This window comes from Oenanthe melanoleuca, chromosome 7 (genome assembly GCF_029582105.1).
Source record: "Oenanthe melanoleuca isolate GR-GAL-2019-014 chromosome 7, OMel1.0, whole genome shotgun sequence".
NCBI lineage: Eukaryota > Metazoa > Chordata > Aves > Passeriformes > Muscicapidae > Oenanthe > Oenanthe melanoleuca.
The window spans coordinates 9440887-9585065 of NC_079341.1; the positions used below are offsets into that span (position 1 = coordinate 9440887).

The 144179-nt window shown below is 39.4% G+C and overlaps 4 protein-coding genes and 1 long non-coding RNA gene across 14 annotated transcripts; 3 read left to right on the forward strand and 2 right to left on the reverse strand.

Annotated features, from left to right (window-relative positions):
• Positions 1 to 27763: 27763 nt before the first annotated feature.
• Positions 27764 to 60800, reverse strand: LOC130255611 (sterile alpha motif domain-containing protein 1-like). The gene is made up of 2 exons (XM_056496511.1): positions 60329 to 60800; positions 27764 to 28021 (listed from the first exon to the last, which is right to left on the reverse strand). The coding sequence occupies exons 1-2, from the start codon at positions 60798 to 60800 to the stop codon at positions 27864 to 27866; spliced, it is 630 nt and encodes a 209-aa protein (XP_056352486.1). The 3' UTR covers positions 27764 to 27863.
• On the forward strand, positions 49737 to 56338 carry LOC130255505 (uncharacterized). Its single transcript, XR_008840939.1, has 2 exons — positions 49737 to 52730; positions 55577 to 56338. It is a non-coding gene; the product is annotated as an uncharacterized LOC130255505 (long non-coding RNA).
• Positions 60652 to 91654, forward strand: SLC39A10 (solute carrier family 39 member 10). 6 transcript variants are annotated; one of them, XM_056496302.1, is made up of 12 exons: positions 60652 to 60782; positions 61954 to 62108; positions 74045 to 75118; positions 76131 to 76332; positions 80322 to 80491; positions 81453 to 81668; positions 82583 to 82703; positions 84005 to 84373; positions 86193 to 86273; positions 87905 to 88095; positions 88471 to 88639; positions 89512 to 91654. In XM_056496302.1, exons 2-11 carry the CDS (start codon positions 62097 to 62099, stop codon positions 88627 to 88629), a joined length of 2595 nt encoding a protein of 864 aa, XP_056352277.1. In that variant the 5' UTR covers positions 60652 to 60782; positions 61954 to 62096; the 3' UTR covers positions 88630 to 88639; positions 89512 to 91654. The 6 variants fall into 6 exon arrangements, with proteins under 6 accessions (XP_056352277.1, XP_056352280.1, XP_056352279.1 ...); XM_056496304.1 differs by lacking the exon at positions 61954 to 62108 and having other exon boundaries at positions 60712 to 60782; XM_056496301.1 differs by having other exon boundaries at positions 60717 to 60782; positions 88471 to 91654.
• A 5902-nt stretch (positions 91655 to 97556) lies between these two features.
• Positions 97557 to 100650, forward strand: LOC130255644 (baculoviral IAP repeat-containing protein 5.1-like). Its single transcript, XM_056496568.1, has 4 exons — positions 97557 to 98030; positions 98663 to 98772; positions 99088 to 99202; positions 100255 to 100650. Exons 1-4 carry the CDS (start codon positions 97893 to 97895, stop codon positions 100441 to 100443), a joined length of 552 nt encoding a protein of 183 aa, XP_056352543.1. The 5' UTR covers positions 97557 to 97892; the 3' UTR covers positions 100444 to 100650.
• Positions 100651 to 123143: 22493 nt separating this feature from the next.
• STK17B (serine/threonine kinase 17b) lies at positions 123144 to 136029 on the reverse strand. Of its 5 annotated transcripts, none has more exons than XM_056496632.1 (8): positions 135941 to 136029; positions 133742 to 133900; positions 129880 to 130092; positions 128103 to 128247; positions 127728 to 127854; positions 126799 to 126847; positions 125264 to 125443; positions 123144 to 124824 (listed from the first exon to the last, which is right to left on the reverse strand). In XM_056496632.1, exons 2-8 carry the CDS (start codon positions 133861 to 133863, stop codon positions 124542 to 124544), a joined length of 1119 nt encoding a protein of 372 aa, XP_056352607.1. In that variant the 5' UTR covers positions 133864 to 133900; positions 135941 to 136029; the 3' UTR covers positions 123144 to 124541. The 5 variants fall into 5 exon arrangements, with proteins under 5 accessions (XP_056352607.1, XP_056352606.1, XP_056352608.1 ...); XM_056496631.1 differs by having other exon boundaries at positions 133742 to 133897; positions 135941 to 136028; XM_056496633.1 differs by lacking the exon at positions 135941 to 136029 and adding an exon at positions 135179 to 135368 and having other exon boundaries at positions 133742 to 133897.
• Positions 136030 to 144179: the final 8150 nt, after the last annotated feature.

A 144179-nucleotide genomic window follows, 5' to 3' on the forward strand; every position in this document is an offset into this window, starting at 1 on the left:
CGGGGTAAAAATAGGATGCAGTCATTTAAATGCATTTTGTGACAGACATTTTAATCCCTAGTGCATTATTTATTGAACAGAAGAGTAAAACAGTATCTGAGATTTCTGAAGGTGCTACAGAAATAAAAAAAAAAAAACCTTAAGAAAATATAAAAATAAGCAATATTTTGTAATTCTGATTCCCTAATATTTGGAAATATGGTGCTGTGGTCCCTAAGTGGATCCTTAACATTTCCTGAGTAAACCAATGATAAATTCCATGGACAACTCAAGACTACAAGATTCTTTCTAAGCAAGTGAACTGAGGCAACTTGCAAATATTTTGGGAAGTATGTTGCATATAGACATAAATCTAAGTTTATTCATGTCCTTTAGTCCTGAAATATTTATGCCATGAAGAAACTCGTCTGACAAAAAAATGTCATCAAAATCTGGTACATTCAAATCACAGCTTCTCCACTGAGTTATTTCTGTAAAGAACTACATCAAAACTCAGGTCTAAACACATCTAATCTTAGTTTAGACCCAGATCTAAATTTCACATTCCTATTCATAGTATATTCTGTCCTAAGTGGATCAAGCTCAAATCTAAAAAAATATGGATGCTATTTTAAAGTAAATATCAATCACATGTAGTACCCAGTGCTGTTGTTTTGAGAGCCTTTCTTTAAATACGAATTTAAAAGTCCAATTTTGAAATTCTGTCCTGTGGTCAAATTTCTTCTCTGAGCAATTGTATTGAAATAATTAATTATTTTGAGTTTCGAATCATGGCTTTCAAAAGTAAATTTTCCTCAAAAATTATGTAAATCCTTATAGAGTAAATCCAAATCAACAGGGATTTGTTAAGATTTGCTTTTCCAATATCTCTTCTTTGTTCTTTGCAGCTAAAATGAGAAATATTTACATTTTCTAGTCCGCCAGAATAATCTGGATTTTGTGTCTTGTAAGAAGGAGCCTGTTTCCAGCACAGGAATCTCTCTCTGACCATGCAAGACTCACACAGAAAATAGAGCCAAGCTGCCCCAACCCTTTTCTGAAGGTCAAACAAGTTGCTTTTATAGTTATCCTGGAAAAATTCTTGGGTCAGTTCTGAATTTCACCACCACAAAAAAGACATGGCCTCCTAGGAAATGCAGCTCAGGATTGGAATACAGCTCAGGATTGGAAATGCAGCTCGGGATTGGAATACAGCTCCTTGGCATTCTGTTGTTGTGACTGTGGAATTCTGCCAGACAGCTATGAAAAGAAATAGTAGGTTTCTCTTCTAAAGCAAGCTATGAAAAGTAGAGAAGATTATTCCAGCTATACAGCAGAGCCTGGATTTAAATTAAACAGTGACAAGCTGCATATATTTCTTAAACTCATTACAATTATTTAACAACATTTGGGTCTGGTTGGATAAATCATGGGAAGCAAAGCCCTGTCACAAAGGTACTCCATGATTAACATTGAATAACTGCTTTACCAAGCACCTCTTGCTACTCCTGATAACAGAAGTAGCTGCTTACTCCCCATTATACAATTATCAGCCTCTAATCCTTTTATAGACTATAATCTAGCTTGAGGCTTTTCCCCATTCATAGTTATGCCTTTAATTGAGTTTACTTAGGAGCTGAATTATGCAGTTGTCAGTAACAAAACTGACAGCCTCATTTTTCTACTTCTCAAACAGCTAGCCATGCAAACAGACATAATATCTGGCAGGATCTTGCTATTTGTCTGTCAGCTTCACATTTTATCTTCATTGTTTGTCTAAAATACTTTCTCTCTCTGAAATGATTTACAGATTCCTGTAGATGCCTGGAAGCTGGGAGAGTCTGTAAAAATGCTGCCAGTATGGTGTCCAATCACACAAACTGATCAGGTTGTTGTATTAGTCTAATTTTTTTTAAAAAAGGAAATTTATTACCTAAAGCAATTTATCCAGAGTCTAAGAGAGTTGCTGTTCTGTCTCAGTTCCATCCAGAAAAGTGGTGTAGGCCAGAGGAAGCCCATGTTGAACCTGAAAATGGAGACACAAAATATGATGTTGTCACTGCCTCGGGCTGAAGTGATGCAGAGCTAAAAGGTAGTTCCTGATCTCAAGGAATTTTCAAAAGAAATATTAAGAGGGAACTTTTGTTGTTGTGCAAAGAGGGGAACTGGGCAAACTCAACCTGCAGTCCTGCACAGGCTAGCAGAGATTGCTGTGTTTAGTCTGCAGCACAGGGGGACATGTTCAAAATGTGACCATTACAAGAAATTGGGGGGATATTGAAAAAATATATTAAATAAATAAATAAATAAATAAATAAATAAATAAATAAATAAATAAAAGAATATCAGACATGGTATAAGTCACCTTTCAGATGCAGATAGCCCAGTGCATCAATGGCACCAGCCAGAGCTAAGGATGATTCCCCAGTGAAGAAAATCTGTAACAATTCAGAAGGTGGCACACAGAATAGAAGCAGAGGTGATCATTGCTCCATCTCTCTGAACAAGGCTGCACCCCTGCAGATGTGTTTGTCACTATGAAAGGCATTGCTCTTCAGAGTGGGAAGGTCTTTCAATTTTCCAGCATTATCATTTTGGCTTGGTACTGCCCAGGTTAAATCACTGGTGTGCCTCAGATGAAAGTCTACAAAAAAAGCCCAGTGAAAGCAGGAGCAGGCACACATTTCCTAGAAATACATATAAAATAGACAGGAAGTCAGTGTCTGATGTTTCCAAATGCTGAAATGCTGTAAATGGCTGTGATCAGGGAGCAGACAAGGTTTCAGAACCAGCACTTCATGCACTGAGGCTGAATAAAGAGTTTCACCCTCATGCTCATGAAAGAGGAATCATCCTGTTCATCATCCTGTTGATGAAAACTTACTTATTGCACTACAGGCTCTGCTCTGCAAAAATCATGTTTCAGTCTGCATCATCTTCCAGCAGATGTTTATATTTTTTACTTGTATATTTTGCAAAAATACAAAGACAATATTAATTCTGATACTTTCCTGAACAGCACCATAATGCCATTAAATAAACCCCTTTTTACCAGTGTTTTATCTTCTCTGAAATTAGTTACACAATATTTTAGTATTTTCTTATAGTATGTGTGTGCATTTCTGAGTGCCAGGGGCAGTTTATCTGGCTAGCCATTAATGGTAATTAATCACACCAATATGATTCTCACAATGTCACCTGCTTTCCCTTTTAATTCCAAGCAGCTCTCCTGAGCAAGGAAAATTTACAAATATAAAAATCCCAGGAAGTTCAAAGCATAATTGCACCAGATACTGATTTTCACAAATCTACTTATTCCTATGCCTGTAAATAATAATAATAGTAATAGATATAGTGCACTTGCCACTGAAGTATATTATTTCATAAGTAAAGGTCAGTGTATCTGAAATATTTTTTCAGAATCAGTACAGGAAATGCTGCTTTAATGAGTCAGAGTGGCAAAATATTGTGGTTCATTTTACTCAAACAATGCCTCAGCTTGTAATTAGCAAGCACTTGGCTTAGACAGCTAAATGGGATTGCCTTCATATGGCTAAAAACAAAATTTAGGCCTATACAAAACCACAAAAAATTAAAATTTTGTCACCTAGGGTATTCCTTTTATTAGCTTCATGCCACTGAACTCTGCAGGCATCCAAGACCACTCAAGTGTGATCATTTAGTAGTATTGAATGTCAGTAACTTGGGAGAATCAGAGAAATATGACCTCAGAGATACAGGAAATTTGCATAAACCAATAGTTTGTACAAGACTTTTTTGTGTTACAGAACACCAGCAAGCTGCAGATCTAGATATATTTTTATTATGTAATGATCAACATTAAAAATTCCATTATCAGAGCTAATAGCTTTGTGGTGGCTAAGGCATGATCAGAATATACTGTCTTTATTGCCTATATTAATGCCATCTTTCCATTTGCTGATAAGACTAAAACCTTCTTTCATTATGAGATTAGGCAGATTTGACTTGGAAGATACACACACACACTGGTACATATGACATTGTTGAAGGTGCTTTTTCCTCCTCAAGTTTAAAATGAGTTTTTCCCCAGTAAATTGCCTGTGGTATATACATTTTTGTTTAAAGCATGTCACTCCTTTTCTTCTCAGAGGCAAAATTGCTGGGCTTTTTGTTTTAATTTCCTTTTGGATAAAACTTTGTATCTCCTAGAGGCACAAGAAGCTCTGAAGTGGGATTACTGGTGAAAATTCTTCTGGAATGACCTTCTTTCCAGAATAAAATTAAAGTTTGAGGATTTTATACAAGAGGAGGCATCCTTCTGCAGCATATCTTCTTCTTGTTGCTTTACACAAGCACATCAAAGTAATATTCCTTTAAATTTGTTTTTCTGTTTATATAGACTTTCAAGACATGCAAAAAGTCAACATCATTTTAAACTCAGTTTTTCAGCTGGAAGAAGTACTGCATCATTTCTATTTTGATGTGTCTTGTATCCAACTGCTCACCAGCAGATGAACCACAGACTTTTACAAGCCAGAGGTAAGAATAAATAGCCCAAATCTTTCATCTTTGAGCAGAAATCACTGGGAAATCCCAGTGTTGCCCCCAGCCCTTCACAAAGGAGGTCCAGAGAGTTTCAGTGCTTTTCCTTTCTCTAATTCACCTGCATGAAGCTGTTGTTGGAAATGATGCTCTGTAAATGGCAGCAGTGCAGGAGCAACAAAGCACAAGGAAAGAGCATCATTTTAAAATGCTACTGGCAATTTGAAATTTGTTAGAACCCCATTGAAGAATATCACTGAATGTGAAAAAGTCTCACACAGATTAGCTTTCTGAAGGAGTGGAAGCTCTCTGACAGTTCTGACATTCTTTCCTAGGAAAGGACAGCAGGGAATATATTGACCCTGGTTACACACACAGCTCAGCCAGGCTGAAAGACAGAGCAAGAGCCAGGTAAGCACAGACACCCCAAACCCCCAAATCTTAGTTAGTAACTAAGCAAGAATTTCCATCATAGTTCTATTATTTGTCTTTACTTTGCCCATACACAAATACCATCTCTCAAAGTGTTGCTTCAAGCAGGAATGCAGCACAGCTGTACTGGATCACACCAAAGGGGATTTCTCTTCCATCTGTGATGCCAGGGGAAGAGCACAGGAATAGGCAGAGTTTATGTGTATGTACAACTACTATTTCCCAGCCTGCAGTCATCTGCACTCCTGGGGCATTGTTTTGGCAAATATTTCCCACTTTTAGAGTCCTCTGTTTTGAGATGCAGGCTCTAGAAGGATGCTTCATTCCTTTGCCTTTCTGACTCTCACTGAGCACCAAGCTGTCTTTTTCACACAACTGTCACAACAACAAGATTTCTGAGTCATAATGTTCAGCTTGGAACTCATCATTCTATGCATAATTGCTGTGCAGCGTTTATTTAATTAATTTCTGTTCCATTTCACCTGCCATTTTATTTTCCCAGTCACTCCATCATGTAAGTTTTTGCAATTCTGGCTGTGGTTTTGCAAACCATGCATCTCAGGACAGATACAAAGTGTTGTATGGAAAGAGAAAACAGGTGGGGAAAGCCATACTAGAAATGCAATACAAGAAAAGCAAAGTGTGTTTCATGTAATGAAATAAATGGAGATCATGATCATGTGAGAACACAAAAAAAAAAAAATCAACAGATGCTGACTGGTTTATTGATAAACAGAGAAGCCAGTTTATTTAGCATTACAAGAGGAGTAGGTGTAAATCCCTATTTGATTCAACTTTTAAGCATTAACACAAATAGTTAAGCAATAATCTGGTAAGAAAAAACATATTCCAATCACATTATAGGAAGAAACACTGGAAATTTGGTGAATGTCCTGTCCCATTTTACCCACTTCAGAGCTACTGAGCCTTAGATTGTTTACCCCAAGCCTTTGGAAATTCTTCTAATTGTTATACTGGTTGTAGAAGAAATAAGCTTTAATATTTTGAACTCAAGCTTTAATATTGTTAGCAATTGTGTAAAACTAACAAAGGGCATAAAATGGGATCTTTTAAAAATGTATGACTGAATTTTTGCAGGTAGTAAGCACACTGTAAATAACTCCTTGGAATTGCAGCCATTAAAGGCAGCTCCCTACCACAAAGCTTGGACAAACACAGTTCTAGGAATATTGTCTGCTTTTCACTGTGCAGCTGGCATTTCTTGGAGCAAAGATTTTGAGTTACTAATCCAGTAGAAACGTTGCTGTGACCCCCAACCTCCCCAGCTACTTAAATGTAAGTACAGATGCTCAAGTGAAACATGAGCCATCTATCCTCTTCAGTTGGACAGGAATTATCACACACAAGTAGGTTAAAAGTCTCTGCTGTTTGGCCCAATTCTAGGAAGTGCTGGGCCAGATCTACTGCAGCATCCTGGCAAAGTCTTGTGCAGTTTATTCCCAAACCATGCTGCATTGAGGCAATAATCACACAAGCTAGGCTAGACTTCAGCTTGAAGGATGAGACTGCAGCTGTGGAGAAACAGCTGTTTCATCAATGTCTTCCTCAGAGGCTGACACCAAAGGGAACAGGGTGTGTGATGCTGAATGCAGTGACAACAGTCACTTGAAAAGAAAGCTGAGAAGTGTCAAGTGTTACCTCAAGCCACTGGAGAAAATCAAAGTGTATTTTAAAACATGCAGACTTATCTGGTTGGCTGGATTTCCTGCTGAGAGCCCTCTAGAGATTCTTGACCACAAAATTTCCTGGTTCATCATAATACCTGGGGTAATTCGTTAGGTTTATTAACCACCTATGTTGTTAATGTGAAAGCAGTGTTCCTTTAAATCCATAAAAGAAATCAATATCCAGAAGGCTTTTCAAGGCTAGAATATGATGTAGTTGTAAAGCAAACAGAGGAGCAGCAGCATGAATGACAGACAGCTTTACTAAAACATTAGGCTTCACCTAAGGCCAAAATCCTGTGTAAGTGGAATAAAATTGCCACTAATGATCTTGGTCATTAATGTTTAATTATGCATTTCATTATGTAAAGTTATTATTGTAAAGGATTTCATTAGCAACAATTAGAGTGCCTCACTTCTAATTTATATGCACCTGCTCTTAATTACCATGGTATTGAAATCAATACTGAAAAATGCTTAGGTACTTTGCATTCAACATAATGTGCTGTATATAACTAGGATTGCAACACCTTCCATGTTATTAGCTGACAATCAAGTTAACATCTGCTGAAAGATGTTCTCTTTGTTCTAAAATGAGGTCAAATCACTGCCTGTAAAATCTGAGTTCTTTAGCAAAGGCAAAGTTACCAGAATGTGCATGTAATTGATATTTGTAAGGTATTTTTTAAAAATCCTTTTTGGTTTCTCTTGTTTTTAACCTCTTCATGCTAGAGTCTCTGTACTATTATATACCACAGCTATATATAGTATACATAATATAACTGCAAAGTCAGCTTTCTCAGCATGCATTACCATAAGATATCCTGACAAGAAGAGCTGCTAGGGATAATAACTGTGCCAACAGGAGGATTGCAAACCCCAGATGTTTCAGGTGAGGCAACACACTAGAAGCCCATCATCGGTTCACTTCTCACACATACTGATTCAGCCTCCAAATCAATTCTTATTCTTGTAATTTTCCATACATAGCTAGACATTACATATGGAAAGCCCAGTTTCTCTAATACTGAAATGTGTAATGGTGTTTTCTCATGCAATTAATGAAAATGTTTCTTGATATGTATCAGTGATTATATTTACAAGCAATCCTTCAACAAGTAAATAATCCTTTGGCAAAGCATTAGTGAGGTTTTAGAGCTGAGATCCAAAATTGCTCAGACACAGCAACAAGCACAGGGGTGGAAGGAGAACCCTCCCAGTTCCTCTCTCTCCTCTGGCATTTTGGTTTTTAAACCCTACAGCCCAGTGAGATTTCAAACAAGTTATTTAAAGCCATTAAAACTAAAACCAGTTTGTGGTAAATGGAGCCCCAAGCATGCTGGACACCAGTAGGAATCCTGGCTTGTTTAACCTTAGGTGTTCTTGAGTCAGGTCAACCACAGTGCCTTTATTTTCCTCTCTTCCCTGGCCATCCTCCCACTTACTCCAGCTGCAGCAGCATCAGACAACAGCTCTAAGAGAAGAATGGTCTTTAAACCACCTCAGTCTGATCAGATCTGTGTGGTCACTCGTGCTCCAAGCCAAAGCATTCTGACATATCCTGTCTTGCACCTCTCCCATAATTCACAGTATGCTCTTCCCCTCTAAAGGGAAAACAGGGAAAGTGAGGAAACATCATAGCACCAGTGTGGTTCAGGAAATAGTCTACACAGCCTTTTCAGCACCTACCAGACAACTGACCCTTGTACAGTAATACACAGAATTAACAGAATCAACCTTTTTTTCACAGGAACAAAAACAAAAGTTTATTACCAGTTATGACTTACAGGTATGGTACATCTATAATAAACCATGGCATCTTTTTGGAGTTCTCCAGCACATTCTCTCACCCAAAGATTTTCTTCCATGCCTTAAACATTGCTGACTTTTCAAGACGATGCCAAAAAAATTTTGCCTGTGAGATTCACAAGGTGATAGAGGGTGAAACTGTCTTCACAGAATGATTTTAGCAGGAGGAAACTTCAAAGAAAAACCGACTGATGTGGCAAATACATGAAAAGCACAAGAACAAAGCAATACGCTCAATTGTGGGGAAATTAGAATTTGGATCTGAACACATCAGACAAGTAAACACCAACAAACCAAATTAGCACAGGCAAACAGCTAAGGCTTGCTTCTATTGCAAATTAAAGGCTCTTCTTTATGTTTTTTTTTTCTGAAATGTGACTTATAGATGCTCCATTTGCAAGCCATATCTTAATTGCATTACTCTGATGTTCTGGTTCTAATGCATATTTTTAAACACAAAGATGACAACTCACTGGCATTCCTGTAAAATGTTTATTTAAATTATTGTTTTGCATCCATTTATTTAATTATTTTATTTAAAATAGACATTCAAATGAACAATCCTGAAAGATCACTTTGTTCAGAAGGGCAATATCAACACTTCAGAAATATCTCCAATATAATTGCATTGTCAATGTATTTTAAATTTTGCAGGTAATTGCAGCTTATCTTCACAGAAAAATAGTCTAGATAAAAATAATTGTCAGATATAATCAGAGAATCTATTTAAATATCTTGCTCAAATGTGGTAAATGTTTGTTTAGGGCTTAGTTTAGTGCTTGTGAAGGGCTAAGGAAGCAAAGCAAGTAAGATCCTTGCACTGGATAAGCATTCCAGCTTTTATCCTCCAGTTCACCAGAGACTGGTTGTTTCTATTTCTGGGACTTTCCTGCATAAGCTGCTGACTTATATTGGATGTGTAGCACTTCTGTGACATGCACAAATTACGTAACCTTCTCCCTTTCCCTTTGCACAGAATCCCAGCTTGGTGATGCAGGACAAGGCTTTTGTCTGGTTTGGGCTCAATCACTGAGACTCTTTTGCTATAAAGTGATTGGAATTATTCCTTAATCTTCCAGACCAGTAGTTCTGTCTTTCATGAAGTAAAATTGATTTTCTTATCTGAGCTTGTAAAGAAGTGGGATGTGCACCTTTCTAGATTTATAGTTCAGGATAGACAGTGATAGAGAAGCCTTGAAAGCAGCAGCTTTTGGGACCCCAGAAATGACAGGTCTTGACTCAACAGCCTGATATTTACTCATGGGTGGGCTGCATATTGCACTGTGAAAAGAGGATATTTAAATTTGGAGAGAATAAATCCTTAGGGAGCACTAGCTTTTCCACAGATTTGCTTTATTCATTCTCTTCTGGAGAGCTTCACACCAGTTTATAGTGCACAACAAATCTCTTTGGCTGCAACATGGGTAGATTTATTCCACCATGTCTGAAATCACCTGGGAGAAATAGCAGCAACTTTGAGTTGAATTACTGAGTAATCAACAGCTTCTTTTTCAAGGACCAGCAGACCCAGGGACAAACAGCATTTCCATCAGAATCTTACCTATTTTCTGGCCAGATGGCAGCAAGGAGCATTGGAAATCTGATTAACATCCTGTGGTGGGTTTTACCAGCTCCCTGGCTGCTGGCCTTTCAAACACTCCACACCTTTTGAGAGTCTTCTCAAATATCATTACAGTTGTACCTCATATCCCTTTGGGCCACTACAAAAAGGGGTCAGATCATGGTTCTCTTTCATTCAACTGAAGATCTGTGGCATTTTCCTGTTTAGAAGCTAATATTTCAGGAAGTATATTGTTTTCCATTCCTTTCCTATGTAGTCTGGGAATGACTGTGCAGTCCTTACACAGCCACAAACACAGGTTCTTAAATCAAAGCCTAAAAAATAGGATCTGTATTACTTTGGATTTAGTCTAGACTTTATCCACAATCTACTTTGCAGTAAAAATGCAAATCATTTAATTCTAGAATATAATTAGAGTTCCAGACCTAGATACCAGTTCCCTATGGCTGCTCTTTGACTAATTCCTTATTTCATCCATTTTTCTTTCCACTGAGAAGATACTAGAAGTACTGCATTAATGTGCTGTGGACAGAAAAGAAACAGAGATAAATTGGCTTTGTACACCACAGTTATTCCCTGGTCTGCAAAATAATTGCCTTGAAGGCCATTCTTCTTACTGTTTGCTCCTGCATTCAGAGCTGTCTGCATTAATAACAAGGCCTTGCATCTTGATATTCCTGTAGCAGGGCATAATCTCTGCTACAGCAAAGTTTACCAGTCCCTGTCTGTGCAAAGATCCTTTTTGCAGGTTTGACCCACATGGTAGGTTAGAAGAAGCCATAGGGAGTGTAACTGCAAGTGTATTGCACCAATAAAGAGAGCAGGGAATATGTGCCACTAACGACAAAGTATCACACCCCCAAAAGAGCAAACACTTAACACACACCTCTGATGGTTCTGTATTCTATTCCTCGTTTAAATTGTGTTGTCCTTCATCCCATATAAACACTTGTGATTACAGTGAGATAAACATTTCACAGAGGTGTCACCCAGCAGGTGGTGTCACAGGCTATGAGTGCTTCCAGCAGCTGGAATAAATATCTGAAATGTAAGTCAGACATTGGAAAATTAAAAGCTTCAAAAGTGGGCTCTAACACCACTTGGAATCACAGCCCTGGGATCTCTGACCCACAGACATTGCAATTTGGGATCTCCTGACACAGTGGCTCTCCTGTAATTTCTGGTAGCATCAGCAGGATTTAGCTAAGCATGCAAGGAATGAGTCTGAAATAAACACCCTTCGTGCTCAACACAGCCAGAATGTGAAGGTCACCTCGGGAAAAAGGAAATCAATGTATGCCAAGGACAAAGGGCCAACACACAATGTAACATACTATTATCCCAACCCACAGTGCTGTACACAGCTTACTGTCAACAAATGCTCACAGAAACAACAGAGATGGAATGAAACCCCTCTTATCACAGCTGTTTGGAAAGAAAAGCAGCTGGAAACAGCTACATTCCACCAGGGAGAAACCTCAATCTCCTACGAAATGGCTGAGAACTGAGTTGTCTTAGACCAGGAGGAGAACCATAAATAGATGAAGCTTTTTACAGTGCGTATTTACCTATTTATTTGATAATTGTTATTTATCTCAATATTCTTTTTATCATGAAATCTACTATGTGTAGTTTTTAAAGTTATAAGATGGTGGTGTGCTAGATGGAGTTGGAAGGATTTGTTAAAACCCCAGTAAATGAAGAAGACCTGAACAGCATGAGGTTATAATCAGTAGTGCTTTTTCCTGGATTATGTTTTATCTTCGTTTACCACACTCTTAACGGACTTTTAAATTGTGGTAGGACTGGTAGGACTTGGTCCCTGCAGGACACACAGGGTACACAGCACATGAGGCACGAACTCATTCAGCTCTGCAGATAGAGGAAGGCTGAAGCAACTGTGCCATTCAAAAGGCATTGCCCAAATTCCTCTTGGGGGAGAATTGCATGGCTAATGAACTACACGAAGATTTCAGAGTGCTAACTGCTTAACCTCAAAAAATCATGACTTGGTCATCAGTTCTGCAGGATGAGTGAGAAGGGTGCTTTTGGCAGTACTTCTGAACAAAAGAACAGACCAGTTGAGAAAATACAACTTTGGTACTTCTCATTTGCTTTGTCAGCCTAAAGAAATCAAGATAAAATGAGGTGTTAAGTATCATTTCTATAGGGCTAAAATGGAAGGCCTTTATTGTCCAAATGGCAGCCTTGAAAGTGAAGGGAAATCCAGCTAAGAGTGCAAGGTAAATTTCTGCATAGAAAAAAAATCAATGAGCTATGGCAGTTGTCTGAAAACTTTATTAGTTCAATGGATCACATTTATATAGACACTAATAATTATAATGTAAATAAGGCAGTCAGAGTAATGTAAAATAGCCCATCCTATAATACTCAGTATGTCAATGTTATTACCACAGTGTTACAATTACTGAAGTTTAATAGAGAAATATAAGACACACACAGAAAGTAATTGAGATAAAAGAGCACAGTAAATTGGTATGGTACTGCAGAGAGTGATGAGCCACACTTATTAATTTCAGCAATTACAAACCTACAGAGCAAGTTCTACTTTTCTTATCCCAATGAACGATTGTGTTAAAGCAAACAGCCCACACTCCTAATGGAATTCCCCTACTTCATAAAACTGGAAGGTTTGTTAAGCATCCCACCTGGATTTTCTGCAATGCTGTGCTGCTTGTATTTGAATGTTTCCTCTGCAGCATTATTTGCAGAGCCAGGACATTCCTTGAAGTGCTGTAGAACATCTCTGCACTTTGAAGTGTCTGTCATGAGTGTGGCAGACATGCCATCAGCCTGCCTCAAAGCTAAGGACCTCTACAGTTTTTTACAATAAATAAACCAGCTCTTTTTTGTGTTCCCCTTACTCTAAAAATACCTCTCCTTTACCATCCCTGAAGTTAGCTCATGTGCTCCTGCCTTTTTTGAGTAGCTTCTTCAAAGGGAGAAGAAAAAAAATTGACTGGCTGTCAAAACAGCATTAAAAAAGAAGGAAAGAAAAATACAGAACATAATCCAGTAAGATACAGTAGTGTTCAAACTTCTACATAGCAAGGAGATAAGGTAGGGTAGAGATTTTGCATAACCAAAATAATTGTCATTATATGGAATTAGTCAAATCCAGAGAAATACTACAATTCTAGCAAGAAATTCAGGCTGGTGGCACCTTGGCATGATTTACATCAGACATTTCCTGGAGAATTCCCATTGGAGAGGGACAGGGAGAGGCTCTGTGTCTAAGGAACCAAGGACTACCTGACCCAGTTGGCTTTGGAAGTCAGCTGGATGAGATTCTATGATTAATTAGAAAATGCACAAAATGAAGTGTTTATATGGTAGGATACCAGCAAAAACCTTGCTGAGCTCCTCCTTGCTGAGCTCACACATCCTGGGAGCTCTCCCACCTGCACAGGTGTCTATGACTTGTCTAACAGCCCCATAAAAACTCTCTGACCTTATTACTCTACTGGTTTGTGATTAGTTACCTGGTCTTAAAATAGTATGAAAAATTAGGGTGACCTAATTTTCCACACAGCCACAACACCCAGCAATTAATTCTTCTGTTCCCAAAACAATATTTCCTCCTGCTAGTTCCCCAGGTGTTCCTTCTGTGGCTTCTTTTTCACTGCAGAGGATTCTCAGTCTGACTGCTTCATGGAGCAGCAAAAAGTCTGAAAAGAAAGCATAAGATTTAGTGTCTCAGCTGGTGGCCAAGGGAAAAAATAAATATGCAGGTATCCTGAGATGCTTCAGTGCTTTTGATGAATGAAATTGTGCTGTGAATGACATGGTTTCAAAGAGAGGAGGAAACCATTTTTTAAATGTTTGCAAGTTCAATTTAGTAATTAATACTTTGCATAGATATTACTAAGGGAACAGTTAAAGCTGAGTGAGGCAAAAAATACCTGTTCTGAATTTGAATTTTCACAAGCAATTGGAATGACAATTAAAAAGGATTATGTGCAAGTGATAACAGCTGGAGAATTCATTAAAGTAGAACCTCAAAATCTTTTGATTTGCAGAACCTCTTCAGTATTGCATTTAATGACTTTTTCAGCATTCTTAGGATTTACAGCTTGAAACCTTCAGACTCTGGGAAAGATCAAAGTCTTGTGCCTGTTTCCCAGTATCACCTATGAGTCTGAATAAAAGGAAAAAATATGTAAAGCTGGGAGAGGGAATTACTGCTGGGACATATGTATGCATTTTCCTGCCACTGTAGGAATGTACAGATTATCAGTCTGGGTCACTTTGTCTCTGGAAGAAATTCAAGAATTCACCTAGACGCCTTGTTTTTCCAGCTGCTTTTCTTCAAAGGTATCCAAGTGAGTTCTGCCACCATAAATCTTTCCATGAAAGAGCAGCATCTGCATCCTGGCCCATAATACTCCCAGGCTTTTACAGGCTGCTCCATGGGAGCTGAGGTGTCCCATCTGACAAGGTGAAGGAGCAGTGTCAGTTGCTGTTCAGCTCCTCTAAAAATTATATATCCAGGATGAGATATTTCAGGAGCACCAGAAGAACTTCTTGCTCTTATGAGAGGTGTCTTTATGTTTCTCTGTGTCAGCTTAACTAGAATGTGATAGCACTAGCTGCTACTGAGAAAGCCAGATCTGTCTTATGAAAAACTATAAAGCCCTACTTCAAATGTATGCTTATCTCTCTTTTGATATAGACCAATTCCTAGGATTTAATAGAGAGTAAAATAAAAAATTGAAATATACTTCATATTAAAGCAGAGTCAAAATAAAAAAAAAGGCATTAAAGTTTCCTAAATGAGCTATTTCAAGCTTGAGAGCATTTTCCAAATTGCATTTCAGACACTGAAAATCCAAATTTTTTCACACTGGTTCATATCTAAAAGGGATGCAGAAACCTTGAAATGTTTCAGATGATGGAAATCCTTTTCCCCCCACTGGTTATACTTTTATCTTTTATTCCTCCCCCTGCCCCACTCCACCCCCAAAAACAATAAAAGGAATCCATGACGTTGGTCATTGAGGCATTCATATAAAAAATTAAAAGGAACCTCAGCTTTTTATAATATAATTATGTATGAATTCCCTTTAAAGTCTAATCCAGTATCTGCTGACTTCAAAGAACAGACCTTTTTTGGATGAGACTAGTCACTGAAGAGTTTGGATGAAATTAGTCACTGAAATGCAGATTCTGTGTTACCAGACTCTCTCCCTGCTTTACAAACCTTAGGTGAAGACACGATTATTAGCCTGAGCACACAACAAGCTGTGCAAATTACCACAGTATTCTGAAGTTACATTGGTATTATCTCTTAAGTGTTCAAATCTCTTCAAAATTCTCTCTGTTACTATGAATTATATATAAAAGTACTGTTAGCTCATAATCAGGCTGCAAAATTTATACATAAAAGAGCATTTCTCTTTTGAGGAACTTTATACTAAGTTAAAAAAAAAAAATATCTGCCTACCCATAAAATTAACACATCAAACCTTCAGATTTAAAAGAAAATGTCATAAATGTAGAAACTTAGATTTGCATAGTTCAGACAAGAAATTTCCTGTAACCTACTGCCAGTTTTATCAGTGTTGTGTAAAATGATCCTTTCCTGCATTTGCTTCATTGAGTCCTAATAACATTTATCTTTCATTCTGAATTGAAATTATGTTAGCATGACAAGCACTAGAAGAGAAATCTGCTGGGAATTATTTATGAGGAATTTGGCAGAGCAGCTTTTAACAATACCTAATCCTAGAACCTTACCCATGACCTTCATTAACCAGAGAAACCTTCCCAATTACTAAAAAAGATGAACTTGAAGTGCCAAATTTTACTAAAAGCATGAAAAACAAAAGAAAACAAATACCAAACCAAAGAAAAGCAGGGGGGGAAATGGAGAGAGGAAATCTATAGGAGATAAAAACACAAGTTTCCAAACCAAAATAATTGCAATTCCCAAGCAGGCACTCTCCTTTTGGAGGAGGCTCAGAACAGATGAGGCTGGGGCTGTGTTTTCCTTGCCTCTGACAGATTTGCACAGTATCATAAGCTTGCTGTGCTTGGTTGTTTTCTTCCTATCAAAAGAAAGATGTTGCAAAACTGTTTAGAGTACAAATGAATCCATACCCCATATGTTGCTATTTATATTTATATCCACTTAGGACACCCAGCAGACCTGGTTATGGAGCAGGTCCTTGTTTCCAGCTCCTCTCCTGCTCATAAACATTTAAGTGCAAACAACTGGATATGGCCACGTCTGCACTTAAATTGCTCATTGTAATTTCACATCAGTTTCTATTCCACATCAATTTTCTATGCAACATATTATAGTATCTGCTCATGTATTTTGTGCAGACTGTGTAGGAAGAAGCTTAATCTAAAACATCTGTGGCAAGATGAGATGATCACATAAACATTATTTCTTGCAGAGGTTCTGTCTATAAACTGCAATGAAGTATGTTTTCACCATACCTGTCAGCACAATCCTACCTTTGCATTTACCTTTTATCATCGAAATGGAGAACAAAGGAAAATAAAATACAAGAGGAAAAGTCAAATTCCCAGGCACATAAACACTATGTTCAGACAGAAGCTGACAAAGCTCTGAAAATTATGTCTCTATTCTGAAACCTGTTCAATAGACTACGTTAATTATAACTGCTGAGTATCTGTTTATGTGCCTAAATTCCCAGTAAGCCATATGGAAAATTACTTTCTAATGTGGGATCGCCAGAGCTCTTTGATAGTGAAAGCTCCACACACACTAAAACTGTTGCAGAGTAAGTCAATAATCAGTGAGCTGCAATTTTCAGAGCCTAATGGATTCAATGGACACCTAAGGGATATCTCAGCTTCAGCAGCAGCATTGTGCTCCATCACATTACCCTGCAATAGAAATGAGTCACAGCACAGTCTCCTAAAAGAGAGTGTAAATTATCTTGTAGTTGAGATTTGCCCTTGAAAGTCAGTATCCATACCCAAGCAATTTCTCTTCCATCCTGCCCTTCAGGCACTTTACCAAAAGATAGGAAAGGTGCTCAGTACCAGGCATGTTTCAGCTCTGAAGGTACCTACATTCAGTTTCATCTGCACATAAAATACAGCACGGAAGCAGCTTGCCATCAACACACAAATAGCTTTTGTCAGCAAACATGTTAATTATGAAAATTTGTGTTCCAAGATTTTCTGTGTTAGTTCCTTAAAAAAAAACTAAGCACATTAGGTGTTTTCTCATTACATCATTTTGAATATGAGAATGAATGCAAGTTCTAACAACAGTTTCAGGCAGTAGAGAAGGGCATGTTATACAGATTCACCTAATGGCTGAAAAATTTCACAAACAAAAGAATCCTCTTTACACAAGAAAGAATGGAATGGAATGGAATGGAATGGAATGGAATGGAATGGAATGGAATGGAATGGAATGGAATGGAATGGAATGGAATATCTGCTGAACACTTAATCATGCCCCTGGAAGTCAGTGGAGCATTCGGATCCCCTCTTAGCTTGTAAGATTTTATAAATAAAAATATAGTAAACTCTTGGGATTGTAGCCTTCTATTTTATCCTTTCAGTCCTGAGTGTTCTTCACCATCCTCACTGGAATATAAGCAGAAGAGTTATATACTTGTATTTCTAAATGCAGAGGAGTATTTTTCCCTTTATTATGATGCACCAAAGTGGAGTAGGATTCAATAAACAAACTACTCTTTACTCCACCTGAACTATAATGTTGTAAGTCAGAGTATCAGAGTATCAGAGACTGGTGTAAATGCCCAGGCAGAGCCTCCCTGGCACAGAGAGGCTCCTGCACACACAGGCACCAACACGTCCCATCACCACAGGCATAATCACTGCCTCTGCACTGGGGGCAGAAACAACTGTGAGAAGAGAACTTGAGGCCAAAAACTGCCTAGAGCCTAAACACTGGCAGAGATTTCGCTTTCCTATTTAGGATAGAAAGGTAGGTAGGAAGTCCTATTATGTGCAGGGAAGGAACAAAGTCCTTGAGGCTCATTGGTGAAGCCTGTGAATTGAAAAGTACTAATTTAACACAAGGTTAGTAACTGGAATGATGGCATCTCTTCAAATGAATTCATAAATTAAAAGGTATTTTACATTTTTAAGGGAACATTTTTGCTGGTTATAAAGAAATTAAGAGAACCGAAAACCTCTGAGTAAGAAGTTGTAATTGGATTCACAGGTTATCACTGAATGCTTGTGTTAAATGGAGAAAATAACAAAGGTTTTGAGCCTAAACTGAAAACTGTCGGTCTCAAAGTCAGTTTAGTTCTTGACAGCTTTTCTAAGGACACGTTGACTGATCTCTGCCCACATGAAAGAAGGACCTATACTTAGTGACCTCAATAAATTGAAGCTTTGGATATTCCAAGAAGGTGCAGAGAACAGGGGGGAAGTGTAGATTCTTTAAAAAGACCAGGTATTTCCTTCTGCACAGTTACTGTGCTCCACACAGTGAATGCTGGATGAGATGCATGCAGTGTATAGAAGAGCAGTCAGACTAGGAGAGCCCTTCTGACCTTAAAATAAGATACAACTGAACTACATTTTAGGAGACTCAGGAGAACAAACATCTGGACAAAGCAAGTTTTGTGAGAGTATTCCTTTGCATTATAGTTGTGTATTTAATAAGACTTCATACTTATTTTTACTGTAAATTAGTATCCTTATCAAAGTACCAGGTTGTTTCCCACCTTCTTGTTACTTTTTGCTTCATATTTCTCTTCCTTCATATTCTTTTCTCCAATTGCTTTTCCTTTTTCACTGCAGTGTCCCCAGTGACATTCTTTCAGTTCATTTTGCTTCCTGTTTCTTTTCACCATCACCATAAAATAGATACTGATAATGTGGCATTCTGCTGCTCTGCCTGCACTACTAAACTTATTTTATAGCTGAGAGACTGGCACAGGCAATAAATAATTTGCTGGTTTACTTGTGCACCTTTAAAGTATGTGTCACTGCTAAAACCAGAAAAGAGATCTCCTGCCTTACTAGACAAAGCCCTAATTTGAAAATTTCTCTTCTCTATTACAAAACTGAGAAAACTTTATAACAATTTTAAATCTAGCATACTCTGGCAGAAATAAACATACCACTTCCCCAGTGAGAGATCTGAAGAATGGCTTTGGGAGACCTTTCTCTCCTTGCCATCAGCAGGCAGAGCTGTCAGATTCTCTGCCAGGGCTCAGGTTAGGCAGTGAGCACACTGGCACCACTGGCCCTAACTGGAAGTTCTTTCACAAAACTGCTCTCCTAAATCCACTCCCACCTTTTTCACGCAGCAGTTGAGTTTCATTTCTGTGGTTTTCTTGTCTGCATTAACTTGTCATGCCATGCCTGAATTAGACATCGACCTGGCTGCCAGTGCACTCTCCACAGAGGATGCAGAAGACACAGGAGTGTCTCACAGAACTCACTGATCACGCTGTGATTTATTAAGAAATAATGAAGAAGCTGATTGGCATTGGTTTCAAAGCTTTGAGTCCAGCCCTTTGAGAATGGATGTAATTGGATTGCATGATATTATAAGCTAGCAGATTTAAAGAAGAATTCTTTAACTTTGGGTAATATTACAAAATATGCTGAAGATACTTATAAAAAAAATAAATCAAGCAGCAATTCCTCTGTTTGTGAAGGCAAGAAGAGCAAGGTAACTACTTTACAAAGCTGAACTATGACACCCATAGTCAGCTTCATCATCTATTTTGTGAACTAAACAATTGTTTATATATGTGGCATTCTCACTACAAGTGTAAAATCATATTTATTCATTGTACAGCAATTCAAAGTAGAACCACTGACTGAAAAAATGGAGGGCCTAATCAAAACTGTAGACAATTATTACTAAAGTAACTTTTCTCGGTCGATAATTTATCACTGGGGAAAGGAAATTATCTGAATTATTTATACCACCACATTTTACCAGTTAATCAAATAATAATGAATTTTTTCACCTGAAACTTTTATTGCTGAGAATTGAAGTGTGTGGGTATTAAACAGGGTGTTGTTTCATAGCAGTCACAGATTTTATAGTGCACAAAGAACTGTCGTGACTTTAAATTAAGCTTTCATGAAATCTAACTTCTCACTTGAGCCTGGGTCATGTGTTTTTTTCTTTGGGTTTGTTTGTTTGTTTGTTTGTTTGTTTGTTTGTTTGTTTGTTTGTTTCTTGTGATGAAATCACAGAAAGAAAGTATTTTTATTTTGTAAATGAGCATTTATTCCTCTCAAAGCAAATGGTTGAGGCTACACTTTGTTCACTAACACAACTACTGACCTAGCCAGAATTAAATGAACTCAGCATTTAAACTAATATTCTGTAAACAGCAATGAATAAGGGCACCTTAACAGCAATTTAAATGCATCCATTTTGGTGGAATGAGTATTATAAAGGAGAGACTTACTTCATATTAGAAATAATTTCCTGCCCAACTCAGCATCTTTGTATTATCTCCTGTGCTTATTTACTTTTCATATCATTACCACTGTGGCTTTGCCAGATCTTATTTTTTTTTTTTTAATGATAAGATCAGTTTCTCTCAGCCAAGAATCTTATTTGACATAATTGCTTCTCATATTAGAACTTTTTGGAAATTAATGTCGATTTGGCACATTTGCTGAGGTGATGCTGAGGACTTTCTGGACAGCCAGAACTAAAATTACACTTCCAGAAGAGGCACTGGTAAGCAGTTCCACCACCAAATGAAGGTTCCTAATTCAGCTGGTGACACTGACCAATACTAAGCCAGCAAATCCATCCAGAGGACTCCTGAATTCAGTGGAGATAGTCAAGTTCTGTTAAACTGGAGGCTGGGAATGCTGAGGGTTTCTGGAATAAAAGATGGGGAAGAAGGTTCAGCAAGACATCTTGATGAGAAGCCCAAAGGTAAAAGCTAATGTTCTTAGGCTTTCTATGAACATGAACAGAGAGTGGGGACAGCTACAGGATATGGTTTAGAAAACAGCTCAATTAGGTTCAAAAGGAGCATGAATATTCCCTCTTCCTTCGTGACTCTCAAAATTTTATTTAGATGGCTCAGTCCAATGCTTAGGAGAGACAGAGGCCTTATGTTATCCCTGAGCTTTCAGAGATGCCCCAGGTACCACAACAGCACTCAAAATACAGTAGCATAGGTCTGGAGCCTTTTATAACTGGCTTATGTTGCTTTTGCACAGGTGGAATCCTGGCCTGGCCCCTTCAATCCTGCCATCTTCCTGAAATTCTTCTGGAGTTGGTGAAGAGTCCTGAAACATTGCAACATCTTCAGAGCAGTCTGCTGCAGGAACCACCAGGAGCACTGCAGAGAACCTGGTAGGGAATTTCCACAGGCCATAAATGATCTTCACTCCCTCAACAAACAAAAATTAAGGTCCAACCAACTCAGCCACAGAACAGGTCTGCTGCTCATAATTCAGGGAGCAGGAAAATGCTCCACTGACAACACTTCATGGCCTTTGAAAAGACAAATATCTATAGTCCCAGGCCTTCTAGTTGCTGTATATGATAGATTGCTCTGGAAATTTGGTGCTTGGAAAGCCAGGGCTGTTAGTTTGGAGAATTCTTTGGGGTATGTCAGTGGCAATGCTTTTGTAAGCCTGCCTCATTTTATCCAGCATTAAGAAAGTGTCTAATATATTTCATGGCACTGTGTGGCATAATTGCTTGTGCCTTTTTTTCCTCTGACTCTTTCAAAGTGAAGAATGTTACTCCCATACATCCTCACAGGCTGAGCATCATTAATGACCATCCAGGCCACAGCTGCATATTTATTTCCATGTGTGGTTTCATGCTGTCTCTCTGAAGGCTTTGCTTTTTAAAGTCATTCACTCTTCTCTTGAAAATGTGAATAAGAGACCAGGTGATGTGTTCCCAAAAATAATCACATTCTGCAAGAAATCTCCGTGCTGGTTTTGTATACATGGCTCTTACCTCTGAGGACAGAAGTCCTTTTTAGATCCAAGTGTTAAAGCAAGTCCAAGACAGGAAGGTGAATCAACCATGCACTCACATTAGGATGAGATAACTCAATGCTTTCATACTGCAGGATAGCTATTTCATTATCTTTTGCCTGCAAAGGGAAGCAGCAGCTCTGATTAAACATTATTTTATCTGGGCTCTTTGTAAGCATAACTCACTGAAGATGACGGTATGATAGGGCTGAGTTTTGAAGGCTTGTGCTTAAAAGCCATATATCTTTAAGGCTTGTACCTTCCCTGGATTCTCTCCTAATTAAGAACACCTGTAGAGGCCTGACCAGACCCTGTGGTTTGCAGCAAAACTGCCCAAGGGCTCTGAAAAGGCAGAAACTTTGTGCTGTCTTTTAACCTAAATTATAACAGGGTTCAAGCCTGTGCCAAGCAGAGTAAAACTATATAATTTATGAGCTATGAGGGCAGCTCTGGGCCCCTCTGAGGTGATTTTTATCAGTGCAGTAGCATAAACAGCTCTCCTTTACTGGAGCATTGGGAGCAGGGAGCAGTGGAAGTCCTGCCGTGTGAAGGGACCAGGCTGTGCCAGCAGCTCTGCAGCCAGGGACAGCCAGGTAAGTGTGTGTGCTCTGCTCTGCTTTGAGCAATGGCTGACACAGGTGAGACTGAGCACGGGCTGTCTGCTGCACTGCAAGGCCAATGGTTTGCTTTTTGCTCTTAAAATCTTAACCTTCTTCCAGAGGATCTACTTTGATTCGCTGTCTGCCCTTTCTTGGAAGGCTGAGTTGTGCCAAACCTCACCAGTGGTGGAACAGAGCTACCCACAGTATTACAAACTGCACCTGGCTGTAATGATGGCTTTGGGCCCTTGCTCTCTCTGGGTTTTGAAGTCATATTCCTATGAACAAGCAGGTGTTACTTAAGGACTGCTCCTTGACTATAAGCAGAACATGTAAAGATTTTTATTTCTTTTTTGCTCTGTATTAATAATGTAATTATATGTAAACCATAAGAGTCACTTTGTAACTCAAAATGACAGTATAGAACAGAACTCAATGCATTCATTTTTCCTGTCAGGGTTTGAGGGGCTTTAGGAGACTCAGATAATAAGATATTACTGCAGCTTCGTGTTCTTTTCAGCAAATAGTACACACGAAGTGGGAATAGCCTAAAAATATCAGCTAACTGGAAACAGAACTAAGGCAATGTCCAGCTGACCCACCTCCAGAAACAACAGACAGGCTCCAGGGACTTCTGGCTTTTGTTTCTGTCTCAGGAGGTTTGGGTTTTGTGGTGTGGAGGTTGGGAGGGAGGAAGGGGGGGCAGGTTTTTGTTTGGTTTAAACTGACATTTTGACTCTAATCTTAATAGGAAAAGGGAGACCTTGAAAATCTTAATGCTATGTTTTCTTATTGCATATCTCCAGTAAGAATAAAGCCTTTGTTGGTATTGGTTTCTGATGATTAAAACAGCTACAATAGTTGGTGTCTTAATTTTTAAAAAAATCCCTTTGAAGTTGCTCTAATTTTTCTTTTCTCTGTAATGTTACATCCAGACTGCTGCAGAGGGAGAGCTGGGGAGGTAAGTTTCAGGCTCAGCTTGCCAGCTGCAGCAGAAGGGGACTGGTTACTTAGAAGTTTTTCTTGATGAAAAGCTAAAGCTCAGCCCCAGTGTCAGTTGGCACAGCTCTCCTGTGCTGCCCAGTTATGCCCCATAAGTCTGGGATAAGAAGTACTTCTTGCTAAAAGATTAAAAGGGAGACTCTTAGAAATGTTTTACAGCATTATATAAGAGCTGAGTTGGGCTGTAGGCTGTCCTTGGACTTGAAACAACCAGGGTCACAGTTCCAGCCTGAACATGAGCTCAGTGCTCTCATCTTGAAGTTGTTCTAAATTTTAAGCCATTATGGTCTATGACTAACTGTAGTTTAGATTGGCACAGTCTCAAAGGAAGGTATTTCCCTGCATCTGGAAAAAGGTGGACGCAGCCAATGGCCTTTTAAAGCATACTGCAAGAAAACTGTACAATAGCTTGAGGCATCATGTGTAGGTTGTTTAATTTCTTCAGCATAATTATCCTTTTAATAGGTGTGTGCAAGTACCATAATCCTCCTTTAAGGATTCCACTAGAGGACTAAATATTGGCTAGTTCAGGTCAATGACTTCTATGGGATCTGCACTGGTTTTTTTGCAAATTTGATTTAATGGGTTTGTTCTGTAAAAAGAAGAATCAAGGTGAGATTTCTCTTGTAGGAGTGAGCATCTAAAAAAGTCATTTTTTATTAAAAACTTGCAATGTATGAAGTATTTTATGTGATGCTGATAGCATTGCTCATAGTGGGATGAATAATACCATAACTTTATACAAACAACATCTTCAAAACCTACATTAGAGACAGAGCCCAGCAGTTTGTGTATAGGGGTTTTGTATAGGTTGCTTTGTATAGGTCTTCATTAACCTGGCAAATCTGCTGGTCAGTTCCCAGGGTAGGTGTGGCTCAGGAATATTTTGTACTCATTCATGTCTAATGTTTGCCTAGACACTGCCTATTTCAGGATTACTGGTTTTTTATTCACATCATTCTTGCCTGACAGCTGTGATGGTCCCAGTGTTGAGAAACACATAGATCCCTCTAAATAACCTCAGCTTATTTTCTGTACTATTTGCATTTAAGACTCAGTGGTGTTCAGAGAACTGATTTGGAGCCGATCATAACTAAGATCACTATCTACTGATCTCTACCAAGATGTTCTGAGCATTTTACACTTCAGTGAAGCCTCTTTAAAAGGCTCTTTGTGCTGTGGAGCAGCTCTTGTCATGGGACTGGACAGTGGAAGTCAGCCAAAACCTTTCACTTCTTCAAAAGCTTCTGTTGGGTGTCCTCTGTCTTGACTTGGTGCTGGGGGCACTGCGTGTATCTTGTTGCTGTGACTGTTCTCCAGATCAAACAGAACTAGCAGCTCATCAGACTGAGCAAACAAGCTCAGAAAGCCCACAGGAGACCTCCCACCCGGGTATGTGCCATAGAGAACATGCATTCATTTGCAATGTGAATGGGCTGCACTCAATGAGAAGATAATGTCTGTCTCAGATAAGTGCAGCGTGTTGCTGAGTGCAGAGATAAATAAACCTGCTCTGGAGCAAAGCAGTGCACGGGGAGGCAGCTGCTGAAAGCCTCCTGGGAGCAGGCATCAGGCATGTACTTTCACACAAGCAAGATCCCTGCAAGCAAAAGCAGTGCCATGACCTAAAAGGCCAAGAAGTCGTGCTGAAAATAGATGGATCTGTGAATCATCAGTCTGAACCAGCCTACACTGAGGCAGGAAAGGCAGCAGGGAACCTGAGAGCAGGGTGCTGTGCACTCCTTGTCTGTAAAGCCTTCAGGGGAGGGGATAACTTTCTGTGCTGGTGGAAGATCACTCAGTAATAATCACACAGGAACTTAACAGGCAGTTTGAACTTGCAGTTGTTGTCCAACCACACTCCAGTTGGTTCCACTGGCATAGCAGGTGGGAGCAGTACAGCAGGGAGCTTGGAGAGGTCCATGAGGAAATGTCTGTTTTACTAGAAGAGAAGCACAGCAAAAATTGTAATCCTTATCTTCACTGTCATCATCACCAGCTGCACTCCAGGGAGCACCTGGAAAAGGATATTTTTTCATCCCATCACTTCTGGTGATGGCAGCATTAGGTTTGTGGTTGAATTCAATCTTAAATGTCTTTCCTGACCTAAATGATTCTAGAAGATGATCTGGATACTTCTATAAAGATGTCATTCTTATCTAGCTATGCAACTGCCTACAATCATAGCAGGTAAGAGTCTGGAACATCAGGAAAAGGCAGCATCCTCAGTGCATCTTCTGCTGGATATTTGTACCCTGTTTAATCCTTTAAAAAAGAAATTAAATACAGCAGTGGTTTTTAGCTAAGAGAATTTCTTGGATGGCAGAAGAAAAGCACCATTAAAAAGGTGCATGAAATCAGGACAGGCTGCTAGAACAAAGCAATCTGCTGTTGATGCTGCTGCTCACTGAGCCTCTGTAAGGCAAAGGAAAATCTGTAAGATATCAGTAGATGACTGGGATTACATATGTTCCTAGCCTTAAAAGCTGAGGAAAGAAGGTAGGAAATATTTGGGGTTATGGAGGGAGGCAAACCTATTCTGTATAGGAATAGCATGTTTGAAGAACAAGCCAAAAATGGGTGTTACCAGGTGTGGAATACACAGGAGGCATAGTTTTGTATAGTTTTGCACAGCTTTGGGTTTTCTTCAAAAGAAAACAATAGATGGCTGTCTCCTGGGTAACAGCAGAGGGGGAAATGGTGCCACAAGGACTAAAACTAATCAAATCTAAAGTATGAATTCTGGCCAAGCCCATTAAATTCTCAATAAACCAGAAATAAAGGTGACAATCTTGTTTAGAGGAGAGGGTTTGCTTACAAATGCAGCTGGGTGATTGCACTGAAAGGCCTAGGAAAACTGAGAAAAACAAATTGTGCTCTCTGTAAGACTTCTGTCATACTCAAGACAAACATTGAAATTTTTAAAAAGTTCCCTCCTTTACTTAGGCCTTCTTGTATAAAGCTGCTCCAACCCTTCCTCTTTATCAAGATAGAAGTTTAACCCTGCAAACTTTCTTTACTCACTTTCCCTTTCAGCTAACCATAAAATTCCACATGTGTGATGCAGCTTGTGTGTTTACTGGGGTCAGAGCCACACCATGCTAGTAACTTTAACCTCTCAAACTCTTTGGAACTGCCTTTGGAACACTGTGGTCTGTGCTCCTTGGATGTTTGCATTGATGAACATTGCTTATTCACACTCAGCTCCAGCACAGTTCAGCTGGAGCTGCTGTAATTTTTATCCATTGTGCAACAGAAATGTCAGTGTTCTTCACTAAATGTTAGTATGGTTTATGATTTCTTTTTAATCTGTGCTAATTTGGAGGCTACTTGGCATTAATACATAGCTTGAAAAAAGAGTATTAGTAACTCAAATATTGTTGCCAGGTTTCTGTGGTTACTTTTACCCCTACCAAGCATCAAGCAATTAATCTCAAGATCTTATGTATGGCAATACAAAACAACCTTTCAGATGTGGCTTACATTTGTTTGAGAAAAACTTTCATTGGAAATGAGGAATTTGAAAGAAAGGACAACAAAATATTTATAAACAATAACTAAATCACAAAATGCTTCTGTAAGAAGAGGCTAAACTTAGCATTTGGAAGACTTTTACCTGTGTTCTGGGTATTCTCAAGCACAGGTGAACCATTTGATAAAGTGAAACTAAATATCTTGTACAAGTTGTCTACAACAGTTGTTTTTTTTTTCATAAAGATATTTTTCTCCATTTGAGAAGGTTTGATAGGTATGCCTCAGGTGAAGTGTTGTCTTTGAAACTGGTGCCAGGCATTGTACAGATGAATTAAATTGCCTCCAGTGAATGCTGAGCAAACAGGGGCTGCACAGTCTATGGCTATCCACACTGAAAGTGACTGTCCCTTTAGTGCTATAGAAAGCCACAGAGCACCTGCAGTGCTGGGGACATTTGATGAGTCATAGCAGCGTGCAGAGCTAAAGCATTGGAATGACTGGGATTTTTTCATACTGCAAAATGGAACAAACTCACTGGAAAAATACAGAGAAAGAAAACAAGTTTTATTTTTTTCCTAAATATGTTGTGTATTTATAATGATGTAAGCCAGAATAAACCAGCTACAGAAAAATGTCCAAAATTTTGGATTACATAGGACAGTAACTATTTGCATACCTGGGCCAGGTACCATACCTCACCATACCATACCATACCTTAGGCTTCCTCCCCTTCTTTGGTGAAATCCCCAAACTTTGCCTGAGACCATGCTGACAGATGAAGTGTGAAGTGATGTGAACCAAATCACATCAGCCTCAAGTGGATTTTTCTAATAGGTCAAGATGACCAAGTGCCATGTCGAAGTGCAGATGGATTGGCCAATGACCAGTGCAAAAAGCCAAGGCTGGGTGGCCACACAGTAATTTTTCCTCTCTGCTTGATGCCATTCCTTGCTGAAAACCAGGATGAATTCCTGTGACAACATATAAAATAACAGATCACCAAATTACTTGAAGCAAACAAATGTTTTGAGGTTGCTTTAAAAATATACCTGTGCCTTCAATGCAAATACAGCTCTCACATACCCTCTTTCCATCTGTCTAGACACATATTCCAACCTCATAAGGGATTGAAGCATTACCCTTTTGGGGGATTGGATTTTTCTTCTAAGAAATCTGTGGGAATTAAGACCAAAAATGTTTGAACAAATGTTTGTTCCTTGTTATTACTGGAACGTTTCGTAATCGTGATACTACAGAGGAATCTTAGCAGAGTGTTATCAGAAGTGTAAAATTAATCCAGGTAAAATAGGTTTTGCAGAGAAGGTAGCAAATATTTTTGGATTTCCTGTCATGAGGCATGCTTGCAAAACTTTGTAGGGGAAATCAAAGAGACTGGGAGAAAAGAACCACCAGCCAAATACTTCTGGTGTTTATAACAGGTGTGCAGAAGGTACATAATTTTGCAGGCTTCATTAGAATGCAAAGACAAGGACCTAAAATAACCCATGTTTTTAGAATTATATTGCCTCATTTTTCACAGCTTTGGAGATGTTGGACACTTTTAACCAATTGGTAGGAGAGCTTTTAAATTTAGTGAAGTTCCCTGAAGTTTTATGAGCAGGGAAGAGTTCCTATAGTGAGTGCTAGAGAAGTTGCCCATGGATACGTTCAGTGCTGCCCAGGCTGGTCCTGATGAGGTTTCAGAAAAGCTGCAGGGGCTTCTCACAACAAGCACAGTGTGCCACAAGAAACATGGGAAAGTAGAGTAGGAGAAGCTAAGGATGTGAGTCTGAGGGCAAGAATATGGCTTCTCTCCTTCCAACAGGATTGCTCTATGCTGCTAATGAAGTAATTTTTAAACCAGCTTTTTGCAACAGCTCACTAAAGAGCTGTTCTCCTCTCCTAATTGTTCCACTACTATTTAACAAAGTGAAAATCTCACTTTTCTTCTTCTGTATGAAGCAGTGCACCTGGCTTTCTGATTGTCTGCACCACAGCTTTCTTCTTTAATACACGTCACCCAAAGCTCATCTGTGTGGTTCCCCAAAACCCCTTGCCTACCTTCATGTTGCCTATTATCATAATCTCATTTATTTGAAATGGTTGGTCTCTGTAGTTAAATCTTATTTTATCCCCTTAGGGATCTTATCTGTCCTACACTTGTGGCCCTATTTCCTCTTCTGGCGAGCCCCTGGAGTGCTTTATGCCTTTCCATGGAACTGTTTACAAGCTGCTTTTGAGGGCACAGCTGTCACTATAAGACTAAAACTGAATCCAAAATCAACTAAATATAGCTGTTCCACAGGGAACCATCTTTACTGATAAGACCAGTAAATTACAGGAAAAAATAGAGATGTAGAACATAAGTCCTGTACAGCCAAGACCTGAACAATGGCTAAAACAAAACAAGGTTCAATACAGCCAGGGAAAAACCCAGCAATGTGGCAAACAAAGCAGCCCAGTTCAGGCAGCCTTGCCTTTCCTCCTACCTGGGTGAGATGCAGTCTGGGCTTTTCCCTGCTGCCCAAAAGGCAGGATTACTGCTATGTGCACACTGGGGGTCACAAGGAAGTCAGGGCTAGAGTGAGTAACATGCCACACCAAATCCACCACTAGTTGTGGATTAATGGGCATAGGAATCCCACAATAATGGGCACAGGAAGCCCACAACTCCTCTTCTTAATTCTTGATTTGAAACTGGGATCCTGTGATGAAGTACACTCTACAGTTTCCCCCTGCTTAATGGGATTTGACAGGGGCAGGAGAGCAGTAAATGAAGAGCCAGCTTTATTTCTACAGCTGCCATTTTCAAACACTATGGAAATGAAAGCCCTGAAATAACTGAGTTGTGGAGGGCCAAAGACCAGAAAAGGACTGTAAAAGAGGTAAGAACAACAAGTTTCAAGATGCCATAAAGCCCACAGTTTATATACTGACTCAGGATAGGATAGATTGAATTACTATGTTTAACTTTAAAAGTGGGAACTCATTTGCATATTGTTGATATTAGTGTAATATTTAGAAGATAAGACTCTGTACAGCCCATTGTGCTGTTCTCTCTTGTTGGCCTGCAGAGTGAGAAGGATGCTGGGGTTGGATATAATTTTACATTCCTCTCAACGAGTGTAGAGGACACCCATTTATTTTTAAGTCATTATCATCATTTTCCACCAAAAAAAAAAAAAATAGCAGCAGGAGAACTTGCAGACTCATTTTCTACACAGTTTTGCATGGGACCTAGCTAGTACAAGGGTTGTTCCCAAAATTATAAGTCAAGCACCTTGACTTTCATTTCACTTAATTCCTCTTCAAAATACTTTCAGACCTTCTGTTTTAAAACAAAAAAACAAAATTTTCCTCCTCTTCCTGAATGTCATAGAATGTTATAGAATTGATAAGGTTGGAAAGAACCTTTAAGATCATCAAGTCCAACTATCATAGAAAAAATAATATTCAAGAATTTAGGAAAAATGGACAGGCATTCAGTGCCTGCCCAGATCCAAAATTAGCTCCACTGGAAATGTCCATCTTTTCCACTTTTTAGTTTGAAGAGCTGTCAATAGAGCCAATAAGTGCTGGGAATTTTAAGGAAGCTGGGCACAATCAACAAGTGTAAACCTGTATCACAGTCAGATACTTAGATGCTGGGGCAGAAGAATCCAAATTGTATTTATGAGCTTCTATCAAAAGCTTTTAACTTGGCCAAACTTGGTTGGGTTTTTTCTTTTTTCTCTTGAAACAGCACAGGATCCCTCCTTGACATGTGTTTCTCTCATTCTCTCATTTTGTTTTGTACATACAGTCTGCTCTGTGAGACACAGAAAATTGTTACCATAACTCTTGGTAAATTTCTAGAGTTGGCAGAGCTTTACACATACTCACACACCCATTTAAAAAGAAAAAAAAGTCCCAACTCAGCCATGCACTGGGCACAGAATGTTTAAGCCCAGATGATAAACAATTATGTGCCTTGTGAGAGAGGAGTGATGAGCAAGCACATTAACACATATTAATATTACAAGCTTTGACATTAACCAATTCACATTATGTTTTATCTGTAATGTTTATGTTTATGTGTTCACTTACCTGTTATGAGACTGGTTGAGTGAGAGAGACAAATGAGATTTTATTCTTGGAGGGTTTACATCTTAACATCTGAAATGCAGGATGCTTTTGAAGAGTGTTTGGTACATACTGGATAATAGTATAGAACACTGCATCTGTTTCTCTGTAACTTCGTATCAAATATTATTAATCTTGTGAAATAGTAATAATAAGATTTTCTTTCCTTCATTTTGGTTCATCATCATTAGTAAAATGTATGTCAGACTAGATTTTCATGGACAATTGCATAACCTTATAGAGTTGTTACTGGCTAAAAATAAGTAATTAAAAATAAGACCTAGGAAAAAGGAAGTTTTCAGTATATTCTTGGCTGGACTTCTAGAGATGAAAAGATAAAACTAGCAAAAACTCCTACATTAGTAAAGGAAGCTATTAATCTACCAGGCCACAGAATTTATCAAATGAGTGAGCTGAATACAAAGGTGAGAGAAAGATGGAGTACCAGATACTCTGAAATGTGGTATTGCTATTGATTGGTGCTGCTGGAAATGGCTGCACCAAGTGGTGCAAAGGTAGTGGAGATGGTGAATAATTAGACATCAGTAAGGTGTAATTTCTTTGTGTTTTAAAAGTGACAGCACAGAGGCAAAGGGCAGGAATCAGCTGGAAGTACTGCACTGGGTATATATTTCTGTGCAGGTTAATCAATAATTGCTTTTCCTAATAAAGTCTCCAGAGGTAATCCTGCTGGTCTGCACAGCACTCTGTGCATAGTAATGCATCTTGTGCCCATTTCCAACCTCCAGGTTTTTGTGTTGCTCAAAGAACATGGCTTCTTATATAGCTGGCCAATCAAGAGATTACAGAAACTCTCTCCATTACTGTTAGGAGGTGAATTTTCTGCAGAAATGAAAACAGGATGTAAACTAGCACATGTTCTGCAGCACAAAATGTGCTTCCACTAAAGATCCCCTGTGGGAGTGTACACAGCTTTGGGCCAGAGGGAAGCTTGATAGATGGAGCAGCTAGTTCCCCTTTCTCTTTCCAGTTTCTTTGTAGGAGGGCAAAGCTTTGAGGGGTTATCTATCATGGCAGATGCAGTGGGGAGGAAAGGAGATGTGGAAGAGATGTTTATTGTAAGAACTGAGTGGAGATACATTAGCAGTACAGTATCCCATTTCCTGTATTCAAATATTTATTAACATTACAACTGAGCCACAGATGTTCAGCTTAAATGTTGGTGTAAGGAAATGAGAAGGCTGGAGTCAATAATCTTCCAGTTTACAAGTTTTAGGGAAATAAATCAAGGATAGTGGAGAATGAATACAAAATTGGGCTAGTACAAAAGAGAGTATGGAAGTCACACACAAGCAACATTCCAGGAATCTCATGCAGAGCAGGAAATTACCTTGAAAGTCTTGGAGCTCCTTCTGCTTCTTACAGTGAAGTAATGGAAATGGACTTGGAGATGTATTTGACCTCCTTGACCTACAGGTGGCTTGAACCTTGCTATTACTTCAGCTAATGGTGATCTACTAACATGAAGCTCACAAAAGGTGTAGTAACATGGTCATGATTCAGAGAGAAAACAGATTTCTGCAGCAGAAAGGGAATCAAGATCTTCAGGGGTGGCACTGATGGTCAAGGGAAGGATAGAGAGCAGCACACGACAGAAAAAGGAGAGAACACAGGTGTGAGTTACCTGATGAAGGTAAAAACAGCACTCTAGGTTCTCATTAGAGTCTACATGAGTAAACAGCAGTGAAAGAAATATTACCAGTGTCCCAGTGAAGGAACAAAAGTCTTAATCAGAGCCTGAAACAAATGCAAAAAATGGAGCAGTTGAAAGTTATGGGTTGGCATGTGTGAAATCTTGAATTGTTCCTTCATTTTCCACCTTCATCAGTCAGATTCCTTTTCTTCTGGTTTTGCTAGCCCTCTTTCCCCTTCCCAGTAGAATTCCTCTGTGGTAACAAATGATTAGTCAAGTTTCCTTAGCATCAATTCTCTCATAATCTGATCTTTGAATCTTGCAGCTGAGAAATGATAAAATGGTAGGATATCCTATGTGTCAGGTTTTTCCTTGTCATTGTTTGGGGGGTTTGGGGTTTTTTATGGACTTGGTTTTTTAGGTGTTTTTTTGTTTTGGTTTGGTTTTCGTTTGTTTTTAATACAAGGCACATGCAGAATATCCTATCTCACATTAGTTCTGCTGGGTCCAAACCAAAATATTCATCACTAGACAGTGCCTGATCTGACCACTGATGCATACAACTGGCTTTTGATTCAGTGTCAGTGTAACTGAGGAGAACAACCTCCTCTCCAGCGATGTATATTTACATCATTAGCATCCAGACAAGCCAGCTGAGATCAGCTCACTGTTTGTCTAAATACTATGCACTATACAAAGCAAGACCATAAAACCTTTGCAATATGAAGATTAAATACAATCAGCCCTTAATTAACAGTGTGTTGGGGAGCAGGCTGCAAGTTGAAAATCTGAAATACGAGAAAGCAAGTCTTTGCTCATAGACTGGCTGAACTGTGGTTTCAGCACACAGTAAAATTACAATCTTTTACAAATAGCTGTCTGCCAAATGAATCACAGTAATATCTACATTGACACTCTTTACCTGGCCCTGTAGTCAGGTAATGCAGCTGAGACAGAATCTGAGTGAAAAAAAGACATACTGTGTCTTGGAAGAAATCTGCTTCCATGTAGAAACACTGATAGCATCAAGGAAACTGGATTGACTCTTCAGTGTAAAACTCAAATGAGAACAGAAAGCCTTAGAGCATTAGGGAAATAAATTCTGTTTTTTTTTTTACTGAAACACAGGACATATTGTGGCAGCACCTCGAGCACAGGCTCTGAAGTTTCCTGATACACAGCATGAATTTTAGGGTCAGAAACGTGTACAGGGAGAACTGAATGTCATCTCTTAAGATGAAAGCTCCTAACTAGATGAAGTCCATTTCACTGCTTCTCTCTCCAGTGAATAAGGCACACACTATTTTACACTCCATGTTACAAATCTGGGGCCTTTAGAGAAGTCAAAATCCAACATGTTTGGTTGGGGAACAGGTGGGCAGAAACTTGAGTCCATAGGCTTTGAAGGTTTCCATGCCTGCTTATTTTATGCAGATAAATAATCTTGTTTAGTCCACTGAGTACCTCATATGTAAAGCTCTATAAATCTGTGTGTGCAAGTGAAATGCCTTCTGCTGATCCTGCAGGGACTGTCTGCCCCTGTTTAGAGCAAAGCTGCCTGCATGCCTGTATCACTGCCTTTAATCCTCTGTGTGTATCTGCATTGTTATGTGGCAGCATTGCATCCCTGGGAGCGTTCCAAATAATTCATCCACTTCTGAGAACACTATTGCTGACCTAATGGTAAGCACACAGAAATGTGGAGAAATGAGCTGCTGATCTACAGGTTAAAAGATTTAATAAATGGGAATTTTCACAGTCAAGTTGCAGTAAATATTGTGGCTCTTCAGTAACAGCAGATTGATCTTACTCTGGTGTGAAACCTAACTGTAGTGTATTTTAAAATATCGTGAGGTACTATCAGCAGTAATTCTTGCTAAAGTTGCACTGGAAGAGGTGAATAAAGTTTAGTCATTGGGCCTTTACTCAAAATGTAAACATATGATTTAACAGATTGCTGGAACAGATCATATACATAAATAAACCTGGATCGTGTCACTTCTTTAGAATAGTAACTGAGGTTAACAAATGCTGCATGGAGAAAAAGAAATTGCCTGGGATTCCACTGTCAGCAGTTTAAAATGCATTCACTGCTAATCTTGTGACAAGCATAAACCAACCCCAGCTGGACCTGGGGCTCTCCATTGTGTTGGCATTGTGATTGTTTGAAACTGAATTCCAGGCCCATCTCCCTGCTGCTGCCATGCCATAAAGGGGCAATTTTTATATCAAACTTATAAAGCATTTGTCATCCTCTAGATGTTAAAGAATTTTAGCAAGAGATGTGTGAGTTTAGAATGTCAGGATGAATAAGGTATGAGTTGGAAAGAAAGAAACTTCAAAATGCCTTCTAGCTTTTTGACTCCAAAGAACATGAAGCAAGGAACAACAACAATCATATCCTTTTTTGTCACTTACTCATGTCAAGTGCCAGTAGCCATTACCATTCCTTCAGCCTTTCTGTCCATATTCCCAGCTGTTCTCATCATTAATTAAGCCACAGATGCTGGCTCTGTTTAGAACCTCCATAGTTATAATTCAACTTTTAATACCAATAATTAGTCATGCCTTCTTAAAATTCATCTCTCCACTGGAAATGGCACTAGTAACCAGACTTTGCTTTTCCTTTTTGTTCTTGTCTCTTTCTGTATCTATTATATATAATTTGTTTTGATTTGTTTTATGACGAGTAATATTTTATGGATATGGGCTGAAAAGTGAAAGTAATTTTAAGTGTCAGGCAGAAAAATTTAATTCAAGGAACTGAATCTTCAGACTTAACTAGTGATGGATTGTAAAGGTTTTGTGGGTTTTTTGTTGTTCTGAATATTAAAATGCTCTATAATATTTGATCCATTTATCTGTTTTACAGTTTTATCAAGAAAAGTTAAGAGATCAAATAGTTTACAAAAGCATAATGACCAACTGCATTTAGAATTGCTCATTATCTGTACAGCAAAGTGGGAAACTCAGAGGGGCTAGTTTTTAAATTAACTACCTGAGCCATGTGATCTAGCAAAGCCTCCAAAAAATGAAAAGTATGTTTAATCTGGCAATGACTTTTTTGATCTCTTACTACCAAAGCAACATAATTAGTATTGATTTCTGGAAAGTTTCTCTCTGAAATCCACTTAACTTTACTCTCAATAACATGCAAAAATTCTCCCTTAAACCTCTATAGCAAAAATTTAAGGCTGAGATTTTTGAATCCAGTAAAGCCCAGGTGCCCAATGCCTACTGAAATCTAATTGCAACAAATGGACTTTCACAAAAGGCCTAGCTCAACATGTTGTCTTCCACTACTTTCAATTAAAGACACATTTTGACTTTACTGTGGCTGTAACTGCAATGACAGGAAGCATCAGAATATCTCCTGTTGTACCACACTTCTATCTAGGCCTGCCAAGGGTTGGGGGTTTTGGGTTGGGATGGGGTTTTTGCACTCAGCTTGCTGGTGGGGTGTGGTACTGGTACAGCAGAGAATGGATAACCATGGTTAGTCAGTGTTTGAACACCTCAGTCATGGCATTAACTCGCTTTCCTAGCTGGTGTGGGGCAAAGGTTTCCTCTCTACTCTTTATCCAGCCTCTGTTTTGGAGTTACTGTGTGATGCTGGTGCTGTGATATTCATGCCTTTTACATCCTAACTTATTCTGCCATTCCTAGTTAGTCTATGGTGGAGTTTTTGGCGTTGGTTTCCTTTCTTTTATTTTTTTTCTTAGTGGTGCTGGCTTGCTCTCAGCTTTGTTTATGGCCTGTAATTAGCTGTAGGTTTTCAGTAGCTTTATATGGACCTACAGATAGCTTGGACTCAGCATCATAATTCCAAGTATTCTATCCTTAGCTCTTCTAATAGCTTCTCGTAAATGAGTTCATATATATGTCACTTAATAATTATACATAATATATATTGAGTAAACCTGGCAATACAGCCACTCACAGCTTCTTCTAGACTCTCCAATGAAAACAGTTTTATCCTTTGTAATTTTGGGGGTGTGGTTTGGAGGTTTTGAGTTGGGTTTTTGGTTTCGCTTGTGTTTCAGTTTTGTTTGTTTGGGCTTTTTTTAATGACCCTGCTAATCTGTAGTTGTTAAATCCAGATGATGCTGGGACTTGTGACAACCAGTGAATCTTACTGAAGCTGGTTCTGTGTTCTTACTTTGCTTTGTTTCAGTTCAATATCATGACAAGCTGGTAGTTTTCCCACTTATGATCACTGATGCAGAGAGGCAATGCAATATTTTCAATACTGCACCTGGGTCCAACTCACAGGTACTTTCCACATGGCAATGGTGCCCAGTTCCAAGCTGAATGCTTATCTTCAAGCCATCATTTGGGGCAAGTGTTTTGAATGGTAAAGCTTCCTGCATCAAAAGAAATTCTATGCATGTTTGCTGTCTGGCAAACACATATGCCATATTACATCAGTTTTTATGTTTAAACATTCCACACAAAACTCTCACCTAACCATGGTCATGAGCTGTGGAGCTCCAATCCATAGCTAAGATCAGCAAATCTCATAGCTGAAGTATTACTCAGATTTTGTTTGGGCCATCTCAAAAATGTTCATGCTAAGAGAAATCTTCCCCTTTTTTTCTGCTGCCGCTCCCCCAGAGCATTTACAGTGTTTGCTTACCTTGGGGCTCAGGAGGGAAGCAGTCTTTCCAGCCAAGCTGCTGATAGCCTTTAATCAGTTGTTGGGAGGAGCCATAGCTAAAATTTTACTTTTTTCCTAGACTGATGACTTCCTGGCTTTCCCTCATTCTTTATTTCTTTCTTGCAATCCCAAACCTGTGTTTGTGGATCTGAAGGTACAGAGGGCTTTGGGAGCCCATGCAGCAAACATTAAAGACTCTTCAGCAGAGTTCAACTTAGGAGCTGAAGAGAACAGCAAAGGCTAATCAGGAGACTGCTTTTATCAAATTTTTCTAGTCTGCAGTGGTGAAAGTCTAAAGCATTTAAACTGATCGATAGCTTTAAAAGAAAGATTGATTCTCTTTCTTTGAAGCTTTTTCCAAAACAGTCCTTTCCAAAAGCACAGGATAACTTTGGAAACTGCAGAAAAGCTTCCTAGAGCTCCATCCAGTCTGCAGCAGAGCTAGTACTTTTATTCTATCTTCTTTCTGTTTTGAACATGCTAGAAGGAGATTGAGATCCTAAAGAAGTTGCATTTCTGCAGAACTGTAAGCATCATTTTCTGTGCTCCAACAAGGCACTTCCACTGCCTCTGAAACTGCTTCTCTTGGACCATGACACTGATTTAGCTCCAGCTGGTTTAGCATGACAGGCAAGACCCTCTTACTGGCAGATATTGGGGCTTAATATAAGAAAAGACATACTTCATAAAATAAAGATGATAATGATAAACTTGGGGAAAGAGCTAGGGGGCATAATGAAAGGTTTCTAAGTGAGTGGAAGAAAATGTCTTTTCCACTGAAAGATATTTTCACTTTTTACCAGAAATTACCTAACTCTTCCCAATATTTAACCAGAGTAGCCACAATTCAAATCTGTTGCCTGCACCATCCTCTCTGTCCCCTGCTTCCAGTCACAACCAAAGGCAATGAGGAACAGCTGCTATGACCAGTCCTACAGAGCCACATCTGCTCAGCTGCTCTGCCTTCAGCTCCAGTACTGCCCTCAGGATCTCTGCACTATGTTCCAGTGTATAATGTAGATAAGGCAGCAAATCATCACACTGCCCCATCTTAAAGGGGAGGCTTTTCCAATTTAGGATCAGTGACTGCTTTGTCCCATATGTTTGTTTCCTTTGTCCCTTTTTTCCTAACTCAAAAGTTGGAAACATTGTCAGGAATACATTCCTTCAGAAAAGGACAAGATAAGGTAATATACAGTGCCACTAAATCTAGTGGCCTCCATGAACTTCTTATGAACACATGCAGTTTGCAGCAACACTTTTTAATTCAGATGATTAAAGAGTATGTAAACAAACAGATCATGCTTAAACATGTGTGCATTACATGGGTATAGATTTTAAGGATAGAAGAGAGCCTAAAAAATTCTTAAACTATACAAGTACTTTAACTAGGCTGTACAAACTACTTTCACTCTGGACTTGGGCCCAGAGTAACCATATTATGATTTCTTGGCATGAAACTATGGCTCTGATAGTTTAATTCCTCTGTGAATGACTAACACTTTACCAAAAACTTTATTTAAGCACAGAAGAATGGGTGACCTTCAAACAAATCATTTTTCAGTACCTGAGAAGCTGGCTAGGATCAGTGCAGGAAGCACATGGAGCTGGGCATTGTACCATGAGCACCATCCCTTCCTTTCATCCTGCCCCTCATGCCATCCTCAGGCCCTCTCTGATTGGTGTCACTGCAGGGAAGTATCTCCACCTGATTCTTTGTGAGAACAAAGGGCTTCACTACGTGTTTGCAGACCAGTTTACTCCTTGCAGCCTCTCAAAGTGCTTCACCAGGTGGTGCTTTTCTTGCCAAAAGGGAGGCTAAGCTCAGCTCTTGGGTTCCTGTTGACTTCCACACTCACTGGGAACTGGATGCCCTCAGAGTTCTGAGTAAAGCAAAAAGATGCATCCTTGGTTATGAAATATTTCTTATCGACCATCATCTTTTAGCTGCTCCTTGGTAACATTGGTAACATAGGTAAATGCTTGGGGGAATGCAAAACAGTAAAACAAACATTTCCACATTTATGTGAGTTGTTTCCTTGCTCACAAAAGCCTAGGTTTCAAATACACTGTGAGCATGGAGTTTTGATATTCATGTTGCTGCTATCTGAATAGGAGTGAAATAGGCTTTGCACTACAGTGGGGAAGTGTGTCTGGTCTGGAGAATTAATTCCAAATATATTGGAATTAACACCTGCACAATTCAGAAAACACATTTCCTCCAAACCATCAACAGCCTTGAACACTGGCAGCTTCCCTGTCAAAAAATTGACTGTCACAGAGACAGCTACTGTCTGTCAGTCAGCTCAAACCAGAGAGCTGCTGGATGAGAGGAGGTGGCACCTCCTTTCCCTGAGAATCTGCTGAAGCCCCAGATTCCAATGTGGTGCTGCTCCTGCTGGGCATCAGCACTCTGCTTTGACTCCTCTATATGCAATGAGCTCCTCAGTTACCTTCCTTCAATGCTATTTAGCCAAATTCATATGCAATGCTGCTGAGTGAAGCAGCTCCAGGTATAGGCTCTGTGGAGATGACTTTGCCCTCAGAAAAGAGTTAGATTTTAGTTAGACAGATTTTAATCAGACTGTGTGACAGAGTTAAAGCCACTGTGTGGCTTTAGGTGGCCATTGACAGTGACCTTGGTGGGAGACTGTCCTAACAGCTTGGGATCTTGCTCAATCTCGCTTCTTCACCTGGTGGGCATCCACATGAAAAAACAGAGAACTTACAATTTTGTGATCCTTCAACACCAAGCTACCTGGTTGTGAAATGCAGAGGATGGCAAAAGCTGCACTTGATAATAAGTATATTAACTATTAAATGCATACCCTGCAGCATGATGTTCTTTCCAATAAAACAGGCGGCAACAAAACCAGATTGCTCTGGATAGGGAGTGTTCAACACCCCAAACTGGATTTTGGCAGGATGAACATCACAAACAGCAACAGGTCCTCTCTTGTAAAAAAAAAAAAAGAAAAGAAAAAAAAAAAGACATTAAATTGTTAATGCCACTATATAATCAGAGCTTTGATCTTGGTTCCAAGAAACCTCAAGCCAGTAGTTGAAATCTCTACAGCCAGCACAGGCATTGGTTTAACACTGGCACAGAATATGCTTCATGGTGCTGTCTGCTGCTAGCTCTCCCACTCTGCTTGGCCTAAGCCTACCTACTTCATCCACAAAATCGAAGAGGTTTGGATTTTATTGATCTCCCAAGACCCTTAGAGTTTTAAAATGCATTCTAAAAACAGGTAAGAACCCTCCATTCTCCAAGACAAGACATCCCATGGCAGATCCTGGCCATCACTCCCCTTGCTTCCCAAGCAAATCTGAAATTATTAAAGCAAAGTTTGCTTTGGTATTAATTTCCTTAATGGTTATCTCTGTTTGGAGCTCTCATTCTTTCAGTGACATGTATACATGTCAAATCCTAAATGTTCCAAATCTTACCTTTATCAAAACAAGTTAATTCTCTTGCTACTTCTTGTGTGAGAGCATGAAGAAACTGGAGGTTCTCTGACCATCCTCCAGACAGTAAAAAATGTCTGTACTAAAAGGACTATACTTTTATGCTATATGGGGCTTTGTTAAACAGCCTTTACAGAACTCAGTTGGTAAATGCAAGGTGAGTTACAAGGGCAACTGAGTTACAGCAATGAAGGGAGAGATTCAACAAGTTGAGGCATTGAAATGACTGGGATTACAGCAAAAGTTAAATACTCTGTGTCTTCAGTATTCAAGCCTTAAACAACAGATGTGCTTCTGCTGTAAAGGATTCCTTGCACAGCTCCTGGTTTTTTTCCTGAGCACTCTGAAATATAGTTATATCTCGAGTCTGGTTTGTGGTGTATCTCAGAAAAAGGGTTCTATCAAAGGAGATCTTAAAAAGTAAAAAATAAAGCCACCGCTTATGTTTATTATGTGAGAGGCAATTTGGGCATTTCTTTGCCCATTACATAGTGATGTTTTCCCAAATTATTTTGGCTGCTTTAGGTGTCTCTTTAACAGCAGATGTGTCTATTTTTACTTGTCCTGCACACACATCTGTTTCTATCTTATCAGCAAATATCTATTCATTGGTCCTAAGTCTTTTTACATCTATCTGCATTAAAATGTGTATCACTCATTAACTCAGGGTTTGTACATACATTAAAGCCTCCTGTGTCTCCTGTAGCAGTGGTATTCTTTCTGCTCATTTCATCACCTAAAAATAAAACTACATTTCATTTATAGTAGATATCTGAATGTGTATCCCTTAACTATTTCTTAGTTCAATCAGTCAATTTTTGCAACTAGATTGTGTTTGAAGTCCTGTGAGTTTGACAGAGTATTTGTATTCACAACATTCTGTTTCCAAACTAGGTAGGTGTGGGGAGTTTTTTGTTTGGGTTTTGTTTTGTTTGTTTGTTTATTTGTTCTTTGTGCAAGAAATAAAAGGTTGCTGACTGTTTTGAAAGAACTTTGAGAATTATTTAAATAGAAAACTCACAGTTCTACACAGCCTGGACTGTATTAGCCTTAACCCTGTAATGAAAGTCCAGCATCCAGAAGACAGTTCATATTTAAATATTTTTAGTAAGCTACTTGCTGTTTTTTGTCCTAGAAATCTACTTGAGAGATACTCTTTGAGCAGTTCTGCTAACTGCTTTGTAACCATGATGATTTTTACTTCTCGAAGTACTAAAATATTCTCTATGTAGGTATGTTTCACTTGTTTTTTCACACAATTTAAAAATCTTTCCACACACAATTTCTTGTAATAAAATGTTTATGGCAAAGCATTATATTATACAGAGAATGCAGTATTGCAAAAGTGAAAGGTAACCTCGATCATCTAAATTAGGTCTTGAAAATTAATGCTGATCTGTAATCTTTGCCCAGGAGAAACGTAGTAAGTCTTCACAAACAGCTGCATCAGATTTCTAGCATTTTATCCAAGTATGTAACTCTACCCCAGCTGAATGATTAAATACTTAGCACTCAAATATGGGTTTGTAATGAGGAACATTTAATTTGTTTCAGTTACCTGTACAAATAATTCTAATCTACCATCAGCTGCCCTGGTTTCAATGACATGCGTATTTAACACAGCAAAATGCATGTGTCTAAACTTGGCTTGCAGTGTTGAAGCAGCTTATTCAGACAGACAGGTATCTGATGGATATTTAGTATCTCAGATATGTTTATCACACTAATTCTATTACATTTATAATACTAATTCTATTTAGTTAAATGTGCAGTTTTTCCAGCAGATACACAAAGAATATTGGTATCATGTCTGAGCAAACTACCTGTAATTAGTTCCTGTCAAAACTGACGTAAAAGCAACAGGAAAGAAATTAACTCCCGTAATTCTTTGATAGTTGATGTTCTATTGTCTGATGCAAGGAGAAAAAAAAAAGGAAATCATTTATTACTACTATAACCTTATTTCTGTAGCGTAAAAATTGCCTCACAATTACATAACCACGTCCTTTGCACACTTTGGTGTCCTTTGTTTGTAAATCATCTCAGGGGAATCCACTAAGCCACGTTGGCAGCCAGAGGCAGGAATTTTAAGTAGTTTTCATGATAAGCTTTTTCCCAAAAAGTGCCCTGCTTCATGGTCAGTTCCTGGTAACAGTATCATGTAAACATCCTCCACGTGTTCTAGACCTCCTTCTCCATAAAATGTTGTCCCAGTAGTCTTCTGTGGCACTGCTGTGGATGGAGTGACTTAGGAATGCTTTACATCTATTACAGTAAAATCTCTAGTCTCTTTTCCGTCCCTGAGAAGACAGAGTCCACTCATCTCCAGGACAGTCAGTAAGTACAGTGGGATATCTGATTTCTTTCTGTTATCCTTGCTGAGCAGACAATATGTTACCAGACTATGAAATGGTGAAACATCATTAACTTCTACAGAATTCTTAAGAAAGTTACAGATGCAGAGCAAGTATTTAAGTTTGCTCCAAAATCCTTAACTCTAAGGATGTAGGTGTAAACCCAAGGATTAAAAATTGGCTTACTTTATAAATCAGGAGTTACAAGAAATCAACGAGCTTGTCCTCTCCCATAGATTGTGAAATACCAGGGAGAGCAAAGAGAGAGATGTAATCCTTCTGTTTGTAAAGAGAAGCAATAAACATGGAAATACAGGTTCACACCTTTAGATTAAAATTTGTTGTGGGCATAAAATACTCTTCCAGGAAATCGGTTCATGGCTGGGAAACATGCATCAGATGTAATAGTGATGTATGGGACCATCTCTTGTATTAATTCAAAAATGCTCTAAGTTTTGCAACATCTTCACTGGAGAGGGTTGGGTGTTAAAGCATTTATGAGGTGAAAGCATTTTGCACACTAAATGCACTTAGCAGCTGGATGAACAGCACAAGGCTGGCTCCCAGTATGTGCCATTTACTTTGCAAATAGGGAGCTTGATAAGTAAAGACCTGCTGGATGATTGCAAAAAAAAAAAAAAAAAAATAAGGTAGGCATGTATGATGTATGGAATAAGAGAAGAATGTAGCTGGATCAGCTCTATTGTGTTTGAGCAGTAATGAATGAGAGATATATGCTGTGTTCATCACCAGTCTTTAATGACACACCATGACTATTTTCCCATCATTCATGTATGAAGTGTTAATGGCATGTGCTCAGAAGCAGCTCCAAAAGAAACAAGCAAATTGCATCACTTCCTCTTGAACTGTTCTCTAGGGTTGGTTTAGACATTAAACAGATTAGCAGTAATGTGAAAGTGGTAGAGCAGAAGGTTACATAGTTGCCCAAATGGATTCATCAAACACCTGCATTCAAAAAGGATTATTATAAACTGTTTGCATTCTGATGAGGCAAGGAATGTTTTAAGTGTGCATAAAAGTGATTTTTTTTCTTCCTTTTTTATTTTGTTTTGATTAAGAAATGTGTTACATAATTAAAAATTTAATATGCCAGTGGTGCATCATCTGTAGCTAAAATGAAGCTAAGGTAAGGGCTGCTACCTCAAGTCAGGTACCAAATCTAGGGGGTGGCACTATCATAGTGTCCCCCAAAAACAGTTTTTGGAGGGAAAGTATTCAGGGAGCAGAAGTGATATTCTTCACAAATGCACTTCTACAAAAGGCAGTGTTTGATTTCATGTAAGGTCTGATCTTGGATAAACTGCAGGTAAACAGAGTTATGCAATTAAATCAGCCTGGCAGGTTGCATATGCACATGATGTATCAGGCTGAATGACAAGCTGTGTGATAACAGCATCAGACTGGGTCTTGAATTGCCCCAAAAGAAAGGGTGTTTTACATCACAGTGGGTTAAAACTTTAGCTGGGCTTCTGGAGCACCATTAGCATAATCTGATTACTGTCCAGGCAGGTGATGGTTGCTCCTGGATAGGCCTAAAGGAAATGAATGTTTTTAAAGCATAAAGGAGTGCTCAGTGGAAGGGGGGAGGAATTCTGAAGTTATTTGGGACTGAATGAATATTACAAAATAATCAATGCTGATAAATTTTAAGGAGTGTCTAGCCTGTTCAGATTTCTTGAGGTTTTAAATACTGCTTTCATTCTATCAAACTTATTCTTATATCCATTGCCCTTCTGACATCTTATTTGGTCCAAGAGACATGTTTAGGGGGAGGGGTTGGGTGGGTTGGTTGGTTGGTTGGTTTGGGTTTTTTTTTAGTATTTCTGATTATTATCTTCTCTCACATCATTTGCATATTCTCATTATTCTCTCTAATTCTATTAAGTTCCCATTTTGACACTAATATCTTATTCCAGGTGTTAAAGAACTACTGCCTATTAAATTCTTTCAAAGTAAAACCATTAGTTCTACTCCTTCCTTCTACAGGAAATTATGATTTACAGGCAAAGAGCCAAGGTGAAACTGTCAAAAACTCTGTACTGTGTTTCCAGTTGTGCATCTCTCCTGGTGTGTAACTTACTGGGATTTTCTTGTAATTTTCTTTTCTTCTAATTTCAAGCTCCAAGCTCAGTCATTGCCATGCTTGTCTTAACTCTGTCTAGCATAGTTTAATTACTTGCATTCATTTACAAGCCTTGTTCCTCAGATCAGTAGAAATTATATTGTTAATTAATTGTGTCTAACTGAAACATTAAGTGGGCTTTTTGGTCCATACAGGAAAACTACTAAAAACCAAAGACAGTAAATATTTTTAATACCAGATATATTAAATGGCTTCTAGGTTTTGCATTATTCATCACTGGTTTTAAGTCACTTTTAGTCCCTCTACCTAGGGTTTGAGTAGCTCTAGGAATGACACTGTGCTGTTCTTTTTTTATGTCATCATTTATAATACAGTTAATGTTAAATTGAAACATCAAGTTGATGTTCAGAACATGATCCTTTAGACATCACTGAATGAGAGCTCTAGAATAGTATTTTTCCTTTATATTCCTGTCAGTTAAGGTTCAGTTTTCCATTCTGATTAAGGTGAAAAGACATCATCTCTGAGGTTTTATGCAGGTTGAAGGGCCTGTCTGCTCAAAGCAATGACTTTGCAAGGGCACCCCTTTCTATGTACATAATAAATACAGGGAAAATCAACTTCCTGCATGTGAGCTGCAGTAAAATATCACACATTTCCAGATAAAAGCCAGTCCTGCATGAAAACCCTTGTACAACTGCATGAATCTGAAATAACTGCATGTGAGGAGCCTGAAGGCTTTCACTGAGAATGGGACCAATATGCCAAAGCATTCATTCTCTCAAAAAAGATTCTATCTAGCACCTGACAACTCCTGGGAAGCATAAAAGTATCACTGGCCAAATCATCTCACACCAGTACATATTCATGGGGAATCCCCATGTATGTCACACTTCAATTTTAAAACTGCTAGAGAGTTTGCCATTGCTGAGGTAATTCTCTATTGCTAAAGGAACTTCTTAGATTTTTCCCCAAAGATGTACCAGTGAGAGACATCTAAATCTGGAGTCTTAATCTACTCAAAACCTGGATGTGGGAGGAGGGGTCTTACGAATGACAAATAGTTAGAACTGCTTCCCAAGAGCTTCAGGGACAGCATTATACAGCCTGGAAATTGCTAAATAAGTAAAAATAATAAATAATAAATAAATTTATAAAAAAAATCTCTCATGACCTGTGTCCCTTAGTAAATTGGTTAAGCATGTCAGAAGAGATACTTTAATGTTCTCAAACACTTCCTTTCAGGCACTCTTCAAGCCAGCAATGCCTTTTGAATTTTCCCTAAAATACTACTTCAGTGCATTGGCCACCCACCTTTGCAAAGGGGAAGGTGGGAGCACAAAGCTTTTTGACACTGCCAATTCCTTTAGGCACCTGACTCAAGTGACACTTGCATATTGCAGATTAGTTTCCATTTTCCATTTCAGGTGAAACCTTTTATTTTCTTCTAATAAAGGACTGAACATATAATTATGAGCGTTTGCTACCTCTTTAATTTTGTCTGAAACTGATTCTGACCCTTTGATTTTAATTACCTCGAGATGATCTTGGACTACATTTTAAAACACTCTGTAAAGCAAACCCATGCTGTACATCTTAATTGTATTTTTCAATTTGAGGACTCCTGCTGTCCAGTCTTCAGCTATATTTGAACTGCATCCCAAAACTGAGGTTTGTAGCTAACACACACCCACACTCATACCTCCCACCCCCACCAAGCCTTTCTCTAGAGCAGCAGCTCCAATTAATCAGAACCTAATTCTAGTTCAGATGTGGAGTAGCTGGTAGAGTTTTCCCTTCGATCCTCTCCAGGGTAAGGCAGTGCATGTGGTTGTTTACTTTGGGCCTTCCTTTTATTCTGACTTTTAAAAGTATACCCATCAGTATAAACAGATGGGGCCCAAAAGAGCAATTACATTAGCAGAATTTCAAAACTCATGGCTTTTTATGACTGTATCTGTCCTGTCTTGGCCAAGAAAAAGCAATCATTATTATAATTCCATCTGCATAAAAGATGCTTACCACCTCCTCAACAATTTGTTCACTGTTATCTCTCTTGGTATGCACTCCCATACCCTCCTCTGATTTCTTGTCACTGGTTGCTAAGTCTGAGGAAAACAGCAAGAGGCAGGACTAAGGGGAGAGTTAAATTAGCCCAATTTCACACTTCACCTCCAGGTAATCTGCACGTGAATAAAAGTCTTCAGTAACCAGAAGGGATAATAGAAGAAAAACCATAGCTCAAGAGAAGCAAATCTCTGGCTGACTCCTCAGGTGTCCCCTGCAATGCTGTTCTAAATACATTTCCTCTTACTGTAGACCTAATACTACTCAATCCATATAGTTTTGGCATAATTATTGGCTTAACCTTAGACCGTCCTCTCTCAGAAAAAAGCAAGCACCTTGCCTCTGCACAGATGAGGTGACAACAGCAGAGCACTACTCCTGTTACTGCAAGGAGAAACCTCATGCAGATAGTGGAATTAAGCTGATCTAAAAATACATCCAGCATCTTCTCTTTAACAGAGAATGACAGATCACTGCTGGGATTAAAAATGCAGCTTTACTGCCTGAAAGAGTTTTTCTTGTTCCTGTATTTCATTCTGTGTCCAAAAATTCCCCTGTACTGAATAATACTCTGAATAGGGAAATAGAAGAAAATATCATCATTAATTTCATCTAACATGAGGAATCCTAAAACAAACCAGTTACTCCCACAACAGATATCACACCCTGGAAAGAACATGGTAATTTATGCTTGACAATACAAAGCACAATACATGTATTTTCCAGATTTATACCAGGTAAATCATCAGCCTGTCATTTATTTTCAACTTATTGATCATTAAAATCATCTGGTAAACCCCCAACCCATCTAATAAAAAACAACCTGAGCATAAGAGAAGTGTCAATCACTGGAGACAGAGTCTATGAACAGTGCTGTGTACCTAATTAGGTTTGGCTGAGCTAACTGCACTCTGAGCATATCTTTCTCTGCTTCAGCTACAAACCCATCCTCAGGGCACAGCTAGTTTTCTATTCCCACTGTGCTGCCTTAATCTAGTAAACTTCCACCTCTGGCCTCAATAAATATTTTATTTTCTTAGCAGCAAGATGCTTGCTTCGTTCCTCTGCAAGACCACTTACCCTGATTCCATCTCTACATTAAATGTTTTTAGATTTGGGCATCTCTATGAACGTAGATACACAGATATAGACTAGACAGAGAGAGATATATATGTGAACATATAGGTAGGACTATATCATTTGAACAAAAGCAAAAGAAGGTAAAGCAAAGAGGCAATGCAGCAAGGCAGGCACTACATAATTTCTGGAATAGCAATGCTGCAGACTTTTCTGCAACAGCTTCTGGCAGTTGAAACCAGTCAAGCATAAACACCTTGCTGCTCACAACAAAATCAGAAATTTTCTGTGATGGCTTTGGGAAACTAAAAAGTAATACAGTTTTCATGAAGGAGTGAGAGGGAAGGGAAGCCTTCTTCCTGTGCAAAGATTTCTATGTGAAAGAAAGCAAGCCATGACTTAATGATAGCTGAGAATTACTGCTTCATTGTAGATGTTAGGCTAATCTTTTATACTTTTCTCTGCCATTTTCATCCAAAAAAATCTCTACTGAAAACTGGACCTTGAGAAACAAAACTAACACTGAAGTTTATTTCAGAGCTGACTGAAGCAAGCTTATTGATTTTCACAGATTTTGTATCAGCTTCTCGGTAGACTACATTTATCATTCAGCCATGTAATATTTGGGATAGTATTTCTCTGCATACCACAGGGTCCTAAATGTTGCTATCAAAGAGAGAAGTAAACACTGCCATCTTGGTCCATACTGAATTGAGTGTGTGTGAAGCCTTTCTTTAAAAGAGCAGATTTGTTATGTTGTTATGGTGGTTGTTACCATGTCACATACCTGGCAGAAATCAAAGTGTTGTTTTGGTAGGCTGTTTTTTTTTAATGTATACAAACACATTTTTTAATGTGTATGCAGTGTACCTAAAGAAATAACATGGATAAAATGCCTGAATTCTAGCATTTCTCTGGAAATGGCAGAATTTGCTTAGTAGTCACTGTTGGAAAGATTCATCATCCCCCTTCCCCTACCCCACCTCTCACACACACCCCAGCCTGATGTCACAGCATGTTCTACCTTCCACAACAAATTTAGTGTATGGTCACAAGCACATTTCTCAGTAATGACTGTGACATGCAAAGGACATGATTCAGCAGGAGTAAAGCATGTGCCTCGCTAGCAGCACATTTATATTCCTATTGATTTGAAAGGAGCTACTAAGCAACTGAGGTAAATACTTACCTGTGTGAAGCCAGCAAAATGCTTTAAACTCTTGAATCAGAGCCTGATAAAGGGTAAGTACTGTATTCCTTTATAAACTTGTTTTATGGTGGTTTTCAGGGAAAAACATTAAACCAAGTGGGCTTCCTCTGGGTTCATTAGGTGACTACTGAAAATGGTTGTTTCAGGGTAACAGAAACCCTTAGAAATCTTTTTTCCACGTTCTCTTGGAACTTCACCAGCCACAAGCACAATGGGGGGCGGAGGGAGGAAAGTCTTACATCCCATTGTCTCCACAGGACTCCCTGTTCCCTACTGAACGCCAGTGTCAATTTTTCCGAACAGCTTTGTCTTTCTGCCAAAGATAATGTACATGTTTGGAGTGTGTGGGTAAAGATTAAAACCTTGTGGATGCTTTGCAGTACTTAAGACTAGCTTCAAACATCTCAACAAAATAGTAAAGCTATAAGTATCAAAATAGTGTACATCACTTTATATATATATATTATTTTTTTAAATAAATCTGTGTGGAAATAAGTTCTCTTAAAAAGCTCTATTAGTCAGTTCTTTTTTTTTTTTTTTTTTTTTTTTTTTGTGGGAGGCTTCTGGTATGTGGTTTTGCTCCTCCTTGAACATGACAAAGTGAAACTAAAGGAAAAAAATTTCTGCCTCCTTTCTGAACTTAACAACATGATTTTTTCCAAAAACAGAAGAGAGTTCAAGACCATAAAAATATTATTGCTAAATTTTAATCCCCTGAAAAGGTCAGGCTAAACCAAACAAAGTCCATTGAGGAGAAGTTGTTTTTATCTAGGCATTAACTTCAGTGGTGCTGTGAAAGCCTGCTCCAGGGTAGGTTCACTATGCAAATGTCAAATGGGAATGTGTTCTTCTCAAGCTGTCTCTTCCTGCATGGTTATTGAAGGATAAAACTTAATTCTGGGAAGATTATTCCCCATCAGTATCTCAGGACCAAATGCATACATCTATAGTATGTCCTCTGTGTCACCAGGGCTTGGCTGGCTGAGGGAGACACTGTGTGACAGCAGCCACTGGTGAGAGACTTCAAGGGCCTGCAGTGAGAAGAGTGACTGGGTAGTGAGGAGAAACAGTTACCTGAAGTCTCACATTTGAGCCCCTAACAGCAGCAGATTTTCTTATTCCTCCCTCTGTACCTGTTCCATTCAGTTACAATTCCACCTTGGCAAGCACTGCCACAGAGGAACCATCAGCACTAGTTTAAGTACTGTGTTTCCTGTCCTTCAAAACATTCAAACAACCTTGCACTTGGCCTCATGAAGTTCACAAGGGCCAAGCTCTCCAGCCTGTCCAGTCCCTGAGGATGGCATTCCTTCCCTCCAGTGAGTCAGGCACACCACACAGTTCGGTGTTGGTGAATTTGCTGAGGCTACACTCAATCCCCGTGTCCGTGTCACTGATGCTACAAAGTGCCAATCCCAACACCAGCCCTTGAGGAGCATCACTCATCTCTGGTCTCCACCTGGACATTGAGCTGTTGACTCTGGGTGTGACCATCTAACCAGTCCATCACCCACCAAGTATCCATCTGCCAAATCCATGTCTTCCCACTTCAGAGACAAGGCTGTTGTGAGGCACAGTGCCAGGTGCTTTGCACTGCTCCAGGCAGGTGATGTTGCTCTCCTCTCATCCATCACCAGCTGTAACCCCATCCCAGCAGGCCACCACACTGTCAGGCATGACTTGCCCTTGGTGAAGCCATGCCCTCAGGCTGCCATCACTCTCCTCCTTATTCTCCATATGCCTTAGCATAGCTCCAGGAGAATCTGCTCCATCATCTTGCCAGGCACTCAGGTGAGACTGACTGGCCGGTAGATGATGTTCTTTTGAAGAATACACTGTCAGAAAAGGACATGGAAACACTGCTCCCCGGTTTCCTTCAACTGGAAGCCAGAATGTCCCTTTGGGGCCTTTGCCCAGGTGAAACTGCACACTTCAGTCATGTTAGGAAAAAGAAAGTCGGTTGCTTTTGCAGATTCTTGCCTTATAAAAACTGAATCATCTCATGAGTGGTGTTAAAGGCTGATGGTTGGGCTGGATCTCAAAGGCCTCTTCCAAGCTTACTGTGGCAATTTACACTGTATCTGTCACACTTCAGGAAAGCAGATTTTCTGAGACAAGAGAGTCGTGCGTTGTCTTTAGATGGCATTACAACCTATAATCCACAGTTGGCTGGGTGACTTCACTGGTGGTTCCAGCCAAAGGGCTAAACACGAGCCATAAGAAGACAGAAAGCTCTGGGATATGTCAGGAAGACACAGCTGTTATGGTGCAGTGAAAAGACAGAGATGTTTGGGGGGCAATTCCATCTTCCTCTGCCAAACTATTGAAGTCCTGTTCCTTCCTCCTCACTTGGCTTTCTCTATGATTGCTGATCAGGTTGTATTAAAACAAAGAGTGATTCTGTCCTTTGGCCTCAGGAAATCACTGAGTTTTGAAACAAATGTAGCTTCTGTGCTGTTTTGCAGTACAAGTGGCATTAAAAAATGGAAAGCATTGCAGTAATATTGATCCACCCCACCCTCCTCCTTAAAAAAAAAATCTCATTTTTCTATGTTTCAGATTACAATTAAACTACCAGCAATAACCTCTGAAAAGCTGTCTATTGCTGCTTGGCTTGTACACTGCAAACCCCTGAGTGCTCAACAGTCAAAGGTTTTGTGCAGCAATTTGAAGTATCCTCTTGTGAAAACAGCAGCTCTGGTTTTATAACTAGTGCACTACCATAACACTGTTTTTACTAGCTCAAGGTTCAATTTCAATACAATAATAAATAACAAAACCTTCTTCAAACAGCTCCTTAAAAATAGTTTTAAAAAGAAACTGCATGGACAGCAACTCTTCCTGTTTAGGGAAATGACTAAAGGCCATGCAGTCTCTCCCTCCTGTTAATGAGGAAGAGGAGAAAGAGAGAAATGACAAGACTCAGACACTGCTGTCCTGAATGATGGAGCTGGCACTCAACATCGTGTAAGTGGCCTGATCTGATCTGTAATCTGTGCTTGCTGCTCTCAAGAAGGGGGTGCCTGCAGGACTTTCAGGTGCTGGCAGTTCATTTTTTGATTCACTGTTTTTAGAAGCTGCTATTTTTTGTCTAATTAGTGATAGCTGTGATACTGTTAATACCTTTAGAGATAATGGGGCCAACACTTGTATACATCTCTGAGGGTAAGAAGAGCACAGGACCTTAAAACCAAATCCCCTTGGAAAAACAGGAAGAAATTCTAGTCATTCTTATGCTATGAACTTGACACATTCCATAATATAAACAATGTTATCCCAGAATCACACTGTCCAAACTCAGTACTTTTCTGTCCTCTGAGATAAACTTTAGTAAAACTCTGTGAGCTGTTTTTGGGCACAGAATTTCCTAGGATCTGGCAATGAGCCAGCCCAACTTGGGTACATGCAAGCTGGAGAGCCCCAAGCAGTCTCTTTTCAAGTACCTGGCTTAACTAAAATATTCTCATTTCAAGCTTCCTTGCAAATCATTAGTAAGTATTGACTTTAGTTTTAGCTTCTGTTTATCTTCAAGAAGAAATTTCTTGAAGCTCCAGTGTACCAGTTTCTTCTTTCCATTATGTGTATTGATTTGCCAAAGGACATTATGTCGTGCTTTGGAGACTTATTCTCAGAATTTTTAGTAAACTGGAAATCTGACAGATCATAGGCTTTCATGCTTCAGATTGCACTTGTCATTAATCCAGTGGATTTCTCTCATACATCTAACAATTAATAGAAAACTAATCTGAAAATGTAAATGACATTATAATGTTTACTGGCTACAAAGATTTATATTAAACTGCCTGCAAAAAATAGAGAATGCTGATTCTCTGAAGTAAATACTATTCAAAGTAAGATTATGATTCTATGAACTGTTCTAAAGTACTGGATGTAGGTAACTACCTAAGTGGCCTGCCAGCCAAAAGCTGCTGTGAAACTGCTTTCAGTGAGAGCAACCACCCACTCACCTCAATGGATGAACAGGGCGAGGCACCTTCATGGGTAATTTTTTTCTTCTGAGAAATAACTAACAAACATCAGCAGGAGAGAAAAACTCTTCAGAAATCATACAGATACACACTTCATATGTTTAAAGAAAGCCACCTGTTGGAAACAGTTCCATGAGAAGGCACCATGATTAAATGAAAAATTAAATATCAGTTATTTAAGTCCCTTAATTTTGTCCCTATCTGTCCAAAAGGCAGTAATATTTGGGGTTTTTTTCAATTAATTTTTAGCCTTGAATTACATCACTGCATGCTCATGGTGCATTTTGGTACACATAGGTTGCTAAGTCATGCAGATCAGAAATAGTTATGTAACAGGCCTCTCCATTCCTCTCTTCTCTTCCCAGTTCAACTGTGCAACATCCCCATGATCTGTCTCCCCCTGTAATTCCACAGATACTCATCTCTAGCTTTTACATTTATTGTCATTTTGACCACATTTAGGTGTCCCCATGATTCATCTTGTTGTGTATCAAAAGTTTACTCCCTTCTTTGTAGGTCCTTATGCTTAAATTCACACTCCTTGCATCATTAAAAGCAAGAATTATCATCCAACTGTGCAAAGGATCTTGGGGCAGCAAGTGGAAAATAAAGCTGCAACACCTAAAAGTATTGTCAAATGGTTGTACTTAAAGGTTTGGAAATTGAGGTGTTTCTAATGTCATTCACACTCTTCCTGATGTCTTCTTATTTATTTTCTCTAGAAGTCATGAAATACAGGTGTAAAAATTACAAACATATATGATGGGGAAAAAATTATCAGACTTTAGGTGCATACCAGCATTTCAAACCAAAGGTCATGTAGGTAGTTTCAATAGTGCCCTAAGGGCCAGCATCCTACTGCTCCTTTCAGTTCCCAGTTCTGAATTACCAGGCATGGAAGGATAAACACAGCTGACCTTAAGTTCTTTCCCTAAACTGTGGGCCAGCCTCTGATCATTTTGATTTTGAGAGCCTTTCTCTTGGTTTTAGATTTTGTTTCTGGTACAGCTTATTTAAAGACAAGCAAACAAAACACCCATTCCATAATTTGTTTTATTTCTGCAAACAATACCTTTGTTTTCCCTGCCAGAGCATGTTCTTATCCCACATGTTCTCTGTTGGTGTCTCTGAGGTTTTGGATCTGTGCTAAAGATGGGATGAAGGTGTATGACACCCCTGCCCATTCATTCAAGCTCTATTGGCTTTCCCTTCCATTGTCAAAATTTCACAGATGAGCAATGGCCCCAAGACCCAAACAGGCAGCCAGCAGTTTAAGGATATCTTGGCTTCCTGATTCTCCCTGCTGATAATGGCAGGAGTTCAAAATTTGTCATTTCCACTTTCATGTGTGACAGAAGTGAAAGAAATAGGGAACTTCACCCCAGCTGCCTGCTAAGATCCAGCTTTAGAAGAGCTATGCTTCCTTTACTCAGCTAAGTCTAGGTCATATATATAAAATGCCAATTCACCAAATTAGTGGTTAAAATTTGACAGGGACTGATAATAAAAAGATGCTGACCTTTGTTTTCTTATTTTAAGCTCTTCATTGATTCCTTCAAATCATGACAAGGCCAGTCTCATTAATTTTTTTCCATTCTGTTTGAGAAGAGGGTGTAAAACAAATTCCTCAGCCTGTAAAGAGATTACATTAAAGCCAATATTTTCTCTTTGGTCAGGTGGGTCAGTTTTGGAATCAGTGGTTTGCTTTTATAAGTGAAAGCCTTCAGAGGAATTTCTACCCCACCCAGCCAGCTAGCCCAGCTTTGTTTAATGTTTCGAACCCTGCCTGGCTCCAGCAGATAATATCCATATTTATTGATACAGAGCTCTTGTGTGAATGGGACCAGAAATTCTTTGTGCTCTGCAATCTCACCCCACTCGTGCTGCAGGAAGCAGCTGACTGGCCTTTTCCACCCACCACATCCTTTGGAATGAAGATGATATCTCCCTGCAACCACTGCCTACAGACAAGATGCCACAAGCAAACAGGTGTTTTCAGCAGGCAGGCAGGAAGGGAGAAAAATAAATAAACCTGAGTCTGCAAGAGAGGAAGAAGGCTGTGACACACTTTCTAATACTTTCACGTTGAATTTTATCCCAACCAGCAAATCCTGCCTGTCTCAGATCCAATGAAAGGGCTTTTCACTGCTTCAGAGAGCAGGACTAGACAGTTATGTTAAAACAAATAATAAAACAAAGGGAGAGTCATTTAACAAAGTCAAGTTTGCCAGCAAGTTTTCCTGTGGATAAGTATACCAGTGTTTGCTAACTATGCAAAATTAGCCAAAGGTCATATTGGCTGTGTCCCAAATTGCAGACAAACCTTTGAGTGGAGCAAAGACTTCAGTTTCTGCTGCAGCATCACACCCTTCTGCTTATGTCCTTTAATGTTTACATAACCTTGAGTCTAGAGCCAATGAAAAAGGGTTTATATTTTTTCTAAAAATGTCAGCCCATGTTTAAAAACAAAGCAAAAAAGCCCAGCCCTTCCCTACAGAGAGACCAATTCAAAAACTTCTAAAACAAAGACCTTGAAAACCTGTATCTTGTTTTGGCATGTGAAAAAATAATAAATAAAAAATTCCTGGATTTCTGTTTGAACTGACTTCCCATTGGTACTTCCACTGATACCATATTTAAAACTATGCAGATGGTATCACTGATTTTGATACTTTTTCTTCAAAGCCTACACAAATGCTCATACATGTTTAGATACTGCCTGAACAGAGGGGTATCCACACGCTGTGAGAAGGGTAAGAATGGTTTCTAGAAACAAAACAAAACAGCTCAGGTGGATTTCCCTTTTCTTCCCCATCTTACAACTAAAGTAACTTTCAAATTAATCTGACGAGTTCATGCAAAACTAGCCAGATCTACTTTGACTTACCATTGGAATTCACACAGCTGAAACCAATTAGAGCTAATTAAAGAAACCAGCCAAGCAAAGGCTTAAGGGAGAGCACCCAGTTTGGCAGGAAGGTGGAAAAAAAAATTAAAAAAGCATATATAATCTCTACTAAAAGTACCATTTTTATATATATAGCTGTGGAGTTAAACAAACTTGGACTTTAAATTCACTGCAAACAAAGTAGTCCTGAGGTGGCAAAATCCCCCAGAGGACATCACTTCCTATTTCCAAACACAAGCTTTAATCACAGTATCACTACCTCCTTGTTTAAGTTCTCCCTGATGCTTAAACACCTCCCTTCTGTCCTTGCCATAAACAAAGTCTCTGCTGCCTCAGCACCAATCTCAGTGCCTGGGGAAGGGCACAGCTCAAACTGCCAAGCAGTGCAAGTACAAGTAAATCTGTACAAAACAACTAACCAGAGATAGTTAGACAAAAAACACATTAGTAAATTCAGAGCAGAAGAGACAACTGTCAGCAGGTCACATTTAAGACACAGAGTAAGAAATTATGATTTCTGTATGATTCCCTGGTTCTTCACTTCAGAGCTCTTGTCAGTGTCCTTGGCAGCAAGGTTCCTGCAGCAAAGCTCTCCCACTCCTGAGCAATTGGGTAAAATCCTCCTGCTTGGCACAGACAACAGCTGTGCCCTGTTAGCCATTCTCCCCTCAAGGTTAATTCTGCCACTGAATTTCTCTAGCAACTGAACGTGTTGGTCACTGTCACAGAAGAAATGGCATTTCTGACTGTTTCAGGCTCCCAGAATAAATGAAAGGCAGAGACAGAAGCTAGAAAAAATGTTTTAAAGAACAGGAAAGAAAATATGTGTGCGACGTGCCACAAAGCCAGGTATGTTAACATTCAAATTGCCTTAAGATCTGATTAAATCTTGGACAAGTTGATTTAAAAGAAAAGCCATTACGTTCAAGCCATTACTTTGGCTTTTTCATGAGACATCAATATTTCACAAGTAAGAAAATTAAGTTGGGTTCTTCAACCAAAAGAAGCTGAATTTGCCAGAGGGGTACAAAACTTCATTTTGACAACATTTTTCTCCCACTTATATAACGAGATTTGTGTACACCTTCAACTACCAGCTTTCTAAATTAATTTCTCCCAGTTAAAATATTTTTCAGTATTACTGTTCCAGTCCTCCAAGGAATAATCACAAGACTGTTACTTCTGTTTACAGTCAGAGGCACTATCAGGATATAGGAACTAAATCTGTGTGCAGAATTGCTAACTGAATAGCTTTGGGATTTGGTTGGGTTTTTTGGATTGGTTGTTTATTTTTGATAATTTGTCTAAACAAACTAACTTTTTTTGTATACACATCAACCTTCTACCCCCTCACCTGCAATTGGGTACCCCAAAATAGTTCTGTTCTAAAAGTATGGTAACATTCTTTTTGAAGCTTGAAAAGTCAGTCTGGGTTTGTTGCATACATTTGTGTTTTCTCAAGCTCTCAGCACTCCTGCAGTGCTGGCTGCCCTGCTCTGCTGTTCCAGCTTTCCTGCAGCACAGAAAGTTGCTCCACGGGCTTCACAGGGAAACACACTCCTCAGCCTTTTTTCATGGTAAATGCCTGATCTAATAATTTTTGGGTTGGGTTTCTAAACCTATGTTATAGAAAGTCCTACTTTCTTTTCCTTAAATACTGATGTGTAATTCTTGCACTCAAATGTATGGTTAAAACTGCTGAGAAGAAGCCTAAATGCAAGATACAAGGCACAACTATAGGGAAAATATTCTAGATACAAGCAGGCTTTCCAATGTATCAGGAGAAAGCCATGAGCAGACTGACTGGGAAGGTTCTAACCTAACTCAAACTACAAATAAGACTCATTTGTTAGCAGGAAATGTTAGCAGAGTGCTGGCAGGCCTGCTAATGGCCCCTTCTGGATTTAAAATGAACAGATACATTTAGAGTGGGTAACAGCTGGAGGGGAGGAGAACCCACTAACAGAGATCTATTTATTGGTACACCTGGGCTGGGTGAGTTTCTGGGAAGTCACTGTGTAGCATCAGTATTTCATTTTATTAGAGTTCTTAATTTATTTTTTTTAAGGAGAGATTTTGCATTACTTGAATTTTACTCAGAAAAGCCAACAAACCCCATATGCTCTATTTATTACTGAATACAATTCCCTCTGAATAAACTCTGATAGAAAAAGAAAACTTAATTTTTAATTTTTTTTCCACTCAGTGGATCTATTTCTAGAGCAAACAGCAATAAAATCAGTCACATGTAGTGATCAACAGTGGCATTGTGATAAATGTCTAGTAAGCAATGTCATAATCAGATCTGTATTTTATTTGCTGGGCTAAAATTTTGAGAGATAAGGGACTTGCTTCAAGGTAAAAATCATTCAAATCAACACACAAAATGATCTGGTGCAACAGTTTTGTATACTACCTCACAATCACTTTATGAGAGCTCCTAAAACTTGATGTGAGCTACTGACTGTGGACTAGTATGGCTTGTATTCTAGTGATGGATTTGGTGAGACATGTAGCAAAAAAACAAATGAGGGAGGGGTTGTGTTAATTTTTTCCTCAAAAATAAATACTGAAGAGAGAAAAAGATGCTGGAGTAGATAGTAAATTGTAAGTTCTGTCACTGACACATGAACCTCACAGGTAAATAACAGAATAATTGGAAAAGTTTAGAAGATACTCAGCATCACATACCAAAAACTTGGTGCAGTGTAATGCACACAGCTGATGTGGTCTTAGGTAATTTGAGAAGTCTACATGTCTCTGGCTGTTTGCTTCAGTAGCTGCTTTAGACCGAACATTTATCATATCTAGAAAAGTTTACCCTGCTTTTCTCTTGCACTGTGACTTCAGTTTAATGCTTATGTGGTTTTTGGACTCTTACAGGTAACAACTTTCTTTTGATTGCTAAACAAACAGAAGTAACCCTTTACATGTCACCAAGGAAAAAAGTTTGGGAGGCTTTTGGTGTAAGCAGGGGGTTTTCAGACAGGATTTCAGACAGGACCAGGACTAGGACTAGGACCAGGACCAGACAGGATAGACTTAAGGTAGTGCTCGTGCAAATCATCCAGTTGAACAAAGGAACATTTTTAGAAATAATTAGGTTAGCTCAATTCAGTAATGTAAGAATCTAAAACAAAAAATGGGTGCATCCTTTAAGAAGAGAGAGAAGGTTGGTTTGCTTCTAGATACATAGCAGGCTTCTGGATGGACGTCTGCAATAAAAACACTATCTCTGAAGGGAAATGTCATGAAAATTGTTTGTAAATTTCTCCAAGAGAAAAATGAACCAGCCTGAAACTTACCAGAACCGTTCCTATAACTGCACTGCTGCCTTTGAACGTGCTTTCTATAAATAACAATTACAAAACATGCTGATCTATTTTAAAATGTGCTTTGTTGTGAAAGACTCCACTATACTGTATGTCTTACGTTGTAAACCAAACTGTTCCCTCATCGTCGGCGTTGAGCTAGCGAGGGTTTGATTCCCCTAAGGTTTGCTTAGGGGGCTTTATTCGGCTGTGTAGTTGTTGTCCAGGAATGAAGTGTGTCGTGACGAGGGGCTCCACCTCGGCACGGGGAGACGTTTATTGCCCTAATAGCCTTCGGTGGCACCAGCAGGCCTGTCAGGAGTCTCTGGAGTTAAATAAACGGGGGTTAGTGCCCACCTCGGCCTCGATCGCTTCCTCGGTAAGAAGGTACGAAATGCCCCGGCTGCTGACGGACCCTCTCGGCTGGCGGCTGCAGAGGCGGCAGCTCGACCCCGGCCCCGCAGGTCCCCCCGAGCCGCCCAGCCCGGCTGCCTGGGCCGGGACACGGCGGCGGCCGCGCTGCCCGGGCCGGGGCTCCGTGCGGCGCTGGCCGGGCCCGCGGCCATGGCCGGGCCGTGCGCCGAGCCGCCGCAGCGAGGGGCGGGCGGGCAGCGCCGCTACGCCACTTTCGTAGCGCCGGAGGAAATGGCTGCGCATTGGGCAGCGCGGGCTGCGGGGCCGCGCGTGCAGGGCGAGCGCGGCGTAGCCGGCTCTGTGAATAGCGCCGGCGGAGCGGCGGGAGGAGGAGGAGGAGGCGCCGCGGCGGTTTGGTACCGAGCGGAGAGGGAGATGCACACGGCACTCGAGTGAGGTAGCTATAAAACCCCATTTGTTTACATGCCCTCCCCCACAGCCGCCCGGCGCCGCGGAGCGGGTGGCGGCCGGCCCGGGCCGCGGCGGGGCGGGGGGGCGGCGGTGCGGGCGAGGAGCCGCAGCGGGCAGCGAGCGGCGGCAGCGGACGGCAGCTCGCCCGCGCTGCGGAGCGGCGAGAGGGGCGCGCGGCGGCGCGGCCGCCTCATCACGTGGCGGCGGGGATGAAGGCCGGGGGTGGGCGCGGGGGGCCGGGGGGCGGCGGCCGGGGGGGCCCCGGGGCGGCGGAGCGCGAGGCGCCGCCGCGGCCCTGGCGCATCCCCCCACCCCCTTTCTCGCTCCGCTCGGGAGGCGACCATGCGGCAGGTAAATCCTCCCCGCGCCCGGAACGGGGGGCCCGGGACGCGGCGGCGGGGCCGCGGGGCCCCGGCTGCTCGGGCGGAGGGAGAAAGGGGGCCGGGGGCGCGGCGGGGCGCGGCGGGTCCCGGCGGGTTCCAGCCGCACGGGGCTGCGCGGTGCCCGCTCTCCGCTTCCCTCCGGCAGCCTTCCTGCCGGCGGTGCGGCTGTGGGCGCGCCCGGCCCTGCCGAGCTCGCTCGGCGCGGCCACGTGGAGGCCGCGGGTGCGGGTGGAAGGGCCGGCGCTGCCCGCCCGGCGTGGGCGCTGCGGGCTCCCCGCGGACCCCCGCAGGACTCGGCGGCGTTCGGGGGCAGTACCGCGGCGGTGGGTGATGGACGAGCCGCGCGGTTAAATCTGGCTGGGCTTAGTGCCGGGATCTAGCGTTAGCAGCTGCGGAAAAATCACTCGGGCTGTAACCTGCACGTAACCTTAGACAAGGATAAGGGCGGAAGGGTCAACAGGCTTTGTCACTGTACTGTGCAGACACAGAAATAATGAGCGAAAAACACTGATTTCCTGTTCTCAACCATCTTTGCTCCTTATGCTGCATCCTTTGAAAATACACACTTAACGTTGAAACTGCGGAATAAAATTGCTCTTTAAAATCTCTAGCTATCTTTGTCGTTTTTGGGCCTCTCTGTAGAAGTGTTCCTGCCTGCTAGCTGTTAAAACTCTTTGAGTAAGAGTTACCTGACTAGATATACTTCTGGTTTCTAGCACTCCTAATGCTGTATGTCTGTAAGTAGCAATCATCATGTGTTTTTTTTTTATTAAGGTAGGATCTTGTACCGTAACACCAAGGGAACGTGTGATAACCTCGAGCCTGGTACAGAACTGAGAAATGCACACTGGAAGACCTGGTTAGTTTTCAGAGGAGCGGAAGCAGTTGTCATCTAGTTAACAAAAGTAATTCCTGGCATGTTCCAGCGGGTATGTTCTTGTATCCCTTTGGGTAGTAGTAACTGACACAGTGACATAAAAATAGAAAACTTTCTGTATTAAAAAGGTATCATATGAGGTTTTCTAAATTCGGCTTTAACGCAGAATGTGCTCTTGATTTCCTTTGCTGAATAACGTGCTTCGGTTCAGACGTGCAGGGAAATAAAAATTCGGATTGAGGTATGCTATGCAACTCCAAAGTGAGAGACTAATGGTTACTCTATAGGCTAATAGTCTGGCATGGTCATGTAAGACAATAACTGGAAAAAGCTCTGTGGCCCCCAGGAACACTGACCATTATCACTATACTTTACCAGCTAAATTCTTGTGCTAAGTAATTGGTTAAAGTAGAATTAGTGGTGGTGTCCTGCAGCATTTTTGCTTTAAACTGTTCTTAACTCATACTTCAGAGAAAAAAAAGTATGCAGCCATGCAATCTGTTTCTAAAAGAGAATAGGGACTGCATAGATAGACAGACTGTGAATTAATTGTTTGTTTGATGAGATTAATGGTGGCAGTTCCATATGGGCATTACTTCAGTGTCCAAGGGTGGGTGTAGAGGGTTATACACTTATTACTTACCCAGAATAGGCAATATGACTGGAGATTCTGGCTACATTGAAAGAAAAATTCTCCAAAGCAATGAGCTTTGTTTCAATTAGTATTTCTGTAGGTCTCTGTGCTTTCCAGGTTGGCTTACATAAAACCCAGCTATTAAGTTTGCAGCATATATCCAGTCAGTCACAAAACGTGCAATTACAGCAGAGTTGTGGTTTTAAGTTACTCAAATACACTCACAGGCTTTGTCTTAATGGATGTTCTTCCCATTGCAAGAAAATAATTTAATGAAATTGGATCGTCAGGGTAATTCAGGCATGTTCTAAAAAGTTTACTTGACGTGAAAAAGCACATGCTGACCATCATTTCCTTGACTTGCACAGATGAGATGGATATATACACATGGCAGAATTAATATATCAAACATGGTATAGATTTCCTTCCTGGTCTTCACTAAGTCAAGCAGCTGTAATTTATTCTTTCTATTCATAATACATTTTCTGCAAAGCCGTGGCTGATTCAAGTTTGAAGAGACTTTTTAAGTAGTGCCCAGATGACATGGACTTCAAGCTTGTACATAGTTCTGAAGGAAGTGTGTTTGGACTTGTTTGCCTTGGCTGTCCAGTTCCAATGTTGTTTGATCATGATTGTGCCTATTGTAAAGACTTATTCCTGTCTCTGTCACAGTTTTTACAGAAGTGGAAGTTTGTTTTGAATGTATGATGGTTACTCGATAAATCAGTGATAAAGTGAATCAATTTGAGAACATTTATGTGCTTTCATCAGGTGGAAGTGCTGTTTGAAATTACACAAGCTACTTAAAAGTCAAACACCATGAAAGTTTTTCTGTAAGTTACGACTTGGTCCTTTACTGTAGTGAAAATGGTGGAAGAATTGTGGCATCTATACAAACTGAAGGAGAGATGGACAGACATAACTGCATGTGTCAGCAATGAAAATGATACCAGAACGAGGAAATCTCATTCCATTTTTTTCTCAGTTTGATGATCGTGTGAAGAATGCTTGGTATTTCATAGCATATTACTTTTTAGGATGTTTTCAAATACATTGTCAAATGTATCTTTTTGTAACAGATTTTAAAATGTCAGTAGACGTTTTGGAGAAGGAAAGTTTAATGGCAGTTCTGTTCCTTAGGCAGGTAAGCTTTTTACAGGATTGAGCTTGAGGTGCAGGGCGAGTTCTGTGAATACTGAGAATTTATGCCTTTCGGGAACCAATTTCTATTCTAATGTGAAGGAAATCTGTATAACTTCCTGGTTTACTGTGGGAGTCCAACTTCATTTAGATAGCAATTATTTAAAACAATTTTATCATCTGAAATGTATTATCTTTGGGGGTGGGCTACTGAAGTTATCTTAAATGAAACTAGTAATTTTATCTTGCTGATAAAGGCCTGAAGTAACACTTAATGGAGAAAGAATTAAGACTGCTCTTACATCATTCTTTAATTACAGCTGAGATATTACTTGAAATACACCTAATAAGGTCTGGTAAGAATACGTGCACCAATTAGGCAAAGCTAATAAAACCATTTTTTTTCTAAATTTCAAAACCTGATTGAAGTACTGGAAACCATGTCCTGCCATGGTGTAACCTCCTAAAGGATAGAAAGGTATGTGCTGTGTCAGTCCCCCTATTCAGAGTATTTTAGTGCTAGTGAATCAGTGCCATTGCTCCAGGCTTTTTGGATGTCATAAAAATCCGAGGAGTAAAGAAGTTAAAAAATAGTTGTTTGAAGTCACCTTTGTTACCTCTTGTGATAGTGCAAAGTCTGTACGGGTTTTAATACCCAGAAAGCAGCATAAAAGACTTGGAAGATGTTTGCTGATGTCAGCCTCAATAGCTTCTGAGAAGGGCATGCTGGAATTACATGTAGGGTATTGTAGCCGTGCTGGGGGACATGATTCATTAGACTGGAAATGTTCTTCTATGACTTTGTGCTGCCTCATCATCTCTCTTTGCATTTCCTGGCTGCTTTTTCCATTGCTGCAGAGGAGGAATGACTCAGCTGTTGTCCTTTCTCAGTGACCCAGGAGCTTCATTCTCATCTGGCTGTCACCACCTCTGTAGCTTCACGAAGTCTCTAAGAGAAGCCTGCCCCTCTTTTTTCTGTGTTGACAGTCACAAGTCAGTATTAAATGAAGTAGCACATCTATACAAAATGTGGAATATTAACAGAGGACTTGAGAGAGAGTTTCTGGACTGTTGAGAGGTACAGAAAATTGTATGAGCTTCAATTTGGTGCTTACATGATGAGCACAGTTCTGAAGAAGTGTGAGTAAGTCTGAATAATAAGTGATAAAGAGCTCTGAAGTCTCTCAGGTAGCTAAACCAATCTAGATTCAGGAGAAGGTGTGTGTAATACTGGAAGTGGATGTATAACTGATCATGTGTGAAAGGCATCAATCCACATTGTGGTTGTTCAGATAAGATACTGTGTATGTGAGATAAAATGCTCTTTGGGTTAAAAAGTGTATGAAAGAAGTTTTATGCAGAATTTGCATAAAATTGTAAATACAATAAACAGAGACTTTGTGCATCTAAGTTATAAATGCTTTAGAAATAGTTACCAATCATAGCTCCTAGTAAAGACCACTGTAATCCAACACGAATTCCAGGTAGGTCTTGTCATACAATTTATATATAAAATGCAGATCTCTACATTACCTGACTTACACCATATTCATAAATAGTTCTTTAGGGTGATGATTATTAATGGACAAAAATAATAACTTTAAATTCTCAAAGATAACTGTAAATGATAAATTATTTAAAGCTGGTGATTGGATAGCTGTAAGTAGTTACTCTTTAACCAAGCTAATTGCTGATAATAGCATGCAGCATACTGAGATTGGAGCATCAAAGGAAAACATATGTAATCTTCAAGATAGTCTCTTTCAGTAGACATTGTTCAACATTATTCTTTTCGTGGATTTTTTTTTTAAGTAAAATCTTTGTTACTATTGATTTGCATTTTAAATAGGATTGAGTAGCACTGAATTCCATCTAGGATTGTTCATGATAGCCACATGTCATTTTTACAGCTGGCAGTTGTGTTCAATTCCTCTTGCAAAATAACTAGTAATGCCCCAAGTGAATGTTCCTGCAAGGGGGAGCAGTGAGCCAGGGCTGTTTCTCAGTCCTGCTTCATTTGCATCTTGTACAGAGCAATCCAGAAAAGCTGCTTCAGTGTTCAAGGGAATGTTGCATTCTGTTCCACACAATGGTGACATTTCTTCTCAGGGCTCTGTGCAATTTCTGTAACCATTCCTATCAAGAAAGGCCTCTTTCCATCAGGGCTCCTCTACCCTGTTAAGCACTCTCATTTCATGAGTCATATAGGCCATATATACTGTCTGGTGCAGAATACAGAAGTTTGTGGGTTTTTGTTTGTTTTTTAATTTTGTGGTGGTCTGAACATCCACCTCTAGAAGACAGTGTCTCAGCCAAAAAGTTCAGTTTCAGACTGTAGTAGCACACATTATACCTTGAGAAATGCTACTTGGCTGCAGTCCAAATAACATGGTCACCTTGCAATACTAAGTTTTATGCTAAATATAAAACATTCCTATTTATATGATGTCTGCTACAATACACAAACAGGATAGATTTCCATCCTTGCTGTTCTGAGCTGTCCTTTGAGGCAATTGTCCAGCAGAGGCATTGCATTATATTGACAGGGTCCGTTTGCTCCCAGAATGTACATTCAGTAAATAAACACACAGTAGCTGCAGCAGGATTTATATACAAAATTTTGCTTTTCATTGTAGTATGCCCATAACTAGTTATTTTTTCACTAAGTTGCTGTCTTTGTACTCCAGATAAGAGACTGAGTTTTGTAAAGTGTGTAGTCTAAATTTATACATCTGGGTTTTGCAGAGTGTGATACAGAGTCCCAAAAATTTATTTTTGGTGGCTTTAGGCAAAAATTCTTACACTGGCTTTTTCTAACTAAATATGTTCACTAGTAAGGAGAAGAGTGTGAGGGGTTAATGCTGACTCCTGAAAGAACAGATGAAGATGATATGCTTTAATAAAAATGCAGAAAGTATAGCAAATTCTTACTGTTTCCCTTTTATCAAGCTTTGTGATTCAAATTAATTACAGTAAACAGATACACTGAGTGACGTAAAATACTTTCCAGCCTTGCATTGTGTTGTTGTTGAGTTCTTAAAACAGGAATAAAGTTGAAAAAGGCAAATTGCCACTAATTTGTTGAAAATCCTGAGAGTTTCTATAAATAAACTAATTTACTGGAATTTTCTCCCTTACTGTAGCTTAATTGTTAACAGTAAATTGGAAAAGACAAAGGATTAATTATATTTTATAAACAAATTATTCTCAAAGTGAAACACCTAGAGGAATACATTGTTCTACACATAAAAGGAATGTATATCAACAGTGGGAAAACCCCACAATTTTTGCTGAATTTTTCCCATAGTCTGTGAAAAATGTCATACAGGAATTCCTAGTATTCAATAAAGCAGTGATTGAATAATAGTGAAATGCCAATTTGATGCCTCACATGCTCTGCAGTCTTTTATTCTGGACATGCAGTTAAGGTTTTACTTCCCTTGACAATAAGCAATGCCAGACCTTTAACATTTCTGGCTCACTTACTTCCAGTAATATTGTGCTTCCTTTCCCCCTTCTGTCTGTAATCTTGCACTAAGAGTAATATTGGGTATTAAAACTTCCATTACTTCACCTTAAACGTGTGTCCCTTCCGAGTTAATACTCAGAAAGGTTTGTAGTTCGTGGTGAGTGATTTTTAAAGCCAGTCAGCATTTGTATCAGTTTGAGTGACTGCCTCCATCACCACACAAACCTGTAATGAGAAGCCAGAATAGTTTTGGTTAAAATAAATGCCTTCAGAATAATTTTGGTTAAAATAAATGATGGCTGGGAAATGGCATGAATTCTGTTGGGGTCTCACCTGGAATGTGGTGAAAATGACTAATTGCTTCAGCTGGGCATTTTCTTGGTGGATTTGCCTGTTGAAATATGTACAACTATTTTATGTCCTGTGTCAGACTGGTTAAGTGGTACTTCTGAATGTGCACGAGACTTTTTCACAAACTCCTTTGTCTCCCACAATTGCTGAACAGAGACACATTTGGGAGATCACTGCTTCAAGATATCACTGGTTCCAGTAGCTGCCTGCTGTCTTAAGAGCAGCAGTTCTGGTTTGTTCTCTTGACAGAGTAACTTTGCTAAGGAGAATTTGAATGGCATGTTGGCAGAGTATCTTATAAAAGTCTGTGATACTAGTTCATTAACTAAATCTCTTGTTTAAAAATAGAGATTTGATTCAGTGGTATATAATTTGAAACTTCTTCGTTCTAGGAATAGCTTTCACAATCAAGCACTAATTTGGCATAGCACATGTAAGAGAAGTATGATTTAGTCTCATTTTTAAGTGGACTTCCATAATTGACAACATTTCTAAATTTATTTTTCTGTTTTTTCAAGTGAGGGACGTCACTGGCTTAGCAGTAGGCATGCATAATTCCTTTTTGGATTGTAGCAATGATGAAGAGAGGTTTATTACAATAATGTAGGTATTAAACACTCATCAAAGACATGCCTTTAATGCCTTCTAACATACCACAAGTACTACAATGTAGTGCAAGGATGAAATAGTTACAGTGGTGTAAGTTATAAGGACAAGAAAAGTACTGCAAGTGTTTTTGGAAATATTTATTAATATTGAGAAACTTTATTAGAAATACTCTGTTCTGAAGGGAAAGTTGGAGAAATTATTTTCAAATGGCTTTCAATAGGAAATATGTTTCAATGTTATTTGAGTCTATTCTGAAGTGACCACTTTTTTTATTTGTGCTCTGTCAAAATACTCTGTTAGACTGTAGATCAACCAGATCAGTAACTGATGTTCCCACCTAAAGCTGGGTGGCTCTTTTTTTGTGTGGACTGTGGTGTTTGTGCAGCTGCACAATGAGCCAGATAGGAAAAGCAATCTGTCTTGAAAATAATCTCTTTTATTTCTTTTTCTAGGCTGTTTTTCAGCAGAATCTAGTTGTACAGCTGCACAGTGAACAGATCAGCAAACAAATGTGCTGGTATCCAAAATGGTTTTGTGGGAATGGGAACAAGAGAGTGAAGCAGTGGGGGAGGGCAGCACTGCTGCTTTAAGTGCAACACCATCTTAAAATATTTGTTGAACTTCAGCCTTGGTTCTAACCAAAACAATTTGCTTACTTTCAGAAGAAAGATGAAATACTAAAATGCAGCTGTAACTCATTCATCTTTTCAAATACTTCAATCTTAAAAGCACTGGTTGGTATCTTAATAGGATCTAATTGAACAGTATATTCAATACAGAATATTGGCACAAAATCAAATTAGCTCTGTTAAAAATTCTGTGCATTAATAGGTGTTTCATGGACTACATCCAATTTATATATGAAAGACTGCAAATTTATTCTTGGTAAGCAGAACTAGTACTTACAGAACTTCCAAGTATTCTGAAGCTTTATATTCTTTTGAGCTCTGAGAAGGATCCTGTACTCAGCAATTTCTTACAAATAACTGACCTTTAGAGAAAGCTGTCCAGTTTTTTTATGTTCAGAATAAATGCTCCTTTCTGGATAACTGAGCTGGTAGATTGCTACTGTATTAGTTCAAGATCATTTTATTATGCTTGGGACTTGGCTTTTCAAATACTTCACAGTTCAGATTTTTAGGAAGTATTCATGGTGTGTTCAGTTATGCATAAATGCTCTCTGTACTCTTTAAGTCTTATCTGGTATTAACTTAGCAAACAGGGCTTGGATCAATTAGTTAATGTCTGTTCTCACTAAGTGCCCCTCCTACTGGGCTATAGGTTTTCAAATGAATGAGTTTTACTGAAATCCACAAACCTGTTTCACTGAAATTGAAGAAGGAAGAAAATACAGGAGATGGGTGAGAACTAAAGTTAGAAATGGTTAATTTTAGCTTTATTGATGTGTAGCATGTTTTCCAGTTTCCATTAGCAGAAGCTAATATCGGCTTAGGTCCGATAGAACAAAAGCAGGTTGTTATTGTTTAGTTAAAATGGGTTTATGGCTTTCTTAAAATGTCTTTCAGTAACAATATTAATTTCACAATATTTTTTAAAAAGACTTACCTTAAAAATGTGTGCTAGATTAACAGCATTTTGTATTCTACTATTTGTTAAAAACGTGAAATTTTAAAAATTCGTTTGGATTTTCAGGTTCCAGCTTTTTTTTTTTTTAAACTGAATATTTGTATGAAGTGTTATTACTCAGTTCATGATGGGGCGGAAGCTGCATACATTCTCCTGCATGTACATTGGAGTGAATACCTGCAATATAGAAAATAAGTTAAATTTCTAGGACTTGTAAGAAAAACTGTAGTGTAGTCAATAATTATTTCAAAAAATATTTCTATTTTTAGAAATGGGCATTTCTCATAGAGCTGTTGCTCTGAGAAATTCCTAATAGAAATGAATTACACAAGTGCAGAACTTGCAGTGCCTCACAGTGAGAATGCTTTAGTTTGGTAAGAATATTGCTTTATCCTTATTTTTAGCATCTCTTGTCTCTCTGGGTTCTCTCTTGCCTTAACTGGAACATGTGTTTGTTGTGGAACTTGTAGCTGCCCGTGAAATCTTGCTAAGGCATTTTACTCTCTGTGGCATCCAAGCTGAGTAACTTAGAGGAGTCAAAGATGTTTTTCTTTGATGAGCAGAACATTCTTCAGAGAAAACAAGGATAAGAAAGTTGAACAACAAGAGAGTGAAACTGAAATTACTTGGGAAGGAGCGTGGGAAGGGAAGAAATCAGTGCATTTATATTACAAATATTTCAGGTTATTAAAATTGTTGGGAGTAGACAAGAAAAAGGTTTAGGGGTAAGAAAGCTGGGCACTTGAAATATTCTAGTCAGCACTGTACACTGAAAAAATGCTGTGCTACGTGGGCTGCAAATGCTGGAATAACAGATGTGGCTTTCATTTGAATTTGAATTTTGTATGACCACATTATTTGAATCCAACTTTGTTGTTTTAAGTAAAGCCTAACTCTTGAACTAGTTTTCTAGTCTCAGTGAAACAGTTGGTGATAAATAAACAAAAGATGTCCCCACAAATCATGCTCATTCCAGGCTTTAAGGCATAAAGAAGAACAGTTAAAGTAGTGGATAAATTTCAGAAATCCAAGAGAAATTGAATGAAAAAAAAGAAAAAAAATATTTTAAAAAGAAACTAAACCAAACACAACTGATCACAGGTGCCTTTGCTTAAGTAGCTGAAGCAGCCTGGGCAGACAGTGGTTTGCACAGAGGTGTGCTGAGTTTTCCATGCAGAGGAGGCAGCTGTTGCACATAAGCTATTGCTTGTGCCCAGGTGCTCTCACCTGACGTCTCTGTGTGTGTGGATGTTCAGTCAGTTCTCCATTTACTGCATGTGGAGGGGATGGGGTGTCCTGGGCAGCACCCCGTGCCTTTCTGAAGTGCCCTCTGGTGGGACACACTTCATCTTTGCCCCTGCAAATGTACATGTTCTAATTTGGGAGCTTGGCTTGGGGTGGGCTTGTCCCACTGCCTGAGGTGTCAGGAAGGACTCTGGTGCTCTTGCTGCAGCTCAGGGAAGTGCAGCAGGTGTTATGATTTCAGCCCTGCCCTTTATGGGTGCTGTAGTTTCTTACTCACCCACCAGCTTGGAATTGTTTTCCCTCCTGTCTGCCCGGGATTGTGTTCCTGCCCCTGTGAAGGGGAGGCAGCAGGGAATCAAATCAGTGAACAGAATTAGGAAAGGCTGACAATAATAGGCAGAATCTCTTCCAGCTTTGGTGTAGCCTTGTCCTCAGTCTGTCCTTCCATATTCTCTTGAGGGGATTTGAGAGTCTTAATGTTCCTATAATGAGATCAGCTGTATACAGTTTTGTGCCACTGAAGTGTACAGAACTTGGACTTCAGCTTTCCAGTATTATACACTTACTGCCTGGCAGGTTAAACATGACAGCTATTTACAGATGCCTAGAGAATAATGAAACTCATTTAAAAAGAAAGAATGAATTCATTCTTTCTGGTTGTTCTTTTGGAAACATTTTATTATGGGTACTTCTGGTTTTAAGTATCTGTTCCGTAACAAGATTTGCAATGGAAGATACAGAATATTATACAATAGAAGATAAAAACCAGTGTGTTAGGGTTATTACTGTTTTAACTGAAAACAGACAAGTAATTGATTTTGATACTGCTCAGCTCTTGTTTTTCAGCAGTGAATCATAGTCATAGGTTACAAACTATTTTAACCACTAGGGCATGGAGAAAAGGTACCATTCAAAGCTAAACACCACAATTAGGGATGCATGACTAAAGTTTCCAAGTAATGTATTAGTAGTATTGTATGAGGCGATCACATGGAAAAGATCATGAGGTTGTGAAAAGGATTATGAGCATGCTTTAGTCATGAATTTCCTGGTAGAGATATTTTAGTCTGGATCATGCTTGTTTAAATGAGAATAATTTAACTTTGCTTGTTCTGATTGTATTACCACAATGTGGCAAAGGGGGAGAAAAGGTGTCTTACCAACAAAAGTAGTATTACTTAATATATATATGAATATATGAAAATAATATTTCAGTAAATTTTGGGGATGAACTTATCATACTGAACTACTTGAAAAAGTTTATCACAGCCCTGAAATCAGTAACTGGAATGTAGGGGATTGACCTGGAGACAAACCACGGTCATTCCAGATTGATGATTGAATAGTTGTTTATAAAAATGTACCACTAATGTACAATGAGTAGCCATTGACCTATCTAATGTCCATGGAATCAATTTTGATGCAGATGCCTCCATTTGACACATACTCTTCTGGGCTTATATTTTCAAATGGGACAACATTGCAAAAGAAAGTTTTTCCCTTTTTTAAAAATGTTGTAAGTTTTTGAAGCTCCAGTGTAAAGTGAATTTTCGTATTTTGGATTTGTAAAGGTTAAGAGGAGAAAGGTTTTTCCCCAGTCTTTTGTGTTGACATATTTATATGCCATATGAAGTCCTTAGAAGGCAGCTCCTTCCTTTTCTCTGCCAACCTTTTACAAGTATTAGAGCGTCCAATAGATCTTTTGTGTGTGTGTGTGCAGTAATATGGTTACCAGGACACAAGTTTAAGCACAAAAGAGCAAGCTGGTATTTTGGGAAAGTAAGATGGATTTCAAATGTTTGCGGTTTGCTGCAGAGTACTTTCCTGGCTGGATTCACAAAGCACATTTTAGTGAGCAGCTGTGGGGGCCTTGGGAAGGACAATCAAATTTCTCCTGTCCCATGTGAGAGTCAGTGGCACTTCAGGATGTGCTGAGCAGGTCACTCATGTCTGGGAGTGCAGGGCCAGCGGCAGCTCGAGTCAGGGTGCACATCAGGAACTAAAAGCACTGGCAGTGTTAAGAGCTTAAAGCGCAGCTGGCCTATTCCCTGTCCCCTTTCATCCCTGCATTTGCTGCAGTGTCAAATGGTGAATTGTTTTCAGTTCTGAACATAAGATAAGCTTTTGCAGTGTCCCCTTCATAACCTGGTATTGAATTGTAAGTTTTTTACATTTAGCACTAAATTGAAAACCACATTGTCTTAATATAATTTCTAAATATCAGCACTGGCTGCTTTCAGCTTGCCAGTTGGCAGCATTAACAGTATTTTTTGAGTTGCATAAGCAGGTAGTGTCCATATAACCCTACTTTTATATGGATGTCCACGTAGATCTTTGAAGTCTGTAAGTGAAAAGTACTAAAAATAAGGACATTTAAGCAATACATTGAAGTTGGTTAATGACAACTTATTTTTACATTGGTAATGGGCAATTTCAAAATAGGGAATTGTGCAGTCTGTGTTTAGTGGAGGCACTTTTAGCAGCACAGAAGAGAACAAATGGTGCATGGGTTTTCAGCTGTATTACCTGCCTGTCACCCCTGTGAACAGGAAAACACAGCATTGTTATTTTAAAATTATTTTCATTCTTTTGTAGCCGGTGTTTTATCAAGATTTTCAATATTATAAGTTATCATAAGTACAGATGCCTCTGAAAATATGCACAAAAACATTCTGATATGACTGACTGTAAATGTTGTTAATCTTCTTATCATCGCCTCCTGTAAGTATGGTTTGTAAAACTGCATCTCTAAAATACAGTCTTAGTGCTGAATGAGAAAAGTACCTTAATACAATTTCTGCAGTAAAACTACTGCAATTGCTATTATCTTATTGCCAAGATCTAAAAAGTTTTGTGAGTGATTCAGTTGGCATAAGTACCAAACTGATACACCATATAAATTGACATTGAGATTGCTTTTACAGCTAAGTGCTTCCCTTTGTGTTTCTTGTAGGAAACAGAGATGAAGGTACACATGCACACAAAATTTTGCATCATTTGTTTGCTGACATTTATTTTTCATCAGTGCAATCATTGCCATGGAGATGGACATAACAGTGGTCCCAAAAAGGATCGTGTACACGACCATAATGACTATCAGATCTCAAATGAATCATACTTCCAGAATGGAGGAACAGAATCTATGCCCAGTAAATTTTCAACGTTGGAAGCAGAAAATGAACAAAAATACTACATTGAAAAGATTTTTGATCGCTATGGTGAAAATGGAAGATTATCTTTTTTTGGCCTGGAAAAACTGTTAATAAGCCTTGGTTTGGGAGAGGTAAAAGTAGTGATGATAAATCATGATGATATTGGCCACGATCATGTTTCTCACTTGTATGCTTTGGAAGTACAGGAAGGAAAGCATTTTCATCCTCATAACCATGCTCACAGCCACTCAGATTCAGAAAACCAGACCACGGCTGGTGTGTCTGCAAAGAGAAATCATAAATGCGACGCTGAGAGAGACACGGCGGTGCCGTCGGTGCGGGAGGACGGCAAACACGTCCACAACCAAAGCCGCCGGCACCACCACCACCACCACTCGCGCCCGCACCGGCACGAGCACAACGGCACGCGCCACTCGCGCAACGACTCGGCCGGTCACGGCGAGCACGCCGAGCAGAGCCACGAGCCTTCCACGGACACCAACACCACTCAGGAGCAGCCGGAGCGGAAACAGCGCAAGCAGAAGAAGAAGCAGAAGAAGATCAGCGAGACGTCGGGAGACGCCGCGTGGGATTACGCGCCGGAGCACGATCCCGGCGATCAGTACGAGCACAATCGCGTTCACAAGCACGACCACGTCCACGACGGCTCTCGCCTGCACGGGCACCACCACGAGCACGGCGGCGACCGCTCTGCCGGCCACGGGCACCAGGACGGCAGCTCGGGCAGCGCCGCCGGGCACCGCCACACCAGCAAGAGAGAGGCCTCGCACAAGCAGATCAGCGTGAGGAAACACGCTCCGCCTGCCGCTCGCGGCCACAGGGATCACGGTGAAGACGGGCACAAGCACGAAGAGGTGAGTGGCACGTGGAGAGCTGGTAAGCTGACCTTCAGTGCTGGCACGTAATAACTGAACATGCATACCCACAAATGACAGAGAGGCACGTTTGGGACTGTACTGTAACACGGGTAAGCAGAATGACAGCACTAGAGGTCACTGCCACAGCTCCGAGCTCCCTTTGAGTTGTTATTTCTGTGTGCCCATCCATCTTTTCTCAGAGACCTACTGTCATGCCTATTTATCTGTCTGAAGTTGATCTGTAAAGCTTTCTGAGATAACCTGCTTACTGGTGAGGTTTTTTCCTTTCCCAGTATTCTGGAATATTCTGCCACACACGCCTTTTTTGGACTTCTTTCTGAATCTGAGATCATTAACGTTTGAAAACTGCACAGACACTCTTTCCTAAAATACCTGCATCTTTTCAGCACACTTCTGATAGGTTTGTCCTAAGAGATTAAGAAGCAATTGCAGGTGTAGCTTCAGTAGCACTGCTCAGTGGAAGCTCTTCTGTTTTGTCCTTCAGCATCCATTATTTCTGCCAGCACCATAAATCCCTTCCCCTTACAGTTAACCACAGATAGAGGACCTTGTAAAGTCATAATTTTAACCTAGAAGGATGGAGGGAGTGCCAAGTTAAAGGTTTCAAACTGTATTAAAAAGTGAAACCCAAAACACAGGTTGGTAGGTAAACAGAAGTATAGAAAAACCTATTTTGGATTCGCATTTTTCCACTCTTCACCTGTTGCTCTTTCTTCATTGCTTGTACTGTGTAAAGAATATGGAAATTGCTTTTCATGGACATTTATCAAAAGTTATATAGGTGTTGGGAGACTCAAGTTTTCAGTGCAGATATTTTTACTGTTCCTTTCTCTCACAAACCACTTAGATCAGTTTTAAGATATGTTTTAGCACTGGTGGAACATTTGGACCAAAGTTTCTGCCTTGTTTGTGTTCTCAAATAATACTGTGCATTTTCCATGGGTGAAAATAGATGCTTTTATATTAAATTTGTACAATTTGCTTGCAGTGCTTGAATGCCACACAGCTGCTACGGTACTATGGTCTGGAATCCAGCTCCCTAATATCCCCTGAGCTCTTCGTGTACATGTGTCCTGCTTTGCTCTACCAGATTGAGAGAAGGCTTTGTATTGTACATTATGATGAGCTGGAAGATTTTACAAGAAATAAAAATGAATCAATTGAGAATAAAGATAAAATAGGTGCATCAGGTAGGTGTCTGTTTTTCTTAGTAGGACTGAGGTGTTTATCTCAAAGTTGGAAAGTTGCAGTGTTACTTTGGTACTAAATTTCTTAATAAATTTGACCTGCATGTATTAATCCAGGAATAGAGAACAACATTTTCATCACAGTTCATTCACTGGAAAATAAGATTTTAGGTGTTACTATTTTTATATTTTAGCAGTGATACAGATCTGTGGAATTAACATGCAGAATTTTTGGTGAGCTTAAAAAATGGCATAAGAAAGTACAAGAGTATTTAAATTGCCATTTATGACACTTCCCTTTTCTGACTATTTCTCTCTAAGCACACGAGAAGTGGTCCATCAAAATCCTCTGTTGCCAGTTGTAAATTTTTTTGTGTGTACCTTGAGTAACTGTGTGTGCCTTTGTAACTGAGTAGACTTCTTATCACCGTAGTTCTCAGTTAAAATATTTCTATTCCTGTTAAAGCAGTTACTTTAAGGGTAGAATTCATTGTTGTGATTTCATGACTGAATGTTCTTTTCAGATACATGTTTGCCACTGCTATCTTTCATAAATCATAATGGAACTGTTGATGTTTGCATAAAATATTTTATGATAGTTGCATAAAAATATTAAACATATAAAAAGTCTTGGATATAATATCTGTATTTTGAAAATAAACATACTGGTGATGTGAATATTGATTAGTACATAGGTGCATATTAGCATCATTAGAAATAAAGTTTGAAATAACTGCATTCTCATAGATGTTAATAACTATTGGGAAGAATGCACTGCTGGTAATCTTTTTTACCAATTCCAGAGTCATTAAAATAATTCACTTCTTATAGATAAATCTCCTCTAGTGACACATCTACTGCCTTGTTAGCTGTTCAGAGATTGCTGTAAAGCAGATACAGTGGGTGTTTTGTACAACAGCAAATTGCTTTGTGATGTGGTCTCAGTGTAGTAAGAGCTGACCCCTGCCTTATTACCAAGAGCATTGCTAGAGTAGCTCTAAGCATTTTCTGCCAATTAAAATGTTGAAACCCTATACAAAACTGTCATGTTGCACATGCTTTGAACCAGTTTAATTAGGAAGCTTCTACAGATGAGTACTTCTTTTTAAAAGATTGCATTTTATTTCTCTGTAATGAGAAAGGGAGTTCATTAATAACTCAGCTTGAAGACCTTTAATGTTTTAAGAGACTTAATTTGCAAAACTAGTGAAGCTTATTGTGAACATTTAACATGTTTTATGGCATCTGATACCTTGAGTATAAATAACACCTTTAGTTAGTTAGTTGTAAAAATTTGAGTTCTAACTCAATGATTTGGCTCTCAAACAGTAACCTGCTGAACATATCAGCTTGATTAGATAATGATAAATCATTCTTCATAACAATTTCCTTATATTCTCTTATATTAATTACAGCAAGATTTCAGTTGATATAATTGTTCCTCTTTATGTAAGAAAATGAATAAAAAATATCAATTCCTAATTGGAATATGGGGATTGTGGGAGGAGTAGGGCAAATGTCAGTCATAGAGTAACTTAACCTATGGGTTGTAGGATTGTACTAAAATGAAAGTGTGTGCCCATCTGAGCTAATATAAACATTTTTAGATAGCAGTATTCACCAAAGTTAGAAGGTTGCAGTCACGAGCTTCGTGGTTTACTTTAGTTGTACTTAAAGCTTTCAAAAAATCTTAACAGGCCAGTGCTGCTTCTCTTCATTGATACCAACCTGTGAGGTTTCCATTATCTCTGCTACTGCTAAAGCCAAATAATTTAATTAAGTGATGGACAAAAACTTATGAAGCCATGCTGGGTTTTCTTCCTGTAATTTACAGATAGTTCTGTGTCTTCTTGGAGGATTTTCAAGGGCTTATCCATAGAACTGAGATGTCACAGTGAACCTGCTGTAAGAGGGGGCATTGTCACCACTGAGGCCCCTAAACAACTGAAAAGGAAAGGCAGACCTTGCTATGAATGAAGCCAATAGAAGTGAACAAGTAAACAGAGAGTGCTTTGTTTAAAGATGGAGATAGCTTAGAGCTGTTGATGAGGTGTCTCAGATCAGATACAAGCTGTAATTCTGCCTGTGCAGATGCCTGTGCTCCCTGGAGCTCCATCCAAGAGGGGCACGGATTCCGTGTTCTAATCTCATGTGCCTTATCTTAATCATGATGCCGTGTTTAGGTCCTGTATCATCCATAGGAGTATTCCAGAGGTGTATCTGCCAAACCTGCTGTGATAGATGAAACCTAAGCCTTCCCCGTTTTTCTCCATGTAAGGCTGTTGATCGTCTAAGCTGGCACTTAACACCAGACTGTGTCCAGCTTGGGGGCAGTGTCCTGCCCAGTGGCTGTGTCATTTTTATCTGGGCTGCTTGTGCATGTGTGCTTGGTTGAGCATTGAGAGACAGCTCCATGGATGCTGGGTTTCAGCACAGCCTGTCAGTCCAGGGTAGATAGCTAAAGTGCTCTAGGGATCAGTCAAGGCTGTGGCAGTATTGTGGTCATCAGGGTCCTGCCTGTTTTCCAACCTCAGTTTTTCAGTTCCCTATCCAACTGCAGACTTTGCCTTATCACCAATTCTCTTGTTCTCTGGTCTCAGTACTCGTGTCTGTCAGTGCACACCTCATACTGTCTAAAGCTTTTCCCAGTCATTTTCTCCCAGTGAATGTGGTCTTGTACCCCTTGCATTTCAGCTGGGTTGTTTCCTTTTGTGCAGCGCTGTGGAACGACAGCCACAGACTCCATAAGAGTGAATACCCCAAAATAAAATTCAAAGCAGCAGATGTTGCAGACTTGGGTGTTGAACCAGACTGAGCCTGCAGCAGCCACACTTCTGTTGGCAAAGTCGTGTCAAACCTGCTCAATAGTGGGTTTGGTAGAGACAGAATTCTTGAGGTGTTTCATCCTGATGTTGGCACTGAGCAGCTACAACGTATTTGTTCCTCTTTTCTTTTCCTCTCGCCCATATCCTGCCCCCTTTTCCAGGATGTTTTCCCCTACTTCTGGACCCTCACAGATGCAAGGAAAGCCAGATTGTGCTCTGAAATATGGAAATGTCAGTGATTTTGAATCAGGAGTTGTAACTTACGTTAAAGTTGGCAAATTGTGTAGACTTTCTGATTAGAAGTGGAGCTAGGAAAAATTCCATGGAAGAAAATCAGCACCTTTGTGCTAAAATTTAAAGAAAATATTTTATTAAAGTAAGATGCGAACTGCACGAGCCATGTCTCTATTTATAGGAACTGTTTCTTCTCTAATTCTTTCTTTTCAATGTCATGTAGAAATTCTCACATCTTCCCTAATGTTGGGTGTATACCACATTCCATTATCACTTCTTCTCCTAATGGCAACAGTGGAGATTCTCAGAAAAAAATAAATGTTGCTGTTTGATGGTAGCAAGTTGCTTTCAGCTTTTCGTCTCTTACTGTAGCATTTAATTTTAGAGTTCCTCTGCCAAAGGTTGAATCTTCTCCTGAATCAGTGTATGTTTCAAAGAACCAGGGGAACTAAATAGTGCCAAACTAAACATGTGACTCCAAACAAGGAGAAATACAGAATCCAGAAAAAATTTGTGTCAGAACTGTATTATAAACAACGGTTACACACACATTAGTGCTTGCAGAGCCCTAGTAAGTTAAGTAGCAGAGATGGTTTTGTTTCAGTATGAAACCTTTTGCTTTTTGTTTCATGAAGGGCTACAAAGCTATGCCTGGAACTAAAAATCAGGAAGAACTGCTGGACTCTTTTTAGCTAATTGTCTTCTGATGTCTCACTGTATTATACTGTGCTGTGAATAAGCCTGTGTATTTTTGGTTTTGCTGTGGACTTCAGTACTGCCTTTATATTTTTCAGCACCTTTTGAATGAACAATCATACTACTTAGGTTAAAGGAAAGTCAACTTTTTAAAAGATAGTTGAAAGTCATTAATCAGCCTTAAAAGTTTTCCAGGTGTTGTTCTGATAACCTTTCTGTGTTCATTTCTTCCCACAGCCTGGTTTTGTGGTATCATCTCTATCACCGTCATTAGCCTGCTTTCCTTGCTAGGTGTGATCTTGGTTCCCATCATTAACCAATGGTGCTTCAAATTTCTTCTAACTTTCTTGGTAGCTCTGGCTGTAGGAACAATGAGTGGAGATGCACTGCTCCATCTCTTGCCACATGTAAGTATGGTCTCCTTACCTTTCATTCTTAATTGTAAATGAGTCTAGAATTTTTCAAGGAAGTGTTTGATAGTGTCAATAAAGAAATGTTCACTGATGTACCTGTAGATTGACTTGACTGTGAGGGATGCCAACACTGTTGGACACTTTCTGCTGACAGAAAGGAAGGAAATGTGTTTCTCTAAAAAAAGGTGGGAAAAGTAGTTGTGTCTTCATTGTTGAACTGGTGTCACACTATTGTAAAACAGTCATGAGCCCAACACAAGAGTATTTTAAAATTAGCAGTATTGCTGTCTCTTGTTCACTGATAGTTGTGTATCAGTACCACATAAAAGTATTTCCTGGGGATTAACCTGCCTGATTACTAGATTTGAGGGAGAAAGTGACCTCTAATGTACTGAATCAAGCAATTGCCCAAGGAAGGTAAGCAGCTTTTAATACATGATGGTGTACTGTGATTCTTAAAAGTAGAAATGTTTTCTAAAATTTTGTTAGACCTCAGTTGCTTAGGAGAAAGACTAGTATTTACATGTTTTCTTTGTGTAATTCTAATACACATTTTTGCTCATGGTGTTAGGATTTTTTTAAGTTCACATTTCAGATCCAAATTTAGGCTGTAATTGCCTGTAATAATTAAAAATGTCATGAGGCTTGGTTGCTGTTGGGAGTGTAAGAATGGTAATTCTTGTGATATTTCTGAGTGTTAGTCTTATCTTCAGCATCGAGACAGAAAAGCTGAAGCTACGTTGTCTACCCCCTCAAGAAAAAAATTCCCAGAGGAATTTTTTTTTACTGATTAGGGTAAAAAGTAATAAATAATCTGTTTAAAAACTTGCGTGTCAGAATGTGTTAGTGAGAAGAAAAACCAAAAAAGGGTGGGGGGTTTCTGTTGTTTTCTGTGGCCCAGTGCCATTTCAGTGTCCTGGCTGCCCCAGTGGTGTCACTGTTGTCTCTCCACCAGTCCCACGGAGGCCACAACCACAGCCACCACCACGGCCAAGGCCACGTGCACGAGCACCGGCGCTCGCACCACCACGGCCACGGCCACGCGCACGCCGAGGGCTTCCTGGAGGAGAACGATCCCGTGCTCAAAGGGCTCCTGGCACTCGGGGGCATTTATGTTCTCTTCATCATTGAGCATTGTATAAGAATGTACAAGCATTACAACAAACAAAAGGTAGGTACTGGAATTGTTCGCTGTTTAAAAATGCGTTAGCTCAAGCTGCCTTGTGAGTGCTGAGGAGTTGTTTGCTCTGTGAACAAGTGCTGCTGCTGCTGCTCTGCATTCAGTCTGATGTGAGGGATCCCTTTCCTAAAGTTGCTTTTCTTAAGAAGATAACTTGGGAAAACAGTGTAGAAATCTGATGGAGGAAGCTGTAGCTTTCTGGCTGCTGCATTTGGAGGCAAATCTAAGTAAAAGAGTTAGCAGCTCTTCCTCTAAAGCTCCCTGGGATTTTTTTGCAAAAACAGGAGAAAGCATTATGTAAGAAAGATCTGCTTAATTGTCAGACAGTTTACAAGAAATTTAGCAGTATGCTCTTACCTAACAGATGCCAGTGTAACAGAGGTATCCAAGTTTTCCACATCAGAAAAATGCTAAAATTTTCACACTTTCTGCTTTCTATAATTTGCCCATCAAGTTTTAACTTGTTTCTCAAAAAAATGATTGGATTATTACTGCTGGGGGCATTCTGTATTTATGATAGGTGTATAGGAGGAGAGCAAGTACCCTGGGGAGTGTAAGTGCACTTGGAAATTCAGTTTTAACTTTTGCCTTTGTCATTCAACTTTGAGGAGAAAATTACCTTGGTGAAACTCCAACTTGCTTGAAAAGTGAAAACTTTTCGGCTTCTCTGTTTTCCAATCTGAGCTGTCTGAGCTGGACAGGCAGCAAAAGATTTTCTCTCGCTGGGATAAGGATTGTTGTTGAGCTTTATAAAGATCAATATTCTGAAGTAACATATTTCTGTTTTACAAGGTAAGAGAGGGTTCCTCGGTCTATTTAGAAGAGATTTTTGTACAGCATTTCAGTTCCTGTTATTTCCATCAATGTCCTTTTACAAACCAGAGGTTACCTGTTTTCTGTTGCAGAGTAAGCAGAAATGGTGCAATAAAAACCAGACTGAAGAATCACCAATTGGAAGGAAACTTTCTGATCACAAATTAAATAACAGACCAGATGCTGACTGGCTTCAGCTGAAACCCCTTGCAGGTAAGCAGTTACTGTCAGAATTCTCTGACTGGGAGATTCAGAGTAGGAGCAGGTTATTGAGGCATGGTATGTAGCATGTAACCTCTTGTGCAGTTTTGCTGCTATTATGCAAATCATTGTTAATAAGACTTAATAGGCTTTCCCCTATTAAATCTTTTTTTGTTTTGTTTTCCTTAGATCTGAGAGCACTCTGAACATTTCCTAATATGCCATAGAAATGGTTCTCAGATTTCTGAAGCAGTTGTGTTTTGGGTGGCTGTGGGTCTTTGGGAGTTTGTTTGTCTGTTTGTTTGTTTGTTTGTTTTCAGGGTGTGTTTTGGTTAAGCTGTGCTTGACTAGCTCAGCTCTGGCAAAAATTCACACCCACACAATGAATGGGGATATCTGTTCCACTTTGAAGACTCCAGCATCTGACCAGTTGCAGATAAACAAAATCTGTTTCTTTCCATAAATACAACCAAGTATCCTGAGTATTCCTCAAGTATCCAAAACAACTTTTGCACGCTGTTCCTTCTTGACAGACTGTGAAATGCTCATGCTGTGTGTACCCAGAAGAAATGCTCTATCTCTCTTCTCACAGTGGGAGAGAAGGGCAAAGGCTTTGCTCTTTGCTTCATAACCTTCTGGTTCTGTTGCCTGCATGACTGCAGAATTAATTTGTTGATGAAGAACCTATACAAATTTTTATTTGTACAAATTAGGTTTATTTAATTTGATTTGTTTGTAGAAGGGAGAGTTAGGACTGCAGCCTTTTCCATTCAAACAATATCAAAAGGGATTTGGGGCAGTGACACAGAACATGGAAAGTCTTACAGCGGTGCAGGGGTTGGAACACGCACTTGAAATGTCCACATGACAGTGAAGGCAGAGCTTTGACCTGTAAGGGCATGTGCAGGCAGAACCAGGTTGAGTTTCCTGAGCCATTCAGATGCCATCTACAGCTCTAAGACATTATCATCATTCTGGCAACTCTCCTTTGCCAGTGTTGAACCATAAACTTTGTTACTACAAAATTACAGGCACGAGCATAGGCTGGGCTGAAACTGGCTTTGAGTGCTATGGATGGCAGTGCTGCTGCCTTGTAGTGGAAACTTTTATATATTGTACGTGCAAATTTGTGAAAAAGTGTCTCAATGACAGACTTAGTTTTTGGATTGAATGCTGACAACAAAGTTAGTAGACTGGGATGTGTTCAAATACTTGTTTTGCTCCCCCAGAGCAGTTAACCCTTAGTTCAGGGGCGCAGTGGTGCTGGTTAAACAGGAATTAACTCCGTGTCTCTCCCAACTGGTTGGATGCAGGAGCAGACGACTCGGTTTTGTCTGAAGATCGACTGAATGAAACTGAACTCACTGACTTGGATGGGCAGCTGGAGCCCCCTGGCAAAAACTACCTGTCTGTGGAAGAGGACAACAACCTGCGCCACTCTCACAACGACGTCTCCCACGCCGCCCAAGAGCACGAGCTGCACGATTCCGAGTATGACAGCCATGGCGAAGATAAAATGATAGCTAGAAAACACAGTCACCACTGGCATCACAAACATTCCCATCATTCCCATGGCCACTGTCATTCTGGAAAAGACCTGAAAGATACTGGGATAGCTAATATTGCTTGGATGGTAATTATGGGAGATGGCATTCACAACTTTAGTGATGGCTTAGCAATCGGTAAGCAAAAGCACTGAGTATTTCTCAACAGTTTCTCCTTACCTTTAGTAACTCTGCTAATATTTGACTTATTAGTGATCACAGGTAAGGCTTCCAGTTAGCACCTGTGGTTACTGCCATTGTTCAGTCTCCTGCAGAGCAGAAGTTAAAAGGCTGTCAATTGTAATGGTTTCCCTTTTGTTAATATTCTGTGCTATTTCCACTAAAATTATTGTTTCAGTAGCAGTGACAGTCACAAACTCTGCCAAGCAGAGATTGGTGCAGACAAACCTTGGGATTTATGGAGCACAGTAGCCCACGTTTCTTGTTTGGGTCTCAGCTCCTTAGAATTACAAATAAATGCCCTTCAGTCTTATTCAGAATGATATTTACTAACAACAATAGTAATATTATTTCTATTATTGTTAATACATAGAATTACACAATACCTGCAAATAAAAAACACTGTGAATCAGGTTACAGGAATAATTTTTAAAAAGTATTACTTAGGATAATGTAATTTTTCTGTAAGCAAATTACTATTTTGGCTCATGGTCAGTATAGATTTATTTCTAGCCAAGTGCAAAAGAAATTGAAGTACCAGATTTTATTAGATTTATTAAATCAACTTGGAGTCACACAATGCTCTAAATGGGATTTGAATTGTAAATTGTATTAATTTGGATATACAAGTCAGTATGATGGTGCGAGGACTGAAATGCACACTTGATTTTTTACTAAGGTAGATGCTTAGGAGTAGGAGTACACAGGGGTCTGAACTAATGGCAGAAGGGACACACCCACTTTGAAGGATGGTGGATAAGCATTTGTCAGGGTCTCCAGTTAATAATGGAATCTACTATAGTTTCTCCACTTTCTTCTGACAACTTCTAAAGAAACTTAAACTCCTTAAAAATTAACTTGTTGTTTCAGTTTCACATTAAACAGGTAAGACATTTAGACAATGGCTTCTAAGGCCAAAAACAATTTCCACACCTTCTGTTGAGAATTTCACAATATTGAACCTCCATTTCTAAATATTCCTGGGTCAAGCCTAAACAGCTGAATCTGTGATAAAATGTAGATTTTTAAAAAAAGCATGCTCATCTTTTTAATACATCAGGCTATGAGGAATCCAGAGGAAAGTTAAATCTCCCCATCTTCAGATTGTGTCTTTCTGCTTTATGGTGCCTGTTGTCACTGCTCACTGCAGGCTCTTTTTGTGCTTTTCTCTGCTACAGTACAGAAATTTAATACCAGTTTTTTCATCTCAGAATTATTTAAGAAGGTATGAACTTAAAGTTGATTGAATTCAATTAGCTTATGCAAAAGTACTGAAAGATATTTTTGGCAATGTTTTTATCCTTATTATTTTCCAAGTCTGGGTTACTATTATTACTGATACGTACTCTAAAAATAAGTAGAAAGAAGCTAGAGAGGTTATGGGTTAAATATTAGCTTGGATTTTCAAACTGGAAAGGAGAGAGCCAAACTTTTGCTCCATGTGCATTCCTAACTGCACTCATGTACTTGAGAGTTCCTAAGAGTGTAAAAGTGGTGCTATTTATTAGCTTGTTGCCTTTATGTCTCATTTTTGGCCAGTTGTGCTCCCCTCTCCAGGGTTTGTGTTTCAGATATGAGTAATAAAGCCTGCAGTGGTAATGCACATCCAGGGTGCTTCCAGTATTTCCCATTTATGTACAGACAGGACATAGACATATTTAAAAATATTAGTGTGCATTCTAACAGAAAGGTATCGGCGCTGCAAAATCTATTGATTTTCTGACCTGAAAATAGTGAAATATAATTTTAATTTTTTTTCTTTTTTTTTTTTTTTTAGGAGCAGCTTTTAGTGCTGGACTGACAGGGGGCATTAGTACATCTATAGCAGTATTTTGTCACGAGCTGCCCCATGAATTAGGTAACTAAGTGTAGAAAATCTGTACAAAATCCTTATCCAAAAGCTGTTGTGATACTGTGATAAGCACAATGCAGTGCAGAAGCTGCAGAGGTGACCAAAACTTCAGAGGGTGAGGGAGAAATATTGCTTCAGAATAGGTACTGCTGCAGGATTATATTGGTAGTGTCTAGTTACAGCATTTCTGTGAAGCTTTTTGAGTGTGTTTTAAAAATGTTCTTAGTGTACATTTTTACGTAGCTCTGCTTTTTACAGTGTTACTCAGTGTGGCATTTTCTTCCACAAAGTTAAGTCACATAAGTAAACACAGGTTTATGAAAGTGAAATTCCACGTGGGGCTCTTCAGAAGAGGCTTTGTTCCAGTTGTGTTTGTTCCAGCTGGTGTGGCCATTTAGAGTAAAGCCTGTAGGCACTGTTGCCAGTGCCATTGATTCTTCCTCCCTCATTGAAGCACTTCTCCTGGAGGCAGCTAACCGTGATGAAACCCATTGTTTTCACATTGCATGCAAATTTACTGCACCCTGAGAGTTTAAAAAGAGCAACCAGAGAGAGGGGGAATCTTCTGATTTTCCACCTGATGTGAAGTTGTGTTAGATTGAGCTATGTCTGTACTCACAGTTTGCTCACTTAAAGAGCTGCTGGCTCTGAATGATCTAAAGTGAGGCTAAACAAGTACTTCAGAAACCTTAGAGGTGATGAGGGAAAGCATTTTTTAGCATTTTATACCTATAGCTCCTGAGCTATAGGTAAATTATGGGCACAGGGGAATAACAGAGCAGATGTTTGTGGTTTGACACCTGTGCTGTACAATCACGAGTTAAGTGAAGCTGCTGCAGTAGATGAAGGATTGCAATGTATATTACAGTGCTTAGAACTTGACAACACAGTATGATGAAATTAACCTTGTATACTTGTGTACTCACCTTGGTGAGTAGTTTATACCTATTTTTTTTAATTTTATTATGTTTTGATTCTAATTTTTTATTCTAGATTAGGCAAATAATTTCAGGCATGTGTGACATAGGAATAATACATCAATTGCCCTCATATCTGTAGATCATCTTACACTTCTCACAATCACAAGAATTAAATTTGAATGGAGTAAAACTATTAGAGCAAATTACAAGACTGAAGTCTAGATTTTTATAGAATATCTACTTTTAGCACCTAATTTATCAGAGCTGTCCTGAATTCAGAATACAACACATTAACCTGGCATGTTTTCAACCAGAAAACTGATTCAGCACGGATCTGAAGTCATTCTTTGTGAATGGAACTCTTCCTAGTGCTCAAATTCATTGTCACCTTCTGTGGGGACAAATGTCTCATTATTCTCTGCCTGGATTTGCATAATGAGGTGTGTATAGCTAAGAGGAATTTTCACAGGTATTGATCCAAACTAAACCTCTGGTTTTATGTGCCACGAAGAATTGAGAAGTAAAGATGTGTGTGTGCCACACAGGCGTATCTCGGAGGGAAGAGCAGACCTAGGCTCCTCCATTAATTAATGACTGCTACCTTTCTGAGATTGTCACCTTGAAGTGGCACTTTGCTCACGGGGTGCAGAGCCCTGCAGTGGCTGGGGGTCTCTGGGGCTCGGAGCAGCGCTGACGCCGGCCGTGCTGTCCCCGCAGGTGACTTTGCGGTGCTGCTGAAGGCAGGGATGACGGTGAAGCAGGCCATCGTGTACAACCTGCTGTCGGCCATGATGGCCTACATCGGCATGCTCATCGGCACGGCCGTGGGCCAGTACGCCAACAACATCACGCTCTGGATCTTCGCCGTCACCGCCGGCATGTTCCTCTACGTGGCCCTGGTCGACATGGTACGGCTGCTGGGCGGGGCTTGGGGGCTCTGCTCCGGAAACCTGTTCAGGGCCACTCTCCACTGACATGTCATCGTCATATGTTCAGTTCTGGAAAGTTCAGTCTCAGCTCTGTCTTGAGGAACTTCATGTTCAGTTTCATGGATGAACGGGTGAAAGTTCAAGGAAAGGCATTTTTAGTTTGTTTTGTAAATACTTCACATGATCATGTTTTTATTGAATGTAGCTGTTCAGGAGAATTTAAGCTGTGTCTTATTGTATTGTTTTTATATCTGAACCCTGGAGTGCTTATCCTTGGCGATATCATCCTGTAAACTTGTCCATGTATAAATGGAATAGAGGTGAAATAACTTTCAATTGTTTTGTATCTTTCAGCTTCCAGAAATGCTTCATGGAGATGGAGATAATGAAGAGCATGGTTACTGTCCTGTAGGGCAGTTTATTCTTCAGAATCTAGGCCTGCTTCTTGGATTTGCCATCATGCTGGTGATTGCCCTCTATGAAGACAAAATTGTGCTTGACATCCAGTTTTGACCTGATGCTGGTAATCACTGTGGTTCCAATCTGTTGCTGTCTGGCTTTGAGTCTGCACTGTGTGGCTGTGTGCACACTGCTCAGAGGACACATGGTGCTTGCACTGCTTACACAAGGACAGGAGATTCCTTTCTGCCTAGAGTAGCTTCTGCTTTTCTCTAATCCCATCAGATGAGCTTACCCAACACAACTCCTAAACTCGAGTGAGCGCCGTTTAGGAAACCCTAAATCAGAGAAATAAGGGCCAAGGTCAGGGCGCTGTATAGGGAGCACTGCTTGCTTAAGAAAGAAAAAGTACAGGGAAAGATCTCATTTGGGAAAATACCATTCCATTAGTGCACTTGGACAGAACCCAGAAGATGTTACAGCTGAAACACCTGTGCAAGGAACCCAAGGAAACTTTTAGTGCCACATGAGTCTTGAGTAGATCATAGCTGTCTCTGTGTATGTCTAGGTCTATAGAGATATAACAGATGTGCACACATACACGAGTGTGTGCACCTCTGTACATACACCTATTAATCCTGTGCTGATTTTTTTGTATAGTGGTGACTTGAAGTGTTCAATCTTACAGCAGGACATGGGTTAAATGTTTAAAAAGGAAACCCCAAGCCTAAACACTGTTTAAATTCTTACAAGCTGTGTTAAGCTGCACTCCATCAATGCAAAGCTCCTGTGTAAGAAGGCAGGCTGTTGCCATGTACCCTGCAAAGTGTAACTTCTGTCGAGGATCAGTTTGATGATGTTTTTCCCCAGCTGAGATTTATTTGATGTTTGTACCTTGATATTAGTAGGAAAATGCAAAATGCAGTAGAATTAGTGTTAGCCTGGGGAAATCCCTGACCTTGGAGTTATTGAGCTGTTTCTGGTTCTTTCTTACAGACGCTAAACATGTATTGTGTGCCACTTGCAGCATAAACTACTGAAGAATTGTGGCTGTGAATTTGTGCAAACTGTTTTAACAAGAGAATCCATGTGGGAATTTCTCCATTTTTTTAAATGATTATTTTGGACTGTTTTCTTCTCTTCATGTTAAACCAAGGTGCAAGATGCTAGTTCCTGCAGCTGGACACAAGGGTTAAATTATGCTCTGCGTATGTTGTACTGGTAGGGTATTTACAATACTGTAACAGTGCATCAAATCTGCTCCTACAATGCCTTGATATCAGATATTGTGACACCAGCCATTTCTGGCAGTAAAGAATATGTAAGAAGATTTCTACTTCCAGTATAAAGGAGTTCATTTCTATGATATTTTTTTACAATTTTGGTATTTAAATTAGATTATTAAAAAGCAGATGTGGTAGAACCATGGTATGTGTCATTTAGAAGAATAGACTGAAAATTTGGGCCTTAACTTGCTGGGACCAGCTGTCCTAGATCAGATTGTGCTGACAGGCATTTATTGCCAGACATGAGTTAGTTCTTCTTGTACCCATCTCCTTAAAAAAAAAAAAAGAATTGTGAGTTTGTGGGGAGTGCAAGTTGATTCTGTAGTACCAGTCCTAAGCATGGTAGTAGCTTTTTTTAAAAACCCAGTTTGTCTCTCTTCTGTGTATGCCAGGTAAAAGCTGTAGTTTGACTATGTGCTGTAAGTTTTAAAGTTCTGGTCTGCTTGGTGCCAGTGTAGCTGCTAAAGCACTAATCCTAACACCTCTAATGAGAGCCAGTGGGTATCTGCATTCCATTTCAAGTTCCTGTGTTTCCTGTGGCCCTTTACTTTGGAAGCTTCATTGGTCAGTTTAGCTTTTACTGAGAGCAGCTCATGTATTTTAAAGGTGTCAGTTGGTTGCCAGTATTTCTTCCTAATGCAGTATCAGGAAACAGTATTAAGGGTCCATTTCAAAGAAGGGTGCAGTTTCTTCAGTGAAGAAGCCAAAAGCCCAGAGTTCAGACATGCAGCCATTTGATGTTCTGGACTCAGGTTTTCTTTTTTCCTCTTTAAACATGTTTAGTGTAGAACCCTTATTAGCAAACACACTGTTGTTAGCTTCAGATCGCTGAATTTCTGCAGTGTAGAACTCCTGGATGACATTTTTGCATAGTGCCCATGTTTGGTCAATGAGACAAAACCTCCTGGATACCTTCTGAAGATCTGAGTTTAAAGAATCTCTGTTTCTTTTGTATTAAACTGACTGACTTAAGTTTTGGGGTTTTTTTCTGTTAATTCTGAAATATAAGGGGGTCATTATGCAGCTGAACTGATATTTTGTCAAATAATTTTTTAAGGTTTATTTCTTTTAATTCTTTTCAAATGAAGATTTCTGTATTTCCAGTAGTATATTTACTGTTGTATTAGTTGGAATTTGGTTATAGCTCAATACACTGCCTCTGTAGGAAAATAGTTAACTTCCTTCCAAGACCATCTTCAGACAAGGGAAAAACATGGTCATTGAAGGTAGGTACTGTATTTTTCACGGAATATAGATTTACTTTTATTTTCTAGTATTTATTGCAAATGTAACAGAGCAGTGTAACAGCTGTGACTTCTCTGTGTTTCCACCAGTATTGAATTCCATTGATTCTAATGTACACTTCTGAGTCACATTACAGACAATCTGAATTCCACTACATTTCTACTTGGCTTCAACATTCCATTTTGCTTGAATCCAGAGTCTCATTTAACTTGTATTTGTTGGAGGGCATAAATGTTACTTGTATATTACAATGCTGTCACTGTGTGACATCCCATACAAATTCTGATGTAAATCACATTGCACTCAATCCGCTGTGATTATGCTTAGAAAATGTTGTAGTTGCTAGATGCAGTGTGATTATTTTTTTTTCTTTCCTCTCCCCATTAACAACTGAGTCTATGGTTTAAAATGTGATAATGGTCCAATAAGATAACTTGCTGAGCTATTGTGTTTTTTGTTATAACTAAATCATTTTTTAAAAATTTTATAAAGCTGGAAATTATCAAATGCTGTTTTGTTCATTGTCAACAGTGTTGTGTTCCTTTTATGTATGTTCCTTATACATAAGGAGCCTTCAGAAAATAAAAAAAAAATATTCAAGGAGCAGATATTTTTGTTGAGTTTCCTAAGGTTTGATTATTTGTGTGTTTTAATATTGCAGACATCACTACAAGCCCCTAAAATAAATTCTGAAAATTAAGGTGTCAAAATACTTTGCTTAACAGGGTTACTTAAACAATTAAAAACCAGCAGAAATGCTCTGTCCAATAAATGTTACAAACTTCTAGGTCAGTCAGGTAGGAGCAATACTGAAAACAAGAATAGTGGATTGGGGGATTCCATGGAAAGTTACTGTGATCTGCCTGTAAACTCTTCTCACTATTCTTATTTCACATTCTGTGGCACTGCTGCAAGTGCCTTCTGCTAAAGCAGCAGAATTCTCTCTATTACTGCAGTTAAAGTTACTAGCTTAGAACTAACAATATCCACTTGCCTACAGATGTGTCTTTCTATCTCCTGAACCATGGTAGCACTAGACTGTACCTGGCTTACAAACTGGACTAGAACTGGCCAAGGAGCTGAAAACTTAAAAGCTGGAAGAAGTAGGAGATACATAAACTGACTGTACAGGCAACAAAATGTTTCTTCATTCCCCCCCACCCCCCCAAAAAAAAAGGCCTTAAAACATTCTTAAGTGGAAAAGTAACTTCCCCAGAATGGAGCTACAGCACAATAAAGTACAATAAAAACTCAGAAGGGAATGCGCACATACTAACATTGTTAACAGTGGAAGGTCAGGGTAATGTGGTGTGTGGCTTTACATACCTGTGTAAGAATGGTGTCAAATAGCAGTTGTGTTTCTGACTGATCCTTGGTAATAGCAGCATTTTCAGTCATTCCAAAGAGCTCTGGGAAAGGATTCTGTGCAAGTCTCTTTGTATATTCAGTACAGTACTGAGAAAAGGTGGGGAAAAATACCTCTATCTTGAAAAGAAGATGAAGGCAGCAAACCGGCCCACAAAAGGCCACAAGCTGTACTTCAAAACCACTACAGGTTTTCCTAGACTGATGAATAAAGTGTGTAAACTAAGATATAAAGATACAATTTCTGAAAAATTCTGACGAGCTGATGAAAATTCTGTTAAAATGAGATACCAAGTATAAGGGGCTGCAGCCCCTCTCCGAGCCTACTGCCAGCCCAGTGCCTGAAGGTGTTTTGCTGATGACTGACACAACTCCTGTGTGCTAAATTAAGCTGATTATTGTGGCCTTTCTGCCTCCACTAGGTATAATGAACTACTCTCATGCCTATTTTAAAATGCTTTTAACTTCACTGGGCTCTGTTTCTCACTTACTGTCCCCTGAGTGCTGACTCACAGAGTCAATATAGATGACAGTAATTGGGTGGTGTTTACATAATGTCACTTTCTCAGAAGTCACTGAAACAAGGCCTGATAGAAGATGAGATTAAGCCACCAAAGCAAACAGTGGCCAAGTAAACACTGAGACACGTCTATTTAAAAAAAAAAAAAAAAAAAAAAAAGCTGTTGTCAATTCTGTTGTTCTGAGATACTTACATCTTCAGGAGAGGCAAAATAAACACCACTTGGATCAAGTGTATAATTGTCATTGGTAATGATTTCCGAGGAAAATAACATCTTCAGAACAGTTACAGAGCCAATCCCAGTTATCAGTGCCTCTGGCACCATAATTGCATTCCCCAGTCAGAGTGAGGAGCAGCAGCTGGCAGCTCCTGCAGGAAAACAGGACAGTGATCTGAGCAGCAACCCAGCACCTCCCTGGGCAGCCCTATCAGTATCACTGTAATTCACTTGGAAGGCAGCCAGAATTCTCACTGGAAAGTTTAAAAGCTGTTAATTACTTCTGCTAGTTCATGCTTGAACTATTTCATCTCCAGCCCTTCAAATACTTTTTAATAATCATCCCTCAACTCACCCAGCCATTACTGCTTTTGAAGAATAATAGCACCAAAAATTTCCATAGTAATGCAGCTGAAACTCCCTGGATACAAGTTTATGGAAAACTTTTCCAAAATTAGCTCTACTTGTTCAGCATCTTTCTAAAATATACATATGCCATCATAAGGCTATAGCTGGGCTAATAACTTTTATTTATTTTATATTTTTAGAAAAATCAAACATGCTTAAATTCTTGAGGTTGGGAGAAGCTGAACTCCTCTTAGGTGCATAAAAAGAAAAAATTATGAGTGATAACAGAAAATTATTTGCAGGACGGCAAGAGTGGGTGATGGACTGAGAACCGGGATGAAGCAAACCAGTCAAAAAAAGTACCAAGAAATGCTTACTACATACAAATCATTATCTTTCAGGATGAAAAATGGTTCCCTCCCTGCTAGGAACTATATCTGCAATTTTTTCAGAACCTTTGATCATGTAATAAGAGGACATCCCCCTCACACCCCTCCACCCCCACTCTCCTTCAGGAAAGAAACACCTCTGTAAAGTTGCTTGAATGACTTGCCTGTTAATCACATTATTGCCTGAATTTGCCTGTTAACCACATTACTAATCAAAATCCCTCCAAGCTGACAGTGAAAGTACCTCCCCTCTTCCTGCCATCCATAACTTTAACAGACTTTGCCCATACTGGGCTGCTTAGGAAGCTGAACCATGAAGAAGTGCCACAAATGGCTGGAAACCTCCTGAGAGGCTTCTGTGGAAAACACCCACCTCTGCAAACAGGGAAGGAAAGGCTCTCTGCCTGAGTTCCTCAGCTGGATCCCTGTTGGACTTTCTGTGCTGACAAGCACTGATCCACAAGAAAACACTGCTTTTGACTTGAGGCCGTGGAGAAGGCTTCCAGAATTGAATGATAGAACTAGGATCACCAGTGTGTAGTTTGAATAAAAGTGTGTAATATCATATGATGGAAAACTTGGAATTTAAGGTTTTAGAATATATTAATATATAAAAGGCAAGATGGGAGTTTTAGAGTAGAGGTTTCTTTCTTCACCTGTTTCTTCATGAGTTTAGGTGGTACTTTTGTAATTGGATAGAAAATCCCACATTGTGGGTCAGGGGTAATTAGTTATTGGTTTAAAAGTAAAAATAATTTAGGTGTTCGTTCTTAATTAAACAGTTAGGCCTTAGAGAGATACATAACCATTTTTAAATTGTTAACTAGAAGTGCTAACAAGTAGAACTCACTGGAACATAGATAAGAATTAATAAACATCTGAGTCCAAAAACAAAATATCATCTCTTGAGCATTTAATCCTCACTCTGATAGAAGGAAAAAAGAAAAGAAAACACAATAGATCCCAGCTGGTTTCACTCTGCAGCAGTCCAGGGCTGGACTTGTCCTTGGCACTGAATAAATCCCAGCCAGCCATCAGGGGTGGCAATAGGATATTTCACACCTTGCAGGAACAGTTCATTTGTCCTGTCCTGCACAGCAGAGCTGAGCCACTCAGAGCCCAGCTTCTTCCTGCTCTCACACTTTGTGAGTCAGGGGAAACCCTTCCTAGAAAAAAGCCTTCAGCAGGAGGTCTTTAAATGGTCATGAGCATCAGTTCCAAAGAGTCTCTTTTTTAAAGCTATTTATTTGTGTACATCTAATGAATATATTTTACATACAACTGTATGTATGACATCATGTACCTATACTTTTTTTTGTATTATAAAATGTTGTTCATACAATATTTTAGCTTTTTTTTTTTTATTCTTACTAAATCTGATTTCTGGCCTTTACACAGAGACATCAGGTAGAAATGTTTGATTTAGTTTTCAATTGAGACCATTTAGTTAAATATACAACCTAATTTAGATAATCTACATTAATTATACAAAAATAATGTAAAATAATGGAAAATGTGATTGCAAACACACCTCCAATTATTAAAACAGTGGATAGGTTTTCCCAGTCTTACCTTTTTAAAAAGAAATATATACCTAGAGAGCTGTATTATTAATGCCATAGCAACAAGTTTCAATTGATGAAGTATGAGACAAGCAATAAAATAAAAAATAAATTTTCTCCACTATTGGCAGTAACTGAGACTACTTTCCTTGCAGTGGAAGACAATTATTTAATTTCTGAGGCTTTCTTCCCCAGATCACAGACACACATTCATCAGGGTCAGCTTTAACTGATTTACAAAGTTGCAACATTGCTCACAGGTTTTCTGCACTTACTGCAAAAGTCAGGATCAGACAGTGGATATCAGATATTTAATGCACTGCATAGTTTGAAATACAATTTAAATCTTTTCTTTCATGTCATGCCACCTCTTAAGTATTGTCCAGTGAAAACCTCCAACTACCCATCCATTTAATCTGGACCTATGAAATTCTGACAGTTTCAAAACACTTCTGCTAACAATATTCTCTTGAGGGATGTAGACAATCTACTATAAAATGCAGGATACCTTTGCAGCTTGGTGGCTGGAGACTTGAAATCTACCTGTCAATCTCAACAGCACAGAATACTGACAGAATTACAGGCAGGAAGTGCAAGAAATACATCTTAGAATGTGTTATTACATCTATAATCTTACTTTCTAGTATTCTAGGAGTACTTTTCTACATAAGAATGCAGAAAATAGGCAATTTTTTGTTTGTTTTAAATGCCATAAAAACAGTCAAAGAAAAAAAAAAAAATCCGTATTTCAATTCTGATGTATAAATGTCACCCGGGACTCCATGGTCCCATATTACTGGGGTGTTTATATATTAAATAATATATTGCACATAAAGCATGTTTGAAAAAAATAGCATTGTCAGATAAGACTGCTTACAAGAAACATTTAAACTATTATGGTTTTGTCCCACGTTTGCATTTTGCCCTTGAAATGATACAAACTAATCAGTTAAATAGATCATGACATAACAAGATGATAAAATATGCCAAAATATTTCACCTACAATTTCTTTTAAACAACAAACAAATTATTAATTCCTGAAAACAATCCATTTGCATGAATTAGTGTCTTGTGTTAAAGAAGCATGAGATGAATTTTACTGTGTTTTGTGCAGTTAAAAAAAGGCTTTGTGTTTAGTTTGGCATTTCAACTTTTAATCAAATAAAGTTCCTTGCTTCATGCAAATACACTCACATGTGCACACATCTACACACACGAGCATCAACTGCAGTAAAAAAAGAGATTAAAATACCTGATCATCAGCAAACTTAAGAAGGGCTGCCATAGAGTTAGCACCAAGAGAAACTATAAAGATCAGTGCATGGAAGGCCCAGGTTATGAATGATAAATTCCTGCACCATTGGTATTATCTGGAAAAAGAAAAAAAAAAGTAAAATAAAGGAATTAAAGTGTTCTATTTTCATGTAACCCACGTTACTCTAAACATCTAAGTATAAATTTCAAGGACAGTATTCCTGCATATAAAAATAGACACCAGTACAGTCCCAGAGGAATCAATCATGCAGCATTTGTAAATCTATGCAAAAACAACGCCCTAAGAGCTAACATTGGAAGTCCTATACAAATGTTCTTTAATCTCATTTCTGTCACCACATCTGGACAGAATAATGTGCTGGATTATTTTCTGCACTTACTCCATCTGTATTTTGGAGAAGATTTAAATTTTCAAGTCTCACAATGCAACATCTTTCAGAGGTGTTAAGATCTTTTCTTAGAAAGCTGCTGCATGCAGCAGTCTTGAAGACATTGATGTTTAAACTTCTACTGAATTTAACTGGACTCTATGCCAATATAAGAGACAGTTTATAAAGTGACAGCTTAATGCTTTGATAAGCATGTAAGGGTAAACCCTTACAGACATACACCTTTAAAATACTATCATCCAGCATCTGGCTATGCTCTATAATATTTTAGAACAGAATAATTATAGTATTATAAAATAACCACCACTTCTTTAAAGAAAGTCAACAGCATTTGCAAAGACAATCCTAAGAATTAATCTCTGAACATGAAATTCAAGAAACACTGAAGGCTTCAAATAGCAATGTTACTTCAACCCCTTTGGTAGCAATCAGGACAGTTTTTTTAAAAACTTTAAATGTGAAGTTTCTGTACTTGTAACTAGAGGTTTTAACTTGCAGGTTTTGATGTTTCAATTGTAAAATCCGCAATTACCAGAGGCGCTTTCAGTTAAAAAATATATAGTGTGACCAAGGACACAGACTGTGACACAAGGGGAAGAAATTCCAGTACCTTCATTTCCCTTGGCTGTCCTGCCCGTACACTCACCTGTGTTAGGAAGGGACTAAGGCTCCTCTAAGCCTTCCCCTGCTCTCCAGGTGCAATGTGTCAGCAATTAGCAAAGGCCTTAAATGTGAGAGCAGGAGTGAGGTCCTGCCTTGCACTGACTGTTGGCTTCACAGATGGAGGCACTCCTGCAAGAGCTTAGCTCAGCTTCCAAGCTCTTAACTGATTTTAAGGAGATGTATGAATATGAGACCCGCTTAAAAACCTTCACCAAGTGGCCCTTCCAGGAGAACTGCAAGTGCACTCCAGAGAATGTAAGTCTAAAATAGTTATTTTGCCTCTGCCTTAATTTATATGTGCTATGCCTGAATGTGAAGTCATTGTTAAATACATTCAGGTTCAAGTGGAGTCTACTAAACCTGAAGATAAAAAGTTAAATACTAAGCTTTCCTCTGTTCCCTCCTCAGAAATACTGTAGTGATACTGACTGGTTTTTTCTGTGTTCAGTCCACTAGTCTGCCCACAGTTTTTTATAATTATTGTTCTTGTTCCCTTTTTTTTTGTTGTTGTTGTTCCTGTTATTTGAGAATTAATTTCTTGTCTTACGTAGTCTTTCTAATTGTGATTTCTATTCACGATAAAACAGCCTACATTAAACAAGTACAGATCCAGCAAGAAGGACAAAGTAGTGGAATGATCACTACTTCAAATTCAGAAATGGAAATTATTTAAATTTAAAACAATCCACCTGACTTTTACTTTAGAACACACATGACACTGCTAGCCTGAATTTCTGATGAATCATACTGCAAGAGTTATCTGAGAAGGTGTTTGGTTGCTAAAACAAGCTTCATTTTTGGTGTCCTGACCAGACATGATTCTAAGTGGCAGGAAACATGAGTAGTGCGTGGGATAAGGCTCTAAACTTCTAAATTGTCCCCTGCAGATGGCAAAGGCTGGCTTCATCCATTGTCCAAGTGCAAACGAACCAGATGTGGCAAAATGTTTCTTTTGCTTGTTAGAGCTGGTGGGCTGGGAACCAAATGATGACCCACGGTAAGCACAGCTGTAACAATGCTCTTAAAGTATCTCTCCAAACTTCTTGAGTAGTTTTACAATGAGTTAATGTCCCTGTCAGTCTCCACCATGACAGTTCACAAAGCTGGAAGTTTATCTTGCCCAGCAACTGTGAAATTGTTCAACTACCTTTATCTGAGATCCACTAAAATGTTTCATCTTTTCTGTATCATACTGTTTCTGCTGATAGACAGCACAAGTACTGAAGAGACCTGCCTGTACAGATCTCTTCATCTCGTGAAATGGAACTTCCATGGCTTTAGCATCTCTTCTTATTCTGGGTTTACCTTGCAGGGAGGAACACACCAAACGTCACACCTGTGAATTTTTATCCCTTCCCAAGCACTTTGATGAGCTGACAATGGAGGAGTACTACATGCTGGAGATGGCCCGGCTGAGGACCTTCATTGTAAGTGTTAACCACATAATCTGAAATTCAAAGCTAAAATATATACAAAAACTTCTCTTGCTAATATTTCCACACATCAGCCAGGAATGACGATTTAAGGCTAGAATATGACTTATTCTAAAGATTTATGAGCATTATTGGCAAAGGAATCTGTACCTAGGCACTTCTCAGTGTAGTTTATTGTTTGGCTTTTAAATGCAAACCTGTTTCCTTTAGAAGCGTTTTTCCAACAACTCATTACAGCAGTAAAAATATTGGGTGCAATAATCAATTCAGAAAACTCAAAGATGAGCAGCTCTACCATTCTCAGGAGGGATGAACAACCTAAATGAAATGAAAAAATTTGACCAGATCATTGCTTCACATGTCCAGTTTTACATATAAATCTGCCTAATTACATTTTAAAGCCCATTTCAAATATTTTACTCCTCCCCACTTCTGGGATTTCATGCCATAGTGTTGATATATAAAAAAAAAAGCACACAACTGAGCTGCTCAGTTGATGTAGGTCAGCTGATCTGAGCCCTAATCCTGTGGATAGTAAGAATCAAGTGAACCAAGCTCCCTGATGAGGCACAGTAAAAGATGCTGCTTGTTGGTGGGTTTGCACAAATAAGATCTTTACCAATAATGTTCTGTTTTAAATATATATATATATACCTGGTGACTGTCAAGGTTAAGCATTTAAGGTCACTGTGCAACAGACTGAAGTACAAAAAACCAGGATCATGTATGTGGCACAGTGATATCTTAGAAGGTGGACTAAGAGTGACAAGGTGGTGTTACCTAACTTGAACTGTGAATGATTTAGGGCAATGTTTCAAGGGCCAAAAGGGGTCTTGGCCATAATATGACTTTATTTCTAAGTACAGTATACTGGATACTGTATATAACAAGGATATTGTCACAGATAGCTGGGAGGGCTGTGCTCTAAGCGACCAGGGCACAACTGCGATCGTGAAGCACTGATACCTGAATGCAGCCTGAGGAGGGGGGCTGGAATTTGGCTGAACTACACAGCTGAAAGGCTCAATCTCTTGCTTTGATTCAAGTCCAAAATTGGCAGGCGCACAATCAGCTCTTTTCAAGAAGAAGTCGCGGCAACGAGGCAGAGGCTGGTGGATTACTTCGGCTGCAGACCCCAGCTCCCGGCACCGCCGCCTCTCGGGGATGAGCCCGCAGAACAGCAGCCAGGAGGCTCAACTGCCGGGCAACAGGAGCCCAGCACAAGTGAGATGTGAAACCTGACTCTGAAAGCGTCTCTTAACCTGGTGCAGGCATTCCTCTCTTTATCTGAGTGCGAATCTAGAGCTGCACAGGTGTGTGAGGAAGTGTATGCAGGGAATTGCTCTCAGCCTCTCTGGATCAGAGGAGTGAGTACACACAGGTTATGGCCTGTCTTTCACTGTGTGCTTTCTTGGGATGGCTGGGTGGGCAACTAAGAGTAGTCTCACTACCCTGAAAAATGTCTAAGCAAATACTTTTGTTGTGGTTTTTAGCAAGGTGACTTTTTTGGAATAAAGATTCACAACTGTGAGTACTTTCTGTAATCTGTGTTAAAACCTTACACTTAGGCAGGCTCAAATCAAAACAGTTCTGCTTCAAAGCACGTTCCAGCACATGAAATGGATCTCTGTGTCTGCAACAACTGCTTTAAGCACCTGCATTATCTACACTCCTGCTTACCACTAAGTCGTCTTTCTAGATCAGACAGAACTGACACAGATAATGACATTCAGCAGAAACAGCAGGTGTTCTGAACAAGGGTAGACACAAGGTGTGTAAGACAGTCTCAAGGAAGACCCCTGGGGATTTTGGTGTGCAATTGAAAGAACAAAAGCTAAAGCCCTACTATTAGGTTTTTTTTAAAGTTTTTCATTACAAATTTCAAACTCACTGGAGTTTTCAAAATTTTACTAATTCCTATTTTCCTCTGTGAGAGACTGTTGCAGAATAAAAATACATGCTTGTAAATATTTTTGGTTTTTAAAATGCAGACAGTCCCTTTCTCAGTAAGGTAAAAGTTTTGTACAATGCTTTGTCAGGTCTCAGGCAGCGAGTGAACAGCAGTTTTTGGAACTCCCCTGACTTGTCTTTCCACTCTGCAAGAAAATCCTCATGCTGGGAAACCTAAAAACATGTATTTCAACATTCTTCAAAGCATTTATGAATTCTCTATCTTGAGAGTAAATTATCCCTTAATTTGACACATCAATCCATGCAGTGTTTTTTCCTAAGTTACAGAAATGAGGTTGACATGCTTAAAGCTTAAAAAAAAAATAAATATATGTTATTCTAAGAAGCCTCTTGTATAGCACAGGATTACTACCTTTGAAAGATTTTGAGTAATTTTTAAGTTCAAGCTCCTCTCTAGAAAGTGAAGAAATTATGCAGGAGGGGAAGTGAGCATGCGTTTTAATTCTCTCTTAGAACTCTGTTCTAGTGCCAGTCTTTAATGTTACACATTAACATGTCATCAGTGACAATCACACTGCAGTATCACTAGGTAACTACGAGTTGGGCTGCAGCTGCATGCAGAAAGGGATGGCAGTAAAACAAGAATGAGAAAATTTAAGCCAAGCAAAGCAGCAGAGAGTTTTGTAAATGGCTTATGCCCAACCCAGCTGTTGTTAGTGCAGCTTCCAGAGTGGGGCCAGCACTTTATGTGGGGTGTTAACTTTGTATTAGCCTGACAGAGTATCTGTGAGTATTCACATTTAATTGGGAGTATTAGAGCTACATGGGTGATAAAAAATGCTTTCACCTGACACGTAAAAGGTGCAGCAACTCTCTGCCTAAGGATAGTGACAGATAATGCCATTCCCTTGATCTGTCATGCAAGGGTTGGTCATGCTCTCAGCTTTGGTGTTACTGTTTGAGACTCTTCAGCAGTTAACAGATGACAGTGTGTCTACAGATCACATTTTAAGGAACACAGCTTACATGAAGGACTTTTTATTTACTCCAGTTTGGCTGTGTGAATGCACATATAGCTGTCCCACACCTCTTTGGCCTGTACTGCTGAAAGTCAGCACCTTTCACTTATTTTAGCTACAGAGAATTTTCTGTGGGGCTGCCCACCTCTGCTTTCACTGGGTAAAATCTTCAAAAGAGGCTTACTCCACACCTTCCCTGGGGATGACTGGCATCCCTCACACTGGCAGCTGGCATTCAGGTTCTGCATCTTCATGTTTCTGCTGATGGAAGGTTTTTGGAATCAGTGTGAGGTAACTTTATTGCTTATTCTAATTTACGGATACAGGGGATTTTTTTGAGATATAAAATAGTAAGATTTAAAGTCAAAGAGTTAGATTTATAGAATACAGACTGCCTTGGTGGTAAAGGTTACCTCAAAGGTGCATTCTAATATGATCCCAAAATATTAAGCCCTGAATAAAATGATTATTAGCAGTATCTTTAACAGTTCTGCTAAGCTTAGACTGCCTAGACCTTTCCCTGTTGCTACCTACACTACAGACAAAAAATCCAATGTAGCTTTTGCATGTGAGTTGGCTACTGTATTAAGCCTTGCAAATATTTTTATAAAAGGTGACCAGGTAGCATCAGGAGATCCAGACTGGGAAAGGTGAAAAAAGTAATTAATTAAATTCCTGACAGGATGAAAGAATGTCAGAATTGCAAGGTGAAATATTAGATGTGAGAAATGTTAACATTTGTGATACCAGTCACCCAGCAGTGTAAAAAAAAAATGTTGGTAGGGGAGGAGGAATAGATAAATGCCAGGAATTCTTGCCAGGTTTTAGCCAACCATTTTAAAATTAAAAGAGTTGCATATTTATTTTCAAAATTCTCACCTTAACTGATTTTCCAGCAAGATAATGTGTAGAAATATTATTATTCTAATATGAAAAAAAAAAAGAAATGGTAATTCTAATGACGCAATTAAATATATAAAATAAACTGATTATATTGTGCTAAGAAGTATCTTAGTATAGTTTTAAGTATAACTTGGAGTGAGGGCTTCAAAACAAAGGGGGAAAACAAATCTATTTTCCTTAACTGTAAGAACCTTGGATATTCACGACTTTCATTTTTTAGCTAATTGTGCCCCCTCCAGGTCCTTCTGTAATTCACACTTTCATTAATCATCGACCTTCCTGAATGCATTTTTCCAGTGTTGTAATAAAGTGAGGGTCACTGGGTTTGATTATATGCAAACTATTGGCTTTTTCTATGTTCTTTATTCATTTGTTTGTTTGATAGCTCCCTAAAGAGCCATCATCAGAGGCCATCTTCTTGCATTACCTAAGGGAAAAATACAAACTTTCAAAATTGAAATGTAAGCTCTTCAAGTGCTTATCTCAAAGTGCTTCTTAAGGCAATTTATTCCCTTTTGTCATTACAGCAAAAGCACATTAGTATAAAAATCATAGCAGGCACATACTCAGTACAATCCTTGAAGAATTTAAGAGGAGATAGATGAATCCTAAAGTTCATTGTTTATAATAAACAATTTTCCTCTTTGAAATAATATATTTAGAATAAAAGTTCTTACTAGAAAGTTTAATCACATTTAGTTTTATATTTAAATCAAAATAATAATATTCCTCTGAAATTTTGAACATCTTATGCACACAACTGTATTAAAGTGAGTATTTTCAAGTAAAAACAAAGGGAATTTTCCACTGATGAAAATGGATATTGTGGAAGAAAGCCCAAATTTAGGAGAGGAAGTTTTGGTGGAAAAATGTATGAATGGCAGTGACCTTCTCTGTTATGGATCAGAAATTGCACTTGGGAATGACCCATCACCAGCTGAAGGAGGATGCCTTTCTTCCCCCTTTTAGAAAGGTTCAGGAAAACATCTGAAAGAAATTCTGTCTAGCCTACCCACAAGGGAAAAAGGTAAAATACATCCAGAGATTCAGAAAATAGATTTGTAACCCACCAGCACAGCATGATAATAATAAAGTGTGAACTTTGTAAAGTCACAAGGATTTTGAGTAATTTGATAAACACAGACAAGGGAAAATTTAGTAACACATAGGTCTGGAGAAGCAATAGGGACTGGAAACCTGAGTATCTGTCAGATGAGGCAGTAGAATCAGCAGTGGTAGAATCTTACAGCACAGAACAGGGCTCAGCAGTGGCTCAAAAACGTACCAGAAAAAATTGCTGAGCTCCCAAATTTCTATGTGGCTCAGTCACTTCTGAGGGCCCAAGGGACATGGAACCAGATTATATTTTCAACACAAGTGGATACCAGCAAATGCAGAGTGTAAACTGACTGCAGCAAATGTGCATGTTAATCACAGTCTAGGTCAGACCATGTTTATGTCATTTGTTCAGAATAATTTTACTCATTCTTATTTTAAAAGAGCAATTTAGCATTTGGGTAAAACTCAGCTAAGACCTGCATTATTTCTTTCCCTGCTTCAAAGCTGCAGTCACATATTATTTTCAGCATATCCCACTTCAGACTTACTATTTGAATAATTAAAGAACAATTTTCTAATACCAGCCCAGAACACACAGCTTTCATCATCTATGAAATCCTTCTTCATTGACAGGAATGCAAAAGCAGTCACTGGTTATGTTTGCAAATTATCTTTGGACTGCTTACTAATTCTGCTTTTTAAAAAATCTGTTGTTACAAAAAGCTCGAGTTGCATTTTATATGGTTCCTGTGGTCCTAATATCCACCCATAAACTCATAACTACAGGCATAATATATACCATTAATTTGAGGTAGATTCTGCCTCACCTTTCAAAATTAAAAGCTATCATTATTTAGTTTTAAAATGCTAATCATCTTTCCATTAGTTCAAAAAGAATTTTGATCAAAGCTGCGTAAAAGTGAAATGGAGGGTGAACTGTACAAGTGTTGAATTCATTAACATTTGTCAACTGTTTAGCCTGAGTGATTGAATTATTAATACAGTAATTACTGAAAAAATTACATATACAATCAGAATCCCAGCATACATCCTGTATTGTCAACAAGTGGTTTTGCTTCCAAAAGTACAATCAATGCCCTATACTACAGATATTCAGATATGACCTGATTTTCAAAATAAGTAGAAATACCATGTGATAAAGAAACAAATTTTGAATAACTTCTCTGGCTGTCAGCAGAACAGTAGTTCACCTTTTGCATCACACACCTGATTTTCTCTTTTTGCTTTCTCTTGTTTCTTGGATTCCTGTGTCTGCTGGAATACAGCAAATTTATCTTGAACCTCCCTCAGGTTTGTTTGTTTCTTTCTTAGACCATCCATAGAAATTTTTAACTTTCCTTGAGCTTGATTCAACTTTAGCTTTTTGGGTGCAATGTTTGTGTGACTGTAAATAAAGACAAAATATAAATTAAACATCTGAAGATACACCCTTCACTCCAGGGTCTTTTATTTAGGGAAAAAAAAATAACAAAAACGTGAAGATGAAGGGAAACCTCAGCAGCTCTGTAACTCATGCAATATTCCGTTTTATAACTTATCTGAAGAAAATTGGTTTTTACTTAATCACTTGCTTCTGTGCTGATACTAATTTATACAGTTTCTGCATTTTTTTACTGGAATAACACATAGTGATTGAAAGCAAAGACAGTTTATACTTCCAAACTGTGTCCCACTTGATCACAATTTAGAAAGCTTTATGGATTTGTGCCAGCAGAAATGCACAAACAATAATATGTATTAAGTAACATCACACATCCAGCCAACTATGTACACAAAGTACAAGAAAATACTAACAGCTTTTCACAACCAAGGATATGTTTTCCCCAAAGCATGCAGGAACAAAATACCTTCTCAAATAAAGGCATGCCAAATAAGGAGCCTGCCATTCAAGACTCAGCTATCAAGGGCCACACTGACCTTAGTGCCCAGAGCAGATTTACTGCTCAACTGTCAGCTCCAGATGTTCCAAATTAGAAACAGCATCAAAAAAAGCACATTTCTTCAATGCAGCAAAGGCAATGCATACCAAAAAATATCCTGTGGGCTTCATGTGACTACCAGAAACCTCCAAGGACACCTCAAGAATGCCCCAATTTTGTGCAGCACTCTAAGAGGATGTTAACTTTGTTGCTATCTGAAGAGAATATTCCTTCCATGCATTCTTAGAAAAATTCACAGCTGAAAATCAAGCTCTACACCTTATCAGGTATATTATATTAATTGATCTGTACTATTGCTTTTTGCATAAGTATCCCACCAGTAATTTCACCTCTCTTCTGGTGTTAAATTACATTGATAGACTGATCCCTTTAGGGAAATTTAACTATTTTTTTAAATACATACTTACATATCATAAAACTCCATGGCTATGACCCACTTAAAGAAAAACCAAATAAAGAAAAAATTACCAATTAACAGGTAATAAAGTATCAAACAAAACCATTGTTTTTTATACTTAATCATTACCTAAAATAAGATCCTACTAACAGTATTACAGAGTAAAACTGTCTTGTCTAGCTATTCAGAAAGTTAATGGACTTCTAAAGGCAAACAGAAGCAATCATGACTAATAGTTGTAGTTATGGTTAATGCATGACCCCTGCTTTTTTAAAAAATTATTTTATATTTCACATAAAATGCCTTTTGTATTGCAGGACATCTTTTCCTGATTTATGTAAAACATTGTATCTTACCACTCTCCAGTAAAAGTATTCATATTTTTCCAGTAAGTATTGTCAATATTATTTTATTTGTGCATTATAAGTGAATTAAAATCCTTAACTGAAATTGTCATCCCTATAGCATTCTTTATCCTGAAGCATCACAAAATCAAAATACAGTCTTTGAGTGTACAAATTCTGTCTGTAACATTCCCTGCAAATTCAGCAAATGCACTGAGACTCAGCAGAGATGAAGCAAGTAATTTTAATTAAAAACTGTTTACGTCTGGCTACTGGCCATTCTAGTTAGCAATCCATAAAATGATTGTTCCAGGTATTCTCTTATCAGCAGAAATCCTCACTGTAGTGTAGCCATTCCCTGTGTGATCAGCAAGCAGAAATTGAAAAACTGTGAACAGAAATTACCTGCTAATAGGATTGAGAGGTATCACTCACCTCCCAGTAGCACCTAAGCTGACTTAACCATTCAAAGTCATTCTCATCTTTGCCTTTTTTGCTTACTAGAGATGCAAGAACATCCTCAGCATGAACACCAAGCTCAACAAGTGCTCCTCGAGTCACTCGATTCTGCTTAGGCAGCTTTCCTCACACCAAGGTGACAATGTCCTCCCTCTGTCTATTATCCTGTCCCAGAAAATCCTCTGCTGCCTGAAAAAAAATTGTAAAAGTTAAGAAATTGAATGTCTGGTCCTGGGCATGATTATGTTTTCTCGTATTTCTTATTTTTCACTATATTACTTTTATTTCTCTGGATTAAATAGTTCCTTCTCACTATGATACCATACAATGCCCTTCATTCACCTGTAGCTCAACAGGAGTTTGAAACACTTTTTATTTGTTTTACAAACCCAAATATAAACCATCAATGGCACAAATCTGCAAATAAAACAGCATACACAACTTAATTCCTGAAACACAGGAAATATCCATGTCCTTTTACTGTTTCCATTTTATTTTTTCCAATAGTATCTAAGAATATATCATTAAGAAAAACAGCTGAACAATTTACTTAAAAGACCATTTAAAGTTTGATTTTAAAAAGGTTTTCCTCGGCAATAATTCTTGTGTACTACCCTCTGTAAGATGCTTCCCACTGTATTTACTGAAGATCAGTTTAAAGATGTGCAACTTTACTTACAGTCTCTGTACCATATAAACTAATACAGAAAACAAGAATTCTCTCTTTAACAGCTAATCCACCTCCAGTACATAAGAAGATATTATTTATCCCTTCCCAGCAATAGCAAACTTTAAGGAAATTGAGTAGAGAACCAAGTACAACTTAACAGAACAGTATTCCATGATTAAAAAAAAAACAAAAAAAAAAAACCACAAAGCCAACATCTTCAAGAGTTTTTTCCTCACAAGATTTCTTGTCCTGTTCTTTGCACTGAAGGGATGTTTCTCTGGGACTGAACCAGCATTTTGGTTTTCATTTTTGTACTTGTTTTGGCTGGCTTTGCACTGCACTCACTGCACTGTCAAGTCTGTGTATGGGGACCCAAACCCAGTTCCTCTTCTTACAGCAAAGGCTGTATTACTTAACAAGATCCCTATTAAATACTTCCATACCAAGTGAGGTCTTTGGCCTCTGAAAAAAACCTCAAGAAGTTCCTAATTAGATTTTTAAAAAAGAATCTGGGGAAAACCAGATGCTTTTCCTCTAAGTATTAAGTCCCTTGAGAATTATTTCCAGAAATTCATTGCGCTTCCTTAGTTTTTCCAGCATCTTGTCTGTTGTTACTACTGTCAGAACATGTCTGGTCTGGAAAATTAATTATTCCAGATAAAAATATCATTGTCTTTTCAAGTGAATCACCACACAGCACTGCAAGAAGTGCTTAATCAAAATGAATCTCTGTATCACATTCTGCTTTACTCAAACCATTGTGAATTTACTGACCTTGCTTATTGCAAGTTCACCAGAGAAGTAGTTAAGCAGCTTGTATGAAATTATTCAAAACATGAACTATTATTTCTGAAAATAATTTCAAAACAGGGTCAATTGGTCAAAGAGCACAACTCCCATTATTCTGTTGGGGCAATATCAGTTTACACTGGCTATTCAACTGCATTGTGCAATTAAGCAATATGAACAATTCATACATTTTGATGGATCTTTAAGTTACTTCTATGACAACAACGAAGTGATACATTTTAACCAGTAATTAAATATCAGAATTCAATTAACAGAATAATCCTTCCTTCCATATAAAATATATACACAAGATATAAGTATTAACATGGCAGCTGTACACAGGCAAACTGACTTCAATACTAACACTAACAAGTAATGTGATCTAAAAAAGGCATTCCTGAGACTTTCCTAACTAAATACATGTTTAAAGAACTTTGTTCTCAAAATAAAGTTCTGCTTGTTTTAAGAAGACAAGAAATTTTATTTTTCTTTTCTCAAGAGCACCTGAATAACACCTGTCAAGACACACTTGAATAAACACTGGGTTTCTTGTATTTGTACACTGTACAGATGACAAAATATACATTAAGATATGGAGTGCTTTCCAAATTCTTTCTAGTGCTTTCCAAATGAATCTCTCAAATTACATTAATGTAAATTAGTAGAAAAGCTATTGCATAAGATGAGAGTTATCTCATAATACAAATGCAAAAAGGTTTTGAAAAGACCTTTGAAGAAATACAGTTGTCTGAATATCAGGTTCTGGCATTTAATTTGCTTTATGACCCATTTATATAGCCTAATCATCATTACAGTTTTTAATCTTGTTCATCAAGTATGGGGCTGGGGAGCAAAGACACATTGAAATGTAGGAAATTATGCAGATGTACAATGAAGAAATCAAACCAAACAAATGCTTCTACTCAGTTCCAGTATGGGCTTGAGTTTAAACCATGACTGAATCTATTTTAGTTCAGTTCCATGGCAGGACATTGTGAACTGATCCCAACCCCTCACAGTCCAATACAAAATGTTCTATCAGGGCAAAGTCTTGGCAAGGAAATGGGGACTGATTTATCCCAATGCCCTGCCCCACCTCCCAAAGCCTGGGAACACAGGTTCTGCCAAGGATCTCCTCTCCCACCTAAGCCAGTGTGCATTCCCCAGGACCAGAGCAGTGCTGGGATGACCAGAGGTGAGGTGGAAACAGAGGTAACCAGAAATCCCTGAAATCCCACCCCAAGGTCCCTCTGCTGTGCCCAGAGCCTGCCCCTGAAGGCACACAGCCAGGAACACATATCCAGGATGAAAACAGAACACATCACTATATCCACCATGAGAAACTCCACAGAGATTTACAGGGAAAATTTCATCAGTCTACTGAGGGCTCCCAAGAGCTGCTGACAGTGACAACAATGGGCATCAGGGAACTAAGGTGTGCCCAAACTATTTCCAGTAGGAGCAGCTTTGTCAGAGCCCATCACAAAACGAGACTCACCCTGTAAGAGAGGCCCTGGTGGAGGCAGAACCAACTCAGGGAACAACAGCTGGGATCACCCAGGGGACAGGGATACCTAAGGAGGGCGGCTGCACTGCTGTGAGAGCCAGGGGTGCAAAGGGTGTCCCAGAAACAAACAGGGAGCCAAGGCAGATTGGACCCACAACTCCTCCTCAGCTTCAGTTTGGAGAATTTAACAGCAAATTCCAAGCTCAGTTTCAGCCCAAAAGCTCTGAGTGTTTGATGCACACTTGCAATATGCATTCAGCTTTGATTTATTCCCCTGCTCATGTTACAAACCCTTCCCCTCTCGTGACAAAAGCAGAGCTGTGTGCTGCTCTAAGTGACCGTGATGGGGTGCAGCTCCCCCATGCAATCATCACAGACCTCCTTCGTGCAGGAAGCGTTCACCTTGTGCCTCCTGCCTCGCACGTCACACCAAACCACAGCACACTGCAGAAACCTCATCATACATAGACCATCAAGATGTCAGCATGCCTGCACAGCTCATAATTGGCTTTATAAAACAGTTTTTAATGCACAATTCTATAGCTGTACTGTCAAGAGAAAAGTGGGTTTTGTTCCCTTTCTTAGTATATTTATCAACAGCAAATGGAATAATTGCAAGTGGTAAAGCAAATCAAAGCGGTGTTGCCAGTTCCATAAATGGGATTCTTCCTGCTTGTTTTTCTCTTTCATATGAGGAAAAGCCAGGGAAAAAATAATTTCTGCTTCAACATAATTTCCTATTTACAACTAGGGTATGAAACAAAAGAGGGAATGGCACCATTCCCAGCCATTCAAAACATGAGTGTAACTTATTTTGTCAGTGACAATTCCAGTGTCAATTGCAGGGGAAAGAAGGATCAAGAAAAGCACATAAATCAAGTGTACAGAAATAGTGTGAGTACCCTATTTGACTATCATCAATAATCTAGATATCTAGATCTAATTTCTAAATATAACTTTTAATATATGACAGATTACAGCCTGGGATTTTTTTTTTACATTTGCTATTTTTTGGTTCCCTTTTTTTGCTTCTGCTTTCTTCCCTATGAATATGGAAAAACTTCTGTACCCAAGATTTTCTTAAAATTTATGGGAAGTGAAAATCAAACCACTAAGTAATTTAAACCTCATCAACACACTTTGCTTAAAGTAGATATTTATAGTGAAGGAATAATGTATGATTATTCAAATTTGCAGTGAAAAACTAAGTCAATAAAGCAATTTTATTACATCATGTCATAGAAATTAAAAAAAAAAAAAATCAGCCTGAACAGACCCAAATTAGCTTTATGCTTTAAGAAACTTCATACAGTCTGGAGAGGAGCATCCTTTTAAGCCATGAACCTCAGACACTGCATTTGTGGAAGGACAGTGCCACCTTCTGGAAACTGATGCCTGCTCATTTAGCCAAAATCAACCTGGCATTGCAACTTCTATTCTGGCATTTACACTCTCCTGCACAGAGAGTGCAGGATTTCCTTTTTTTTCCCTGCCACTGATAGCATGTAGCACTTTAAAAAAACTCCAAAACTTTGTAACTGAGTAGCACTGAATATATGAATTCGATGATTTTATCAAAACAGATCATTCAGCACACAATATTCAGAAATACCCAGCAAACTTCTCAAATTCTTGCCTATTTTAAATAGTTTAGTAAGCCCACTTACCAATACATTAAAAATGCATCATCCTACTAGAAATCCCATGATATTGGCAAACATCTTCAGAATGAAGGCAGTTTTTTTGAATCATTATTAGAATTATGTAACAGGATTACCAGAATCACAAGGTAGCTGGTAATTCCCTGAGAATCAGAATCTACAGAGCATGCATGACAGAAGTTTGGGAGAGCTGGACTTGCTCCATTTGGTGAGGTGGAAATTAGGGTAGAATTTAACTGTGGCCAGTAACAGGTACAAATCTTTGCTTGGGAGATTCAGCTTGGACAGCAGGAAAAAATTATTCCCTAGGAGCCCTGAAGCCTCTGCAAGAAATCTGTGTTCATGGAGATTTCTGAAATTTGGATACACAAAGCTGTACCTGATCTGATGGAGTGGTGCCAGAAGTTTCTGCTTTTTGAAAAGAGTCAGATTAAGTGAACTCCAAGACCACTCCCAATCAATAATTCTCTGATTCTGCCTGAATCAGTGATTTTTTAAAGATCCTAAATGAGGAAGCTAAGCTGAAACAGAAAATGGATTACTGTTTTATCAGAAGCAAATTTTTTGTAGGTACTACAAATTCACTATATACTCTTAAGGCAGCAGTATGTACCTGAAAAACTGATTTCATCAATTGAATTATGCACTTTCCTTCAGACATCCGAGCCATGATGTCAGAACTGAAAATTGGCTCTAAATACAGCCAAGCAGCCTGAACCTTCACCAGAATCTCCTGTATGAATAGGAGCTTTCCTTTGCATTCCCTGTAGAGGCACATTATGCACTCAGATGCATTAACTGGTACTTCCAGCAGAGCATTTTCAGTAGACTGCTGAGACCCTTTGGGCAATTTCCAGGTGCTACAGGTGGAAGCTTTAAGATTTTCACCTCCTATGATTTCCTGCAATATCAAATGCCACATTATTTTCTGCAACTGGATCATTTGTAAGGTTGGTGGCAGGAGTTCCTGAACGAGGTGAATCCAATACAGAATCCAGACAAACAGTACCATGAATAAATGCAGGCCTTGTTTGAGCATGTAATAGTATTTGTGGACAAATTCCCTTTAACAGAATATGGAATCTGGCTTCTGACAAATACCCAAGCCCAGTCCACTGTTAGTGTTTGCTAGGATAGGTTGAGATCACAGAAGAAAGACAGGAAAGCAACTTAAACTACTGAACCAAAACTAAGCAGGCCTTGTCCTGCATACAGGACAACAAAAAGATACATTATTTTAATTAAAATATTTCAAGTAGTAAATAGTCCAATACTTAAGTCATATTTTATTTCTGTCTTCAAATTCCAAGTGTGGATGTGGAATACATTTGGTAGATAGATTAAGGAGTTCAGTATTACTGCACCCACTATGGGTACATATCAATGTAATTCAACAGTTATTCACTCTCTCTTTTGAAAGCAAAAAACTCAAGGTCCTTTAGTCTATTATTTGTTCTAAGTATCCTCAATTATTTTGCATCATTTAAAAATTCTTTACCACAGTCATTTGACACCTCTTACTATCTCACCAGTATCACACAGATGTGATGACAACAGTTCTCTCTAGTCCCAATTCACTGATATAACCAATTTGCAAAACATATTTTTTAAAAAATGCTATTTATAACCCTATAAAAATACCTAAATTCTTCTTTCCCATATAGAAACAGGAAACATTTTTGACAACTCTCATACTACTGGGCAATAGAGATGGAATTATTACCAAAAGTGTTAAAATAGATATTGTATATTTGTACAATAAACTAATTTGTTGTACAAATATACAATTCATTCAACATCACTGGAACCATAGCAGTAATTTTCTCAACAGCTCACCCATACATGGGCAGCACCAAGTCCTGCTAAATTAAATATGTGAAAACTTATTTAACTTTTTCCTTTACCTTCTGCCACAGGTTCTAAACAACAGATCACTGTACCTAACACATACCATTTCCTGTAAAGAAAGTCTCTCTCATCTTTTAGCTTTTGGTACTTCATCTCTGGTGACCTTGCTTCTACCAAGAGCTAGAGAAAAATGCAGTTTCCCAGAGGAAGGTTACAAAGGTCAGTTAATTTGCTTACACCAAAATGAAGACAAGGAATTTGGAATTCTCTGGCAGCAGTCCAGAATCTCTGTGCTTTGTTAGGTTACTCAGAGAGCAATCACTGTGTAATTGCCTGAATCTCAAAGACTGAAGCAAGTCTTGTGTTATTGAAGTAGTACCTTGCATTATCACTGGCAGTCATCCAAACACTCTGTAAAAACTGAATGATGAAATTACCATGGCAAGCTTATTCTTTTTAAATAGGCAAACCCAACCATTTCACATTAACAAGGAAGGAGCTCCTATACTATGGTACTGTAGCAATTAGAGAATAAATACTTATTGGAATGCATATGTAGGGATATGTACATATGTATTCATATTTACTGAATATGTAATGAAATCTGAAAGAGCATTTCTGCAGCTCAGTGGGAGTTTTGAGGTACCCATACTAGTTAGATATTTATAGCTGAGCCTTCTAGGAAAGGCTTCTGGGTTTTCACAATATGGCTATGTTTGGGGGATTTAAGAAGTAAGCATTTCCTTGAGAAAAGAAACAAAACCAGATTAAAATCTATACTCAAAAGATGGAAGTACAGAATTCTGAACAACAGTGCTTAATGTTAGAATTTAACTTTCTGCTTTGGAAAAAGAACATAAAACTTGCATCACATCCCTGAAATGTGTCTTGTCTTCAGTTGCTTTATCTCCTTTACATAAGCCCTAACATTTTTCATTGTTGAAGAGCTAAACAATTCAGTAGCTTTATATTAAAAGTAGAAAGTTTAGACAAATCTTCGTCTTCAACCTTTCCATCTCTACTTCAGATATATTTTAGATGGTAAAACACAGGTATTGATATAATACATCTGCTGTCTTAAGTACCAGAGTGTGTTAAAAATATTTAGGAACATCTCCAATGCATTAGCACTCCCACATCATTGATTCAGAGTAAAAATCAGCTTGAAGGGATTAAATAGTGTGTGGCTGACATGGAACAAAAGCTTTATCCCTTTAAAACAAGATTAATTCACTGCTTAAGGAGGATAAACCAAAGCATTTAAAGTCTCTATGTTTTAGATTAAGCAGAAGAGACTTCTTGTTTGGTTACAATAGTTGGTGATGTTCTATTAGAGAAAATTACCTTTTTTCTCTTCTCATAATGTTTAATGAAAGGAGATCTTCTCATAGTCTGAATTTTGATAATGTGGTCTGAATATCATCTACAGATGACAAAATATGGGTTCTTGTAGTCAATAACTCCATTTAATCCCATTTGAAATTCCTTTCCATTAAAGTTTTCTCAATTCAATGTCCTTTGCTGGCTGTTTTACTGACAAGCTCAAACTCTTCTAGGAATGGTTCAAAATGCAAGTTAATGTATGACAAAACATTAAAGTCTTCAGAAGAAGACAGTGGTAAACCCACAACTTTGGACATCTTTCCCAGTGTCTTTCTTGCCAACCAGGATTGTGAATCACCTGGATTAGAGGAAAGCAGGGTCTCAATTCTTCTACTTTAACTTGCCTTGTTACTGCTAATGCATGTGGAGAAATGTGGAAGGCTTTGACAAGTTTATACAGCCCATGCCAGTAGTTTCCTACATCACTTCTACTTCATCTGGGTTCACTTCTCCACCCACTCTGTTTTCTGTTGTATTCCACAGTCACATCATTGAGATGACAAATCAACTCAGGATCATACAGGAACAAATCACCATGCTCAACAAACTTGGAGTTTAAACCTCAGAAGGGGTTTCATGAAAACACTACCCATGATGAAATGCAATTTGTTCATTCTCCAACACAAAATAATAGCATAACACCTATGCATCTTAAAGGCACCATATTCTCAGAGGGTAAACATTTTACTTTTTGCTTGAAAAAATTGCTGCAATTATGCCTGATATTAAACCTCACTGTATCAAAAGTTCAAATCACTCAGAACCCAAATTCAGCTGACCACTGAGGCAGCCACCTGTATTCCAAATATTTAATACAAGGCACATGCACCAGAACTTTGCTGAACAGCAAGTGACTAAAGACAAGTGACATTTCAAGGGTGAATATAAGTGCTTTGCTGAACTGAAACATAAATACATCAAAGAAACAGCAGGGGGTTGATTACTGAAGTGATATTTATGAAGTGAGGAGATGGGATTTTACAGCTCCCAAACTGCAAACTCTGCATCTGCTAAATTTTAAATGATCATCCAACAAAGGCTGTAAAAGCAAAATTACTTCATACAATTTGCCAATGAGCACTTTTTAAAGTTTTCTTGTGAAGTGGTTAATGCAGATTCAAGTTCTCTACACCTCAGGTTTCAGGTCTTTGATTAGTTTAACATATCAGGGAATGGATATCAAGTCTTCCACAGCTAATTCAATTGCTTGAATTTAACTCAAACCAAGGAAAACCAAGAGATATTCACTGTTTGATCACACTGCCTGCTCAGAAGCCTGCAGAACACACAATTTAATTCTCCAGGCATGCTGTCCACACTACAGAAATTACTCATTATCTGCTGCTTACACTGGCTAGCTGGGCATAGAAATAAACCCCAAGCTATCATGTACAATCACAGTGCTTTCTGAAAAACAGCTTTAAAATGTCCAGGTAATGCCCATATCACTAACTAAAGGACTTATATTAGTCTCTAAATACCTACATTACTAACCAGCCACACTGCTTGCTACCACACTCCTCTACATCTGTGACCTCCAAACTTTCTTGATCACACATCCTGTCAGCAAGAAATTCTTGAGCACACCCCCCAAATATATGTATATTTATTTACAGGTTGCACACACAAGATATATAATATAATATATACACAATGAAACATACACAAAAGTTAAACACTAAAACTAGAATAAAGATTAAATTAACAATATTGTAATAAATTTTATTAATATCACAAAATATTTTTCATTTACTAATAGTATTATTATTACTACTATAACAATTGTGTGATTGAATATGCTTCAGTAGTCTTGGCTCAATACTTTGAGATCTAAGTTCCGTTTATTTCATTCCAACACTTGGTTTTAATGGCTGTCACTAAAACAGTTGAAAAATAAAGTTTGATGACAGATTCAAATGGAAGAATTGCACCATTGGCTGGGCATAATAAACACAATCCCATCCACCAGTTATGCAAAGATTTTTATTTCATTTCATATAGTTTATTTTCACCCTCCCCTGCTGTCAGCTTTACTGTTCTTGCAAACTGACTGGAAGGTCTCGCATTTTTGAATTTTTAAAATCACGTAAAATTTTTTTGAAAGAGATTGCACAGAGCATTGTCCAACAGAGATTTGAAGCTCTTCAAAGCAACTGCCTCCACAGGCAAACTTCTCCCCTGCTTTATCATTCAGCGCAGAGAATGTCATCCCTGTGCCTGGTCAGAATTCCCCTCCCGGCGAACGGAGGGAGCTGCCCCTCCTGCTGCTGCAGCGGAGCAGCAAGAGGAACCTGGCACCATTTTCTCTGTAGGCTGTGACCACATCCCTGCACCACGTTATCTCCTCCCAACACACACAGCTCCCCCAGGCTCAAGGTGTTCGCACCCCAAACGCTCCGGCCCCATGCGCAGCCCGTGGTGATCTCAGGTTCATCAGCAGCTTGACAGCTGACGTGGGTAAAAACACCTGAATCAACCAGGTGACTCTGAACTTCGAACGTGCTCTTTGTTCTCCACGTCTTACATAATGAAACTGAAATATAAAGTTCAGTGGCCTTGATTTGGGTAAGCACTACCTAGCAACAACCAAAACATCAGTGTGTTATCAATGTAATTGTCATACCGAGTCCAAAACACTGCACCGTGCCAGCCACTGAGAGGAAAATGAACTCTAGTCCAGCTGAAGCCAAGACAATGACATAATATTTTGTACTCTGCACCAAGCTGAAGACTTGGTACGCAAATTAATTTCCGTGGTTTCTAAAGCGTTGCCTGTAGGAGAGAGTCACTCTCTCTGGAAACACTGCAGGAACAGCAGCCCAAACCAAAAGCATCTGTTTAAATTTGCACTGCTAAACCAATTACAGGAGATCTGGGCAGCTTTAAGGAGGGCTGTGTTGCTTGTTAAACCCTTTTTTGCAGAGCTGGCAGCGCATACAGCGCGGTTTGAGTGTTGGGCGCCAGTGCCGTGACTGCAGCGGCACCGGGCGCTGCGGCTTCTGCGCCCGCCAGGCCCCGCTCACACCGGGCTGGCAGCGGTAAAACCCGGCACGGCAGAACGACAACTCATAAAAGGGAGTTAAGTTTAAAAATAACAAATTTAAAAAATATATAAAATCAGAAACCCCAAACAAAACGCACCTTTCAGCTCAGACAGCCCGGTGCCCCCGGGCGCTGCGGGAGCGCATCAGCCGCTTCCCCGAGGCCCCGCGCTCGGTCGCTGTGCAGCGGGACTCGGCACGGCACGGCACAGCACAGCACGGCACCGCTCAGCACCGCACAGCACGGCACAGCACCGCTGCTCCCCGGCTCCCACCGCCTCATCCAGCCGCTGAAACCGCCGGGAGCCCGGTGCTGGTGCCGCTGCTGTGGCCGCGCTGGACTCGCCTCAGCCGAGGACACTCGCAGCTGAGGGGACAGAACGGGACTCGCACAAAGTAAAGTACCTGCAGCTGAGCCGGGCTGGACTCAGGTGTTACTGCACCGCCAGCAGAAAATGCTCAGCCCCTGCTGGGCCCGCCGGTTTAAACTCAGGGCGGTGAGCGTGGCTTTGAGCAGCATGTGCCACTCGCTGCTGCCAGGCAGGTGTCCTCCTTACCTTCATAAATGACCCATGTGTCTCAGTGAGCGAGTGCAGGTGCTCGTCTTCAGGAGAACTCAGCTGTGTTTGCAAAAGGACAGAGTGGGCTGGGGTGGCTAACCCACAACAGCGACCAAAGATTCTCCAGGTGCCTCATCGTGTATCAGCCCATCTTGTGCACAGTGACTTAGGATTTAAACACCCTGCCCCCACACTGCTGGAAAATTACAGAATACAAGAAAATATAGATAAAAATCTCATTCAGTTTCATTGGTAGTCAGTGGGTGTTTCCTCCACTGAATCCAACTACTGGCACAGTTGCTAAGACTTCTAACACTGCTGTGGCCAGGTTTGGATTATGGGAACTGAAACAGCTTTTACCATGTTGAAAAGCTTGTGAATTTCAAATGAGGCTTCTATGTATTTCTCACAGCAATATATATATGTAGCATTACATTTTACAGAGTTATCTTGCTGAAAAATCCCTATAAATGAGCTCCAATTCAGGCATGTAACCAATGTGGTGAACTGCACAGGGAGCATTATGAGTCTAGATAGCAAGTTTTAAACATAAAAGCCCCTTTATTAAAATACCACAGGAAAAGAACCACTAGGGTATTTCTGCTTTTCCCACCTGGGATTCCCAGTGCATTTTCTAAATCCAAGCCAGCACCAAAGCCTGGTTTTGATTTTGAAATGAGAAATACCCTCATACTCAAGCTCTCATAGGGAGATTCAAGCAAGCTCTGTTCTGTACTGGCTATGATACTGAGCAGTCCAGCTGGAAACCATGCAAAGAGAGCTCCCTGCTATTTCAGCTATCAGAACTACACCTCCAGCAAGCAGTGCCACATTCAGCACACACTGCTGGGCATGGGAGTTTTGCTTGAATGGGACATTTTGGGGTTTATTGCCTGATTAGGAAACTGGAAATAGCATACCTGCTTGTACTCTTCAGAGAAAGAAAGACATAGATTGCTAATAAGAGAAACATTATAAAGAAAATGTTTATACATGTGGTATTTTTCATTATCAGAAGAACTTTCTTCTTACAATCAAGAATAATACCTACCTCCCTGTTTATTCACTACATGGGCCACCAGACAAGAACTTTCATGTCATAATTCCTGTACCTGCTTTTAATTATTAAAAAGTTTCCTTATACTCTCTCATAGCACATTACTCACTGGTAGATGACTTGGCAACTCAGCCTTGTAATATTACCATTAAATTTAGTAGACTTTCTACACTCTGATTCATTCTGTATCTTGCTCATTTCTGCAATGCTGAGTAGACCAAGCAGTATTTTCAAGGCCCTCAGCTGCCGGGTTCTTTATGCCTAGGACAAGTATTGTCTGAAACAAACACAGTAATTGCACACTTGTGTTTTGCCCCAATTTCACAAAATATTTTTTCAAATTCAACTTGCCTCACTTGGCAAGAGTACAAACACAGCTGTGCTGGTAAGAAGAGGGTCAGTTATCATCATAGAAGGGTTTGGGTTGGAAGGGACCTTACAGATCATCCAGTTCCAACCCTCTGCCGTGGGAAAGGACACCTTCCACTAGATCAGGTTGCTCAGAGCTCCATCCAACCTGGCCTTGAACACTTCTAGGGATGGGGCATCCATAGCTTTTTTGAGCAACCTGTTTCAGTGCCTCACGAGCCACACTGTCAAGAATTTCTTTCCATTATCTCATCTACCTCTACTCTCAGTTTAAAGCCACTGTGATGCATTTCTCCAAGGTGTCTCCTTTCTTAGGACTTTTCAAAAGGCAGAAATTTCAAATGGTGTCAAACCACCATTAAACAGAATAATTTGTTTTCTTGAGTGTTAAAAAATAGGCATCATTCCTGATAAGAGCTCTCACTGCAAGAAATGTAAATATTCAGATAATTTCTGAACTTAATGCTGCAGCACCAAAACAACCACATGAACACACTGTTTCTTTCACTAAAAAGAAAGCCCATTTGTGCATTTCAAACAATGGAAAAGCTTTGTCAATGAAAGATGCCTTTGGAAGAAATACACTATCCAGGCCACCAGGAGTTAACCCCTCTTTTGAGTGCAATTCCCTTTCTAAAAGACACTTGTTTTGGGTTTGTTATTATTTCAGCCACTTACTTGACTGAAATTTACTTGAAAATGAAACAAACGTACCATTAGTGCCCTAAGAAGTTAATATGTATACTAAAGATTGCATTTAAGTTGTCTTACATAGCCATTCAGAAAGAGCACAAAGATTTAACATTAAAAAAGTATCATCTCATTAAGTACAGCAAGATATAACTAGATCATTACAAATAGGAACACCAAAATTTTCTACATAAGCCCCAGACACATGGAGAACAGTTCCAGGAAGTGAGCTGCTGAGTTCATGATTCAGTGGTAGTAGTCAGCATGGACTCAGCAAGGGGAAGTCAGACTTGAGCAACTGTCTGCAGTGACAAGACTGCCAGGAGCTGGAGGGAGAGCAGCAGATCTCAGCGAGGCCTCTGACAAAGATCCTGCTCAATGAAGGGCAGAGCCCTCAGCAAGGCTGCAGCTGACACAGAACTGGGAGTGGCTGATTGACCTGGGTCCTGTGGCCACCCATAGGGACCTCTGCAGGCTGGAGAGATGGGCTGTGAGGAACAGTCCCACACACTGATCTGTGCTGGAGCCCTCCAGCTGGAAAAACCCCTTTGCAGAGAAGGCCCTGGGGTGCTGGAGTTGGACAGGAGCCAGCAGTGTGCTGCACCAGCAGGGGACAGAGGTGACCCTTCCCTTTACTCACACAGGAGCAGTGCCCAGAGTGAGACACACAGACATAGGTGGGAGTCCAAAAAGGATTCAGGGACTGCAGCACCTCTCTTACAAGGAAAGAAGGCAGCAGGGATTGTTCAGCCAGAAGAAAGCTCAGGGAGACTCTTACCAACACATATCATCATCTGAAGCTGGGCAGCAAAGAAGGAGCCAGGCTCTACTCAGGGATGGGCAGTGACAGGACAAGAGGGAGTGGCACACACTGGAGGCTCCATGTGAGCACAGGAACATACTTTTACTGTGAGGATGACTGAGAACTGCAGCAGGTGGCACAGGGAGACAAGTGTCCTTCCTTGGAGATCCAAAGCCATCTGGATATCATTCTGGCCAGCAAGGCTTAGATGGGATGGCTGGAGCAGGGGACTTGGACTTCCAGAAGTCCCTCCCAACCTCAACCAGCCTCTGATTCTGTGAATAAACAAAAACATCAAAGTTTTGAAAAAATGGCAACGTTTATTTTTTTAATTTAAAAAGATCATGAACTGCATAGAAGTATGACTTCAGTCATCTGAAAATGTTACTCAGCATTCCTTCACATTTGGAAAGTCCCAGAAACATGGCAGGAAGCAAATCAGACTAACAGTTGCCTATTTACATTCAATTGGAATTAATTTGAATAACAATATTTTAAAATAAATCAAATGCACTTATCCAAATACAGTCTGATTCAAGGTATATTTTAAGTATATATAAAATACAAATAAAGTCTTCAAAACTTAGATTCTTTGGATAAAATCAATCACCAATTATTTAAAGATAAGTTACCTCTAAAGTACTTTGAAATGTAAACATCAGATACTGTGATAAAAATCTTAAGGAATAACAGCTTTTTCATAAAGTGCTGGCATATGCTATCAGCTTTATTTTCTAGATGCTAAAAGATAGTTGTAATTTCAATTCAGGAATATTTTGGCAGAATTTTAAGTTGTAACAATTTTTTAAACATTCTTTTTTACCCTTATCTACACAGCTTTTTGGCATTTTTTCTTTATCTTAAATTTTCTACATATGTATCAAATAATTTGTGTTTTTACCTTACCCAGTTCAAATGGAGTCCATGATGGTGGGGAAAAAAATAAAATAAAAAAAATCAAAAGGTCAGGTAAGACTCCAACTGAGAAAAGCCAAGGATTTTTAATAGTAAAGGTATAAAGTACCTGAGCACAATCCAACAGCTGCCTCCTGGCAAAGTAATTCTGTAATTATATATACAGTCACTGAAAAACACTGAAAAAAAGCTCCATGAGAGTTAATACACAGAGGAAACCTGGTGTGGTTCACTTACACCCAGCTTGGTCTCTGCTGAACAAACCTGTTACTTCATTTCACATGAAATTAAGTCTTGGAGAACTTCTCCTTCTTCTGACAAACACAAGCTGAAAAGTTTGACACCCCTTACACCTCAGTCTGCTTTCCACTTGTCAATGTGAGCATCCCCCCAAACCAAGACAACAGTCCTGAATCCCCCCATGCATTATGGTGACACCTTATACTAAAACCTGTTTGGGAAAAACCTGCTCTTTCCTTGTGTGAAGAGAGAAAAAGCACAACCTTTCACTGCTCATCAGGTTCACCTCTCAATCATATTCCAAAATACCAATCTGCCCAACTACTGACAAATCCACAGGCACACTTGAAAAAGATTATCAGATTGTGGTATTTTATTGCAGAAAACAAATCCAATTCAAAGACAATTAAATTTAAGCTTTGAGGAGTGGAAAATCCCAAAATATTTTAAAGTGGCATTTACTTTCAAAATATCTGTAAGAGTTTTAATAAATTCACTGCCCAAAAAGGCTCCCAGCCTCTGTTATGATTAAAGAGTTTATTTTATGAACATTAGTTTCAGGCTGTTAAGGCACAACTGGCATTTGCTCTAAGACAAAACTTGACATAGGCATTATTACCTCAGACCAGAAACAAGTGGAAGGCACAGAACTTTAAAAAATACCACTAGCTAAACAAATTTTAAAGGCTTAAAACAATTATTAGGTAGTTTGTCTTTAAATACTAACACACTGCAGTCCATTTCTCAGAGAAGGCACAAAGCTGAGTAATTAAGGGCAACAGTAATTGACAGCAGGATGCACTACTACAATAGAGGGGCACAGAGAAAAGTTCTTAATTGCAGTTTCACTGGTAAAAATGGTTATTTTCAGTTTACTCAGTTCTACTACTTTTAACTAGAGGCTTTGTGTTTTGGGGCTTGTTTGTGTGGGGTTTTTTGGGTTTTTTTGGTTTTTTTTTTAAGATAAGGAAAAATCAGTAGAGGTAGATTATACTATTTTGGAGATTTCATAAAAGCAAACCACCAAGTTCAAATATTCACATCAGCATAGGAACCTCATCTTCAAATGTAATCTATGGTAAGAAGCCAAGGACCACAAGCCCAAGGACTGACAATATACCCATTTTCTATGCCAAGTGTTGCAGAGATCCAACACAGCATAACCACACAGAATATGCCTGATAATGCCCAAGTAGACCAGATCTATAAGGCAGAACTACTAGTGATCCTAGAGGGAAAACCGATTTCCAAAAGGCCCCAACAGATGTACCAGAGTCCCAAAACATACCAAATTTAGCCTCTATTTAAAGTGGTGAGAACGGTAGCAAGCAACTCCAGTAAACCAGCAGGATTCAGCTTCCCTGCATTCCCTTCCCCATTTCTTACTAAGAGTAGTCCTAAAAGCATGCATGTGTTCAACCACTGTTTGGCAAAGGCTATGTTTAAACTCATTTGCAGGTTTCAGTTTCTTCACTCTAGTACCATCTTTTGACTAGAACTTGAAAAGTGCAAAAATATTTAATTATATCTTCTTAAAAAAAATAATTAATTTCATTGGCACAACAACTCCAATCCCTCAGGAGTTAAATCCACTGCCAGCAATGGATAGAAAAGGAGGCACCAGCATAAAAGAATCAAAGTGCATTTCCAGTATGCCAATAATCTGCATGAACTGGCAAGCCAGAACCTTTTTTCACCACTGGAACAGATTATACTGAATTCACTTCATGAGAAGTCTGTGTGACACATTAGCACACAAAGTCTGTCACGAAGTCTGGCGGATACTGCAAGGAATCGTCGAAGCGGAAGCGTTTGGAGAGCGTGCTGCTGTCCTCCGGAATGTTCTCCTTGTCCTCCTTGTCACTGCAGCTGCCATTGCAGATGCCTTTCACACTCCACTCTTCTGAGCACTTGGTGGTGTGTCCTGGCAGCTGACAGGAGCAGCAAATTTCTTCAGGGCTGCACAGGAGTGTGAGCTCCCCTTGCTGCAGCCACGAATGGGAGAGGCAGTCTGCTGCAGTGGGCCTGTCCCTTCCGGGGAAAAAGGGAAAGGTGCTCAAGTCAGTTTCACCAATACTAAAAAAAACCTTTCCATACTACAATAATTAAAGAATGTGACCTTTCTAGAGTATACTTTAAAAAAATCTGTTAAAAATCTGTCATCTGAATGAAAATTTAAAGAAACTTAAACCAAAAAAACCTCAAAGAACAAGCCCGACTAGTAATAACATTATCTGCAAAAATAATAAAAATAATATCTGACAATTTTAGCCAGACACTGAATTCAATATTCTTCTCACACATTATGGAAAAGCATAAACCTGCACTTTTAACTATCCAGTTGAAAATACCAATGCATTGTGAAAGATCCAACTGATCTTATCACTGAATTAAATACATAAATTAACATTCACTTTTTCTATGTGCTCCACAAATTTATGTTTCTTACCAGAAGGAGTTTGCTACTTACTGTGGATTTTTTATGAGAAGTTTTTGAATGAAGTCTTTTGCAGGCTGCGAAACTGATGAAAATGTTTCTTCTGAATAATCCACATTAACTTGAGATATATTAAGGTAAGTTTCTTGAACATCAGCTCCCACAAATGGAGATTCTTGTGTCAGCAGCATGTATGAGATAACACCAATATTCCTGAGATAAGAACACAATGTATAAACCTACTAAAGAGCAAAAATGTATAAAGCTACTAGAGAATCGAAACAATACATCTTGCATATATTTATGTGCTGCAGATCAAACTTCCTGACACACTCAGAATTACAGCAAACATGTTACACCTCAATTTTATGTGATTCAAGCATGACTGCACATACATACAAAAGCAAAAGATGTGTGTATATATCTCAATGAAGTGATTTTAAAACTTTAATTTCAATATACCCTTTTCTTCCTACTGAGATTGTTAGGAAAAGGAAATACCACTATTACACAGCCCACTCTTGGGACATGTGGCAATTTTGGGTGACAGCTGCAAAAGAGACAAGACTTTCTAATCTGAAGGCAAATAAAATCCATCTTTCACTGCTATTCTGGGTGACAGAAAAGGCTTTTAATCAACCTCTATGAACATTTGACGTCTGAATTGTGTTACCATCTCTTCTAGCTGAGATGTGTCTCCCACGAACATGAACATGAGTACCACGGATCATGCAATCTATTCTAAATCTTAAGATGGTTTCTTGATGCATAATAAAAACATTCTTGCAATCTGATAGATCAGGATTTAGTACTCATTACAGTGTGGAAACACACAGCTGCTGGGTTTGTCATTGTGAGCAGAACATGGATGGGGGTATTTTATGTTCCCCCACAAAAGCAGGCAAATAATACATGATTTAAAAAACAATTCTTGAACAGATTTAGTTACTATTTTGAGTTGAGGGCTTCAAAGGAGCAATTAGCAACTTTTAACAGCAAATATTAATAAAGATGCTGAAGATTTTATTTCATTTTTCAAAGGAAACATTTCAAAGCTAGTCTTTAACATAGTTCATAAAATTAAAAAGCCAGAAAAAGCTGTGGGTCAGTTCACGGTACTTGTAATTTTTTATGATTCATTCTGTAGATACTTCTCTAAAAATAAGAAGTATGAAGTTTACATCCTTCTTACAATTACTATAAAAATTATTTAACAATGTAAAATAGGGAGGGAAGTGTCCTAGAGTAGCTAATACCTGAAGCATGTGACCCAGGAGTAAGTAATACCTAAAGTATGTTATCCAGCCACTGTTGTTATTCCCTCAGAACAAACACCTATCCTACACAGGTTCAGAAGCCACCTGCATTCCCCACTAAGTGTGCAACAGACCCATAAACTCCTGTAAGCCCTGAGTTACATCCTGAGGGCCTCTTCCCCTCCCATCCCTCCCTCTTTCAGCCATCCCACCAACAGAAGGGGATTCCTGGAAGCCAGATGAAACTGCATCAGGCCCCTAGATTGCTAAGGGGTCCCACAAAACCTCAGTGAAATGAAGATCAAAACCTACCACATGTCTGTAGCTGTGGTAATAGGATCATAGTTCAAGATTTCTGGAGCTAAAGATTTGGGGAGAAGAAAAATGCTTTAATAAATATCTTATTCAAATGGCCTTGAATCGTTGACTACATTTCTGGCATTCTTTTGACAACCATTATTATGAGACTCAACATGTAGTCTCAATAATTAGGTTTATTATTTCCAAGCCACAAGGGTGGCAAAAAGTTATTTCCGTTTGCCTAGACACGGATGTTTACTCAGTTCACACTGAAGTGGCACTGCATGGCCTGAACTTGATCCAAGTTTCAAGATGTGTTCTAATCAGATACATGCACATAAACGTTTCTCCTAAGAGGTTTTGAATTATACAGCTTTCTAAGGGGACTGAATAAAGCCTTCAGTATGTCAAAACTGCAAAACAAGATGACCAAGCCCATTTTAGCAACAGTGGCTGTTAGCATAGCCTAGGTAGCAAGTCATTCATTGCAGAATGGGGAGCTCTTAATATTGAGTGTTGGCAAATCACAAAGGAAACTTGTCCCTCAGAGAGGGCCAAGTGTTAAACTGCAATCTCTCCCTTTCCAAGGAATATTTTAATCTCATTAAATCATCATACTGAATAACATTAAAGATTTTACATTAATTCAAAGAACATTTCTTTGTGCATGCTAATGTTGTATTTCAATTCTAATCAGAATAACTTAACAGCCTGTATCACAGCAAATACTACAGTACAAAAATTGAGAGGTGCACTTATTGATATAATTCAGGATTTTTTTGATGCAAACATTTACTGACTGATCTTAAAAAAACCAGCTCAAAACATGTTGCCTTGTCCTGTGATGCTCTTTATCAGCTTGTAAATTGCTAAGTGTGCTACATGAACTGCTCCTGTTTTCTCAAAAGCCCACGAGATGCTGTGAAGCAGCCCCTCCATACCGAGATACTCTGTTGTTCCCATGATGTGCCGCAGGTCACTGGAATTCTCAAGCTTCCGGGACATCCCAAAATCTACAATTTTTACATCACCAAGAGGATTGACACTGCTCAGCAAAATATTTTGAGGCTAGAATAGAAAATATTGCATTCCTAATTAATAAAACACAACCTGAAAAAAAAGCCCAATATACTAAATGACAAATACGTAATACTTATTGCTAAATACTATTTAAAAATATTTAACCTCTATCCTTTTAATCTCATTTTAATATCACTTAATCTCCTTTTTCTCCTCATCTTTTTTTTGTATTTAATAAATTACTTTGATTAATATAATAAATTGAAGTGCTAAAACACAGCCTGCTGCAGCCTCACCTTTAAATCAAGATGAACAATATTGTTTTCGTGCAAGCAGCAAAGTCCTTCAAGTATTTGCCTTATAAGCCTTACAATATCCCTTTCACCAATTCTGTCATCCAGATCTGGGACACACAAGTCAAATATTTCTCCTCCAGCAGCACTGAAACACATTCAAGAACACCTACGTATTAAGTTTAAATTTTGAAACTTAAGTGAGGAAAAATGTTTTCAATAGCACATATTTATCTAACATATATCTGTAATATCAGAGAGGCTGGGAATATTTTTATTTTTACATATTTACACTAAAACACTTTAAATAAACACTTAGAAAAGGGAAAAAAAAGTCCTATTATGCTTTTTTTTTTCGTTATAGCCTGAAACAGCAAAAAGACTTTAACTGGTAACCTCATAAGGCTCTGGTCCCCTCAAGCAAGAAGATGCCTTCCAGAAGTTGAGTTCTATCATCAGTCCTTAATCAAAGAAGCCTTTCTTTTTAAGTCAAATCTAAAATTTCTTCCATGAGACCAGTTCATAAATAATTCAGAGCAGCATAAAGCTGCATGGAAATATCTGTGTTCCTGTGGTTTGAGAGTTATTCCTACACTTGGCTGCAGTGTCAGCTGTCTCCTTTCAGGCTGGGTTTGAGATCATTACTCAGCCTGCTCTGAGTGCTTGAAGTCTCTCTCAAGGATGAATGGCTTCCTCAAAACTACAGATCATTGAGCCTAAACTTCATTGCTAACAAAATGAGAGTCCATTAAAAATTCAGATAATGGACAAAACGAATGAACACAGCCACAAACCCCCTGAGGTTAAGTGGGGTGTCAGTAATGCCTCCCCTAGGTGACTTTATGGCAATGTGGACATGAGGGGAAGGGCAGAAGATGCCATGAATTTCAACTCTCACAAGGTTTTCAGCACTGGCTCCCACAGTATTCCTGCATTCAAGTTACATAATGATCTGGATGGGTGGGCACCCAGATGGGTAAAGAGCTAAAAGCTCTGCAGAAAACCATTTGCAAAAAACACCTTAGAACAACAAATAGTATGTTAGGGGTCATCTAATTCCAGGAGAAAAGAGGCTTTTTAAGATAAAATGTAGCTAAATTCCTTCAAATTTTCCAAAGAACGTATCATGGTGTACAGAGACCACCATTAACAGCAGTTCAAATATTTTATACATGAGACTTAAAGCTTAGAAAAAATTTATTTCACAGGCTCTATTTTTGTTCCTTACATTCTACACAAAAATTTACACATACAATAAATATGATAGATAATGCAAATTCAACTCCCAAATTAAACTTATTTTTCACAGCTAATAAAAAGCTTTGGGGACATGCATAAAAAATAAGGGATTTTTTTAGGAAAATGCTCCAAAAGTCAGTTTTAAACAACAAAACCACTAAATTAAGGAGCTCAAAACAAAGAAAGTAAGTCTTCAGTCACCAAAAAAAGCCAAGTGCTAACTTGAAGTTTACAGGCATAGGTGTGCTCAACCTCTTTGAAATCTGTGTATTTGTTATCAGTGACTTTTTTTTTTTGTGATCTAAGTTGCATCAAAGCACTCAGAACCTTCTATGGTATTCCAAGAACATTATTTCCAGTCAGATTGCCTGAAACATCCTTAAAGGAAAAATATAAAGCATATTATAATGAAAGATTAGCATAACGTATACAGGGTACTGTTGCAATCCCTCTGGGCATTCAGGCAACTCATGCAAAAAAAATTAATATATTGAAAGATTTTTCCCTACAAACATGGAATGTGTGATGAAGGCATACTTACTATTCCAACACTAAGATGATTTCATTTGCTGTTTCGTAGACTTCATGGAGATTTACTATGCGAGGATTGGATTTCATTAATTCAAGGACAGCAATTTCATGCAGGATCTCTGCTTTGCAGTCTTGGCCTCTTCTTCTTTTCTTCAAAAATTTAGCTGCATACTCCTGGCCTGTGGATTTAGCTATACATTTTCTAACCACAGCACATCTTCCTCTACAAAATAAAAGGGAAAACATTGAGATACAGGAAATCAAAACTGCGTAAATTAACATCAGAAATAAGGAGACATAGCAAATAATTGGAAACAAACAAAAATATATTGGGAAATGCCATGCTTGGCCTGCTCTTACACTGTTTCCTGAACATCCACTTGCAGGCACTGTAGGAGGATACTAAGCTAGATGAAGCTCTGGTGAGACCCAGTAAAATTCCCTTTATACAGCCTAGCTAAACATTATATCAGAGTATCAGGTTACAGGGACACTCTCACTTCACAGAATAATTCAGCTGAAAAGGACTTCTGGAGGTCTCTAAAAACCTCCTGCTTAAAAGCAGAGCTGGCCATGAGGTCTTACCAGGCTGCCCATAGCTCTGTTAAGGCTGGCAAGATATTAAAAAAACCTCAACCTCATTAGAACACATACAGGACAATAAACAAAGCAAACCCCTGTGAAATGCAGAGAATGAATAGGGAAAATAAAGCACATTTAAATGCATGGGTGGGGCAGGAGGTTTTCAGTGAAAAAAAATTTAGTCATAAAGAGAATTTCCTTCCACAAACCATGCAGTACTGCTACAAAAATCCCAGGTATCTGCAAAATGTTTCAAAACATCTTAATAGAAAAGCACCCACCACTTAGCATTCTCTTCCTCAATTACAGTTAGACAGTGTGTTGCTTTATTTCCTAGCCAGCTGTTTAGGTACAGAAACAAAAACATATTTTGGCAAGGAAATGTTTCTAGAAGAAAACCACGTACTGTAGTTAAAACACCAAGCTGATCTTTTAAAAAATTAGGAGGAAAAAATTGCCATTTTTTAAGCCAAGTTACAAACTCCTAAAAAACCCAGTTTTATAGCCACTAATATTGCATTCCCAGAAGTGCCTGGTTGCATATATGCAAAGTGCTTTCAAATGGTACAAGAAACCTTATTTACAGAAAAACAACTTGAAAGGCTGCAATAAACTGAGTAAAGTTCTAAAAACAGTATCAAGCTATGTACAAAGTACACAATCTACATTTATCTCTTCAAAAAAAGCCTGTCCACCTCTATTTTTTGTTACCACAGCATACTAAGAACAAACATAATGAAACAGCTCAGAATGAGCTCTCTGAGCTGTGCTCTTTAAACTAAATTAGCTTCTTTAGTAGTAAGTACCACACTGCCTTGCAGGCTTTGCCTTTTTTCTGGTGCTTAAAAGGAACTTTTCTTAAAAACAAACAACAAGTACTTTTTGAAAAAAAATTTATTTCAGTATTTAATCAAAACAGGGATGACCACCTCAAGCAAAAAAAAAAAAACAAAGAAAAAAAAACAAAAACAAACAAACAAAAAAACAAACCTCTGCAAATAACTGCACAAAAGTGCCTAAATTATTAAATATTTAAAGATTACTTCGAATCATACTGCAATAACTTAAAAATAAATTAAACAAAAGTCCTTCCATCATTTATTTCAACATCAATTACTTGTAGATTTTCTTTATCCTTTTTTAAAAGCACTAAACTTCACAGGTGAAAGTTGTTTAGTCTGATACATGCACATTCTTCACCTTAGCAACTATTTGTAAGCCTGAAACAGCCACGTTCTTGCCCAATTGTTAACCCAGCTCAGTATTGCAGAGCATTTGAAGTCACTGAGCTCAATTTCATAACACATTCAAGTTGAAAACACTCCCCACTCCAGCTCACATTCTCTTTTTAGCATCACATCAGTCCTGCCAGCCACAAAAGTGTCTCTAAAATCAACAAAGGGGAACCAGTTTAGTTTCATGAGAACAGCAAGATCTTCCCCAGTAATTCTGGCACATCTTCCTTCCGGCTGCTGTGGGTTTAAGAACTTTGAAGGCTCAGTGATATCTCCAGATTTGAGATGTAAAAATTTCCACTTGTTTATCAGTAGCGTGCCAACTAAGGCAAAAATTAAGGCAAAAAATAAGACCAAAAAGTCTTTTAGAGCTGTGGAAATTGCTGCAGAAACACAAAAGAAGTCGGCTCGGAAGTGCTGCACTGACGCAAGGGAACAGTTCCCACTCCTGCCTGTGTAACCAGCCCCCTTCAGAGCCCAGCTCTACAAGAAAAACTGATTTCAGGATGTTTTCATATCTCAGCTCAGAAACCACAGAAATTTAACTAACTTCAAAAGAAGCCAAGCCACGCACACACCAGGGACAGAACTACTTAAGCCACTAAACAGAACCTAACCTGCCAGCTTCATGAGTCAGTGTCTTAAATACCAAAGGACCCAACAGATAAGGGTGTGGGAGAAAGAAATGGGGCTTGGGAAGCTTAAGCAGAGAACAAGAGAATTATTTACTACATAATCTCAACAGGAAAAAGAAAATTGCAAGTGAAAATTAAAGCATATTGAATCCTTTAGAGAGGTTACAAAGAAAAGATGCATTTGACATCATTTAAAAGCATTATACACTCTAAAACATACATGTAGCTAGGCCAGAAGAAATCAAGACAAGTATGTTTGTAAAGCAGAGTTCTGCTTCCTTTTTTCTTGCATTTTTGCACTTATTTGGTTATGCCTGGTTTTGCAAGCACAGAAAAAGTTAAAAACTCTGTTCTGGAATTCACACAAAATTACATTTTTGTTTGCTTTAGACATCATCTCACAAGTATGCAAAGTCTGAAAATCCAGCATTGGAACAATACCTGAGTTCTAGAGGGTGCTGCATATAAACTGCTTCTGTAGAGCTTAGAATTCAAAAGCAGAGCTGACAAAAGTTAAGAAAAGAAGAAAGTTACGGGCTGCAATGTGCACTCCTATAAAAGTGTACCAGATAAAGCACATGCTAGAAAAATAGGAAAAAACCCAAGAGAACAGTGGAGGCTGAAGAGCTCACAAACCACATGCAGAAGAGCACCTCTGCTGACAGAAGGAGCTGCAGGTGCAAAGGATCCTTATGCAGCAGAGCAAGGCACAGCTGTGGGACTGACCCGGCACATTTCTGTTCAGGGAGCTTGGAAACACTATCACTGCATCGTGTTTGCATGGCTTTGCACCCAATCCACTGAGTACTTTCAGGGTATGAATTAACCCACCAATTTCATCACTTCGTGTCTGAAACAGTATCATAAATACCAAGGGTTTGGGGTGCTTTGTTGTTTTATTTCCTATTTTACTGTTGCAAATGAAAGCAAGAGAAGCAAGCTGCAAAACTGCTCTGAAACAGCAGCTTGTTTGAAACTCAGTCTAACTGCTTGAGGGTGGAAAGGGGAGAGAAAAGTTCTTTGTTTTCTGGACTTCAGAAAACTCACCCAAACACCCTGGGGACAACCAACTCAAAATCCTCATTCTTTGTCTTACAGTATCACCCCATGCCATCTGTTGTTTAGGCCATACACCTGAAATCTATGTGGACTAGGCAGGAAAAAGAAGATAATCCCGAATCTCTGTGCTTATGAAAACCCTCCAGATCTCTCTGACATGGAAAAGGATGGCAATTTATGCCTCACTGTCCCTTTTCCTGGTCCCTAAAGATCCCACTGTGATTTAAAGAAGGGGACAGGGAAGAAGAGGGGCATACTTCATTCTCCATCTGCTACCATAACAGTTTGCCTGGTTGTACAGAGAACTTTCTCACAGCAGAAATCCCTCTTGCTCAAATAAAATAAATAGGAATAATCTTACCTTCCTAGCTCTTTTGACTCAAGCATATAAAAATTGTGGAAGTTATCTGTCTTGATTGGTGTGTGCAGAGATGTGGCCAACAAGCCAGAAAGGCTTTTATTCTCCAGCTTTCTCCTTGACATTGTCAAGAGCAGGTCTTGCTCTTCTACCAGTCACCTGCTGAAGCAAAACAATTAGAGTTTTGGAAATTCCATAATCACAGCACAGGAAAGTATATAAATATTGTGAGTTTAGGGCTATAAAACTAGAATAGCCAGAACTTTGTTCAGCAGCAGCCTGAAAATAACACATTTAATCACTGTAAAAATAAAACCTGAAAGGAATACTAATCAAGACATGCTAATTTAATAATGTAAACACTCGAGATAAGTTGGGAGTTTTTATTCTCCCTGGAGCATATCCATAAGATATTAGGGATAAGCTTTAGTTCTAATAAAAATGCTAATAGCTACTTAACTATTAATGAGATGTACCTTTTTTTCATCTTTCTGAAACTCTTCTCTGGATTTTGGGTAAGTTCCACACTTCCTTTAAGTTCACACTTTTAACAGATATTTGTTCCTGGGGGAATTTACCAAAACTCCTTCCTGTTTGTTAACTGCAACACAGCAGTAATAGGTACAGGACAAACAACAGGACAAAGTGGGATTCTTCTCCCAGTGGGAATATTCACATTTGTTATTACACTCACTCATAGCTCCTCTAAGTCTCCTTTTTAAGGCTGAGTTAATTGTCAGAGAGACGCATGAATGGACAAGGTTCTCTTTGCAAGTTCAGATCATTTAGAATCAAATGATGTAGTAATCCTGATTAAATTACCTTAATAAACCAGTAGAACAGCACATTATGAAGATACACCCACCCACCTCATTTCTACTACAGTGAAAAGAAAAAAAAAAAAAAAAAAAACCAAATTAAAATACTGAGGGTTTGGTATTCACATGCATAGGCCTGAAGCATCTCTTCAGGTGAAATGCAAAAGCAAGGCAGAAAAAGGTTACTGAAGGATACCAGAAGTATTAATTGATGGCATATTTAAGATAAAGAGCAGGTTTATCTTTATTAGTGAAAGAAAAAAAAAAAAAAAAAGCAAATTACAACTCAGAGACAGTTAGCAAACTCACAAAAATACACTTGCAGTTTAAATGAGAGAAATGCACTGTCAGACACTTCTGGGGGAGCACTCGAACTAGTTATGATCCAAATGTAACCCAGTACCCATCCAGCATTGTTCACATTCCCATGTGGGATGGAACATGGATATTCATATTAGAACTATTTTGGATTCAAACCACTGTACATGATTTAGCAGAAAAAAGGCCCAGACTGCACAGTTTAAAAATATCTTCTAAGTATCATCTGATATGCAGGAAATAGCTTCTTTTAGAAATTATGAAAAGGTCACAATACAATATAATAAACAAGTCTTTGACTCACTGTGTAACCAGCAAGCATTCCTTCTCCCACAATTATATGACAGTTTACCATTTAAGAGGACGATTTTGATGTCTGAAATTTTACGTGACTCTCCTTAGGGCTGTGTTCTCCCGATAACTTTAACTCCTAAACTGTATCTTCTTCCCGCTGTACTTCAGCAGAAAACCATTTGTGTTCGATAACTGGCCTCACTGATTAAGAGCTTACCACAATCAAGTTTATTACCATTACCGAGCTTATTACGTAAGCCTTCATTTCACATCACCACTCGTACAGAACTTCTGCCTCACGTTGCCTTGACATTTTTCCTCCGGTAAGACACCACATCTCCTTTTTTTACCTCAGAATCATCAAGAATATGAGATATATAAGAATATAAGAATATTATATCCATAATAGGCAGAAACCCACAAAGAGGCACTTAATCTACTCAGGAGAATGAGATTCAACTAGCTATGAGGGGGAAAAAGGCTTCCCACTAAACTAGGGAAGTTTAGCTGCTAAAACTCAGCTCCTTTAACCCTTTCTAAAGACGTCGAGTCCTTGGTCCGGGCCGAGAAGATGTTTGGCAGCGAAGGACCACGGAGGGCGGCGGGGGGACAGGTCTGACTGCCCCCGGTGCCCGCGGGACGGCCCCGACTCCCCTCACAGGCACCGGGCGGGGAGGCAGCACGGCGCTTCCACCGCGCCCAGCCAGCAGCACACCACCGCAGCCCATGGCTAGACACACTGCCCGCTCTCCCCCTGAACGGGCACACTCACCGCCGCCCGCCGTCCCTCACGGCGCCGCTCCCGCTCTCTCGCCGTCTCTCGCCGTTTGAAAGGCGCAACCCGGTGGGAGCGGCTGCCCCGGCGGCGCGAGCGGCAGGCCCCGCCCACTCGGCAGAACAGCCAATCCGCGCCCAGCCGCGGCGCCCGGAGGCCCGGCGATTGGCGGGAGCGCCTCCGTGCGGCCAGCGCCCCCTGCCGGCCAGCCGGCCCTCAGCGGCAGGTGTCGCCGGCGCCCGGCCCGGCCGTGAGGGAGCGGGGGTGCCGGGGCTCGGGGCGCTGCGGGGCCCGGCCGTGAGGGAGCGGGGGTGCCGGGGCTCGGGGCGCTGCGGGGCCCGGCCGTGAGGGAGCGGGGGTGCCGGGGCTCGGGGCGCTGCGGGGCCCGGCCGTGAGGGAGCGGGGGTGCCGGGTTCGGGGCGCTGCGGGGCCCGGCCGTGAGGGAGCGGGGGTGCCGGGTTCGGGGCGCTGCGGGGCCCGGCCGTGAGAGAGCGGGGGTGCCGGGCTCGGGGCGCTGCGGGGCCCGGCCGTGAGAGAGCGGGGGTGCCGGGTTCGGGGCGCTGCGGGGCCCGGCCGTGAGGGAGCGGGGGTGCCGGGCTCGGGGCGCTGCGGGGCCCGGCCGTGAGAGAGCGGGGGTGCCGGGCTCGGGGCGCTGCGGGGCCCGGCCGTGAGGGAGCGGGGGTGCCGGGTTCGGGGCGCTGCGGGGCCCGGCCGTGAGGGAGCGGGGGTGCCGGGTTCGGGGCACCTCGCGGTGTCCACGGAGCCGCCGCTTCGGGCCACAAGGCGCCGATGGTAGGTCCCGGTCCCGGTCCCGGGGCTGTGTGCCAGCCAAACCCGCAGCGAAGGCTCCCCGCTGCGTCCCCGAGCGCTGGAGCAGCGGGGCAGGTCCCGGCAGGACGGCATCCCGTGCCTCCCCCGGGTGGGCGGCCGGGGCCATGAGCCCGTCTGCAGCGCTGCCGCTCCGCCCTGGTGCGGGCCGTGGCGGGACGGGGCCGCGGCCGCGGGGCAGAGGCCGCTGTGCGAGTGACGCAGCTCAGCCAGCGCAGCACCGGCCCCGTCCAGCCAAAAACCGAGCCATAAACCAGTTCCCACCGACAGCTGCCGGAACAGAGCGCTGTCAGCGCTGCTGTAGAAGTACGCGGCTCGCACGGAGCACGGTTGACAATCTCTTAGTCATGCATGCAAGTGGAAACAGGGTCTTCAGAGCGTCGTGAGAAGTTCACCAGAAAAAAAGAAAAAAAAAAAAAAAGTTAAAAGACTCTAACTTGTGGTTTCAAAGACTCTTCCCGAGGACTCAAAATACCCTAAAGCGTGCTTCAGAAATAAGCTGAAGTTAGAAAGAGTTCTAAAATAGTTGCAATTTGTTTGTCAAATTGATTTCCTCTGAAGCAATCCAACGAGCTAGAAATTTGCAAACATCCGTTTTATAATAGATTTGTCATGAAGGCAGTTATAGTAATGTAGCATCAGAGTTTGAGAGTTGTGTATTTGTTTTCATCAGTGCACCATTAGTGTTACTGGGTTAATTCTGTTTGTCCATGGCACTGCCAGTGAAATGGGTAATTGCTGTGTTTATTACAGTGCCTAAGTCATGCTGTCACAGCAAGGTTTGCACTGAGATGAAAGTAACAAATGAAGATAAGAAAGCAGAAAGTATTCTTGAAGAGTCTAGAATATGTCACACCATGTAGCTGGCACACTGAGGTACCTACTAAAAACATGTACCTCCTCCTTGCTTGAACTTCCATCTGGCTTTTTAGCACTTTGAGCTGTGGATATTTTTGACAAAAGCAGTCCAAAATCTTTACACTCTACCACAGAGTTCCACCATCTCTGCAGGGTTCCAGATCATGCCCTTTCTTGATTATAACATGATTTCAAATCCATCTGTCAAATAAAAATAACAACATGTGGACAGGATTGGTTTTGTTGAGAAGTGCTCTTTGTGCAGTATGAAAAGCAGGCAGCATTCCAAACATACCAAATGAACCACAGAGTAAATTTAAATGATGCCCACAATTAAGCTGCTTTAGGTTATTATAGCACGTGGTGCCAAGAAGTAAATGACAGTGCTTATGTTTGTCTCCTTAGCTGCTTTTTTGTCTTTACTGATGCTCTTCAGGATTTGCTCTACTCTCCCTTTAAGTCTTGAAAAACAAGTCTATACCAAAAATGCTTCATGACATGCATGTTATTGTACTCTTGGTTATCTGTTTCTATAATACCATAGAAACATGAATGGCACTTAGAGAAGGATATAATTGACAGGACTCCACCCTGAGGACTTTGGAATTTTACTTAGATACACCACAACTGAGAAGTACAAACAAAGGGTGGAGAAGGGGGAATGGATAGGCTGAAGGTCACAACAGTTCAGGATCATGAACTATTATTATTCCTAATGCATACACCTGGTCTTTGGGATAATTAAAAAATAGCAATTAAAGGTGTTAGCTTCATAACTCCTGTTCTTAGTTACTTCTTCTCTGGCTTACCTTGATTATTGATCCATTACAAAGCTCCTGCTCTTTTCAGCCTTTAGAAGCTTTCAGGAAAGAACCATTCCCACTTGCTCAGCAGCCATTTGGCACAGCTGTGATGCACAGCCCCCGGTGATCAGAGCCGCAGGTGTTTTAGGAAGTCAGCCTTGTGGAGAAAACCCAGCTCCCTCAAGGAACGCTGATTTCAGCTTAGGACTGTCACAGCTTGATGGTGTTTGGAGTGAAGAGGTGGCAGCCTACCCTTCTGAGCAGGGAACTGTGTCACTGAGGTGGGGACAAGCACACAACATAAGGAGCTGGAAGCTCAGAGTGTCTGAGCCTCCTCCAACTCGTTTTTATTTAATATAGGTCTGATTTCCTCCATGCTAAAATCTCTTCACCGCCTTCTGACACAAGGCAACCCTCAGTGCAGTGGGAGATCTCTGGATTCCACCCAGGCACTGCTTCCCACAGCTGCCTCAGTGTCACCCAGCAGGAGCTCCAGCCAGCTCCAGTGTTTACAGTGAGGGAAAGTGAGTGATTGTGCACTACGTGGCATCAGTTATCAGGGTGAAAATATCAGTCTGACATCAAGAATGACAACAGAGAACAGATTCTGAAAGGGCTCCAGTCCCAAAGCCTCGCCTCTTCCCACAGCAGCTCTCCTTCAGTGACTCAGGTTAGCTTCCAGCACATCTCCAGTAGCAGCAAGAGAATGCAAAATCACCTTCTAGAAAAAGGTTTTAAAAAATGGAAGGAAATGACAAGTTGCCATTTAACCATTCTCCTTGGGCTGTGTTGTGGTGAAGAGAACCCTAAGAGCTGATTAAAGACCAGTAACTCTCATTCTAACCAGCATTATGTCTTAGAAAAGTAGGAAATATTTGGACTTTCATTAAAGACAAAAGAATGCATTTCCCCCTGAAGGTATTTCCCTGTGAAAAAGAGAGCTTTCCTGTGTTACAGCCACTGCTGGGAAGTATTTTGCTTCCAGCTCTGGTGCCCCATTCAAAAGCAGGGGCTCTTCCACAAAGCCCAGGCCTCTCCAGTGTGTTTGCTGTGATACCTGGTGCTTTGTTTGTCATAGGGTTGGGTTTTTTAATATGTAGCTCATATTCAAATTATGTTGATATGGCTGCAGAATCCTTAATTTCTCCACTTCCAAAATAATGATTTGTAATATGCCAGATCCACTAGAAATCACTTAGCAAAGGAGATGTCAGAAAGAGTATCTCATGGTTTCTCTAAAGGTTTTTAAATGCTGCAAAAGCCAGAATGATCTAAGGGTACTCACTTAAAAAAGGGTGTTACGGTACATTCAGAGGTACAATAAAAGAGATGATTTACAAAGTGGATTTTGTAAGAAGATTTATTTTAATTAAGTGATTTCATGATGAAACATGGTTTTAAACAAAATAGAGATCAGTATGAAAATAAAATTATACACAGAAAATTCTTTTTCCCAAATGTTTTTGAGTAACAGGGAATACAACACAACAGTCCTGTATTCAAATTATGTAAATCTGTGAGCAGTCAAACATTATAGTACATTCCTTGGAGCCAGGCACAATGACACACATTGTGTGCCCCTGTAACACACTCAACACATTTTCTATCTGTTCTCTCTGCCTCGAAGAAAAAAAATCATGAAATGTAATGCAATGTAAATGGGGAAAAGGAGGGAAACCATCTTAATGCTTGAAGCATGTATTCCCCATTTAGTGTTTTGTGAAAGTCGTGTACCAAATTCAGATGAAACTTAAACTGGCTTGTAGAAAGATAGAAAAACTTGGAATTGTATTTGATATACAGTCTTGTGAACACTTAACTGAAAAGTATGGAAAGGATTAAAAAATACACCGTGGTCTACTTAAAGCTTAGAAATAAATATGCACTCCATATTCTCAGTGCCTGAAATTCTTTAAAAACAAAGAACTTGGTATAAAATTATATCAAGTAATTGTCAAAAATGAGGAAGATGCACCTATAATCCTGTTAGATTCTGGATGCCTGCATCCCCACTACAAAAACTTGTAAAACTCTAGACACTTTCAAACATGCATACCCAAACTGTAACCTAGCAAGGGCAGGAACATCGACTGACTTGGGGGTAGCAGTATTCCACACCACATCCCTCACTACCTTCTTTTCCTCTAAAGAACTCCCTTTCCATACTGTACCAGCCCTTACAAGTACAAATGTTCAGTCAATTATTCAAAAAGCAGCCTTGCTGATCAGAATTCATGGATGCCCTCAAGGCTATGTCATTCCCAGGAAAAACAGCGTGCAAAGAAAAAGCATCCTCCAAATGTGATTTATGTAGTTAATATTATCATAATTCTCCTCCTCCCTGCAATGCTGATAATAAACAGCAGTCTCCTGAGTGTTGCAGACTCATTGCAGAAAAATGTCCTGCTGTATGGAACTATTGAACCAGTATGGTTCAACATGAGAGTTGTCTTCTCATTTAGGATTTCAAGTTTATATAAAACTCTTACCATCTCAGTAACCATGCTGAAGAAGAAAACTCACAAGGAATTCTTCTTTTGATTCATTCAATAGTCTTGTCTTTTAGGTAAAAAATCCAGGTCAACTTTTAGGTACAGAAACCCATCATGAAACTCTCCCACTCTCTTACACTGTATTTGTTTGGATAATGTCATTAGAGTGTGAATGGAATCAAGACTTGCATCAGCTTGGCTAAAGATACCTAGGTCACTGAGAATATTCTAATTCCCCTAAGAAAGCTTTGGGAATGCCACATCAGTCATTGTCATTGTGGAAAGCTTTGGGAATGCCACATCAGTCATTGTCATTGTGGAAAGCTTTGGGAATGCCACATCAGTCATTGTCATTGTGGAAATACATAGTTCTTACACAACCACAATGCAAACAGCAAGTATCTTTAAAAAAATTAAAATCTGCATTTTGACACATCCAAACATTAGGGATTTGGCCCATCACATTGGAAAGGAAAGTCACCATTGGTTGTGATGATTTAACCTTGTATCAGAAGTTGTATCCCTTGTCAAATGCAGATAGTAATAAAAGAGGGCTTCCAGGCACCTCCCTTATTTTATTTAGAAGCCTTCATTTTCCTGAAAATAGACAAATTAAAAAAAAAAGAAACAACAAAAACAACTCAGTCACAATAAAACAAAATAAAAAAGCCAAACCACATAGAAGTAATTTTTCTGATTGGGTACTTTGATTTTCAAAAGCTAATAATCAGTTAAAGCACGTCTTGCAGTTGCACCAATGTATTTTGGGATGAACAGTCATTCTTTCCTAGGTGCATTATCATAGCCTAATTTTCAAGCAGGAAGTGTCCTATTTTATATCCCAGGGGTCATCACAGCTCACTGTCCTGCTGCCTGTCCTCAAAGTGCAGTCCTTTTTCTGTGCCTACTCTCAGACTTGTCTGCACTCCAGCACTCCTCCATGGCTGTACCTGTGTGGAACTGCCCTGCCTTATCATTACAGCATTACATCATTACCTACAATTACATTCCTTCTTAGAATTATTTATGAGGCTTCAGAGATTTTTTTTCTTATTCATACAGTAATCTACTTTAAAATTAGTGAGCTCCAACGTCTGACTGCAGTCAGCACGGCAATCAAGTATGATGATGTCTCAGCAAAATCCTCTTTTATTGACCTTATACTGCAGGATGGGCATTTCTAACTATGAAAAATGTAATCCTCATTTAAAATGAAAGATGGTGAATAGTCAACGGAGTGTGTCATGAGCTGCTTGTATAGCAACTAGCAGGCATCACAGATAGAACAAGCTTTTGGAAAGAATCCAGTTCAAGGGCTGCATGAGAAAGCCTCCAGCTGTGGAAGGCACCCTTCTCACTGCGGTAACAGATCTGCTGCTGCTCTGATTTCTGGATCAGCATCACCTGCCTCACTGCAAAGGCTCTGCATCCATCTGGCCAACAGCCTGGGGCAGCCCATGTGGACCACAAATTCTGGCAATATAAAACATTGCAAGCAAAAATCCCCTGCCTCATTAATTTTGCAGAACCAAAACTAAAAGACATTTTACCCTTTGATACCTAATCAACTATTTAAAAAAAAAAAAAACAACTTTGTGATTAATTTTCTTAAACCTCTCAGTCTTGATATCAGTGTAACAGTGATCCTGTTGACTCTGGACTGAGGGAGCAGCTTTTGAAAACAAAACCAAACTCAGAGCCTTACTGTGACACTACAGCTACAGTCAGTGTAGGTGGTCAGCAATTGTCTCCGGGTGATTGTAGGATTATGTGCAATCAAAAGGGACAGGATGGATGGCTTTGTAAGGCAGCCCAGAATAAGGGAGACCAGAGTCCTGTGGAGTTGTGTAGGTCTGTTTAAAAGCTAATTGATGTCAGCACAAAAGTATGTTAAATTAGTTGAACAATATACCTCCTGAGTGCTTAACAAAAGCCTCAAAGTAGGCAAGGATGTTTTCTAATATGGGCTGAATGAGAAGTTTCTCAAAGTTCTGAAAACAAGAAACAACTGAAACCCAAAAGATAAAGTTTGATTATTCTGAAGTTTTTTAACAGGCGAAAGGATTGAGAGCAGCACAGCTCGGCTCCCTTTCACATCCATCATAGCTTTGAGAAATTTGTCAGAATACATCTCCAGTTAAGATTTTAGTATAATTATTCTGGAATGCAATCTGAAAGGAAACAAGTTCAATTTTTGAATTACTGAGTTAGAAAAGGGCTAATCAATGAGTGTAGCAACTATTTCACATAGTCCTCAGGAGGTATTTTTAAATGCATTTTGAATACATACAAATACTTCAATGGATTGTAACCTTTCCAGGAGTCCTTGACTGTCATCCTTTTACCAACAATCAGGAGGAACCTTTCTAAACAGTGGCCAGAAGGTCAGTTATACAAAACAGAATTATCAAATAATCATGATTTTACCTTAAAATACCTACAGCATAATATGGCTCTGAGCAGAGCCTATGAAGTAGTCCTAAAGGAAAATATTTTGTAAAAATACTAAAAATGTTTAAATAAAAAACATTTCCTAGCAATGAACATCCTAAATAGTATTAGTGTAGTGCCAAAATTAGTCAGTCTAAAGCTGAAGAGAAGCACTATGAAGTTTATGGTCTATCTGGAAGACATGCAAAATATAAACCACCTTTCATTGTGAAAATTCTGTGTTTGGAGGGTCAGCATTGTAGTTCTGCATCCTGCTAACAAAAGTGGGTTATACTGCCTTTACAGTGAAGTTATTATTTTCCTCTATTATTTATCTAACATATATTTAGTTTTCCAGCAAACAAGTAATTTCAAAATCAACCTCCCAAATTCTTTTTTATTGTAAAATATTTAGGCAAAAGGTTAGACTAGTCCAACAGCAGCCACTGCGGTTGCACTAACAAATTTGTAAAGAATTTTTTACTTAAACTGATGAGCCAATCAACCCATAGCATTTCTGCAGTTCTGTTTTACAGCACATAATTGATCCAAAACACAAACAGTTTAAGAAGCCAGCTTTGAGTAATTTGTCTGAAATTTTGCTTGAAGTTCAATTGCTTGCCCAGAGAGTAAAGGATGAGAAGGGGAAACAACAGCAGATGAAAGCTACATCTGCCATCTAATGACTGGAGATCAACCTTCTGCTCAGTTCCCATTAGTGCTAACAGGAATATATTAACCCTTCACATAAAAAAGTGGAAAGCAACACTATTAGTATAATTTAATGCAGATAAGTTTCATGAAAAGAAGTAACTTGTTTTATGC

Bases quoted from the DNA above. Each gene is read 5' to 3' on its own strand.
- SLC39A10 (XM_056496302.1), top strand. The intron at 82,704-84,004 runs GTAAGCAGTTAC...GGTTGGATGCAG, and splicing joins TCAGCTGAAACCCCTTGCAG to GAGCAGACGACTCGGTTTTG. The intron at 86,274-87,904 runs GTAACTAAGTGT...CTGTCCCCGCAG, and splicing joins CGAGCTGCCCCATGAATTAG to GTGACTTTGCGGTGCTGCTG.
- LOC130255611 (XM_056496511.1), bottom strand. From the start codon at position 60,800: ATGGGGTTTTATAGCTACCTCACTCGAGTGCCGTGTGCATCTCCCTCT. The intron at 28,022-60,328 runs GTGGGCACTAAC...ATGTTGTCACAG, and splicing joins AGGAAGCGATCGAGGCCGAG to GAATTCATCCTGGTTTTCAG.
- LOC130255644 (XM_056496568.1), top strand. From the start codon at position 97,893: ATGGAGGCACTCCTGCAAGAGCTTAGCTCAGCTTCCAAGCTCTTAACT. The intron at 98,031-98,662 runs GTAAGTCTAAAA...TGTCCCCTGCAG, and splicing joins GCAAGTGCACTCCAGAGAAT to ATGGCAAAGGCTGGCTTCAT. The intron at 99,203-100,254 runs GTAAGTGTTAAC...CTTTGATTCAAG, and splicing joins CCCGGCTGAGGACCTTCATT to TCCAAAATTGGCAGGCGCAC.
- STK17B (XM_056496632.1), bottom strand. From the start codon at position 133,863: ATGTCAAGGAGAAAGCTGGAGAATAAAAGCCTTTCTGGCTTGTTGGCC. The intron at 130,093-133,741 runs GTAAGATTATTC...TTTATTTTGTAG, and splicing joins GAGTCAAAAGAGCTAGGAAG to AGGAAGATGTGCTGTGGTTA. The intron at 125,444-126,798 runs GTAGGTTTTGAT...TTCTTATCTCAG, and splicing joins ACCACAGCTACAGACATGTG to GAATATTGGTGTTATCTCAT.